Source organism: Tinamus guttatus, unplaced genomic scaffold (genome assembly GCF_059628265.1).
Source record: "Tinamus guttatus ecotype Peru unplaced genomic scaffold, ASM5962826v1 Tinamus_guttatus_pri_ptg000857l, whole genome shotgun sequence".
Classification (NCBI taxonomy): Eukaryota; Metazoa; Chordata; class Aves; order Tinamiformes; family Tinamidae; genus Tinamus; species Tinamus guttatus.
This window is the reverse complement of record NW_028289391.1, coordinates 41,011-163,545: the sequence shown is the minus strand read 5'-3', so window position 1 is coordinate 163,545 and position 122,535 is coordinate 41,011. Positions and strand designations below refer to the sequence as shown.

Below are 122,535 nucleotides of genomic sequence, written 5' to 3'. Positions count from 1 at the left end.
GGACCATGTTGGATGGATGGGGAAAGGCAGGACCATGTTGGTGTCACTAGGGAAGGGCAGGACCATGTTGGATGGATGGGGAAAGGCAGGACCATGTTGGTGTCAATGGGGAAGGGCAGGACCACGTTGGTGTCACTGGGGAAGGACAGGACCACGTTGGTGTCACTGAGGAAGGGCAGGACCACGTTGGTGTCACTGGGGAAGGACAGGACCATGTTGATGTCACTGGGGAAGGGCAGGATGGGGTTGTTTGGATGGGGAAGGGCAGGGGATGGGTTTGGCGCTGGCCTAGGCCGCTCACTGGAGGGTGCCGAGCTGCGAGCGCAGCGGGTGGGCTGAGGTGAGTGCAGGATGGGGATGGGGCTGCGCTGCAGGGAGCGTGAGGGCCGTGGGGAGGGTCTGGGCCTCTGGGTGCAGCAGAGGCCTGGGGTCTGGGGGCTGCTGTGGGGCAGGGGTCTCTGTGGTGGGCAGCTCTGCTGGCCGCAGAGGGCCCTGGCTCTGGGAGCAGGATCCCGCAGAGGGGTTGGGGTGTCGCTGCGGCCCCATCGCGGGGTGCAGTGTAGCCGGGGGCTCCACCGGCTCCTCGAGCAGCCGGCTCAGGCCTGGGGCAGCAGAGGCAAAGCCAGGCTGAGCGAGCGCCGCGGGCACCGCAGCTCCCGGTGCCGGTGCGCGTGGTCTCCCTGGGCAGTGCTACGTGGTGCGGGCTGAGAGGCCGCTCCGAGGAGCCGCAGCCTGCGCAGGGCCCTTGCTGTGAGCAGGGAGGAAGGAAACGCGGGCTCTTCCCAGCCCGGGAATGGGGCGGCTCACGGTGGGAGCCAGGAGAAGCTCCTGCATCCTTGGGATGCCCATCCCTTTAGTTTGGTCCTTTGCCACGTTCAGCGCAGCCCTGGCCAGGGTTCAGGGCCCTTAGAGGTGGCAGAGCCGCCAGGTCCCATGCAGGGGGGGTGCTGGACTCCTCCAGCTCCGTCCCCAGCTCTGTGCTGCATCCCGGGATGGCCGTGGTCACGCCGGGGCCAGCTGGGCCCATGGATAAGGCTGTGGGCACGGAGCCGTTTCCTGCGCACTGAGGCAGCCGCTCGTGAGGCTTTAGTCAGCTGTGAACTTCCCTTTGTGGCTGCATGAGCCCGGCCCGCCGGCCACCTCCGTGGTGACAGGGCACGTCCGGGCGCTGCCGGGAGGGGACGGGGCTCTGCTCCCCGGGGGATGCCCCTGCCGAGGGGCTGAGCGCTGACCCAGGGACAGGAGGGGCAGAGGGGCAGGGACCTCCTGCTGCTGCGCCCCCCGTCCCCAGCGCGCTCCTGTCTGCCGCAGCAGCCGCCATGGATGACATCTTCACGCAGTGCCGGGAGGGCAACGCTGTGGCCGTGCGTCTGTGGCTGGACAACACTGAGAACGACCTGAACCAGGGGTGAGCGGGCCGGGCTGGGCCGCGCGGGCGGCGGGGCCGGTGCCGGGGGGCTGGGGCACAGACCCCGCGCTCGGCCCCTTTCCGCAGGGCTTTGTCCCGGGACGGGGTGGGATTCGGCTCCTCCCCGCCCGGGCAGGAAGTTACCGCATCGCTGAGGCATGAGGGCTGCCGTCCCCTCGGCCGCGGCGCACGGAGACGGTCCCGGGCCTGGGCGGGCACAGAGAGGTGGCGGGAGCTTCCCTAGCCCCGGTGCCAGTGTGTCCCGTAACTCGGCTTCCCGCTGCGCCGGGAACGGCCCCGCTCCCGGGCGCAGAGCCGAGCGGCGGGAGCAGCCCCGCGGCCGGCAGCTCCCGTGGGCTCTCGCGGCCCGGCGGGCGCCCGCCCGGGGCCTGGCCAGGCAGCTCGGCCCCCGGGCAGGCAGGGCCAGCCCTGAGCGCCGCTCCCTCCGCAGCAGCCGCTGTGCTGGGCCTGGCCCCAGCAAGGGGGCACGGGGAGGCCCGCAGCGCCGGATCAGGACCGGGGAGCAGGGAGCCGGGACGCGCCGTGGGCCCTCATCTCCTTTTAAGGCCCGGGCAGCCTCCTCCTCCCTTACTTGGCCAGGCAGCGCGTGTGGGCTCTGGGGGAGGGGGACCGCGCGCTTGCCAGCACCTCCGCCACCCAGCCCTGGAGGAGACGGGACTTGGCCGGGGCCTCCGGGGCCCTCCTGGGGACGGGAGCGCTGCAGGGGCCCGGGCGGCCGTGCCCGGCTCTGCAGCACCCGCAGGTCGCTGCACAGCCCGAGCCGGGCGCTCCTGGTGCCGGCTGCCTGCCGGGCTGCGGTGCTGCCGCGTTGTTGCTTCCTTGGGTCAGGACACGGCACCGGGTCCGCGGTGCCGGAGGGGCAGCTCAGCAGAGCTCTCGCTGCCCATCTCCCCAGGGACGACCATGGCTTCAGCCCGCTGCACTGGGCCTGCCGCGAGGGCCGCTCCAACGTGGTCGACATGCTCATCATGCGGGGGGCTCGCATCAATGTCATGAACCGCGGCGACGACACCCCCCTGCACCTCGCCGCCAGCCACGGCCACCGCGACATCGTGCAGAAGGTATCGGCAGGACCTGCCCCGACCCCGTTGACCGTCCTCCCGTGCCCCTCGCAGGCTGCTCAGCGCTCTGCCCTGCGCCTCCCAGGACTCACGCGCTCCCCAGCTCCCGTATCGGGAGCTTGTGCGTCCTGTCTGGAGGCCTTTGAGCTCCCCCCACGTCCACCCGCACCCCACAAAGCCCGGCGTCCGTCAGAGTGCAGGGCTGGCGCTGGAGCTCCTGTCCTCCCCGCGGGCGCGCTGCTGGAGGGATGGGGATTTATGCTCTAGACTTACGGGGATCGTCCTGCCTCCAGCTGATCCAGTTCAAGGCAGACATCAACGCAGTGAACGAACACGGCAATACCCCTCTGCACTATGCCTGCTTCTGGGGACACGACCAGGTGGCCGAGGTGAGCAGAAGCCCTTGGTCAGGGCTGGGAGAGGGAACTGGCCGAGGGTACTATGGGTTGGGGGAAGGTGGGATGGAAAGAGGGCAAGGCAAGAGGCTGGATGTGGTGTGAAGCGGAAAGACACTCACTTTCTCTTTCAGGACCTCGTGAGCAACGGGGCTTTGGTCAGCGTTGCTAACAAATACGGTGAGACACCCATCGACAAAGCCAAGACGCCACTGCGGGAAGTCTTGAAGGGTAGGATGTTCTTCCTCTGGCCCCAGGGCCGCCCCCATCTGCTGCAGTCCCACGTGCAGCATTGGCGAGCACATGAGCTCACCGTGCCTGCACTGTCCAACTCTTGGTCCCTCTGCAGAGCGTGCTGAGAAGCTGGGCCAGAGCCTGACCAAGATTCCCTACAAGGACACCTTCTGGAAGGGCACAACCCGCACACGTCCCCGTAAGGACAGAGCCTTTGCTGAGGGACACATTGTCTGGAGGGGCAGATTACAGCTCCCCTCCGTGGCTGGGCTGGCACCCACGAGGCAGCAGCAGTTTGCACCGCAAACAGCTCCTTTTGGAGATGGGCAGCACCTCGGGTGGCTCCTGGCAGGAGTGGGGTGTCCCTTTGGTACTCCCTGTCCCTGTGCTCTCAGGGGATGTCCGGAGAAAGGTCCCATGAAACCAAGCAGCTCCCACAGGCTCTTTCCATCTCTCCCTCTTGTTACAGGAAATGGGACACTCAACAAACTTGCTGGAATAGACTTCAAACAGCTGAGCTTGGGCCAAAAACTCAACGAGAACCAGTCAGGAGAGGTGCGTGGGCCTGCTCATCTCTGTGAGATAAGATAGCTGCTTTCCTGCAGATCCCTGCTCGCCCAGCATTACTGCTCCATTTCCATAGCCAAGCGTGGGGCCAGCCCTCACAGAGCAGGCACCTGCCCTGGACTAAATGCCATGGGTTGCTCCTATACTCGGTCACAGCTGTTGCACAGAGCTGTGGTCAGACCCCCATGTGCCCCATTGCCCTGCGCGCAGGGCTGTGGGATACTTGGAGATGGAATCGCCCTTCCACGGGGACTAACTCCACTCATCCCCCTGCAGTTGTGGAAAGGGCGCTGGCAAGGCAATGACATCATTATCAAAATGCTGAAAATCCGGGACTGGACCACTCGGAAGAGCCGAGACTTCAATGAGGAATATCCAAAGCTCCGGTGAGCACTGGCATCCTGCTGGTGGTGAGATGGACAGGGTTGGTGCCCCAGAGAACGGTGCCTGGGGGGACAGGAGGATGCCCTGGGCTGTGCGCTGTGCCGGGCTGGTGCGGGGGTATGGGCAGCACTCGCTGTTCTCAGGACTGTCGCATCTCTTGCAGGATCTTCTCACATCCCAACGTGCTGCCAGTGCTGGGTGCCTGCCAGGCCCCCCCTGCACCCCACCCCATCGTCATCAGCCACTGGATGCCCTACGGCTCCCTTTACAACGTGCTACACGAGGGAACAAGTGAGTGCTGGTGGAGATAGCAAGCTAGGGGCAGGTTTGGTGTCTGCCAAAACAGACAGGACTTCTCTGTGATGTGGGGGAGCTCTGGCTGCAAGAACCAGCCTGGCCCTGGTTTAAGCTTAGGCTGCAGTCCCCGTTTCCTCGTTTCCAGTCCCTTCTTCACATGCCTTTCCCACAAGTGGGCCTGGCATCACTTCCTCTCACTGTCCTCTTGCCGTCTCCCTGCAGACTTCGTGGTGGACCAGATGCAGGCAGTGAAGTTTGCCTTGGACATTGCGCGCGGCATGGCCTTCCTGCACACGCTGGAGCCCCTCATTCCCCGCCACCACCTCAACAGCCGCAGCATCATGGTGAGCGTCAGTGCTGCCGGGCTCAGCCCTTCCCCCTGGGGCAGGACAGGCTCCCCCCACGACTGCCCCTCTCCCCCCAGATCGACGAGGACATGACGGCGCGGATCAGCATGGCCGACGTCAAGTTCTCCTTCCAGTGCCCGGGGAGGATGTACGCGCCAGCCTGGGTGGCACCAGAAGGTGAGCTGCGAGTGGCCACATCCCTCCTGCTCCTTGTCTCTTCCTTGCCCTAAGCCCTGCTCGGTTTGCCATGTTGTATTCCCTACAGCCTTGCAGAAGAAGCCCGAGGAAATTAACAGGCGCTCAGCAGACATGTGGAGCTTCGCTGTGCTGCTGTGGGAGCTGGTGACCCGCGAGGTGCCGTTCGCAGACTTGTCCAACATGGAGATAGGCATGAAGGTGAGGGGTGGGCAGGGAAAATGGCACCATGGAAACCAGATCAGAACCTGTCTGGGTTTGCAGGAGCCTGTGGGGAGGGGGCAGCAGGGCCTGGCAGAGGATACCCCACCTGCACACGTCCCAAGGCGCCTGCTGGGCCTTTCAGCTCCACAGCGGAGCCCGGAGCAATGATAGCGCTTGGCTTCCCCTTTGCTCTCAGGTGGCATTGGAGGGGCTGCGTCCAACCATCCCGCCTGGCATCTCCCCACACATCTGCAAGCTGATGAAGATCTGCATGAATGAGGACCCAGCCAAGCGCCCCAAGTTTGACATGATCGTGCCTATCCTGGAGAAGATGCAGGACAAGTAAAGGGAGGTGCCTCCCAGCCGCCTGCCGCTGCCGTGCTCCCCTCCCCACCACCCCCAAGTGCCTTCTTAACCCCCGAGCCGAGGGGGAGCAAGGGATGCCCCCACCCCCGAGCCAGCCACGGACACACGGTACAGACACGCTGCTCCCCACGGAGGTGCCCTGCGGACTTCGGGCACCGTAGCGCCAAGTCTGGGCAGCACCTCCCTGCTCCCAGGCAGCCAAGGCAGTCGGAGCAGCGCGGCCGGCCCGGGCCGCTGCGCACGCGGGGCTCTGCAGGCCGGGCCGGGGCGCAGAGCCATCCTGCCCGCCCTCCCCGGCCCAGAGCAGCTCCCCGCGCCAGTGCCAGCCCTGGTGCTCTTCTCTACACAGGGGCAGGGGGTGACGTTTGCCGGTTTGCGCCCAGCACCACCCCGGCTTCGCGCTTCACTTATCGTTTCCATCCAGGCCTTGCGGAAAAGCCGCCAGCATCTGAAATAAACATTTGTTACGAAAACAGGCTGCTGGCAGAGGGTGCGTCCTTGTGCAGAGCGCTGCAGCCACAGAGCCGCTTCCCAAACTCCTCCCGTATGGGGCGGCACAGCTGGGGCTCTTGAGAGAAGCGCCCGGCTCCATCTGTGGTGGCAGCGGACAGGGAGCAGAGCTGGGCTCTAGGAGATTGGTTTGCCTGGGAGGGAGATCGGAGAGGAGGGCTGGGCAGTTCTGTTGCCACTTCACCTTCTGTCAACTTCTGGGGGCTGAGATGGGCCCCCACAACTAGTGAACGCTGCAGCTACCATCCCAGGTGCTGAACGCTCCAGCAGACTTCTCTCTAGGACCATCAAAGGCATAGCACCAAGTTTCATTTATGTAGCAAAGCCTGAGGCCTTTGCAAGCCTGCAACTGTGGTAGAACTCATGGCAGGCAAGACATTCACATGGGGGCTGGAGATAAGCTGCCTTTGCACAAGAGAAAAAATAAAACTACCCAGGGGTCTGTTAATGGCACAGAAACAGCTCTACAAAAGTCCATCCTCAGTCTTTATGTGAAGTAATGTGGCTTTTTGACATTGATGCCATATTCTGCAAGTGCCGGCGTCAGATCCTCCATAGTCAGTGTGTACTTCTTATCCTGCAGGGACAGGGAGGCTGGTCAGTGACAGCAACAACAGGCTGAACTGCAGAGTGTTGCTCAGAAGCCCATGTGGTTTGGGGTTTTCCTCTATAACGGTGGTGACCCATATATCCACAGTTCCCAGAATCAGCTGCAGATCTGTGTCTTGGGCATAAACCAGCGTTTAAGTGCTAAGCATTTCACTTGCTCTCTGCCCCACTGGCTCAGCAAGCACAGAACCACACTGAGCACTACTCAAAAGCCATAAATTAAACCTCCAGCACAAAGCTCCAGAACCACAAATAGCTGGTGACTAGGAGAATTCCCAGAAATGGTTTCTACGCACTTACTGCCTGTTTATATTTTTCCTTAAGCAGCAAGGCGACGTGCCCCCTAGTCTAATCACAGGCAGTGATTCAAACATTCCTGTGAAGCCATCGAGGCAGCTCCGTTAACTCTGCTGCCCGTTTCATGTCCTCACTCGTGTCCCTTTCCCACTGGCAGAACCTTGGCTCCCTAGCGAGGCTGTCAGGCCGCTCTTGAGGAGCTTTTCAGCAGCACAATAGATTTGAAACAGATGCCTGCAACACGCATCTCACCCGGTGTCTGCGGGCCCAGAGACCGTCCTTCCCCAGAGCAGCAGCTCCATCCTTTTCTCACCTTGCTCTTGTTACGGGAGCTGCCAGAGGCTGTTCCCTTCATCTTGCAGTGCTGCAGCGCGTCATTGGCAATGTCAGAAATAAACTTCTGAGCAGCCAGCGAGATCAAACGAATGCTGTCCAGCAGAGAAAGACAGGGATTTCTTTAGACAGAAGGCACTGAACACCAATGGGGTTAAGTTGCCTTCTCTGGGACCCCAAGAGACCAAACCCCGGAGAAGGTCCTTGAAACCAGACCCACGGCTGCCACTTACATGCGAGGATCAGAGGCTTCAAACCCTGCCCTGTTCAGGTAATAGCCTGTGACGGCATCTGGGATCTGCAAAAGAAAAGAACGAGAGAATTCCTGTGCTGCAGCTTGCAGGGAACAAGGAGGCACCTCATCCCGCCCCCGAGCCGCCCCGTTACCGTGGGCGTGTAGTCCTCCAGCTGCATGAGGAAGTCCACGAGCGGCGTCGTGGACACCACAGGCTTCACATCCCCGTTGGCGGCGCTCGGGGGCACGTAGACCCCGTTGGACATGGCCCCCTCAGCAGGCGCCGCGGCCGCAGCCGCCGACACGGGCACTGCGGGCACAGAGGGCATCAGCGGACACTGCCCCACGCAGACCCCCCGGGGCCCGGCCCCGCACCGGCACCCAGCCAGCCGGCTGCGAGCACCGAGCCCTGCACCCGGGCCCCGCACAGGCCGCCCCCAGCCCCGGGCCCCCTTCCCCCGCTCGCCGCTCACCGGCGCCCCTCGCGCCCGCCGCGCCGCCCTCGCCCCCCCGCGCCGCGCCGCCCGCCGCGCCCGCGGGCGCCCCGGGGACGCCGCTGCCGCCCGCCGCCGGGCTCGGCTTGTTGCTGTCGGCGGCGGGCGCGGGCGGCGCGGGGGCCGCCGGGGCCGCGGGCTCGGGCTCGGCGCTGCCGCTCATCCGCGCGCCGCGCCGCCAGGCGCCTCCGCTCCGCGCCTGCGCCGCCGCCGCGCGCCCATTGGTCCGCCCGCGCCGCCGCCGCGCGCCCATTGGCCCCGCCACCCGCCACTCCGCCGCGCACCGGCCCCCGAATAAACGGAGACGGAGGCCAAGAGGGGCCGCGCCAGGCTGTGTTTTTATTGCTGCGCGCGCGGCTGGGGAGCGGGCCCATCCCGGTGCCGGTGCCGGTGCCGGTGCCGTCAGGACGCCAGCAGGGCCCGCAGCAGCAGCGGGAAGTTGGGAGTGCCCCAGCCCGTGACCGGGTCCCAGGAGGGGCCGGCGCAGAAGCCCTGTCCTTGCACGGTGTCGTCCAGGCAGGAGAGGTGGCAGCCCTGCGTCACCTGCACGCGGCCTCAGCGCCACGGCCCGGGGGCAGCGGGGACCCCCAGCCCGCGCACCCGGGTTACAGGGACCCCGTGATCCAGGAGGGCGTGGGGAGCCCGGGACCCCCATCCCTATGGGGACCCCCATCCCTATGGAGACCTCCATCCCTATGGAGACCCCCCTGTGCACCCCGGGAGGGCAGGGGACCCCCTCACACACCCCTGGGGACTCTGTCACGCACCCCTGCAAGGCAGGGACCCCCCCGCACACCCCTGGGGACCCCCACAACCCACAGGCCTGGAGGAATTAGGGACCCAACTCCACTACCCCCAAGGGGGGACAGGGGACCCCAGGGGGTTTGGGACCAGTTGTCTCCCCCACCTCCTCTCCGAACAGGGACAGGACCCAACTGCCCAGCAGGCCCCGGGTACCCCAGGCAGGGGGGGCAGGTGCCCTCCAGGGCTCCCTCCCCCACAGAGCCGTGGGGCCCGGTGCCTATAGGGATCGCTGGTCAGCACCCGCCCCTCACCCCCAATCTCATCTGGGGGGCCCTGCCTGCCCCCCGCACACCCACAACACAGGGTTGGAGCCCTGCACCCCGCACCCGGCGTGGGGAGCCCCGCGGCCGCCCACACTCACATCATAGAAGGCGGCGCCGTGACCCCGCTCCGGCAGCTGGTAGAGCAGGGGGTTGAGGAAGCCGAGCGGCGGGAGGCCTCGCTGCAGGCGCCGCTCGTTGATGAGGGCCACCATGCCGGCCACCACCGGCGTGGACGCCTGCGGCGAGCGCGAGCTGTGAGCACCGGGGCGGCGGAGCCAGCGCGCGCGGCCCCCGCTGCGCCTCCGTACCGAGGTCCCCGACACCCAGGGCAGGGGGATGCGGTTCGTCACCACCCAGTAGTTATCAGACAGCGCAGCCAAGTCAGGGTAGGCACGACCGCTGCTGTTGTAGTAGGAGCTGGGAGGCAGCTTGGAGGCCGAGCGCAGGAACCGCTGCACGGTAGTCGCCTGGAGGAAGAGCGTGATGAGGGTCCTGCTCTTATTGATCCTGCTCCCGCCTGGCCCCAGCCCAGATCCGGAGCACATCCCAGCACTCGCTCCTGCGAGTCCGGCACAACCCACGATCCCATCAGAAACCCCTGGGAGTAGCAGGGCAGGGGCTGCCTCACCTGGTATTCAGGCATGGGGAAAACATTGCTAAAGCCCCCTCCACTGATGTAATCTGTCACCTCTGCGGTCACCAGGAAGGGGTTCTTGAAGGATGTGCCCCCGACAGTGGTCACGTAGGGCTGTGGGGACAGGAGTGGTGCATGATGCCCTCTGCATGGACCGAGCCCCTCCCTCCCTTCTTCCACCCGCACGGAGCGGGGGCTGCGCCGGCTCCGAGGCCCAGGAGTCCCCGCAAAGCCAGCCTGAGGCAGCAGCCCACGCGGGCCTGGGCGAGCCGTGGCAGCCACGTCCACCCGGAGGGCCCAGGTCAAGCCGCTCCCATTACCTGAGGCTGGGAAGCTGGGCCGGAAAGTGTGGTTGCCCCTGGACACCCTCCTGCAGCCAGCGCCATCGTCCCCTGCGGGCAGGGACCACCGTTACCGGGCAGTGCTGAGCTGCCCGCCTGCCCAAAGCAGCAGGGAAGGGGCTGCCCCCCTTGAGCCGCAGCTCCTGCACGGGGCCGATGGCCATAGCGGCCAGGGGAAGCTTCCCGGGGCCAAGGCTGCTTGTGCGTGCCCAGGGCCGAGGTTTTCCTGGCAGCACAGCGCCAACGGCAGCCCGCACCTGAGGCAAAGAGCACGGTGAGGCCCGCGCGGCTGCCTTCATGAACTCCACGTTGACGCGCTGCAGGTAGGCGCGCGACAGGCTGTCCTCGTCGTCGCCGTAGCTCACGGAGTGCACGCCGGGCAGCGCGGACATGTTGCTGAGCAGCAGCAGCCAGGCCAGGAAGGGCTCCTGGCTCTCGTGCCTCCCTGCAGGGAGGGAAGGGGCAGGTTTAGCTTGTCCCATGGCGGGGGCTTGCAGAGCACAGGGCTGAAGGGGCCTGCATGCCCCAGCAGCAGCACTGATGCTCGCAGCAGCTCGCAGTGCTGCCGGCCCCATCTGCAGCAGCTCGGCCGCAGCATCCCTGCAGGCTCCGGCGGCAGCACGGCGGGTACTGGACATCGCCCCACACCTGAGGCAGTGCCCAGCTCCAAGCTCCTTCCCACACGAGACATGGAGTTACCAGAGCAAACCCAGAAAAGGGCTGCAGGGGTGGCTAAGGGACTGGTAAGTGACTCATCTCCCTCATGAGGCATGGCCAAGGGAGCTGGGGTTTAGTCCAGAGAAGAGGAGGCTCAGGGGAGACCTTATTGCTCTCTATATGAAAGGAGGCTGTAGTGGGTTCATCTCTTCTACCAATAGGACAAGAGGAAATAGCCTCAAGTTGTGCTAGTGGAGGTTCAGGTTAGACATGAGGAATTTCTACACGGAAAGAGTAGTCAAGCATTTGAACCGCCTGCTCAGGACAGTGGTGGAATCACTGTCCCTGGCATGCTCAAGATATGTGTAGATGAGGCACTCATGGACATGGTTTAACAGGAAGGATGGTGATGGGTTTATAATTGGACTTCATGATCTTGAGTGTCTTTTCCAACCGCAATGATTCTGTGATTCTAAGCTGCATAAACCCATGGTGGGGGTGCAAAAAGGAAGAGCCACGCTCTTTCCAGTGCTGTCCAGTGGGCACAAAATCAAACACAGGAAGCTCCAACTAAACATTGGGGGGGGAAAAAAAATCTCTTTTACTGCAAAAGGATGAGTGAGCTGAGCACTGGGGAAAGGTGCCCGGAGAGGTGGCATGGCCTCCCTCCTTGGAGGTGTCCAAAGGCTGCCTGGACATGGCACTGAGCACCTGCTCTGGTAACTGTTTGAACAGGGGCTGCCCTAGATACGACACTCACAAGAGCCCAGAGGTGCCTCCCAACTGCAACTTGTGTGCAATCCCGTGCCATAGGGGATGGTGCTGGGCTCCGGCTCTGCTGGAGGCCTAGGGAAAGGGTCGCCCCCAACCCTGGGCAGGTTTTTACTTTCATTCACCATCTTCCTGAGCAGCTGCTGCAGGGCTGTAACGACCCTTGCAGACAGGCCGTGGTGCAAAGCTCTTCCTGCACCCACAAGCAGAGCTCTCCAGAGCCTGCTCAGGGACACCTGTCCTATCCCTTCCCTGTGCCAAGGCAGGTGAGTGTGATCCTGTAAATGGCAGCTCTGCTCGCTTCCACCCACAGCTGCCACTCACCCTCATGCTGCCCATTCCCATGGCCTGGATGAGTCTGCAATGCACCTCCCTGCTGCCTGTGTCCTGCTTGGCCCATCTCCTCTCTGCAACCTGCTGGGCTGTCTCCCACTACCTCTGCCTCTCTTCCACATGTTCTTTGCCCCACTCCACAGGCAGGAGGTGGAAGGCGCATGTGCCTTCCAAAAGGTGAAGATGGAGCTGGGGGTCCTAAATGTGCTCTGCCTCCTGGCCAGTCCATCTCTGACCTGGAACATACCACCCTTCGTGCTGCAGCACTGCAGCCATTACTGTGCGGCCTGGTTTGCAGCGCAGCTTCCTCAGATTGCCTCACTCTCTTTTATCTAATCTGGCAGACTTGCGGGCAAGAGAGCAGCTTCACATCCTCAGAAAGAGGAGGCAAGAGAAAGAAGAAAATGAGACACTTGTTGTACTCTCTCCATGAGAAGGAAGCAGACTGGGATAGATGCTTTATCATTTTTGAGGGATGTGGAGCTGCTGGAAAGAGTCCAGCGCAGGGCCACAAGGATGATCAGGGGCCTGGAACATCTGCCCTATGAGGAGAGGCTGAGGGAGCTGGGCCTGTTCAGCTGGAGAAGAGAAGGCTGAGAGGGGACCTGAGCAGTGTCTAGAAGTACCTCAAGGGAGGCAGTGAGGAGGATGGGGCGGCCTCTTTTCACTGGTGGCCACCGACAGAACTAGAGGAAACGGCCGGAAACTGAAACACCAAAAGTTCCACAGGAACTTAAGGAAAATTTCTTCCCAGTGAGGGTGCCAGAGCCCTGGAACAGGCTGCCCAGAGAGGTTGTGGAGTCTCCTTCTCTGGAGATCTGCAAAACCCGCTTGGACGCAGTCCTGTGCCACGTGCTCTAGGTGACCCTGCGTGTGCAGGGGGGTTGGACTAAATGATCTCTAGAGGTCCCTTCCAACCCCAAGCATTCTATGATTCTATGATTATACTGTGCAGTCAAGCTGTGGAACTTCTTGTTGCAAGAGTCTGTAGCTGATGAAAGTTTACATGGATTCAAAAAGCAGCTCTAAACTGGTGGAAGATGAATCCTCTAGCAGCTGTTCTACAGCCACCTCCTGCTCTGTAGGCCTATCACGTGCATGTCGGGAACACTGGGGACACACCATTCACAAATACCTCCAGCCATTCACCTTTGCCTCTTACCAGAGACAGATAACAGACTCAATATATCTAGTTCTGTGTTCCTGACAAAGCGCAAGCGTCTCCCCAGGCAGCAGCAGATGTGCTATCGCTACAACAGCAAGGAGGAGGAGCATGAAAGGGCCACAGGGCAGTGCAGAGCAGCTGCAGAACAGAGATCAGTACCTGAGTTGCTGAAGACCCATGTGGAAATGTTGGCTCCTGTGCTCATGATGTATTCCACATCCAGACTGGCCTCCAGCCCAGCCTTGCCCCAGCCCTGGTGCCCAACCACACGGTCAACCTGAGAGCGGTGGCCAAAGCTGCTGCCAAAGAGCTGCATAAACTCAGCCACATCCGCCTGGTGGAAATACTGCTCCAGGAACTGGGGGGACAAGGAGCCAACAGTGAGGATTTGTCCTGATGACCTGGAGAGCTGGCCCGCCGCAGGTCTGTGGAATGCCAGATGGTCCTGCACTCCCACCAGATGCCGAGGACTCCCAGGGCCAAGAGAGCACCCACATACTGAAGAAACCCCATGTGCCAAATCCCCATAGCATGTGAGCCTTGGGCTGCAAGCATTTACCTGCGCACAGGCCTGGCTGTTGTTTGCCAGTACCCCGACATCTCCTCCTGTCATGTTGTATCTTTTACGGATGATGGAGGGTGTCACACCCAGGTGGAAAGCCGCTTTCCCTCCGTGGTGCTGCCTTGCTTCTGCTTCCTTCTTGGCCCAGGCTCTGCTGACCACCTTCCTCTCTGCAGGGAACCGGTGCAGACCCCCCACTGGTACAGAAGCAAAAAGGACATGGACCAGTTATTAGGGCCCAAAGCTTTGGCCAGGCAGTGTTAGAGCCCTGCTGCTTCATCCTCACTGTGCCTGCTCAGCCCCCACGCTGCAGAGGGCTGGGCACGAGCTGCTCCCTTCGGGTTCCTCCCTAATCCTCATAGATGTCACCTGGCAACACACCTCCATCTCCGCACTGCCAGGCCACTAGTCCAAAAACACCTACTTCAGACACTGGCTAATCTGCCGCGCTGTCCTCTCAGTCCCCACGGCAGCCCAAACCCAGCTGGCAGCGCTCAACCTCCCCTGCGCCAGAGCTCCCTGTTCCAGGGAGCCCAGGTGCCCCACGGAGCTCCTACCAAAGTCGATGTGCTCGGCCAGCTCCTCAGGGACGCTGTAGGGAAGTGGGGAGCGCACAACGCTGCGCCGACCTTTCACATAGCGGTGGAACTCGGCCCCTGGCAGGAGGCGCTCGGCTGTGCTGCAAGACAGGGACCGCGATACACGGGACTCGCAGGACGGCTCCAAGCACAGAGCGCATCTGAGCCTGGCGACTGGGATGACAACATGTCTGCGCTCTGCACGGCCTCCCACACCCTTCCACCCTCTTGCTGCTGAGAAGAGTCAGGGCTGAGTCCTGCTTCCCACCAGCACAGGGCTTGTGAAGCAAAGGGCATCACCACTACCCAATTGACCCCAATTGAGGCCTGACAGCCAAATGTGAAATAGAGCTTCTGTGCTGCAGGGTCACGCACAACCCTGGCCCCTGTGAGCACTAAGTGCCTCTGAAAAGAGGAAGGAGGAGGTGCAGCTAGGCCAAGCACCCAGCATGCAGGGACAGCCTGTGCTCAGCACTCACATGCTGGCCTGTGGGTTCCTGGTGACTGACTAGGGACACAGGACACCAGCTCTCTGCTGCAGAGCCCTCACTGAGAAGGCAACCAGGCCAAGCCCTGTGTGCCCCAGCCCGCAGGGCAAAGTCCCATGGGCAGGATGGCCCCGTCAGGACGCAGCCTCTCTGCTGCCAGCGGCGGCACGGTCTCTGCAGCAGGCCCAGTGCCGCCCAGGGCTCACCTGGCGGGCATGCGGCACTCCAGGAAGTCCAGGGTGCTCACAGTGCTGCAGCTCCCCACGCCGTGGCCCTGCAGCCACTTGAGCACGGTCATGAGCGCAGCCGGGGAGGGCTGCACCAGCTCCCGCACCTGCTCCAGGGACAGGTAGCGGCCTGCGGGCACAGAGCAGGCCATGAGCGCAGGCACGTGCGGGCGGCGCAGGCCGGGCAGCACGCGGCAGGCGGCCCATACCATAGCGCGGGGAGCGAGGGTCTGAGACGGCGTCGACGAGACGGGCGAGGTGCGCGGTGCCGCGTTGCCGCAGGGCCAGTGTCAACTGCACCTCGTGGCCGGGGCCGACGCGGCCGGCGGGCGCCCAGCCCGGAGGAAGCCTAGGGACGGCAGCGGACTGAGCCACGGGCAGGGAGCACCCGAACCGGCCCCGGGACCGGCCGCCCCCGCACCTACCGGAAGGGCTGGTCGCGCTCCAGGGCCAGGCCCGCGGCGCAGCTCCAGGCGGCAGCGCACAGCGCCAGCACGGCCGGGACCACCCCGCGCCTGCGGGACCGGGGGGACACGGTCACGGGAGCCGGCGCCGCGGCCCCTGGGGCGGCTGCGGGCCCTTCCCCCGCAAGGACCCCCGCCCGCCCGTGCCCCCGGCATTGGCCTCCCCCCGGGACCGGCCTCCCCCGGCCAGGGCGGCCAGGCGATGCTCCAGGACCTGCTGCCCCCCGGGACCCTCCCGCCCCGGCAGCACGGGCTGGGCCGGACCGGGCCGGGCCGGGTCGAGTCGAGTCGGGCCGGGCCGGGCCGGGCCAGGCCCCGGCCGCGGGCGCCCCGAGCCGCTCCCGCTGCCCCCCGGGCGCCCCGTTACCCCCGCGCCATCCCGCCGCCTCCCGCAGCGCCGCCGTCACGTGCGGGGGCACATGAGTGCCGTCACGTGACGATCTCGCCGGCACGGTCACGTGGGAGGGGCGGCCGCTGCGCTGCCCCGCGCCCCGTCCGCACCGGCCCCGGCAGCCCCGGCCTGGCCGCTGCCCCGTGCCCTGGGCGCTCGCTCTGCTCAGCCGCGGCCGGGCAGGCAGCCGGGGCAGCGCGGCCCACCCGGCTGCCCAGCTGGATGCAGCTTAGAGCAAGGGCTTATAAGTGGGCTGAGATTTGTGGGAGATTATTTGCTAGATCTGTCTGGCCGGCAAAGATTAAGGAGCTCTGACAGAGCTAATTACTCTAACGAGCATCTGCTGCTGGGCTGCTGGGTGTTCTGCAGACCAGGCTCGGAGTGGGAGCCTGATAGGGGTCACAGACAGAGCAGGACCTCTGGGTTCAGTGCCCTGCACACCCCAGGCTTCTGCTGTGGCTCCTGTGGACAAGGCAAGTCTGGGCTCTACCCAGGAGTGCTGGGCTCGGGCCACGCTGGGGAGAATGGTGTCATCCTTCTGGTCTCCAGAGCCCCCCATGGGGTGCGGGACACTGCAGGATGCGTGCGGAGCCCTGATAGTTGCATGGACTTAGCACAGGGCGCACCGCATGCTCGTCTATATACAAACAAGTGTGGTTTATTAAGGCATTTCTTTGAGAAGTTGGCACTTGGGTCCAGGCCGTGCTGAGTGGCCTGGCATGCAGGCCTACGAGCAGCGCCCAATACATGCAGCTCAGCAAGACACGATACAAAAGGTACAAAGTAGAAAACAGGAGTCGTAGTACAACGTGTAAAAATAAATAACTGGGGGCTTGACTCCCAGCCAGGCTGGGCTGCTCGTGCCTGACCCTCCCGTGGGGCTCATGGCACCCCTGAGCTTGCCTGGCCACAGGACAGAGCCGTGGACCCGGCTCAGTGTCTCCATGGCCAGCTCAGTGCACCCAGCCCTCTGGTCCCCACAGGCCACAGCTGTGCAGATGGGGCCCACGGTGCACCCATGGCTCCCGCAGCCCCCAGTCCTGTGGTGCTGCCCTGTGCCCTGCAGGCTCCTGTGGCCACCAACGCTGCAGGGCAAAGGCACAGCAATGTACCTGGGGTGAGGGGACAGTTGAGTGAGGGGACGATTGTGGTGAGGGGGTGCCCATGTGCCGCGCTGTACTGGGGACAGGGCTGTGCATGTGGGAGGTTTGGGGCTGAAGTGCTAGTTGTGCTGGGGCAGCAGTGGCAGGTGGCTCTGAGCTGGAAATACCAGAGGAAGGGGCACAAGCAGTGGGTTTTGGCCACGGTGATAAAGCATCTAGACTGGGTTGCTGCCACGGTGCGGACAGGTTTCAGCTGAAACTGGGAAGGAAAAAGGGGAAAAAAGGTTGTGATATGAAGGAGATTCCCAAACCCCTTGAACAGCCCCCAACCCCCCTCTCAGACAGCCAGGTGCCTCCCAGCACTGCACGGGTGCTGCCTCAGTGCCCCGCACCGCGGCTTCACGTGCACCCCAGGCTCCCGGGGCCCTGCTCAGGGGCCATGGGCCAGTGCTGCACGGCTGTGCCTTGCCACCACGCATTGCCTCAGACACTGCCACAGCGCATTGCCCCACACACTGCTGGCGCCTGTGGTCATGTAACGCTGGTGCGAGGCTCCTGCGCAAGCAGCGCTGCCTTGGGGACGGGGACCAGCCCCAGGGGAGCGCGGCTCCCCCCGTGCTCGCGGCGCGGCAGGAAGAGGCAGTGCACACAACCTGGGTGGCATCTGCGCACCGTGTCCCAGCCTGTCCCTATGCGCATGGCACCACAAGGCCATGGGGGAGGCCTGTCCCTGCTGTCCGCTGCTGTGACTGCTGGACACCCAGCTGTCCCCAGCCCTGTGGCGGGACAGCCACCCAGATCTGCAGAGGGGTGGCAGTGCATGGGTTCTGGCTGCTGGTGAGCCTTGCTGCCTTGCGGGAGCCAGAACATCTCATGCGGCTCCTTGGCCCTGCTGCACTGCATCACACTGACATCCCCAGCCTGTCTGGGTGGCATGTCCCAATACCCCCTAGGCAGCATCGCCTCGATACCCCTAGTCAGCCTCTGCACCAAGCTGGCATTGCCTCGATGCCCCAGTCTGCCCGTGCACCTGGGTGACGTCCCCAGCCCGCCCATGCACCCAGACTGCATCGCCAGGATGCTCCCAACCTGCCCGTGCGCCTGGGGAGCATCACCCCAATGTGCCCAGCCTGTCCGAGTTTTGTTGTCGCCCCAACACTCCCAGCCAGCCAGTGGTCAGATGGCACCTGACAGGAATGGCTTCTGGAAAGGGGCTGCTGCACCCCTGGCCCTCCAAACCTAGTGCTGGGGATGGGGTTCCCCAGCAGCCTGGGGAGAGATTCCTAATAGAGCCCACATGGTGATGGGAAGTGGAAAGGCCTTCCTTGGAAAGGCCATGCATTGCCAGTGCATCCCCACTGGCACTGGAGCAGACACTGCCCCATCTCAGGAAGCAGAATCAGCCCTTCACAGCCCTGCAGGCAGCAGGGCAGAGGCAGGGCACCGCGTTCCTGCGCAGGGACAGGCACTGGGACAGGGTCAGGTCCTGGCTCAGCAGGGACGGCCCAGCCTCCTGCTGCACCCCGGCTGCCACAGGCTGCGCCGGGCCAGAAAGAGTGGAGTACCATGAAGCAAAGTTGCCCGCTGCCCAGCATCCGGGACAGCACCAGGAGCCGCAGTCCACGGGGCATCCAAAGTGGCGTCGAACCCGCCAGCCCACAGGGAGCGAAAGGGACCGGCAGCCCTGGCATAAGCAGGATCCTGCGGGCCAGGGGTCCCGGCCGGGCAAGGTGCCGGGACACAGGACTGTGCAGGCAGCCTCAGGCTCAGCCCTGCTCCTGGCCCTGTGGCCAGAGGCTGCAGGGACTAAATCCTGAGCTCAGCCTCCTCAGGGGGCTCCAGCGAGTGCTCGGTACTGATGGCAGAGGCGGAGGGACCCTGCGAAATGCCGAAGGGCGAGACGACAGGGGAGCGGGCAGCCAGCGGGGACAGCGAGGGGGAGAAGCTGGGTGACATGGCGGAGGAGGAGATGGAGCCCTCGTGGCTGATGGGCGAGCGGCGCAGGGAGGACGGGAGCGGGAAGGTCCTGCTCGCCGGCGGCTTGGGGGGCACGGACTTGGCGCCTGGGTGGGCCACAGCAGTGATGAGGGGCGGGGGGTCGATGCGAGGCTTGGGCTCAGCCTTGGGCTTGGCGGGGAAGGGTTTGCGCAGGGAGCTCTCGTCCTTGAGGCGGGCGATCTCAGTGAAGACGCTGGCCAGCGGTTGGAACTGGGGGCACCAGTTGAGCAGGTAATCCCAGTTGTAGCTGCCACGGAGCTCCTCGTCTCCAGCCACGATGGCGGTGAGCGAGCCCTCTGCGCAGGGCTTGCCGTCCTCCGGGAAGGCGTAGTCCTGCGGCGGCGCCGAGACGCCGAGGCCGCAGCGCACACCCAGGAAGGCGCTGCCGCCCCCGTCCTCGCGGTACAGCTGCGGCGGCCCAGGCAGCAGCAGCCCCGAGCCCTTCTTGCTCTTGAACCACTGGGCGCTCTCCAGGGCCACCGGCTCACAGGAGATGTCTGAGAGCTGGTCAGCGTCCTGCTGGATGCCAGAGTCAGGGCCACGGGCGGAGATGTGCTCCTGCATGGAGGCCGTGATGCTGGCCACGCGCGGGTACTCGTTGATCATGCGGATCTCGTCATCCTCGGCTGCCTCCGCTGAGCCCCGGCCGCTGGAGTGCGAGGGGTCCAGGGAGCCGCCGCGCGTGTAGGGCCCTGCTGGTTCAGCCCCGTAGCCTGGCAGTGCCTGGTGGTAAATGTGCTCGGCGCCGGGCAGCGCTGGCTCCTCGCGGCCCAGCTTCTGCAGGGAGCCGCTCTGCGTCCGGCCCAGCCGCCCGTCCCCCTCCGGCTTCTCGCGGCTGCGGCGGTGGCGGGAGCGCACCAGCGCCAGCACGATAGCCACGGCGGCCAGCACCACCACCACACCCAGCGAGGCCGCCACGGCCACCACCAGCAGCAGGTTGAGGTCAGGCGCCAGGCCGAAGGACGTGTGCGTGACGTCGACGGTGACCTGCGCCGCGGCCGAGCGGGAGGCGGGCAGGGGGCTGCGCGCCTGCACCTCCAGGCTCATCTCGCGCGGTTCCCGCTTGGCGCGCCCACCCCCAGCCTGCGGCTGGCTGTCCACCCGCAGGTAGATGGTGCCTGTGGTCTGGTTGACGGCAAAGTAAGGCGAGGGCTTGGCGAGGGAATAGAGCACCACGCCGTCAGCCCCCTCATCCTCGTCTGTCGCCAGCACCCGCCCGATGCTCTGCCCTTTCCGGGCACCCTCCGGGACCTCAAAGCTGAAGGAGGGGCTGAGGAAGATGGGATCATACTCATCCTCCCCTGTCACGAGCACCCGCACGGTCACGGTGGCCGAGGCGTTGCCAGCATCTGTAGCCCTCACCAGCAACTGGAAGGCCTTGGCCCGCTCATAGTCGAAGGTGAGGCGCGAGCGCAGCTCCCCAGAGCTGCTGTTGATGGCAAATGCATCCCGGCCCTCCAGCACGCCAGGCTCCCCTGCCGGCTGCTCCAGCACGGCGTACTGCAGCTCCCCAAAGATGCCAGTGTCTGCATCGACGGCACGCAGCGTGGTGACCAGCGTGCCAGGCGGCAGGTTCTCCCGCAGGCTGGCGCTCAGCACCTCCACTGGGAAGTAGGGCTTGTTATCATTGATGTCCTTCACCTCAATGGCCACTGGCACCAGCGCGAAGTGCTGCCCTGGTGCATCCATGGCCTGCACCACGAGAGAATGCAGCACCTGAGTCTCCCGGTCTAGAGGCCGTGCCAGGCATAGGGCCCCTGTGCTCTCATGAAGTTGGAAGGTGCCATGCTGGTCACCTGAGCTGATGCTGTAGCGCACGCGGCCGCGGGGCCCCGAGTCGGCGTCCTGAGCCACCAGGCGCAGCAGCTCCGTGCCCGGCGGCGCACTCTCGCTCACGGTGGTGCGGTACTCAGCACGGGCGAACACAGGTGGGTTGTCGTTGACATCCCGCACGGTGATGAGCACGGGCACTGTAGCGCTGCGCTGTGGCAGCCCGCGGTCAGAGGCCGCCACAGTGAGGTTGTAGAAAGAGATGGCCTCGAAGTCCAAGGGCTCCACGAGCACCAAGGCACCCTGCGTATGGAGCTGACCCCCAGCCCAGGCCACCCGACTCTCCACCTGGAAGGCATTGCCGTTGTTGCCGCTGACGATGGTGTAGTCAAAGCCCGCGTTCTCCCGGGAGAGGTCTGCATCACCCGCCTCCAGCGTCAGCACCGTGGTTCCCGGGCGCAGGTCCTCAGGAACGCTGGCGTTGTAGCGTGGTGCCTTGAAGCTGGGGCTGTGGTCATTCACATCCAGCAGCTGGAGCTGCACCGTGGCCCAGGCTGATAGGCTGGGAGAGCCATGGTCACGGGCCTCCACCACCAGGTCCAAGGTGGGCTGGCTGGTGTCGAACTCCACCCGCTGGATGGTGAACAGGGTCCCTGTGGAGGAACAGAGCCAGGGTCAAGATGGGAAATGGGGAGCGTGCAAGGTAGCAGGGATATTGCCTGGAGGGACGAGCATCCAGGGTGCTGCAGTGGGGCATATCACTAGGCACCACCATGGTTCCTCTCTAGCTGGAGGGCCAGCTGAGCCTGGCCTGGCATGGGAGCCCCTCTCTCCACAGGCACTATCACAGCAACCCACAGCATGGGTTGCACAGAGCAGCCAGCCCCACGCACCATTGCTGGGATCGATAGCGATGTCAGGGCTGGGCACGGCCAAGTGGTAGGTGACATCTCCGTTGCTGCCCGAGTCTGGGTCGGTGGCACTGACGGTGAGAATGGCGCTGCCAGCGGGTGTGTGCTCCGGCAGCATCACCTGCAGGAAGATGGAGCCGCGGTCAGTCAGTGGGACCCTGCCTCCCAGGAGCGGCTGGGCAGAGCTGTGGGGCCTTCAATGGCCGGGCTGCCCCAGCTCAGCCCCTGCCTGCACTGTCCCCGCCTCCACACCAGAGCTGCCCCCCATGCGCAGCCTCCCAGTCTGGCAGGGGGGACCTCTGACCAATGGCATCTCCCAGTTACCAATCTTTTACCTTTATCTGCTAAACTAAAGACCTCTAGCAGCTCTTGTTTTCTCTACAAAAGATAATCTAGACAACTCAAAACACCCCTTATCTTTTTGGTGTGCTGAGCTGAGAACATGTGCAAGAAGACAGGATTCAGTGCTTGCCTATCCCTGAAGTATTCCTGGCTTTATTCCTGAACTTGCAACATCCTTTTTAAAACCATGGCCACCAAAATGGAAAGCAGTAGCCAACAGGGCTTCTTTATGAGGTCAACTGCAGAAGTAGACAGGCTTCCCACACCTCCACTCCAGAGATGCATCACATTGCATGAGTTGGATAGGCTTTTGCTCAGTGACCTGCCTGTGGAGGGGGGACCCCAGACTAAGTCCTCACCAGAAACACTTGTCCAGGCCATTACACAGCTCCCACTGATTTTCGTTTTCCCATCGAAGGATGGCCTGCATACAGCTGCAGTGCTGCAGCACTCTGTGGTCTTGGCCTCCCGGTTTCCCCACAGGGACAGCATGAGGGGCAGCAGGATGCAGGGGAAGCCCTGGAGGAGAGGGGCCAGGATGGGCTCAGCCCCATCTCCATGGGGCCCTTTGCTCTGGGCAGTCCTGGTGAGGCCAGGTCAGTTGTGCCAGGCAGTGCTGCAGCAACAGCAGAGGGTTTGGGCTGCCTGGACCCTGCGAGCTCAGTGCCCTTGTGCACTGTACCTGGTAGAAGCCCTGGCTGAAGGTCGGCGCATTGTCATTCACGTCCTCCACGACGATGGTGAGGTTTGCCTCGGTCTCATGGCGGGTGTCAGAGGCACGCAGGGTGAGGGTGTAGTGGCTGCACTGCTCGTAGTCCAGTGGTCCTGTCAGGGCGACGTGTCCCCCGTACCGCAGCACGCTGAACATGCCTGTGGCATCACTGTCCAGCACCAGCATGTAGGAGAGAGCGGGGCCCGAGTCCACGTCGTTCCCTGTCAGCTGAGCTATCTGGGTGCCCAGCAGTGTGTCTGGGAAGAAGCAAGGCTTTAGCAAGTGCCCTCTCTCTCTGGAGAAGATATTGTCAGAACCAGGCCCAGCCCAGAGACAGCAGCACTGAGGACAGCGGGGAGACACTGGTAGTGATGGGACCTCCCAGGGATTGAGCAGGGCAGGCTGAGGCTGTCACAGGGAGAGGACATGCATGCCATGGTCAGAGAGTAGGCACATGAAGCTAGAGCCGCTGCAGCGCAGACAGGGGCCGAGGATGTGAGGGGAGTGGGGTGGGCTTCCTCAGGATGGAGCTGAGGCACAGGGGCTGCTCATCCCCAGCCCCAGGCTGCCCTGGATGAGTCAATGTCCAGGGACAGGTGAGTTCAGCCAGCACGGTCAGCACAAGCCAGGCTCCAGCAAGGGAAGGGACTGGCTTCTCCCCCACCTACAGGCCTCCACTCCACTGCTATGCAGCTCACATCGCTTCAAGAGTCTGAGATACACTTACTCTCCGGGACTCGCACCTCCCAGGGTAAGGGGATGGTGGGGCTGTTGTCGTTGACGTCCATCACCACAACAGTCAGTGTGGCAGAGCCCACAAGAGGCGGTATCCCTCTGTCCATCGCTGTTACCACCAAACTGCAAGCAAGCACAAGGGCATAGCATCAGCACAGGCGGGACTCAGCTTCCGTCCACAAGGTTCACAGATGGGTGGCTGCAAATGTGAGGAGAGGCACATGCAGGCTCAGCGCCTGGACCTTGCAAAGGGCCCTGTATGTGTGTGCAGCGCCTGCAGCGTGTGCAGGTGGTAGGGGATGCGTGCACAGCATCTGCAAGGGCTGGGGGTGGATGCGTGCACAGCATCTGGCACACGTGTGTGGGGCAGTGGTGGATGTGTGCACAGTTTGGGGAGCGTGGAGAAGCGGCACATATGCATCTGGAGCACAGGGTTGGAAGGGCAGCACTTTTGTATCCAGCACCTGGCACATGCAAGTGGACAGTGGATGTGGGCACTATGTCTCGACCATGGGGTGGAGAGTGGATGTGTTCACAGCTCCTGACACATGCACAAGGGACAACTCTCCTGTGGTGAGGAGCCTTAGTGTGCAGCCTGCGCAAGGGGCAGTAGGAGGGAAGGAGAGTAGGGCAATGCAGGCACAATATCTGGGAGAGTGCAGAGAGGAAGGTTACAGCATTCAGAGCAGAGTTAGAGCACAGCTGGGGAATGCACGGAGGCTCTGTGTGTGGGGAAAGGCGACAGACACGTGAGTGAAATGAATGCCCGAAGCCTTTCCATGTCTGGAAAACAGGTAGAGAGTTATGCAAACATCAGAGTGTTTGTATGGGGGGAATATAAGCTGGGGTGGAGTTGTGGCACTTGTGCCCTGTGTCTAGACCACACATGTACAGGAGGCTGGGAGAGGACCTGAAGTCACTGTGGAGCATGTGCCCTTATTTTACATGCTTGTTCCTGCAACCGCAGTATGTCAAGAACACATGGTGAGGTGCCCAGAGGAGCTGAGCTTAATACAAGAGGGCTTGCAAGAGCATTGGGGCAGTGCCCAGCTCCTGGAAGATGTGATAGCGCAGGAGGGTGCAGTGTGTGGGAGTGGGAAAAGACTTTAGGATACATGGCCTGCATTAGTGAGGCAGGAAAGAGAATGGACACTGTCCTTCAAGGCAGCCCACTGCCCCCCTCAAGATCTTCACATATTTGCTGAGATCAGGCTGAGCAGAGCACTGTCTCATCTCATGGCCATCTGTCATGCCCTTGGGACTGTTTGCTGCCCATGTTTCAACTGAGCCCTACTTTCCACTGTTGTGTGGCAAAAGCATTTTACAGGCTGGGTTGAAACAGTTTTGGATGGCATCAAGGATCAGAGGATCCTCTGCAATCATGAGGATGCTGCTCCATAGCTATGACCTCCTCCTGTCTGTGCCACAAATTGGCCTGGCCCCACTCACCGGGTCTGGGACCAGATCTCCCTGTCCAGGATGGCAGCTGTGGTGATGGTGCCAGTCTGAGGATCGATGTGGTACAAGCCGGTCATTGGCAAGGACTGATTGATGGCATAAGTCACCTGTCCATTCGCTCCCTGATCCAAATCATCTGCCAGGACCTGCAAAGCCACATGGAGCAGTGGTTGTGTAGCACTGCAAACCAGAGCACTGCAGGCTAGACCTACAGAGCCATAGGTCCCAGCCCTAGCCCCAGCACCACCCTCACCCCTTCAGCCCATAAGGGGCAAGCTGAGGGTCCAGGTGTCCCTGCTTTGCCTCCAAAGTTACCTGGATGACTGGGGAGTCATAGCTCTGTGACTCCCAGATGAACGCCACGTAGTTCTGCAGCTGGAAGCGTGGCAGGTTGTCATTGACATCTTGCAGGTTAAGGTTTATGGCCATAAAGCCAAAGGAAGCTGTTGTCTCTGCCTGGACCACGAGGCGCAGGCGAGGGCTGGCCTCAAAATCCAGGCTGCTGGAGTCCTGAACTGAGATGGCACCTAGTAGAGGGGAAACAGCAGGGTGTTTTGCCAGGGAAGAGGTGGCAGCAAGGCACTGCCCCATCTCTTCTATCCCCCTGTGGTCAATCCATCCTTCTACTCCTCTGTCCATTCCCAGGGATATGGAAAATATACTGAGCTCCTCCAAGCCTCCTCCAAGCTGAGAGCCCCAACAAGCTGCCAGGGGTGTTACCTCTTGTCTGCCTGGTACCCCGGTGTGTCTCAGAGATCCCCTGATCTTGTTAGCTCTGGAAGCAAGTGCCTCGTGCACAACTCACATCCTGACCAAGCTGCCCAGTGCATTAATCAGACTGCTCAGCTTCCCCTTATACTCAAGTGTGCAGTAATTCTGTCACTGGAGACCCCACTGGAACTATGGCCAGTTTAAAAAAGAAATGACCCATGTCAAATCTCATATTCCCAAGAAGCTTATCAAGCCTCCAAAGTCACCTAACCAGAGCTATGAGTCTAGGAGTCTAGGCCTGGTGAAATATCCCCAGCAATGTCATGGGACAAGTATCCATTCTTATACTCCTGAGCCACTGTGCTGGGCTCTCATAGCAAGGAAATGTTGCTTTCCCAGCCACTAAAACAATTGGCAGCATTTCCACAGGGATGGAGCATCTATCATATGAGGAAAGACTAAGTGAGCTGGGCTGGTTTAGTCTGGAGAAGAGAAGACTGAGAGGAGATTTGATCAACATGTTCAAGTACCCGAGGGGTGAATGCAGGGAGGATGGGGCCAGGCTCTTCTCTGTGGTGGCTGGTGACAGGACAAGGTGTAATGAATCCAAGTTGAAACATAGGAAGTTCCATCTCCATATGAGGAGGAACTTCTTTAGTGTGAGGCTGACAGAGCCCTGGAACAGGCTGCACAGAGAGGTTGTGGAGTCTCCTTCTCTGGAGATCTTCAAAACCTGTCTGGATGCAGTCCTGTGCCACATGCTCTAGGTGTTCCTGCTTGAGCAGAGGGGTTGGACTAGACAATCTCTAGAGGTCCCTTGCAACCTTAACCATTCTGTGATTCTGAGTGATTCTGTGATAATGAGAAGAAACTGAGCTCCTACTGCTAAATTCCTGCCCCAGGGAAGAGTCTTACGTCTATTTCAGCCTCTACGTGCAACCATGAGGTGAACTAGTCAGGCAGCAGGGATGTGAGTACTGGGCATTCAGAAAAGCCCTGTGGCCTCAGACGAGCTCAGATCTGGCATAAGAGCTCTGCTGCCAGCTCTGCATGATAGCATAAGTGCAGATAAACACAGCTGAAACCAGGCCATACATCTAGGAATGGAAAATGCAGACTACAGCTTCTCTGAGGAGCAGCTGTGTCCTCAGCTCCTGCACCTGGAGGACTGCGAGCCAGCTGTGCTCCCCTGTGCCCCTGGTGCTATTGATCTGCTGGAGAAGGCCCCACATATGGGGCTTGGTCCAAGCAAATACAAGGAAAGCAGTCAAAGCAACCCTCCCTATGACAGGCTGCTACTGCCTGGGATGGGAAGAGACGAGTACAGGTGAGGATGTCCCCATGGCTCCCCTGCTCCAGCCTCGCAGTGGGCACCTCGGTACAGTGGGCAGGACTCCTCAGTCTTGCCCAGCTCTCACACCACTCCTGTGGACACCAGAGAGCTTGGGGACAGCATAGCTCAGTCCCAGAGCAGAGCCCAGCACCAGCCTGCTGCAAGAGCCAGGCAGCGTTTTATGGATGGACAAAGGGGACCCAAGGAAGAACACATTCTCAAGATAAAACCCAGTGTTTTCGGCACTTTGTCAGAGGCAACTGTTTCCTCACCAAGATGAAGTGACATTGTCACAGCAAGCCCAGCTCAGCCAAGACATGGCCAGGGCAGCTCAGGAACAGCTGGCAGGCACAGCCTGACGAAACATGGGACAGAGGAACATGAAGGGACAGGGATCACCCTGTGAGGACACAGAGTGCCCTTCTATGACCAGGTTAGATCTTTCTGCAGCTCAGCATGACAGTGCCTCAGCCACATGTGCAGCACGGCCCTGCTCAGACCACCCAGGACAACAGAGATGGCTTTGCTTGCTTAGTCTCACCCTCCCACACTAGGGAGAAGACCCTGCCGCACAAGGCGAGAGGAGAGGGGCTCTGCCAGGTCTGTCCCAGCCATGTTGTCTGCACAGAGACTTAGCTCAAAGCTGCTGTGGTGGCTGCAGCGTTTGCAACAGCCTCTTTGGGCCAGGAGGACCAAGGTCCCCCAGCAGCTGCTGCTGTTGCACAGTCCAGCTCTGAGCTGGCACAGGGAGGAGGAACAGTGCTGGTGGCCCTGGGGACAGCCTGGGCATTGCTTGGGGCAGCCTTCATGGCTAGGTTATGACAGCAGCCATTTAGGCATTGTCCAAGAGGTCTGGCTGCACGTGGGAGCTTTGTGGCCGATAGCTCAGAGACCAGAAGGGATCGGTCATGGTGCCACCCATTAGCCCTTCCTGCCCTTCATGAACATATCAGCTCCAGGCCAGCTCCACCGCCACTTCTGAACAGCAGTTTGAGGTAAACGCCTTCCTCTAGTGGTGTGCAAAGGTTATTCCTTCACAGGTAGAAATCCCTGAGCAGAGCAACCCCCCTCAGCTCAATCTGGACAAGACCTGGCGCAAGGTACCCTGTGAGCCTCCCTGGCCTTTCAGGACATCTGACCTTCAGCTCTGGTTTCAGGAGCTGCAGAGAAGCAGCAGGCTCTCAAGCTCATCTCAGAGGTTGAGGTGTGGGTGGGAGCTGGGTGACAGAGCAGTCACGGCCAGGCCAGGCACACTGCTTAGACTGGAATGGGACCCCCTGCCTGGGATGCAGTGTCTTTGGCTGTCCTCTCCCCTGGCCTCCCAATGCCTACACTGAGGCTTGCTCAGAGCAATGCCCCAAGGCTGTAAACTGCTCACAGTGATGCCAAGTGCCGAGAATGCCCACATGGCAACCACAGGGGTGTGTGGTGGCTACCATGGGTTTCCTGCAGGCGTTTGTTCATGCCTGAGCATTTACCACTGTGCTCATGGCCAGTGGTTCATCAGCAAGAGGCTGCACATTGTGCCACCACTTGCTCCCACGTCCTGCAGAGTGCCCATGGGCTACAGAGAGCACAAGCACCCTGGCCTGGAAGAGCTCTAGGAGCCTGAGACCTGCCTCTGGCCCCACAAGCACCAGCATGTCATCACTGCACAGGGAGCAGAGTGGCCCAGAGGGAGGGCTTCCGTTCAAACATCCCCTGGACAGGGGTTCCTTGTTTTAGTGTCACCTTTGGGAATGTAGAGGGGCAACTGTCGTGGTTGCTACATGCTCACCAGATAATAGAAAGGGACAGCTGAGGCCTAACTGGGGCCCCAGCATGGGACAGGGTGCATGGCTAGACTTACCACAGAAGCCAGGGGCTGCTCCCGGATAGCCCGTCGGCAGCAGCACCTGCCTCTACTAAATCCCAAACTGAGCTTTATCTTATCTTTCTGATAAGAACTCTAGCTAGTAGGGAACAAAATCATGCCAAGAACTTTGATAGCACCTCTGGGTGATGACAGGACAGTGCCCAGGTCCAAGACCTAGAGCTATCTGATTTTGTGGCATAGGGATAGTGTCCTGGGGCCTTTGGGGGGCTCACTGCTTTCTGATAGCTGAGTGGGCAAAGGCAGAGTCCAAGTGACCCCCACCTTACTGCTTCCCCAGGGATCCCAGAGCTGTACCTGAATTGGGCTGGATAAGGAAAGCTTTCTTCTCGTTGCCACTGACGATGCTGTATGTGATGCGCCCAGACGAGCCGTCCGTGTGCGTAGCTTGGATGCTCACCACCTCTGTGCCTGGAGGGAGGGAGCAGTGTGAAGGGGCAGCAGAGCCTGGGGGCAGAGTGTGGCGAGGTGGCAACTGGGCAGCATGTGCTGTACCACAGTGCCACGGCTCCGCCGGGGGACATGGCTGCTAGAGGGGTGAGATCCAGTGAAAAGCTTTGTGCTGTGAGCCAGGATTCCTGGGGACTGTCCATAGCTCTGCTACGGTCTGTGAACCCTGGAGACTTCCCATCTCACATGGGAACATCTGCGATCATCTGTAATGACCTGAGCATGTCAAGACAAATCCCTAAAGATTACCACCCTCAACATTCGGGGCACTGCCAGGCTCTGCTGTCCACTGGCTATCCCCAAAGGTCAATGGGGCTCCCCAAGACCCTGCAGTACCCTCTGAGCCCCCCACAACACTATTGCCTGCTGCCAGCTCTCCCCCACCATCTGGCTGATACCTGGGGCAGCATTCTCCAGCAGAGCCACTTCACTGGTGCTCCGGGGAAAGCGCAGCCCTCGATAGGGCTCTTCCTGCAAGTGGATCACCACCACACCGGTGGAGGAGAGTGCTGGTTGCCCCAGGTCCGTGGCCAGGATGAAGAGCGTCCGCTGGCGCTGGCTGAGCGAGCCCAGGGGCTGCAGCAGTTGGATATCCCCTGTGTAGGAGTTGATGGCAAAGGCAGGGTTGGGGGTGGCAAGACGGTACAGGATGGAGGCATTGGCACCTGCGTCCCTGTCCTCTGCCCTCATGGTGGCCACAACCTGCTTGAGAGGTGTGTGACGGGACAGGTTGACAGTGAGTGGGCTGTGCAGGAAGGCAGGGGCATGGTCATTGACATCCTGCACTATGACCGTGATGCGCATGGCCGCGCTCTTGGGCTCCCATGGTGCTGAGTCCACAGCTTTGGCCAGGAAACTGTAGCTGGCATGGCGTTCCCGGTCCATGGCATGGGCACTCGTGATGCGCCCGCTCTGTGGCTCCACCTGGAACATACCCAATGACTCATTGCCCAGGTAGTAGGTGACTTGCCCGTTAGTGCCCTCGTCAGGATCCTGAGCCACCAGCTGCAACACCAGGGTGCCAACGGGAAGATCTTCTGGCACCTCCACTGTATAGGTGGCCTGAGCAAAACTAGGTGCGTTGTCATTTATGTCCAACACCCGCACACGCACAGACATGGTAGCACTGCGTGGAGGGGTGCCATGGTCTTGCACCACCACCGTGAGACTATATGAAGCAACTTGCTCCCGGTCAAGAGCACGTGCAGTGGAGAGGATGCCAGAGACAGGGTCTAGGCTGAAATCCTGCCCAGGGTCTCCATCTGGAAAGACAAGAGGGATAGCAAGAAAGCATGACTATGAGTTGGTGAAGGCAGAGGGAGAGACCTTCCCTATGCTGTCCAAGGAGGACAGCACAGAGCACATTCCAGCATGAGCTGGCACGGAAGGTCATGTGAACTGTTCCCTGTAAGACCCCACAATGATTAAATCTCCCTGGCCCAGAAGCGAGTGTAAGAATGGGTTCTATCAGCTCACAGGTCAGGACTGCCTCCTTAGGGAACCCTACAATATGGTATGACACAAGCAAAGAGACCGTGCTTTGCAGTCTGTAAATTCACCAGGCCAGAGTAGGCAAGATAGTAGTAGTCTGGAGCTAGTCTGCACTTGGGGAACCAGCCTGAGGCTGGAGCAGCCTGTGCGCATCTCGGGATGCTCTCTACTGGGGCAAAAGAACTACAGGTCTGAGAGGAGGGAGCAGCCACCTGTGGTCTGGAACAGGTAAGAAGAGAGGCAGAACAAGGATTGTCACAGCTGATGCTTCCCAGAGCCGCTGGTGTCTCCAGGAGAACAGCCCTCACCTCAACCAGGGACTAAGATGCAGAGCTCCCTGTATCCTTGTGCTTCTCACCTGCCACGCGGTACTCCAGGCGCCCGTTGTCACCTCCATCAGGATCAGTGGCCCTCAGGGTGTATAGTGCCACGCGACTCTGGTTCTCAGGAACCTCGAGGGAGCAGGACTCACTCTCCAGGTATGGTGCATGGTCATTCTCATCCCTTACTGTGATCCGCACAGTTGCCTTGGAGAAGTTGGGAGGCAGGCCACCATCCCGGGCATAAACTGCAGGGACACAGCAAGAGTGCTACAGGAACCCACTAGCTGAGAGCTACTGCCACCAGCACATACTCAGACATCTGCAGGGGCAACCAGGCAGGGCATCATCAGCATTCCCATCTGCTGTGCCCACTCAGGCACTCCATAGCCTTGTCACCTCCCCTGTCCTGCTCCCCTGCACACTGCCCTGCCTCAGTGGTGGAGAGCGCTCATCTGCCTCCTCCACGCTTCTCACCCACCACCTCCTGCCACACGTCCCTCCCAGGCACCAGCACAGCCATACCTGTCACTACGTGCTGCTCCTGCTCCTCACGGTCCAGCACTTGGGTGGTAACAATAAGCCCTGTCTGTGGGTGGATAGAGAACGGCCCTCCAGAGAGACCTCCGTAGGACACCTGCCCATTGGCACCTGTGGGGATGGGTACAGTTGAAGATAGCTCACCAACACCTTGGGAGCCTCCCATGGGGCTCTGAGCCCTGCGTCTGCCTCCTCCCAGACTCCCACCCAGGGTGGTGCACATCATGGAGAGGACGATCTCAACCCTCAGCAAAGTTAGGGGCAGAGATGTCCCCGCACCCAGCAGTGCGGGGGAAGGCCCCAACCCAGTACAGCTTTGGGAAGATGGGACAAAAAACTCCTGATAAAAGCAGGAGGAACAAAGGCCACTGTCTTGAGAAGCAGAGGGAATCACAGTCTTGTCCTGATTCTGCTTCCTCCAGGGATCGGCCCCTTCTCACCTCCTCCAGGCCTGCTGGGTGACTCCCCTCCATGGTCCCCAGGTTTGCGGGGCTGGGGAATGAGTAGCAGGGTGCACCCCGCATGGGTGTCCCAGCCAAGCTGCTGGCTCACCCGCGCCCTGCATCCTCACCCAGGTCCTGGTCCGTGGCCAGCACCTGCAGCACAGGGCTGCCTGCTGGCAAGTTCTCCATGATGTGAGCCTCGTACTCAAGTCTCTCAAAAACAGGAGCCTCGTCGTTGACATCCAGGACCAGCACGGAGAGCAGCTGTGTGGCTGAGCGTCGTGGGAAGCCGTGGTCTGTGGCCACCACAGAGAGGTTGTGCTGCGCCACCTCCTCCCGGTTGAGAGCCCGCATGATGGAGAGTGCACCTGAGGACACAGGGAGAGGGGCGAGCTGGGACCACAGCCCAGGGCTCCGAGTGATCCCAGGACAGAAGCGCTGCAAGGCCACAGGCACTGGGGTGAGCCCAGGTCAACCTTGTTTTGACGAAGATGGCAGGATCATGCCAGCCAGGCGCCATGCTCAAGGCTCCCCATGCCCTACTGGTCTTACCTCTGTACAACCCTGTGTCCCCCAGCCACAGTCTCCTCCACTGCCCTGCATGTTCCTGCACCCTCCTTGGCTCCCACATTCCCAGTGTCTCTGCCACCCACCCTCCATTCCCATGGATCCTCACCAGTGCTGGGATTCAGGTGGAAGCGGCCATCACTGTTGCCTGCTCGCAATGAGTAGCTCACACGCCCATTCTCTCCCAGATCATCATCCTGGGCCACCACATGCAGAGCCACAAAGCCCGTTGGCTGGTCCTCCACAACACTGACAGCAGCGGGTGAGAGGAACACAGGCGTGTTGTCATTCTCATCGGTCACAAACACACGGGCCGTCACAGCCGCTGAGCGGCGCTGACTGACATTGCGGGCCTGGTCTGTGGCCTCCACCACCAGGAGGAAGGAGGCAGTGGCCTCGCGGTCGAGGCCCTGGTGCAGGGTCAGCAGCCCCGAGTGGCTGTCCAGCTGAAAGGGGGCCCCAGGGGGCTCCTGACGCAGCAGAGCATAGCGCACCTGGCTATTAGGACCCACTCCATCCCCATCCAGCGCCTGGAAGGTGAAGATGGATGATCCAGCCGGTGTGTTCTCAGGCACCACGATGGTGATGGGGTCTTCAGGGAATGTGGGCGTCTGGTCGTTGCAGTCCTGTACATGGATCTGTACCAGCACCAGCCGGCTGGAGGGATAGCCATGCTGCATGTCCTCAGCGCTCACCTGCAGTGTGTGCCGGGCCCTGACCTCATAGTCCAGCTCCCGGGCTGCAAAGATCTCCCCTGTCACACTGTTGACCACAAACGTGCCATCCCCACCACCTCCTACCACTGTGTATGTCAGCTGTCCCCGTGCAGGAGCATCTGGGGGAGCCACAGAGCCGATCACAGACCCGGGCTTGACCCCCTCAAGAGGGTGCAGGGTCAGCACGGTGGCATCAGGCCGAGGCAGCACCCGGGAAGATGGCAGCACCTGTGAGGAGAGAAAGTAGTGAGGGGTGCTGCATGGCAAGGGGACACAGGGCGAGACACAGAAGAAGGGGACACTGGGCCTAGAAAGAGCCGGTGTAGGAAGGCAAGGTCACAGGTCCTGCAATCTAATGGATGAGCAAGAACCTGAAAACACACTGAGAATAAGCAGAGGGTTGACAGGGTGAAAAAGCATCTTCACCTTGGTGGCTGTGATGGGTAAGGACGGAGAGGGCACTGCTGCCTGGGTTAGAGCCTGCAAAGGAAGCCAACAGCAGCAGAAACTGCTCTGCAAAACCTAAGCAAAGGGCAAGCAGGGAGGAAAGGATTATCCAGATGGGAGACGCAGAGAAGACACACAGGTCACAATCACAGATTGGTGAGGTTGGAAGCGATCTCTGGAGATCAACCCCCTGATCATTCAGTATGACCCAAAGATAAATAAATACTATCACTATTTTTGTTAAAGATATTGAAGTTAAATCAGGGATGAGGGGCAGCTGCTGATAGGAGTGAGAATACACAAAAAGCAATAGTGTCATTTCAAGGGAAAAAGCACTGAGGGACTTGGTGAACCAGGCCAGGGAGACAGGAAAAGGAAACACAGCAAAACTGTCAGCCCAAAGGGGAATCAGACCACCAAGCAAGTAGCTATGTTACAGGGATACGAATGAGCACTTTGGGGACAACCAACCTGCCAGCCTGGCCTCGGTACCTCGAAGGCTGTAGAGCAATGTTGGAGACAAGAACAGTTACAGACATGACAGAAAGGAAACAGAACAAAACATCCTGCAGGATGCTAAAGGCAGGTGTGCCAGGATAACACAGGACTTTACAAACACAAAGGAAATGCGACACATCTAACTCGCCTGGCCTTTAGTTGAACTCTGATGCAGCAGCAAATGGAAGACCATCTATTAAACTGATGAGAGGAGTATATAGGAATTGCTATGTCATAAGAAAAAGGCTAAAAGACCACACGGCTCAAGGAAGGTTCTGAGCAGACCTCTAAGTTGAGAAGAGGTGACTTTTGGTATAGACATTTACTATTAGGAGGTGCAAAAACAAAAGCAAGCTGTGTACAGTATGAGCTTGCTAACGGTGTTAGAGGGCACTGCTGGGACAGAAAAGCAGCAGAACATTGAATTACACCTGCACAGCCTTGGGAATTGCAAGGGCAGGAAGATGTGAAACAGCATACCATGAAAGTGCATTGATCAGGGAGAAAATGGAGTCTCTGCTGTAAGATGAAACTCATCACTAAGAAACAAGAGAAGACTGAGTGTGCCCTGGGATAAAGGTCTGGGGGTGGAAAGGTAGGGAGGAAGACTGCCAAGTAGCTGAACAGTGCACAGGAAGGAGGGAAGTGGGGCACCTGAATGCGGACGATGGCTGAGGTACTGCGCGGCACGGCGCCCCGGTCGCTGGCTGTCACAGTGAAGACATACTCAGCACGATCAGGTCGGCGGAGCACCGTGGCAGTACGCAGCTCTCCTGTTGCCATGTGCAATGTGAAACGCTCGGCCCAGGCTCCTGCAGAGAGAAGAAATGCTGCAGGGAGGTGCAGGGACAACAGAGGACAGGTCGCACAGGAGGAGGAAGCATGGTACAGCACAGTTTGTGCAGCAAATGCCCACACGCCCACAAGGGTCATAGCTGCAGGGCACAGAGTGGCACCACGCAGCCGCTTCAGCAGCTCATACCTGTCAGTGAGTAGATGATGGTCCCATTTTCACCCTCGTCTGGGTCCTTGGCCTGCAGGGAAGCTACTAGAAGTCCAGACGGCTTCTCTTCCAGCACCTGCAACACAGCATGGGCAGTGGATTAGTGGCACTGAGCATCTCCAGACCCACTGTGGGGGATCTCTGTGGCCCTATGGCAGCCCTGCACCTCGCCAGGGCACAGACCCACTCTGCCCAACCTCACGGCAAAGGAGCTCTGGTCTCGCAGTCTCCTTCCGCTGCACCAACTCAGGCAGCAGCAGTGAGCAGGGCAGTGGAAGGAGGATACTGCGTTGCACGGGTAGCACCCAAAGCCTCCTCTAACTATAACTAGGGGAAATGCAGGCCCCTGCATTCGCTCTACTGGTTCTCTCTACCGTGTCAGACCCCTTCAAGCATGAGCACAAATGTTTGTGCTGACACACACAGGGGTTAGATACCAGCAACAGGGCCATTTCCTTGGTTCTCAGCATCGCCCCACTGGAGTCCTCTGCAACCTGCAAATGCAATGACAGCTCTTCTGGGCCTGGATTCCTTGACTCCTGGGGCTCTTCTCCTCACTCCTTTGCTCCCGGTTAGCATTGCTGGCTGTCTCTCTGCAGCCCAGTAAGACCAATGCTACATGCTAAAGCCTCGGGGTGCCATCAAGGTCTTAATTCTGCACGTGCACAATGAACCCTAGGCCTACAAGCTGCAGAGTCACCAGCTTGCTGGCAGAGACCTTGGCGTGCAGGCACTTTTCCTGGATATTTATGGAAACGGATGTAGCCCCACCACTGTCAGCACAGACTCCTCGCATGTATCCACCCCAACAAGAGCGCTGGGCACCCACGTGGCCAAGCTCCTGCCATCCCTCTGCCAGCGCACAGTACCGCAGAGCTCACACACATCCTGCCACACACACCAGCCCCAAGGAGCCAGCAGTGCCAAGCACTTGCAGGGGGTGGCATTTTGACACACAGGGAAAAGACAAGCAAGGATGCGGGGAAAGAGCAGGCGAGTGTTAATGCTGCTGCATGAGCTGCTGGCACCAGCTCCGTGCTGGTGGTGCGCAGGAGAGGGGATCAGCAGAGCTGGGCTTGCTTAGCCAGGCTGAGCAGTGATGTGACTGCTCTCTGTAAACACTGGGAAGGGGAGGGAAATTCCAAGCAGGGAGAAGAGCTGTCTAAGCAAAAACACAATATTGGCATGAGAACAAATGAGTATGAAGTGGTCAGAAATTAGTTTAGGCTGGAAGTTAAGAGATGGTTCCTAACTACCAGATCAAGAAATCTGGAACAGCCTTCACAGCAACGATGGAGGCAGAGGGCCTTCTAAATATAGCTTGGCTGCTCTATGAGAACGAGTGTTTGCGTAGACACCTCCAGCTGGGGCCATACCTCCTAAGGGGCCTCTGAGCCCCTTTCAGCCCCTCTCCTATAAAAGGCTGGATAGAATCTGCCCTCCTCAGCCATCCCCAGTTGCTCCTGACAGAACACAAGAAGGTCCCGCTTTGCACGCATGGTCAGGCTCCTCTCCTATAAAGAATCAAGCTCCATCTCAGGAAAGTGGTGACCTCGTCCAGGTGTCAAACAAGTAGCATCCACATGGGCTTCGTGTGCAAATGTCACTTGAGGCACATGCGTGGCAGCAGAAGTGCTCTTGCCTCTGCAAAGCCCTCAGCTGGGTAAGACAGGCAGGCTTGTCCAGGGCAGGGGTCTGCCCTCCAAGAAGGCAGTGCAAACACCAGCTTTAACCAAAGATGAAAACACCATCCTGCCCAGTGCCACAGGTTTGGCAGTGGCTGGCAGTGGGTATATGGAAAAGACACAAAGAAATAGGACAAGCATGGAGTAATCCTCCTCCGAAACCTTCACAGCTTCCAGCAGTCTGTGGCTAAGTCACTTCCTGAGCCACAGATTATATTTTTGTCCAGCAGTCTTTGATGGATTTTTTTTTCTTTCCATGAATTCATCTAATTTTGAACCCATACAACTTTTGGCAATGATTTCACAATTTAATTATGCTCTGCATGCAAAAGTACTGTCCTTGTTTATTTTAAACCTGCAGGCTGGTCATTTCCTATGGAGCGGCTTAGCTCTCGTACTGCAAGAAGAACAAGTCCTGTGACTTTCCCCGTGCCATTTACTGCACACCTCCACTGTATTCCTGCAATCTGCTCCACGCCAAAGAGCATTTGAATCATTTCTTCCTGCATGGAAACCATTACCTGCTGCAGATCATATTAACAACCATCCCTGAACCTTTCCTAGTGCTGCTGCCCATTTAGTGGAATGGAGGCAGGGCACAGAGGGTGTGCGGCATTTCAGATGGTGGGTAATAACATTCTCCTTCCCTCTCTGTCCCTCTTCTAATGATATTCATCTTTATATTTGCCTTTTTGACTGCTGCTGAGCCCTGAGCTAATTTTCCCTAAAATATTCTCAGCGATAGCCCCAACTTTCTCCTTAAACTTCAGGCGCCAGTTCAAAGCCCACCACTGTGTAAATGAAATTCAGATTGCTATTTGTTATGTAGATCACTTCCCAGCTATGAATTTCATCTCCCAACTTCTTTACTAGTTAAATGGTAGCACAGGGTCCACCTGCAGTTCCCCACACGCAGCCCACATCTCTACCGCTTTGAATAGACCAGCATCATCAGTAAACCATCACCCTTTCTGGGGAATATATGAAAATGCTGAATAGCAAGGATACCAGCACTCATCCCAGGCACCCCACCAGCAACATCCTGCCTCTGCGAAAACAGACCGCTTATTGCTTCCCTTTTCTCCCTTTCCTTTTCCTAGCTATTAATCCTGGGGAGGATCTGTGCCTGCTGCAGCTCCTGTGCAAACACCGCCTGTTCCCGAGAGCACTTTGCCGATGTGTTCTGCAAGCTCCTGTCACAGCATTCAGCAAGAGAGACCCTCTACTTCATGCATAAAGAAAAGAGCACAGAAGCTCCTCTCTGTTCTGTCTAATGAAGGTTGGTATGAATAATTCACTGAGCACGTTTGCGATAAATCACCGAGCTTTGCATTTATCATTTATTTTTTCCTTTTCCCTCTGAGCCTTTCTTTTACACCTAGATTATGATTAACACTGACTTATTCCTGGGCTTCAGCCTTCTCTGCCAGTGTTTCTAGCAGGAGCACTTCAAACCAAAGCGGCCAGATATTTGTTCCGCTTGGGCTGTTGCAGCATTTACTTGTCTTCATGATTAAATCCAGCCCAGCCTTGCCCTGTCTCCCTGAGGATGCACATGGACATGTGAGGCTGCACATGGTTTTGTAGTACCTTTATATGAGAAAGGACCTCCCTGTAGGTGAAACAGAATCACAGAATGATTAAGGTTGGAAGGGACCTCTAGAGATCATCCAGTCCAACACTCTCCTCAAGCAGGGACACCTGGAGTACGTGGCACAGGGTGGCATCCAGGCAGGTTTTGAAGATCTCCAAACAAGACTCCACAACCTCTCTGGACAGCCTGTTCCAGGGCTCTGTCACCCTCACAGTAAAGAAGTTCTTCCTTATATGTAATGAAACTTCCTGTGTTTCATTTCATCCATTATCCCTTGTTCTGTCACAGGCCACCACCGAGAAGAGTTTGGCTCCATCCTCTTTACACTCTCCCCTCAGGTATTTGTACACACTAATAAAACCTCCTCTCCATCTTCTCTTCTCCAGGTTAAGCAGGCCTAACTCGCTTAGTCTTTTCTCATACAATAGATACACGAGTCCCTTAATCATATTTGTCGCTCTGCTCTGGACTCCATCTAGAAGTTCTACACCCTTCTTGTGGGAACTGGGGAGCCCAGAGCTGCACTCAATAGTCCAGGAGCGGCCTCACCAGAGCTGAGCAGAGGGGCAGGATCACCTCCCTTGATCTGCTGGCAACACTTCCTAACACAGGCCGGGATCCCATTGGCCTTTTTGGCCAGGAGGGCACACTGCTGACTCATGGTTAACTTGTTGTCAACCAGGACTCCCAAATCCCTCTCCACGGAGTTGCTTTCCAGCAAATCAACCCCTAACCTGTACTGGTGCCTGGGGCAGGACCCTGCACTTGTCCTTGTTGAACCTCATGAAGTTCCTTTCTGCCCAATTCTCCAACCTGTCTAAGTCCCTCTGAATGACACCACAGCCCTCTGGGGTCCCATTGCCCCATTTATTACAACCCTCTGAGCTCTGCCATCCAGCCAGTTCTCAATCCACTCCAATGTCACTCATCTAATCCACACTTCCTGAGCTTCCCCATAAGCATGTTGTGGGAGGCAGTGTCGAAAGCCTTGCTGAAGTCAAGGTAGATAACATCCACGGCTCTCCCGTCGTCCATCTAGCACGTCATCCCCCTGAAGAAGGCTATCAGGTTGGTCAAACATGACTTTCCCTTGGTGAATCCATGCTGGCTAATCTTGATCACATTCTTTTCCTTGACATGCCTAGAGATGGTCTCTAGGATGAGCTGCTCCATCACCTTTCCAGGGATGGAGGTCAGGCTGACTCATCTGTAGTTTCCCAGGTCCTCCCTCTTGCCCTTTTTGAAGACTGGAGTGACATTGGTTTCTTCCAGTCCTCCAGCACCTCCCCTGCTCTCTCCATGACCTCTTGAAGATGATGGAGAGTGGCTTAGTAATAAGACCCACCAGTTCCCTTAGCACCCACAGGTGCATCCCCTCTTGGCCCACAGATTTATGGGTGTCCAGTTTGCCTAAATAATCCCTAACCCAATCCTCCTCAATCAGTGGAATGTATTCCTCTCTCCTGGTTCTCTCTCTTGTGTTTGAGCTCTGTAGTTCATGGGAATTAGCATTAGCAGTAAGCAGTAAAGACAGAAGCAAAGAAGGCATTGAGTAACTCTGCCTTCTCTGCATCCTCCCCATTCAGCAGCGGGTCCACATTTTCCCTAGTCTTCCTCTTGCTGCTGATGTATTTGTAGAAGCCCTTCCTGCTGTTCCCAACATCTCTCGCTAACTCTAATTCCAAATGGGCCTTCCTTGTTGCATTCCTGCATTCCTTGACAATGTTCCTATATTGTTCCCATGTGGTCTGACCCTTCTTCCACAATGTATATGCTCTCTTTTTCTGTTTAAGTTTTACCAAAAGCTCCCTGCCCATTCACACAGTTCTCCTTCCCTCCTTGCTCAACTTCTTTCTTGTAGGAATGCACCAATCCTGAGCTTGGAGAAAGTGGCATTTGAATATTAGCCAACTCTTCTGGACCCCCTTTCCCTTTAGGACCCTGGTCCAGGGGATTCTTCCAAGGAGGTCCCTGAAGAGGTCACGACTGAAGCAAAGAAGGCATTCAGTAACCCATCCCAGCAAGGGAGCACCCCAGTGCATCCCAGTACCTCAGGAGCCCATCGCAGAGCCTGCTGCGCAGGTGCACTGCATGTGTCCCTGAGGACATGCTGCAGTTATCCCATCTGAGTGGTGGCATTCCACACAGGCTGTTCATGTGACAAGTCCCCAGCCTGTTATCCCCAGGGATCACAAGAACAGGCCTCCTCTACCCACCTAGCTCCCTTGCTGGTACCCTGCCAGTGCTGCTTGTAGCTCTGGAGAGCCCTCACCCAGTGCTGCTGCAGAGGGGCAGAGAGGGTGCCAGCAACAGGGAGGCAGGGGTAGCTCCCTTGCATCGAGCAGCACAGATGTAAGCAAGACTGCAGCACACCGTGCCTGTGTGACTGCTGCCACCAGTGCCCAGAGGAAAGGTGGGAGGGCGCCCATAGTATATACTGGGCTCTCTCAGAAAACCTCTGCAAGTGCAATGCTTAGCTGGGCAGCCCTTCCCTGTCCACTCACAAAGCCAAGTGGCTAATCTGAAAGCCTGGAGATACAGGAGACAAGAGCACCTCATGCCTCCCTGCTTGCCCCTGTTCACTGTGGCTCCACTGGGTTGGGTCTGGGCTCCTTCCACCTTCCCTCCTTGCAGACACATGTGAGTCAACTACTCCTCCCTGTAAGTCACTCCTACCAGTGCTCACACTCTCCATGCATAGGGGTGTCCCAAAGGCATGTCCCTTTTACCACTTCTTCCTCACATTTGCCAGACTGTCCAGGCTTCTGCACGGATGCAACTTGTGTTTGCTTCATCCCCGCCCCAAAACTCCCCTGGGACATCCTTCTGACTTTTCCTCCTGCAGCATCCCCAGCCCCTTGGGCTCCCAGGCCCATGTCTCCCTGGCCTATGGCACAGGAAAGGCACATGCGCTCCCTACCTGCACCGGCAGCTCCTGACCACTGGCCACATGAATGAACATAGGGGCATTGTCATTCTCATCCAGCACCGTGACATAGATGGTTCCGGTGGCACTGCGGGGTGGTGCGCCCCCATCCTGCACGATCACCAACAGCTGGTAGCCAGACTGCTGCTCCCGGTCCAGGCTGTGTTTCGTGCTGAGTTCTCCTGTGAGGGAGAAGGGACAAGATCAGCCCAGAGACCTCTTCAGAAATGGGTCTGGGGACACATTGCTGGGGAACCCAGGAGTAGAATATTGGCAGACAAATATCCTGCCAGCCTGGACTGTATCACTTTGGACCTGCCCTGGGCCTCCCCTAGGAAGCCAGCAGCCTCTCACCTGTCTGCGTATGGATAAGGAAGTTGGGGTCATGCTGGAGCAGGCGGTAGGTGAGCCGACTGTTCTGTCCGGCATCCCGGTCACTTGCCATCACCCTGCCAACACTGCTACCAGGTGCCTGGTTCTCGGGGATGGTGAAGAAGTAGCGTTCCTCGCTCAGCCGGGGGCTGTTGTCATTCTCATCAGTGACGCTGATCCGTACCGTGCTGGTGCCTGTTTTCCGGGCTTCCCCGCTTGCACTACTTCCTCCTGCCGAGGCCAGCACCGTGAGCACATACAGGTCCCGCATCTCCCGGTCCAACGCGCTTTTGACATAGAGCCAACCGCTCTCGGGCATGATGCCAAAGCTGGCAGCATCCCCATCAGCGCGCAAGTGGTAGATCAGGGTCGTGGCTTCCACATCGCGCGCTAGGGCCCGCACCTGCAGGAAGCGCGTGGAGACAGGCACCCCCTCCCGCACCTCCACGCGGTAGGTGAGTGTGTCAAAGATGGGCCCGTTGTCGTGTTCGGCCTGCACGTGCACCAGCAGAGTGAAGGTGGAGCTGAGCTGGGGAACACCACCATCCCGGGCCACAATGGCCAGCCCATAGGCAGCACTGGCTTCATACTGCAGGGCCCCCATCAGTCGCACTGCCCCTGAGGAGCGCTCCACGCTGAAGATGCCATCTCCTCCTGAAACCAGCTCAAAATGCACCTGACCATTGGCACCGCTGTCCCGGTCCTCGGCTTGCAAAGTGTACACCGTGCTCCCAGGCTCTGTGGCCTCTGGCAGCAAGATAGAGTCAGAGGGGGCTGGAAACACTGGCGCATTGTCATTCACGTCCAACACAGAAATTTTCACATGTGTATTGCTATAGGCAGGGGGTGAACCACTCCGGGCCTGGATATCCAGGATGAGGACAGCCTGGGTCTCATGATCAAGAGGCAGACTAGTGCGGAGTTGCCCTGAGCCAGAGTCAATGGAAAAATAGCCATGAGGATCCCCCGAAGAGATGGAATAAAAGATGTCATCAGCATGACCTGTGGGCAAAGAAACAAAGATAAAAAAGAGCAATTTGTGTACCCAGCTCACCTCCTCAGTTTACTACAGACAGCGTCAAGGCTGGGCCACTAGTGCCACCTGTGCTGCCCTTGCCACTGTCCTTTACAGTCCCCGATAAGTATATACCTGGAGGGTTCTGGGCCTGAACAGCTCCCACGCTGGCACCTGGCAGCATGTCCTCAGGCACTGTGAAGAAGTACTGAGCTTGTTCGAAGACAGGAGGTGAGACTGTGCCCTCCACAATGCTGATGTTCACTCGGGCATTCGTCTGTGCCTGCAGGCCTCCACCATCTCGTGCAGAGATCACTAGTTGCACCAGCGTGTTGGCTTTGCCACTCAAGGACCATGAGAGGGAGATGACACCTAGGGAGGAAAGCAGCTCAGAAGGGTGCTATGCTGCACCCATCGCCTGTCATCTTCCACCCATGGAACAGGCCCTTTGCCTTGTGAAAGCGTAGGCCTGAAAAAAAAGACCTAAAGGAGCAGCAAATAGGGAGGAATTTACCATAGGAGAGCTGGCACAAAGAAAGAGAACCCACCTGCGAAAAACTCCTCTAACCCTCCCTCCTCTCCCTGAAGCCAAACCCTGAGCTAAGTCGCAGCAAGATCTTGGCGGGGCAAGCCAGAGGGCAGCTCTTGGGAGAGGAAAAGGAGGGAATGGAAATTCTGGGGCTGCAGGGCAGGGGTTGGGGCAGCAGCAACTGGTGTGATCTGGGCTGCAGGGAAACTCCTGGAGGGAGGGTAGTACAGAAGGACCTAATGGGACAAACCTACGAAGGAGGTGGCCCTGCACTAGGTTGACTCACAGGCCTTTGCTATCCCAGCCTCACTTTAGGGACTCGTGGACCAGTGTGGGGAGGGCCTGACATCTGTGCTGAGCACAGGCCACCCTCCCCGGCCTGCTGAGAGCCCTATCGCTGCATGCAAGCACGGACTCATCCAGCAGCACCATTCTGGCTTTGGTAGAACAGGGGAAGCCAGGCAGAAAGGTGAGACCAAGGAGGACGGCGCATTGGTGAAGGAGAGAGCACCAAGCAGGGGAGAATAGGGAACTGGACAGGGAGAAGGAGCCAAGGAGGGGACAGCCAGATGGTGCAAAGCCAGCAGCAAGCAGGGAGAGAAGTGCAGGGAGCCAGGGACAGAAAACAAGGGAAGGGATGGCAGAGGGGACAAACAAACAAGACAGGAAGCAGAAACAAGAAAGCAGAGAGCAAGCCTGTAAAAGGGCATGCAGGGACTAAGGAAGCTGGGGCACGGCAACATGTCAGGAGAGGACAAGACATCCTGTGGGGGCAGCCCTCACAGCAGGGGTGGCCATGCATAGCACTCGGACAGGCTTTACTCCTGCCCGCATCCCGCTGCCCTGGCTACCCAGGAGCTCTCACCTGTGTCTTTGTTAAGGGAGAAGAGCGGAGGGGTGTTACCCAGGACAATGCGGTAGGTCACTTTCCCATGCAGCCCCTCATCCTTATCATGAGCGGTGACACGCAGCACAGCAGTGCCTGGCATGCTCTGCGTGCTGATGCTGACCGCGTAGTCCAAGGGGTAAAACACTGGCTGGTTGTCATTCACATCCTCCAGAAAAACCTTCACGTACACCATGGAGTTCAGGCCGCCCTGGGGAAGGACCAGATTAGACAAGATAGTTGCACCCCTGACATGGTGCTGAGTCGACAGCACCGCATCCTCGTGACCTCTCCTGCACTCACCCCGTCAACAGCGGTAATGGTGAAGTCGTAGGCAGATGTGCCCTCATCACGGTCCAGGGGCTGCACAGTACACAGCTGTCCCGTGCTCTCATCGATGCTGAACTGCGTGGGGACAATGCTGCCAATGCCAGAGCCGATGGAGTAGGATAAGGTGCCAAACGGGCCGCTGTCCGCATCTGTGGCTGTCACCTGGGTGGGAGGAGGCACTACGTGAGCAGGGCCAGCAACACCTCCATAGCATCTGGATGGAGACCACTAGCCTGTAGAACCGGACCACCATCCCCTTCACAGCCCCGTGCTGCCCCCTGTTCTTGGGCCCTCAGAGCACCCAGCACACAGACCAGGACATCCTCACCTCTGCAGTCATTGTTCCAAATAAATCACTCCTTCCTCTGCAACTCTCCCCATGGGAAGACAAGGCCTCCCAGGGCTCCAGGCAGCCATGGGGCATCCCCCAGAGCAAGGTCTGCTAGTCCAGGAGCAGGCACAGAGCCGGGCGAGCACAGCACTGCAGACTCACAAGAGCCATGCCCTGCTTGCTACCCCCACCACCACAGATGCCTGCATCACCAGAGGTTCCTTGGTCCAGGTGACACCTCCCTTCCTGCATCCCGGGGCAGCATCCACATCCCAGGCCCACGGTGTTGCCCCAGCAAAGGGCAAGGGGCACACTGGGGGCAAACAGGAATGCAAAGCCTCTCACAGGTGCCAAGGGAAGAACAGCCACATGTCCCCAGTTTGCTCAGCCAAGGGCAGCCCATGCGGGCTCAGCAGCTGCCCTTGGCCTCAGCCCTTTCTCTCCCACAAGGACTTCTAGGACAAGGGTAGCAAAACCTCCTCCTTCCTCTCCATAATCCAGCTCGGTCCCACTCTCCAAGCTAAACTCCATGAGCTGGGACCTGAAGATGACAACAAGGGTGGTCCTGTCTGTGACAGCCACACGAGTGGCACTAGCTGCTGTAGACACGGCAGAAGGATCTGAAGTGCTCCTTGCAGCTCAGGCCAGCAGCAAACGGCTCCTTCTCTGCACTCTAGCATCCCTGCCATGGCTCGTCCACCAGCTGGGAGCTCCAAGAGAGAACAAAGCTTGAGGACAGAGCCAGGAAGGAGGCAGCTGGGCCAGGCCCGGGTGAAGCGGAGTTCAGGCCTCGTCAGCCACAGCTCCTCCCCGCAGCAGCGCAGGGGCCTCGGCTCCTGTGAGCGAGAGCGCAGGAACGCTGCACGCGCGCCAAGGAAAGGGCCCAGCTGGGGGCTGCAAACAGTTTTCCTGTGGGCCGTCCCCCCGGCTTGAACCCTGCACAGATCCTCAGAGACAGGGGAGCAGCAAAAGACAGCTCAGAGTGTGGCTGGGCCGGCAGAAGTAGATCAGGTCCAGGTGAGGCCTCCTCCCCACCAGACTTTCCTACACACTGCACCCTGGCCGGGAGGCGCTACCTGCGCTGGCCCCCTTCACGCTCCTCCCTGAACTCCCCGTCCCCATAAAGAGGAAGCAGCACCCGCAGCTCCTCCTCAGCAGCCCCACTGCCCACGGCACCCCTGCAAGGCAATGCAAGGGGGGAGATCCTGGGAGAAGCCGCCAGCCAGCACTGCATTCCCTCTACAAGGACTTCCTCCCCGTCGAGGACTTGCTCCGTGACTGCACAGCAGCTGCTGGAAGAAGCACCGTGAAACAGGATCCCCTTTTCCTGCTCCAGCTGCAGAGCACTCAGAGCCACAGGTGCCACGAGAGCGACCCAAACATGAGTGAGTGCCACAGAGCACTTGAGAAACAGGCTCCACCTGCCCCCCTTCTGCTTCCAGCCCCCTCCCTCCTGCTCCCTGTCTCTCGGTGCATCCTGCTTCCTTCCATACCAGCTCTGAGGAACGGCCTATATGCACCAGGAGCCCCCAGGCCGAGGCAGCAGGGCTCAAAGGGGCACACCAGGCCACGGCAGTGCCTGGCCTGGGTGAGTGCAGCACGGCGATGTACACGTACCTGGCACAAGCAGGGCATAGCATGCAGGCCTCAGCCTGGCTGGACTACGACAGAGCTGCACGGTTCAAACCAGAAAATCCCATCACAGGCCCCATTATCATGTTGCTGCTGTCAGCAAAGCAACAGGAGGGCAGAAAGTGAGGGATCTGATGATAAGGACCCATGGCAGCTGGAGATGTTCATTTGAGAGAATAAATCTGACCTTGCTGGCACTACTGAAACAAGGGGGAAAAAGAAAGTAGCTGGAATTGAAATAATCTCTTGCAACCAATTTGGCAAGGGAAGAGGCCATGAGAAAGTGGCATTATCTGCTTCTGGATGTGATAAATTACCTCATAAGCTGCTTCCAGCTTCATTTGCCCCTTCTTAAAAATTTGCCTCTTATTTCTAGCTTGCATTTTGCCTGACTTCAGTGACTGTCTACAGATCCCTCCTGTCTTTGTCAGATTTAAGGGGTTGGTATTTCTAGGAGCCTCCTCCCTGTTGCTGTTGGGATGGTGGTGATGGGTGCTGCAAGCCATTCTTCAGAGAAACTAAACAAAGAGGTTGCATTGTTCAGTTTCCTAAGAGGACAAGTTTCTAGACTTGAAATTATTCTTATAATTATTCTTATACTTCTCTTCTGACTCCTGAACACCAAATGGAGACGTGGCCTCTTTGGAGGTGACAGAAGAGGTCTGGTTACCTGTATTCTGGCTCTATGTTGGATATCATCCTGAGGTGATACACTTAAAGCACTACAGCTGAATTGTGTGCTGCTTATTGTGCCAGAGTTTTAACTAGTAATGTTCACAGGCATTACAGATGGAAATGCTCCTGAAGCTGTTGAGCTGCCACGGCAGCCAAAATAGGCAAATTAATAACCCCTTCCAAATGAGCTGCTTATCAGTCTCAAAGTGTTCTAAAATGCACGTCAGCTGCTTTAATGCTATGCATAGCAGCAAGCTCTTGAATAAGACATTTTCCTTTCACTCCCCTGGCCAAAGGCTCTGCTGTTCCCAGAGCAGCTCAGATGCCTCACTCCATCCTCTGGGGCTACTGTGCTAAGAAAGGTACCCACTGGAAATCCAGCTGTCTGCCACAGGAGCTAGATCAGGCTTGGGAATGGGAAAGAAGCAGATGAGCTCTCTTTGACGAGCAGTAAAACATCATCTCCCCATCTACTTGCCAGCACCCAGAGCCTCTCCAAGCAGGACTGCCCAATGGAGCTGGCAGTCTGGCCTCAGAGACAGATCTAATTGCAGAAGCAGGCAAGGCTCGTGAAGCTCCTCCACTCACACTCGCCTGGCGTGCAGTTCCCCAGCCAGCTAGCCCGCTCCCTTGTGAAGCAGGGAGAGCCCTGGACCTAATTGCTGCAAAGCTGAAATTGCCCATCAAGAATGACATCAAATCTATGATTTTAAAAATGCACTTGTCTGCAGCCATGCTGCAGTTGTGGATAGTACACAAAGTATTATTTCAGTTATTCTTACTCCATGCCTTGCCCTCTCATTCTGTATCTGCAGAACCTTCCTGGGACAACCCAGACTGCTTGCAGCCTTGCACAGAGCCCACTCAGCCAAGGGGTATACTAATGTCCCCCAGCACCGCACACCCTCCTGACCATGGCCACGTCCAGGCCCCAGCCCTTCTCCCACGTCCCACAGCAAACCTTCCCTTGTGCCCCACAGAGGCCCACTCAGGAAGGTAATAAGGAAAGAGTAGCAGGCCCTGGAATTGAAGCCAGCAGACTTCAGCCAAGGAACTTGCCAGGGAACTGGCAAGTGAGGTCTTATGGAAGGCAGCTCTGAAGGTCAAAGAAGCTCAGGAAAACTGGCAGACCTCCAGACAGCATCCTCCAAGGACCAGTGAGTCAATCTCGAAACTCAAGTAAACAAGCAGATGTATCAGGAGACCACTTTGGCTAAACAGGGGTCTTATGGCTGAGCCTCAAGGCAAGATGGCAGCATGCAGGAGATGGAAGCAGAGAGGATCTACAACGGATTAATTTAGAAACATTGTCCAGACATACAGGCAAGGTGTCAGGAAAGTCAAAGTGAGGCTGAGACTTGCAAGGAAAAAACATCAAGAGCAATCAGAAGAGCTTCTGCCACTGCACTGTTAGTAAAAGGCTAAATAAGAAAAATGTGAGCCCTTTGCTGAAAGGGATGGCTGACTTAGCACCAGCAGACACAGGTAAGGCTGCGACACTCAAGGCCTTCTTTGCCTCAGCCTTCACCAAGACCTCCCAGGCCCCTGTGCTTAGGGAAGGAGTTCAAGGACTAGCACTACTGGCTGGGGATGATGACTGAGCCAGATATTACTTGAGAAAACTTAACACATATGAGTCCACAGGACTCAACAGATGCGCCCATGGGTGCTGACTCTACCAAACTTCTAGGGCTACTCTTTAAAGGGTTGTGGAGATCAGGGGAGATCCCTGACAGCAAGACAGTCGTCGTTACACTCCACATGAAGACCTCAAGCAGCCTGCCAATGCCCACATGGAGGTTATGGGGGAGACAGAGCCAGGTTCTTCACAGTGGTGCATGGCAGCAGGGCGAGACATCGGCTATAGGAACCAGAGAGGTTCAGACAGGATACTGGGAAAAGTTTTCTCCGTTTAGGAGCAGGCCAACATTAAAGCAGGTTGCCCACAGAGACTGCCAAGCTTCCATCCTTGGCGGTTTTCACAACACAACTGAATAGTCGTGAGCTATTATCTACTGTAAAGGCTGTACAGAGCTTTATGCTGATATTCTACAGCCACTGTTTGGTTCCTTATCCAATGTTCACCATAATCTTGTGCTATATAGTTCCTCATCTAGAACAGGGTAAGGTCCATGTCCTAGGCCTCACAACTAGTTCTGCAGCCCTCTCACTGCATGATTAACAAGGATTCTGTGACTGTTACTGGAACTCTCCCAAATGCCTTCCATTTGCCCAGCCCCCATAGGCACAGAGGGTCCTTACAGCAAAATCTATGTCTCCCAGACACCTAACTATAGCCTTTGCAAACAAGCATGATTCAGTAGATGACATTGACCAAACCTGCCTATGCCTAAGCTTGCACATGCTTATTAACCCTCCCTCCAGTATCCCCTGAAGGCTCTTTCTCCCTTGTAGCACTGCCTTGGTTTTACCAATGCCTTAGGCTCAACCTGAGTCTATTTCCAGCACCTCCAGAACTTCCTTTTTGTCTACCCCAAGGGCTGACTTGGGTCTTTCCTAGCTCCAGCACATCCAGCATCCATGTCTCATTCCTCACAGCACAACTGTTGTCCACTCATGGGTCACAGCAAGGGTAAAACCTCCCTGTATTGGCACAAGGGGAGAGTTACCCTGTGGGATGTAGCCAAGGAGTTAAAAAATACTGCCAGGGAAAGAGAAAGAAACAGGAACCCCCTTCCCAAGGGCTGTGGGAGACCCATTATGTTTGGCTTGGAACAAGTTTATATGAGGCAAAGATGCAGAATTTAATTCCAAGCCCATATCTGTCGCCAGACCCTGACACGTTAGGAGCTGTCAGACCTACATTACAGGGCTTGCAAGGGCCACAGCCACCCCTTTGCCAGAGAACACCAAGATCTGGCTACTCTGTAAGGGAAGGCAGGCGACAGGGGTGCAGGCAGGGCCCGCAGCCAATAGCTGTAGACTCACAGCGTCTGACCATAGCAGGTAACAGGGTCCCCGCAGTCCCCGAGAGAGTAAGCAATGAAACAGACCCTGGGTCCATCCAGGGAATCTAGACAGGAGCAAAAAGAGACAAGACCATAGAAAAGGCTTCAACATGCACCTGAGCGATCCACACAGGAGACAGGCTACCTACAAGACCAGCTGGAGAGCCTTTCAGGAACAGAGCTGGAAATGGGTACACTGACAACATCACTAAGACCAAGGACTGAGGACCCAAGCCAGAGCTTAAATGGAGCCTTTGACCTATGGGCAGAGGGGAATGGCTGGGGGGGGTCACAGATGAGACTGATTATGGCCATGAAGGGCTTTTAATGCCCTCAGCCCTGACACCCTCACCCACCTGCCTCTTTCAAGAGGGTGTTTGTTTCAGATAGGCATCTTGCACTGCTCTCTAGCAGGTACCACCCAGGCTCTTCTGCAAGCTAACCACAGGACAGCAGTGGTTAGCAGCCTCAATCCTAGTTCAGACTTGAGTCCTAACAAGATAAATGGGCAATTTTAAGGCTTATGTGGAAACAGGCTGCACATGTGATGTTTGCTGTTTCCTCCTGTCATAAGATAATGGAAATAAGAGAATATAAGAGAACATCTTCAAAAACACAATGTGCTCAGCATTAAGCAAGAGCTGGACTGTGAAGGAAAATCTGAGGGAAGGGAATTATGATTCTGCTGCTGAACAAGGGAAACGAGTATGAAGAGTGACGGGAAGCCAAGGAGGATACAGCCCTTTGATACAAAGGGCCATCCTGGGCATCCCAGCACATCAGCAACCCAGTGCAGGAATTAGGCATCATGGAGGTCCAACAGGAGACCAGGGGAGTGGAAATGGAGCTCAAGGCCAGAAACCAACAACATCCCTTGGGCAAAAGATGCTTTTCATTGCAGGCTTCAAAGCCTGAATGTTCAACACACACAGTTGCTACTGAGTGTTGCACCCATGCCCCAGAACACAATGGGGGCAAGAGGATAAAGGCACTCAAATGCTAACAGCTCTTTAGTGGACAGTAAGACCTTAGATGATAGCCCAGCAGACGCCTTCTTCATGGGGAAGCCCTGCACATCTACAGAAGTTGCCCTGGGTGAAGGAACAGAGTGCAAGTTTGCTGATGATACAAAACTGGGAGGAGTGACAGATACACTGGAGGGCTGTGCTGTCATTGAGAGGGGCCTTGAGAGGCTGGAGACACAGGCAGAGAGGAACCTCATAAAAAAACAACAGAGGGAAGCACAAAGTACTGCACTTAGAGAAAAATAACTCTATGCACCAGGACAGGCTGGGGGTGACTTGCTAGAAAGCAGCTCTGCAGAGAAGGACCTGGACATCCTCGAAGACAAGGTGACCATGAGCCAGCGATGTGCCCTGGTCTCCTAGGGTACCTTAGGCAGAGCGTTGCCAGCAGGTCAAGGGAGGAAATCCCCCTCTCTGCTCAACCCTGGTGAGGCCAAATCTGCAGTGCTGTGTCCAGTGCTGGTCTGTCCAGGGCAGGAGGGACATGGAGCTACTAGAGCGAGACCAGCATGGGGGAAAAGAAGATGATTAGGGGACATGAACAGCTCTCGTATTAAAGGCTGAAATAACAAGGTGTGTTTAGCCTGGAGAAGAGAAGGCTGGGACAGGGGGAATCTTATCAGTGTATACAATACCTTAAGGAAGGGTGTCAAGAGGACAGCGCCAGACTCTTTTCAGCAGTGTCCAGCAATGGAATAAGAGGCAACAGACATAAACTGAAGCACAGGAAGTTCCACCTGAATTTGAGGAGAAACTTTGTGAATGTGAGAGTGACAGAAAGGGGAGACAAGGTTGCGCAGAGAGGTTGTGGAGTCTCCTCTAGAGATATTCAAAACCCATCTGGATGTGATCCTGTGCAGTGTGTTCTAGGTGATTCTGCTTGAACAGGGAGTGTTGGACTGGATGATCTCCAAAGGGCCCTGCCAACTTTAATTAATTTGTGAAGCTGTGTGTGACTGCTGCAGAAGGTCCTGGTGACTCTTGCCTTCATTGCAGGGGTTGTTCAATCCCCCCTTTCCCTGTTAGAGGGATCACTTATTTTTTGCAGGGACTGGGATTCCTGAAGAGGCTTGTGTGATGGGTCACTGACAAGGGAGCATGTTTGCAAATGCGGGAAATCTTCCACCTGCCAGCATTTGCTTGAGGCCACATCCACGAATCTTTCAGCCTTTCAGGTCTCACAGCCGATACACAATGTGTTTACCACCCTCCCTATGCCCAGCAACTCAAAACCATTGTTAACGAAGGCTGCAGCACCAACCCTATCTTGAAGAAGTGCTGAAAGGCAGGTGGCTGCTCTCAGCATTTTGTTGCACTTGTAAGAGGCCACAGTACGTGGCCAGTCTGGGTGATAAGGGTCATGAGAAAAGCCAGGTAAACAGGCTGGAGTCCTAGTTACTCAAATGTGGGATCTGTCCACACTACTGCTATATTAAGGGCACTCTGATTAAAAATTCACTGTCTAATTCCATTTTGTTGCTTTGAAATCTCCTGAGATATCATTATTGCCAAAGTAGGACACTGCCGCCCATCCCCTGAGATAGTCTGGCGTTTGCAGAAAAGGTGCAAAGGTCAGCTGACAAGAGCTGAAGACGGGCTGTGAAGTGGCCTGAGCAATTCTTTGGGGGAAAAAAATGAAAGAAAAAGAGAGAGAGAGAAACTAAGAACTGAGATAAAATAGCCTGCACAACAAAAGGTCAGGAAGATTGAAAACACAATCCTATCGGTGTAGACTATTACAACTTTGGAGAAGTTTCCTCCTGATGGAATATGCAGCCTGAAAATAGAACCAGTTTGTGATGTTCCAGACCATACTCTGATTTCCACCTGGAAGGCTCTAAGGCCATTCAGACAGGATGGCCAGGCAGCTCACTGATGATCCATGGTGATGTAGCTGCTGCAAACAGCAGTGAGCCCTAGGCCAGCATCACAGTTCCGTATGTGGCATGTGTGGAGAACAAACATTCAGATACATGGGGTGAAATTCACCATGACCAGCTTTAGACAACCACACTACTGCAATCATAGTGCAAGCATCTGCTTCTGAATCAAACATCCTGGGTCCTCTACAGACTAGAATGGAGAGAAATGGGCACGTGAGCTATTTGACACACGGCTCTAGTCCAGAAGGAGATGCCCACATGGGAATGTCCACCATTTATGTGGAGAGGCACCATTGATGCATGAGAAACACCAAGGACTGACAACTAAGGGATGGGGGAAATTGCCTTCAAGGACATGTTTGGTGCTAGGTCTGTAGCCTGCTCTAGCAACACGTTCAGAAAACCATGCATGATCTCTGCTAAAGATTACGAACACACTCAGGGACTCCATGTTCCTACCTTCATTGAGGAAAATGATGTTGATGCCAACTTTGATGTTAAGGTTGGCATCTGTATCAATGATGTCAGTGGTATCAGATCCCTTCCTAATATCACTTTCTCTGTGGGAGCCAGAAGCAAAGGTGATGTGTGCCCAGAATTTACACTGGGACCATTCTCTCCAGGACCTCTATAAGCTATCACACATAGCCCCAGAATGTGGCATTTTATCTCCACATTCTGCATACTACAATCCTCAGGAATGAGCTAAAAACACTACAGTTGTGTCTACTACTGAATAAAACCAAATAGAGTCTGTTCCCTGACCCTGTGGCCAAATGACCTTGAATGGTGGCGTTGGCATTGCAGTGGTCAGGCCCTTCTGAAACCAGACAGAGTCAAGACAGGAGCTGTAAGTGGAACAGCATAGACAAGCAAGGGTCCAGTGCTCAAACCCGGATCCTCTTTTGTATGGCAACATAAGTATCTCTTATTGGCACCAATCCTTACAAGGAGAGTCAATTCATTGCCAATTAATGGTGGCTTAGAGTCTGCAGGCTTCCAAACATACCAACTGCCCATAGGCTCAGGAACTACACTTGAGCCCACACCTGAGCCTTCAGTCTTTGCCTGAGCTGCACTGCAGGTGTGTCTGGTCCAGCCTTGTCCACTGCCCTCATGGGGTGCTGACTGGCTTGTTCAAATGGATCTTGGACCTACTCTGTAGCCTTGTCTCTGATGTCATCTCCTGCTGTCCCTGAAAGGACATTCTGGATGGATCCTGGACCTGATTTATCCCCTCATCCTGTCTAGGGCTGTTGATGGAGCTTGTCACTGTCCCCCAGCCCTGCTCAAGTGTAGTGGCACAAAATCCTGTTCAGGGAGAGCACAGGCCTACCCAAGCTGGGTCACCCTTGACTCCTAGCTTGCACTCCCTCACAAACCGACCCTGCTCTTGTTGGCAGGATGCTGCTGCAAGCAGCATAATGTGCAGAGGGTAACAGGGGCAATACATAGGAGCATGGGGAAGAGCAACTGGTCAGTAGAACAGGCAAAGAATACTCCATCCCTGGAATGTCCATCCCAGACAGGCTTCTCTTCAGATCAAAGCACCTGCAGTGTGGCTCCCCTAGGAGGAGATTTGCCTTATCTTCCCAGTGAAGGAGTCGGTTGCTAGAGTTGACATCTTAGTAGGGAACATTCTCTGGAGCACCCAGTGCCAGACGGAGCCTCAGTGTTGTGAGACATCAGCAAGATCTTCCCACACTCTCCAGCTTATGACCAAGGACTATTATCCCAGTCAGGAAAAGGGACAGCAAGAGGGAAGAGGTTCTGTTACAGCGGCTCTGAAGTAAGTCTCCCAAGACCTAGGGAACGAGGTAACCACTAGACCATCCTGCTCCATTCTCAACGATGCTCAATCATGGTGCCATCATTCTTTGCACAGAACAACTGACCCCATATGCTCTAGAAAAAGTCATTTTTTTCCCTCCTCACAGTTTCCACTATTTTTATAGTCAGTGTTTGTGTGTTTCCCTGTGACTTGAATGCTGAATCCCTCTGCACACAACAGGCAACATCTCAGGCCTAAGAGCTGTATGAAGGAAAGGTAACTTGCTCCTGCAGAGGCAGAAAGGACTCCTTACCAATAACCCGGAGCACCAGCGTCAGAGCAGGGGCTGCCACAGTATGTGCGGTGCTCCCTTGCCAAGACATGCACAGGGGCATGAGGCTTGCAGAGACTGCTCTACACTCACAAACACATTCAGACTTAGGGAGGTAATGCTAAAAATGCTACTGACCTCCAACCAAAGACCCTGCTGAGCCTCCAGCCTGCCCCTTCAGTTCCAATCCTGCTGGGAAAGGCGCTGTGCATAGCCAGCCCTGTATGCAGCACTGGCAGTCTTGCACAGCAGTGTCTGCCTCTGCCCCTTCCTCCCACAGCACTGAGGTTTGGCAGGAGACCTTCCTCATTGCCATGCAGCCACTGCAGCTGGGCCCAAGGGCACCTCGCAGAACTGCTGTGGCTGAAGTAGAGCAGAAGCGAATGGCAGAGAGCAGCAGCAAAGTATCTTGAGGATATGGAGAAAGGAGACACAGCAAAAATTGCAAGGAGCTCTGAATGTGAAGGAGGGAGGGTGGGCACTGGGCACACATGTCCCTCCTCAGTGCAGGGAGAAGTGGGAGGACAGAGACAAGCTCTCAAGTTCTTAAGACCTTGTCATTTTGCCCCCTGCTCCCAGTCTCTGGCAGGGTAGGAGGGAGAAGGGAAGCACCCCCAGGCTCTTCGGTCTCCTAGGGCAGATGGACAGAGAAACAAAGCCCCATACTGGAGCTCTCACCTACATCACCCATAGGAGTCAAAGTTTCTTCCTGCAGACCCATCCGGAAGGCTACATCAGAGACCCCAACCATCACCCTCTCGACTCTGTGGCTGTGCCAGGCACTTTCTCTACACAGACCAGAGTGTGGGAAAGGACGGTGAGCTTCCCACAGCTTGGGGCTCTGCTCCCCAGCTATCCTCTCCATCTCCAGCGAGAGCAGTTGCAGGCAAGGAGCTCATCTGGAGCCCTGCCCCGGCTGGATCTCTGCGACGCACATGTTACACTGCGGCTTTGGCAAACATCTGGCTCTGGGCTCCCGCCCCTAGGAGTGACGGCTCTTGGTGGGAGAGGAGAGGAGGCTGGCGCCAGCGTGGTCAACGATCCCACGCATGGCTCCCTTCGCCTGAGTGCGTGCCAGGCGTCCTGCCTTCCCCAGCCCTGGCATGGCTGCTGACCAGCTCAAAGCAACCGGGAGTGGCCGTGGCTGCTATTTCAGGAGCGGTCGTGGCCCCCAGGCTGTGTGTCAGCCTCCAGCCCGCCTGGGCCCTGAGGGAGGCGCCGGGTCAGCACTCAGCCCCCAAAACCATCCCGCACGCGTGGCAGAGCAAGGGTCAGGCCCTGGGGCGGCAGGGAGCACTGCCCGGGGGAGCGTCCGCACGGCTCCGGCAGGGCTGGCAAGGATGTGGGACAGGGACTCGCAGCCTGGGTGCAGGGCTCAGGTCCCGGCACAGCAATGCGCCTGGAATAGGGGCAGCCTGGTGTTCCAGTCCATCTTTGCGAGCCAGAGAAGGGCATGGGTGCCCCAAGGAGCAAGGAGGCGAGTAGTCTGCACACGGACGCAGGCAGGAGGGTGAGGCTGTACCCTGGAGGAGGCCACCAGCTGCCACCAGAGCCTGGGCTAGTGGCACCCTGCCACCCACCCAGAGTCCAGGCCACGGCAGCAGTGAGGCCCAGGCAGGCAAGGCGCGAGGGATGCGCCAACCCCCCATGGAGGGGAGACCAGCGCTTCGGCAGGAGCCGGAAGGCACCAGAGATTCTGCGGAGAAGGGGGCCAAGCAGGACACAGAGGCCAGGCCGCCACAGTGCAAGGTGCTGCTGGCCTTGAACAAGGCAGCAGTGGTACAGGGAGGTGATGGAGTCCAGCCACATGTGCAGGGGGCCGTAATGGCAGCAGGAATCCAGTCTGGCGAGGTGCTCCAACACCACAGAGTGGGTCTGAGAGGCCGGAGGGGCTGGGGCTTGCAGGACGAGGGCAGATGGAGAGGCCAGGCAGATGTTGGACCACCCAGGGGAGACCAGCACAAAGGGGGCAGCCTGGGGGCAGAAGGGCCGGGTGCTGGAGCAAGGACAGCAGCTGGCAGAGCCAAGGGGCTGGGGAGAGCCTCTGGGTTGGGAAGGAGAGCCACGCATGGCAGGACCTGGGGGCTTGCAGGGCTCAGGGGCTCTCAGGCCTGGACTTGAGGAGACAGCACACAGGTGTGGGGCAGAAGGAGCAGGGCTGTGAGCACGGTTTTGGGGAGCAAGGGGCATTCTGTGGGCTGGGGCACGAAGCACTGGGAGGGAAGGGGTCGCAGAGAGGGGGCTGGGATGCAGCGGAGGAAGGAGGGAGACATCGAGGAGGCTGGGGCTGGGGGAGGAGCGGAGCACGGGGGAGAGGAACGCGAGGGGCTGGGGCCTCTCGGCTGCAGTGGAAAAGCTGCTGCAGCTCCAGGGGAAATGCTACTTGAATTAATCATGGCGCTGGCTGCTGTGCCAAGCCCAGGAGGAGGCTGCTGGCAGCGCAAGGAAATAACTTTCACAGGAATTTGGAACAAGCACAGCTCTTCTGGCGGTAACAGCAGCGCTCGCCTCCCCCACAATCTCCCCATGTACCAGCATCTCCCCCATATCCCTGCTCTCCATGTACCCCCAGGCACCCCTGTGTTGCGGCCTGCCCTCCCTGAAGCATGAGGCGCTCTCTCCCTTCCAGCAAGCTCCCAGGCATCTCCTCATCCTGCCTCAAGAAGCTTTTCTTCTCTTTTCTGAGGAGGGGGAGACCTGGTTTATGTCATACAAAGATCTGAAAAGAGGTTAATGCTAAATCCCTCATCCCAGCAATGTCCTCCCCACCTCCAGCCACTCTTGAGTGGCAAAGACAGAGACCTTGATCATGCCTTGTCCCCACGCACAGCTGCCCCCAGGTCCTCCCACAGCTACCCTTCCAGCATCACCCTGCGCCAGGATCATCCCCAGAGGCTGCCAAGGAAGTGCATGAGCATGGCCAGCCCCACCAAATCACAAATCCGTACTCAGACTTAAGAACTCCCAAGACTTGTCCTCAAAACTGCAAGACGAAGAAATATGCCATTTGGCATGTTCCTGGTCAGCTTTTGTTTTTTGATGTTTTCCTTCCCCAGCAATTATGTTTATGTATATGGTCGCAATGCAGATATATAAGCCCTGGCTCCAAGAACATTAACATTGGATCTATGCAACAATCAATAACCCACCATCTAATCACACCCACACTTCTGTCAAATCTGCTGGTTCTCACAACATGGAGTTTATGCAGCTCTGTGCTTTATGCTGGCTGCCAGGGGCCAGACAATACTCAGTTTAGTTTGAAAAGTTAGAAAGACAATATCTAACCATGCACACAGTTTGGTGTTACAAAATCAATCCAATATAATGTCTAAAACAAATCTGAGCCATCAGGGTGAATTTACACCAGAACTGTGCTTCACATCATATCACCACAGCACTTGAATAAGGTATAAGGAGCCCTAACACTTCTACATCATCCCCATGGCCACAAAGAGAAACAAAGAGTGAGAGAAATAACCAGTGAGTGACTTTCTCCCATTCTGCTTTCCGCTTCTGTGATGTCCACTGGCTCCTTCTGCTCCTTCTCTGCTGGTGTTCCCCTCTTATTGCAGGCTTGAACTGCAAGTTCCCTATTTTCTCTGCTTCATGCCTGTACAGGGTCCGCTACTGTGGGACCTGGCCCATTATAAACACAAGTAAGAAGTAAAGAGGTGGTGAGATTTTTTCCTACAGTGCTCAGGAGCTCCGGCCAGCAACCTGCTCTGTTCATGTACAGAGCACAAAGACTGATGGCAGCAGGGATGGCGAGGAGCAGGGGACACACAGTCCCACATCAAGACCCTCGAGCACCACCCAAGCTTCTTGTTTGCCTAGCTTTCCATCCTGCCCATGGAGAGTAGATGTCATCATCAGAAAACAACCCTGGTCCTCTCAAGGCCTGTAGCTTAGAAATGCTGATGGAGGATCAAAGCACTGCTGTGACCTCAAAGCTGCCCTGTATCTGGCATCAGGTACTGGTGGTGCCGCCCGTGGCCTAGTCTCTCGTGAGCAGTGCATGGGGTTGGCATCCCAGGATGACAGACAGGGTCAGGCACACCAAGTGCACACGGGGCGGGAGGCAGCACCTACAATGTGGTGAACCCCTGGGACGAAGGCTGGCTGGTGGTCACCAGGGCCCCAGCATCTCCTCAGCGTGGGGATGCTGCAGCGCAAGGCGCTGAGCGGGGCTGCCTGGGCCACAGCTCCGCGGCCCTGCAGTTCCTGCCCCGGCTCTACCCGGCGCTCCAGCCTGGCTTGCGCCGGCGGCGGCCCGGTGCCGAGCCGGCAGCCTAGCCAGCCTCCTTTCCCATCCTCTCACGTTTCCCGGCGCAGAGGAAGCAGCAGCAGATGTGCGAGCTGTTTGCTTTGTGCCGAGGCCACGCGGGAGTTACCTGCACTCAGCCCAGACACGCCGCTTCCAAACGAAACATGCGGCCCGAGCCAAGACCATCGAATCTGGCCAAAGCTCTAGCCGCTGCAGGCCACTCGGCCAGCACCTCCTGTCCGGCGCAGAGCGGAGCGGGCCTGGTCCCCACGCCTCGGCAGCCCTCGGCCCATCCGCACAGCCACGCGCCGCTGGCCCCGCCGCAGCGCCTGCAGCGCCCGGCCCCTCGCAGCTCCCTCCCGCCTGCCCCACTGCGCTGCGGCCAGCAGCCCAGCCGCCATCTCCGATTGCATTTCCAGAGCGCCTCCCTCACAGCAGCCGGCACCGAGCAGGAAGGCATGGAGAGCGGGAGAGAGGCCTCCCTTCGGGGGCTCGGAAGCCAAGCGCAGCCGCCCCAGCAGTGCCTGGGCCTGCAGCTCCCCAGCCCCAGCCTGACCCCTCCCCATCTCTGTCCCCACCCTCCGTCCTGTCCTCACCTCCCTCTCCAGCCCTGAGGGATATTTTCCTGTGCAGATGTGCCCTCCACCACCCAAATCTTCCTCCTCACCTCCCACCATGAACCACCCCACCCCATCACATAGCTGCCCCATCCCAAACATGCCCCTGCCCCACACTCCTTTCCCATTGTGCCTGTCTTTGCCCCCCCACACCCTATACCCCCATCCCTTACATCCATCCACTGCAGGGCCCCATCCACCTCATACCTGCCTGTCCCCACACTCCCCACCCAGCAGTGCCCCTGACAGCACACTCATCAATTTGCTCTTCTCCTCACCTGCACTTCTTCCTTCTGGCCCATTTGGAGGCCCCTTCTCCTGGCCTGCCATGGGGCAAGCACTCGTCCTGCCTCATCTTACAGGGCCCAGAGCTTGTGTTTCCCCACCCCCTCCTCCTGGCACCACAACCACCACTCATTACCCAGCTTCACAGTCCCAAATGACCAGCCCAGAGTCCCGCAACTCCCATCTTCACAGACTCTCACCCTGATCAATGAGTTGGACACTGACTTGGTTGGCAGTGCCCTGCACTGCTTCCACACTGCCAGCCTTCTGCCAGCCCCATGCACCACATATCCCCTTTGGTTACCTTTGAAAAAAACAAGGACTCTCCAAATGAAATGCACCACATTTGGCATTGCTGGCACAGCTGGAGGTCCACAGAGCTTGCCAGAGGGGCAGCGCCTCTCCAAGCCTCACCCATTCTCTTTCACTATAGGAAGACTGATGCAGCACATAATATCACAAAACTGCTGCTGCCAAGGTAATATAACAATACCAACCATGTGTAATTAATGCTAATATTCACAACTAGCCTTACAAACACTGATGAACTTAATTTCATGATCTCAAAGGGAGAGGGGAGGAGTTAGCAGCCTGGCTAGCAGTGGTTCTCTGGAGACTGGCTCTTGAGTCCCATTTCCAGTATCTTGGCCTGCAAAGCAGCTCCACACTTGTGTGAGCAATGCCTAGCACAGTGGGGCCCCAGTTTCAGCTGTGGTCAACACATTGCTTGGCACAAAGGAGGTGTGCCTGTAGTACCAGTGATATCACTCAGTGCTCACCTGCACTGGTGCTCACATGCAGAACGCTGACAGCAGAGCTCTGGCCCCTCTCCCAACTTGCACTGGGCAGAAGAAGATTCCAGAAGATTCTGGCATTCCTGCTGCAATCATTGCCCAGCTAAGCCCTGGAAGCTGCACCTCAAACATGTCCTTCAGTGGCTTCCCCACTCCAGCCCTCCCACAGGATAGTCCTCCCTGAGCTCCTCTGGCAGTTGTACCCACCTGTAGAAAGCAGGTCCCAGTGGGGATGTTCTCCTTCAGGGACACATTGTAGAAGTTACTCTTGAACACTGGCTCATTGTCATTGACATCCTGCAGAGCCACATGCACCACAGCTGAGGAAGAGAGGGCAGGGGTTCCCCTGTCCATGGCCAGCACTGTCAGCTGGGGCTGAGGATCCTTCTCATAATCCAGTGGGGCAGCAGTAGTAATGATACCTGTGGCTGGGTCAATGGCAAACCAGCTGGAGTGGGTGTCACGGTCATGTACAATACTGTAACGCACTTCCCCATTAGGACCCTGGTCCTTGTCACGAGCTGTCACCTGCAGTACAAAGCTGCCCGGATACACAACCTCAGGAATGCTCTGTTTGTATTCCTGCTGGTCAAAGAGTGGAGGATTGTCATTAATATCCATCACTTGCAGCACAAAGGCTGATTCTGCCCGGAGCGGTGGTGTTCCTGAGTCAGTGGCTGTCACCCGCAAATCATAGGAGTCTCTTTCTTCCCGATCCAGAAGTTGGTCTACACAGATCAGGTAAATGATGTTGTCCTTGGTAGTAAGGGCAAACTTGCCATCCCCTCCCTCCAGGGTGACATTGACATTGGAGTACTCACCATAGTCTGGGTCTGAAACAGAGATGCGTGCCACATACTGGCCTGGCTGGGCTCCCTCAGAGATCTGAGGAGACCCATCTTCACTGAGGAAGATGATGGTCATGGTGGGCTGGTTGTCATTGTAGTCACGTACATGAATGGTGACAAAGGCTGTGGTGATCTCAGGATGGACAGCCTTATCCCGTGCCTGCACCACTAGCTCATGCACCTTCCTTACTTCGTAGTCTAGACCCTTGTTGAGCTTGATGACTCCAGTCCGGGAGTCAATGGTGAAGTACTGGTCAGGATCGCTCTGCCGACGGTTGATCTCATAAACCACATCCCCATTGTCACCTTCATCTGCATCAGAGGCAAAGACTTGTAGTATGCTACTGCCAGGCTTCAGGTTCTCTGAAATGAGTGTATGATAGCGGCTCTGGTTGAAGGTAGGAGCATTGTCATTTATGTCCTGGATAGACACATCCAGTGTCATCTGAGTGCTCCGAGGAGGAGAGCCACCATCATAGGCTTCCAGCACTAGAGAATATGATGAACGGTTCTCCCTATCCAAGATGTTGCTGACTACCAGGTCCAAATACAGGATCCCATTAGGTCCTCGACGTGTTTCCAGGCGGAAGGCCTGCCCCACATTCTCTCCCTTAATCACATAGCCTTGGGTATTGAGCAGGCCACTGTCAGCATCAAAGGCTGGGTCCAATGGGAACCTACTTCCTATAGGTGTATGCTCTGGGATTTGGAAAGTGCTGTGCTGTTTGGGAAAGGCTGGAGCATGGTCGTTGATGTCATTAACTTGGATGTTCACTTCTACTGTGATGCCCTCTGGGGTAACAGCAATGAAGCTGTATCGGTCTCGGGTTTCTCGGTCCAAGACACGGGCTGTTTTGATGATACCTGTGTTCTCATCTATCTCCAGATCAGTGGTAACACCACTGCCCTCCTGTGCTGAGATAAAATACATGTAGGCAGTGGTGCCAGGAGGCAGGCCAGCACTGATGTCCCCAATGATGGTGCCAGCTGGCTGCTCCTCGTCTATTTGTAGATCCAAGGTGCCCAGGACAGCAGAGCCCTTTCCTGCTCTCAGCCCACTCAGAATTAGCACCTCCAGCAGAATCACGGCTGATCCCTTCATCTGCTCCATTGCTAGTGGCTTGTAGAACAGAAAGTGGTTCAGGCTTCTTTGCAGTGTGTTCTTTAATCCTGCAAAGAATGCAGATCAGAGGAGGATGGTTAAAAGTGAGCAGCAAAGGAAGGACAGAAAAAAAAAAAAAAAAAAAACATGGGGACAGAAAGCCTGCCAGGTTCCCATTGCCTGATTGCACTATATCACCTACTCCTCACAAGGAACCAAGGTGAAAGTGAGTTAGAGCAAAGTGTGCCCATAAGGAAAGCCTGGGACAGTAGCACCTAAAGGAGGATGAGTTGAGCACACCTTAATCAGTGAGCTGAGATTACTGGCTGATATAGTACTCTCATAGCCCAATTGTTCTTCTCCATCACTACCCTCACGTCTTAATGCTGCTGGCAGCTCTGGAGCTCGCTGCCCTAGAGCAGAGGGTTCCCATGCCTCTAGTAGCCAAATGTTTCCTGTAAGGCTCAGAGCAGCTGTCTGCAAGACTGCCGAGAGCTTTGAACAAGCAGCAGCCTAGCACCTCTCCACCCTGAAAGAAATTGTCTCAGACTGGGAGTCAGCCCAACAAGTGACACCCGTTGAAACCCCCCAGTAGCATGTCTTTCAGGACCACAGGGATCTAGCTGCCAAAAACATAAGTGGAAATCTGGTTTTCCTGGGAGGGGGCAGCAGAGCTCGAGCAGGCTTACACCCCACGGCCCGTAAATCACAATGTCTCTATTGGTAGCGATGTACCCACAGCTGGGAATACCCAGGCTAAAACCCCACCCTCCCAGGGCTCATTGTTTGGCCTGGCACCGAGATCTGTGGATGCCCCAAGCTGGTACCATGGAGGGTGGTGGCAGGGGAGCAGGAACGCAGCAACTCGCTCTGAACTGCCAGCTGCTTTGGCTCCTTCCTGGTCCCACACCCTCCCTCGCTCACTCTCCTCCTTTGTCTCCTTCTCGCTGCTCCGCTGCTCCGTGCTCCTCCTGGCTCCTTCACTCCATTTCCCCCTGCCGTAGCTTCTTTTCACTGCAGCAGTGGGGGAGGGAGGAGCAGGGAGGAGCAGCTCCCTGCAGCAACACCACCATCGGACATGATGGACACCCTCCCGGGGCCCAAGGGCTGCCAGCCCCAGGGCTCTGCGCACCCTCAGAGCCAGAGCAGCTCAGCAGCCAAGGAGCTTGCAGAACACACCAGCCCCAGCGCTGCTTTTAGCCCCCAGTAAACAAGGCTTAGTGGTCTGCAGGGATGGCGGCAGCATGAGCTCACACTTGGACTCTCTTGAAAGCATTTGCTGCTGGTCCCATAACCACACTCAGGAGCTGCTCATGTCAGACATGGGATGGCAGGAACCTCCCTGTCTTGGAGGGCAGAGATGTCTCCCATTGCCTAGTTTAGGGACTAACAATGGCAGCCCTTGGTCTAAAGAACCCTAGAGCAGCATTAACCCTTTCCGGGAGACATTTCTGGGTTCTGTTTCCCAATTCAGAACAGCTGTTTAGGGTGGACATTGGCCAGTGGAAATCCCAGGTTAGCGACAGGAAGAACAATCCTAAAGAAGTGTTTCCTACATGCAAAGAAATGTTTATTTACTTCCATGAGCTATAGGAACTAGAAGCGTACATACACACCCAGTGCCTGAGGACTAAGGCAAGAAGCTTCTCTCGCTATTCCTACACCAAGCACACCTGAACTCTGAATGTCTCTCAGGAGCAGAAGTCGAGAGATACTCATATCTCCATGGCCACTAGCTGGGGATTTGCACTAACTTGGTGGACCTGGACAGGTCAATCTCTTTTTCTGTTGGAGTTAGTTTGGCTCCCACTGCTGAAGTGGTGACACATGCATACAGAGCATGCAGTGCTGGGCAAATGGGGTCCAGGTCTGCTTCTGTGATGAAACCAATCCTAACTGTGATCCCCCCGCTCAGGCACACTGCATGAAGGCACAGTGCACAGAGCTTTAAGCCTTGCCAGCCACGTAGACCAAAACCCAGGGAAAAGAGTGCAGGCAAAAGAAAAGGAGGGCCCAAAAAACAGTAAAGGGTCAAAGCTTCCTGTGACAATCTCAATGGTTCAGGGGACAACATGAAGCTGAGGGGTTGTGAGCAGTGTCTGCCACAGATCAGGGAGTGGATATGAGAGGAAAAAAAAAAAAGGAGGAAGCTGATGGCAGAGTAGCGGGAGTGTTGTGGGCTGCTTGGGGGAAGGAAGGAAAATGGCAGATTGAACCTGGGAAGCAAGAAGAACAGGTGAGACCACTGGACAACCTCAGGAATGGATACCAGGCTTTTGGATTGTGGAATTGGTGTTAAGTCTGCCTAAACCTCTCCCTTTCCATCCTGCCTGGATGCAAGAAGCTAGACACCTCTTGGGTAAGAGATCTGGCTGCCAGATTGCACCCATGTGGGATGGGCAGAAGGCCATCCGTGGTGCTAGCAGCCCTCTGATCCTATGAGCTTTGCAGGCTTAAGTCGGTGGGGAAGACAGCAGTGACCTCAGTGGATGCAGAGTCACCAAATCTGAGCAGCTGCTTCCAATTAGCAGATAGCTCAGCACAGGGGCTGGCGCGGCTGGTCCAGGCCCAGCCTGTGTAATGTGAGCCAGACTGCCCTGCTCCCCCTCTGTCCCTCCCACCCCTGGGCACTGAGCTCCCTAGTAACAAATGGCAGCAGAAGCCTTGTCAGAAAATTGTCACTATGAGAAACTGACCTAGGGTCCAGAGCCATAGCAAGGAGTCTAATGGGAAAGGCAGATAAAATGGGGTGGCCTGACATAAACAAAAGAGTCTCCTATCCCGGGGCTAACAGACCAGGAATCCAGGAGAGCCAGGCTTATGCTTAGGAGAGAAGCCACATTTAGCAAATACGAGAAGGAATTATGGAAGGAGCACTAGAAGCCTTCCTGCCTGCCTGGTGCTAGCACTTCCCACCCTCCTACCTCATGTCAGCCATACTGGCCGCAGTGAAGAACCTGGAAAGATGGCACCCACTGTGCATGCCACAACCAGATGTCAGAGCCATTGCTACACAAAAGCCCCATCAAAGCTACAGATGCCACTGATGCAGCACCCAGAGCCTCACATGAGAGGCCATGACTCATATATAATGATGTTTTTGAGACACCAGTTCAGTTCAAGAAGGATGAAGAAGCCTATTTCAGCCTTGCTGAGCTCCAGTTGCTGTCCTGGAACATATCCTTCTCTTCCGCCTTCACAGAGGTTTCTCCTCTTCAAAGAGTTTTGGAATATCTGTCCTTCAAGCCAGGTTCATCTCGGTCCTGCCTTCAGTACATCCCTACATGAATCACTCACTTTCAAACTCTACTTAGTCTGGCAAGATCTACAACCCTCTCCTGGCCTCCTGTCCCTCCTAGCAGCACTGACCTGGCTCCCAGGACCAGCACCTCAATGTCGTCCCCTCTGTCTCCCAGCCTGTCCACAGCCTCCTTTTCCTCCAGTGTCAGCCCCAAGCAGTGCCTTGGGTCATGCTCTCATGAGGGCATGGTCAAGCTTCACTGTATCCCTGTGCATCCCAATTCTGTGCCTGGCCAAAGATTCCTGCAGGCTGCCTTGTCTCTGAAAACACTCCCCCCATCACAAAAAGAAAGAAGCACCAACAAAAGTTCTTCACTATCCAGTCCCCAACACTTGGATCCAACAGCAATTCATTGTGGTGCCACCCCCACCACCCTGGGTGCCCATCAGAGAGGTCACCCCTGCTCTCTGTCCCTCCGGGCTCTGTCCCTCAGGACTCAGCATTTGGGACTCCCTGGCCATCGAGGCCCTTCTTCGGACGGGCTGCGGGGGGTGGGGGGGAGGGGAGTCCGCCCAGACACCCCAGCGGCTGCAGAACTCCCGTGCTCGGAGCTCCCTGTCCCTCGGGCTCCATAGACGACGGGGCCCCCTGGACACCGGCGCTCCCTCGTCCTGCGCTCAGCTCCTGTCCCGGCCCTTCCCGGGGGCCCCGCCAGCCCCGGCCCCGCGCCGGAGCGCTGCCAGCCCCCGCCGAGCCCCGCTGGGGCACAGCCCCTGCCTGCGCCCTGCAGCCTCGCCGAGCGCCGCCCCGCCCGGCGGAGCCCTTCACCCCGCTCCAAACCCCGGTGGTGCCGCGGGAGAGGCCGGCCCGGTCCGTAGCCCTGCGGCGCCGCGGGCGCCCTCCCTCGCCGCCCCCCTCGCCTCCCGCCTCATTGTCTGTGCGGCGGAGTCAGAACAAAGCGCCTGGACCCGGCTCGGCCCGGTCCGGCGCGGCCGCCGCGCGGCGCTCGGGACAGCGGCGTCCGCGGGCCGATTCCCGCGCTACCACTTACACAGTGCGTCCCGCGGGGTCCGGCCCGGCGAGGTGTCCCGCAGCCGCCCGCAGCCGCTCCGCTCTCCCGGCGCTCCGCGCCGGCGGCCGCTCCGGTACGCCGGGCTCTCCGGCACCCGCGGTGACCTGCGGCGTGCTCCGGTGCCGCGGCCGCCCCGGTATCCGGCCCCCCGGTGCCGCGGCCGCCGCGCACAGAGATCGGCGGCGAGCAGCGGCTCGGCGCTGGCTCCGCGCGGAGGCTCCTGCTGAAACCCGACCCAGCGCCGCCCTCAGCCCCCCTCTCCCCCCGCCGCCCCCATCCCCGCCCCGCCACCGGGGCGCGCCGCCGAAGCGTGGCCGTGGGCTGGGGTCCGGGCCGGGCCAGGTCCAGGGCTGGGGACTGGGTCCGGGCCTGGGGTCCGGGACCGTGCGGCGAGGTGCGGGGCCCCAAGACTCTGGATATAAGCGGCGAGGTGGGGGCTGACGCAGCCGAGGGACGCAGGCAGCGATGGAGCAGAGGCACCCCGCGCCTGAGGCCGGGGTAGAGGGAGCGAGCAGCAAACAGTGCAGTGCTGGCACAGGACCAGACAAGGAGCACAATGAGCAGGAGGAGACCAGGGTGGCATGTGGGGGTCATGGTGCAGATGGATGCGGAGGCACAGCCTAGCTCTGCTCTCTGCCAGAGCCCAGACATGCCTCCACACACTCTGGGGCTCTGCTATGGGCCTGGAAGGTATGAGTCCATGCTGCCACCATTCAAGCGATTGGGGCCCACCAGTACTTGTCCATGCTGCCAGCCACGCAATGACAGGTGCCCATGAGTGTATACTAGGAAACAAAACAGGACAATGGCCCATGACTCTCTGGACTGGTTCATTAATGACCGGCTCCCTGACTCAGCTTGACCAATTGATTTTCTCCAAAACCTCTACACCAGAGGAGCCAGAGCATGGCAGCTTGGGTGTGTCTGTTGGGGACCATGCAGTGCTGGGACCAATATCAGTTATTGAGTCTCTTATTTCTCAACAGAGACATAGCCACTGACTCCTGGCTGTGACATCTTATTGCTAAGATCATGTATCCTAAATCACACAGTTTGGTCTGCTCCATTAGGAAATTCCTGAGGTTCCCTCCATCAGTGACTACTAACTCAAAGAGAGCCCAGGAGCTTTGACCAACAGACCAATTTAAAAGACTGAATCCTCCAAGATTTAGAAGAGGGAATCCTCCAGCTCTGCAGAGAAAGACCTGGGTGTCATGGTGGACGACAAGTTCACCATGAGGCAGCAGTGTGCCCTCGTGGCCAAGAAGGCCAATGGGATTCTGGGGTGCACTAAGAGCATCTCCAGCAGGTCGAGAGAGGTGATCCTGCCCCTCTACTCAGCCCTGGTGAGGCCACATCTGGAGTATTGTGTCCAGTTCTGGGCTCCACAGGACAAGAGGGATGTGGAGCTGCTGGAGAGAGTCCAGCGCAGGGCTACGAGGATGATCAGGGGCCCGGAACATCTGCCCTGTGAGGAGAGGCTGAGGGAGCTGGGCCTGTTCAGCCTGGAGAAGAGAAGGCTGAGAGGGGACTTGAGCAGAGGAAATGGCCACAAACAGAAGCACCAAAAGTTCCACAGGAACTTAAGGAAAAAATTCTTAATAGTGAGGGTGCCAGAGCACGGGAACAGATTGCCCAGAGAGGTTGTGGAGTCTCCTTCTCAGAAGATCTTCAAACCCGCTTGGACGCAGTCCTGTGCCACGTGCTCTAGGTGACCCTGCGTGTGCGGGGGGTTGGACTAGATGACCTCTAGACATCCCTTCCAACCTTAAACATTCTATGATTCTATGATCACATGAGGGTAGTGGACCTGAGCAACAACTTGCCACAGAGTGCTGTGGATGCTCAAAGTTTACCTCAGCTCAAGGGGTGCCTGGATGAATTTACAGAAGAGAAATATTCTGAGGCTTCCTGAATACGGTGGAACCATCTCCAGCCCAGAAAGCTTGTGAGTCACAAACAGTTGGACAGGATTGGAGTCAGGGTGTGCTTAGGCAATACGATGTATGTGCTGCTATGTTTTTCCATATCTTCCTGTGCATCCATTGTAGCTGCTGTTGGAGACCAGTCCTGGGCTACGGGGAGTCTTGAGATAACTCCCAGCAACCATCTTTATGGTCTGGTGGATGTCCCCAAACCCCTCACTTTTAATAAGGAGATTTTTTAGCTTTGATTTAGCCATCATGTCCTCTTTGTTTTGGGAGTTTTTTGGTTTTTTTTTTCAGACCTTATTCCCTCCCAGATGTTTTCAGAAACAGCAGCAAGCTCTTCTTTTAGCCACTCTACTTCTAAATTAAGCAAATCACATGCTTTTACTTTTGTCTCATGAGCAGCTATCTACTGCTGCTATTATCCTCATTGGTCTTCCACTGCTATTATCCTTCCATTGGTCTTATGTTTTCTAATTTAAACTGATCTGTCTTCAACATAAGGGATCATAATTCCCACAGTATTCTCATGATGTGCCATTTGTGCCTTATAGGAAAGCACAAAGGCAGCCTTCCTTTTTCTCTCTTGGAAGTCTCTTGGTCACTGTACTCAGGGATGACACTCACTTTTTCATAGTTGCATCATCTTGCTATTTTACATACAACTCACACACAGGTCCTCTTTCTTTCTTGTGGTTTCTAAGGCACTTCTTCTTGCACATTGCTAAGACTGAGATCCAAAAATTGATCTTGGCATATGCCATCCATTGGTTTCTAATAGCTTGGTATTTGTGGTATTATTGGTCTGTGTGCAAACATAGTAACTTTCACCTTGTATTAGATCAATCAAATCCATGACACTGAAGATCCTGAAAGAGCCAGTGGATTTGAGTGTGTGGCTGCTGGCTGTCATATATGAAAAATGATGCCATTTGGAGACGTCTTTGATGACTGGAAAAAAAAAAGACTAACAGTTTTAACACCTTTAAGAAAGGCAAGAGGAACTCAAAGACCTGTCACCTCGTCAGCATCATCTCTGTACCTGGAAAGCTTGTGGAACACGTTCTCCTGTGAAATGTGCTAGTCTGGCATGATTTGGCACTTATTTGCCATTTATTGTCATGTCTTCAAATGTTTATCCTCTCTGAACCCTATATGCAACTATGAGAAATCTACATTTGCCCATATTCCTCACTTTAGTTTCCCTTTTTCAGAATATGTGATGTTTGTTATTCTTCAACTCCAGTTTATTAAACCTCTCAAAACTGCAATTTATACATGAATACTACCTGTATTTAGAGATGGAAATTATCTGATCCCTTTTGAACTCTTAGTAAAATCTAATTCAATAGATATTCTTGGAACCCCTTGGCAAGGAATGCTTCATCACCCATAATATACTTGGACCTCTAGAGAGATATCGACAATGGTTCTGACACACAGTACATCAAGATGGCCAGAGGAGAGAATGGAGGTCTACCTATGTCGCGGAAGAGGAACCAAGACACAGAAACAGGAACAGAAATACGTTATTCAATAATCCTGGGCTGAAGGTGACCAGTAGCTGTTAAAGTGGGGACAGGATTGCAAGGCTCCTAGCTTTGACATGCCTTTTGAACAAAATTTGAAGCTGATTGAGTTATTGGTATTAATGAGTGCTTTGGGTAACTTCAGAGATTAAACTAAATTAGGAGCTAGTGCAATATGGCAAATTGGTTTCAGCAGTGACTCTGATCGTACATCACAGGATCCACATTCCCAACCCAGATGTGATTTTGCATGTTTCCACCTTCTTCAATAGCAGGGGGGAGTGGTCTGGCAGCCCTGCACCTTCCTGTTAGATGGCATCTTGTTCCTGAAGTGGTAGGAATGATCTGGCAGATATCCCAGTAGGACTGAGTCAGTTGTTCAGAAGCTTCCCACTCTCTCAGGATGGGGTATGGCTCAGAAGTCCCAAACAGGAAATCCTTCTAGGATGTGCTTAGGCCCTGATTCCCGGATGTTCACAGCAAGCAAAGGTTTTTGAGCCTTTGAGAACGGAGGTTAAAAATAAAAGAAACCTGCTAGGAATGTATGTGGCCAGGAGGTGTGGCGGTAGAAGCAGCTGTCCCAAACACAGGAATAAGCTTTCAGGTGAGATCCAAAGTCAGACTGCCATTTGAAACCCAAGAAATATTGAGAGTCACAAGGTCATCCCACCTGGCAAGCAGAGCTGGTATCTTAGCTTTGCAGCTCTACACTTTTGGTCAGAGGAAAGTGCTGCTAGCAGGCAGGATATAGCCCAACTGGCTGGCTTTTAACCTTACAGCAGGTGAGTCCTTCTGCATCTTCTGCTTGGCTGGATGGACACAGAACTCCTCCTATACAAAGTACTTGCAACTCTCCATTATATTTCCATGCCAGTGGTTATGGTCATGAGTAGCCTGCAGCCCCACATCCCTGGGCTGCCTGTGACAGATTGTTTTGGGATACAGCAGTGAAAAATTCATGGTTTCTGATAATTTGAATACAAGACTGTTCATAATCTTGGAAATTTGATGAGGCTCTGGCAGTTCTGTAGTCAATTGGATTGAGCAGTGATTTCAGCATCACAATAAGGCTGTGTGATGCTTGCAGTAAAGATGCTCAGCCATTGCATTTCCTGGTATCACATATTTCTCATGGCAATTCTCACAGTCTATTTCCAAGGACTTTATCCAGTCTTTAATGCCCTGAACAGTTTGTTGACAATTTTGCCTCCTCTTTTAAAGAACTTAACTAGCACAGAAAAACTTGTGAAGTAATTGGTTTTACAATGTAGCTTTGTCCTACCTCCTTGTCTTGAACTTATATCATGCTTTGAACTTATATCATGTATCTTGCAGGCTCTGAGTCCCATCGCTCATCGTTTTATGTGACCCAGTCATTTGGACTTGTCCCCCGTTCTGCTAGTTCCTTGTTTTCCCAGCTAGCAGGTCACTTGTAATTCAACATAGGACTTCTCAAATAGCTCATTTGGCTCATTATTATTGAAGCTATAGCACAACCTAAAAGTTAAGACTTCAAATCCAGCAATAAGACCATTCATATCTAGAGGACAAAATAACAATAAATGAAGAAAGATACAACAAAGAACATGGAATGGAAAGACTAGAAGTGAGACAGTAGTGATTATTCTTTGCAGATGTTCTTAAAAACAGCATTGAACAGACACATTTTAAACAGCCGGAAAAAATGTCAGGCTATCAAACTGCTTCTTTCCCATACCTCAGAGAGGTTTTAGTTGAACTCAGAACCCCATCGTGCTCAGCAGATGTATGCCTAACTAATTCTTAAAGCCTTTCCATAACAGAAACTATATAAGCCTGCCAGTCAATCTATTCAATGATAAATTTTCTTTGCTGTAATCTAAGTCTATTATTTCTTGTCCTAGCCATTACAAATACTGGAAATAGATTATTGGCTTTGCAACTGTCTCTTACAAACCAAGACTGTTATCGCATCTCCTCACTCTTCTTTAAGCCAAGCTACCCCAGAGCATTTAATTTTTCAATATGGTATTTTCTCAGCCTCTAATCATCTCCTCTGGACTCTCTCAAATTCATCTTCATTCTTTGAAGTCCACTAAGACTGGACACAATCCTGCAGCAAGGACCTTATCACAACAAAGTGGAGCCAGAAATGTTACTTCATGCATCTTGCAAGACACAGGCCTATTTAGAGCATCTCGTATGATGTTTTAGCAACAGCATGCCCCAGCTGGTTCATGTTCAGCATACAGCTCACTAAAAGCCCAACATCTTTTCTGGAGAACTGGTGTGTAGACAGTTGTTTCTCAGTTTATATCTGTACAGCTGACTGTTTCTGCTTACCAGATGAAAAAGGATCACCTTCTGCAACAACTCCCGTAATAGTTCTGCTACGTTTTACAGGATCTGCTTGTCATGAACAAATCAGCATACGAGTAGGCCAATATATTGTTTGCTGGAAAATACATCAAAAATATGCCCATTCACTGTGTCATGGTGGCAGTTACATGGGGAATTTCATTACAAACCCAGAGGCTTGAGTTTAAGTCATTATGAGGATGCTTTAAAATAACTCACTTTGAGATTACGTTTTGGGCTAGGAAAACAAATGTATCTCAAGGTAATGCTGCCAAACCACTTTCTGATGTGCCACTGTCTATGACAACTCTGAGCCAGACAGGCTTTGATTATTTGAAATCACAGCAAAAAAAAAAAATCAGGCTTGCTATTATTTCTGATGATTGATAGTGCAATTTGGTTGATAAATGTGTATGTATGTATTACTGATCTCTTTAAGGTTTTTAACCTAGATCTTCATGGTATGCAGATCAAAACAGCGTTAAACAGTATATTTGAGGTTTATATTATATATTAACAAATACATATATTTATCTGCAATTGAGATATTCTCCTTCAGCAGAGGCTCTTCTAATAAGAACTGCATGGATCTCTCTATAGCTCAGTGCTGTTCAGTATCTTTAATAATCTGTGAGGAAGTATGGACTGGCTGAACAGAAGAACATACAACAATAGGGAAATTACACTTCTGTAGCTTCAGTGATATGAATCTACTGTTCAGTATTTAAGAAGACTGCAGAAAGAGCAGTCAGAAAAGACTCATAAGAATGAGTCAAGATCTAGCTCAGCAAAAGGTACAGAGCTTGAAAGTGGAGTATCTCCTTGAGGTTCTCTAAACCATATAATCCAGAAAAGTAATGGATGGCATTGCCCAGTCCTAGCCTCTGAACTGCCTCTGGATCAGGCACTCCTTTCTCCCATTAGATTCTCTCAAAGACATGGCTGAACTGTGTCAAACCATGGAATGATTTTTTAATGATGAGAAAAGGGAATAAGAAGGAAACCATCTAACACATTTTAGTCTATAAGCCAAGAGAAAACTGAAATCAACATTTCCAGAGAGGGGAGCTGACTGAGCTGAACACGGTGCTACTGACTGCTCTACTTCCTGTCCTGGCTTCTTCCATCCTCCTCTTCTGGAATCTCTTCATCCAGTTTCAGCAGCAGGGTGACCTCACTTGGCAGCGACTGCTATACACGTACAGACTAAAGCGCCCCATTCTTATAGGTGCCTCTTAGTTGCTCACTATGGCCTGGACTTCCTCCCTGGTAGCAAACAAGTCTCCTTCTGTTCCCCTGAAAATCAGCTGGGAGGAAGTGAGATGGGGAGGTGGTTTCCGAAATACTGTGGACTGTGATTACAGACCTAGTCTCAAATCCATGCAGTGGGGGTGGGGAGCACGGGGAGGCATGGGGAATCTGGAGTATTTTGTTGTGAGCTGAACATGTGCCTTTAATCAACACTACTCACAGGCAGGCACAAAACTGGTGGCAAAGGGTTCACGGTTGTTTTTAAAAGGAAGAAAACAATTTGAGGAATATCGCTTCCTACAGAACAAGACTTTGGGAGGCTGCTGGTGCTTTCTATATATAGTGAGGTTATTATTTCAGAATGGAAAATGTTTGCTCAGGAAGGAAAGGCTCTGAGATCAGCAGAGTCAAGTCTCACCCACACACCATCAACTCCATTGGACTCTTCTGCTCTGCAGCATGGACTGCAAGAACGAGTCTGCACGGATGGGGTTTTCTCCAGGAGTCACCAATGCACACCTGAGGTGTCCTTGCTCAGGATCTTGGCTTCAAGCTCTTGTCACAGAAAAGCAGGTTCTGAAACAAACACGTGAGACTGGGTGATGCCAAAGGAAGGGGAGAAAAAAAATGCAGATGGTCAAGCCTCCTCTTACATTAAATAGTGGACAGACAAGTGAAGTTTATCATCCACAACTGGTGCACACCTCTGTGCTACAGGATATTACATAAATACTGTATGCTCCTGTATATGCCAGCAGCCAAGTTGGCAAAAAACGTGCACGCTGATGAAAAAGTCCTTGCTAAATATGCAGCAAATACTGTTGCTACAAATCGATGCAGGAAGTTGCCTCTCTTAGACTAGAGGAGGTCACATATACTCTCACATACCTGAACACATATGTGCACATGCACATGCGTACGCACGTGCACACACACACATACATACAAACTCATGTAATGCAGCTCCATCTAGTGGAAATGTGTGTATTATACAATCTTGATCCCATATTATGACTAGCAGCCTCCCTGCTCCTTCTGTATCTGAAACAAAATCATTAGGATAAAAATAACAAAATATCAAGAGGAAATAGAGTAGATACGAATCTTTTATCTAGTCACACTATGACCTCTTACTATTTTGTATTATGCATACAGTATTTTGCAAGTTGCCACTTCAAATGCTTCTCAAGAGCCAAGCTCCTGGTTTGTCCTCTCCCCATGCAAAACTCGGGCACTCACAAGTAACATTTTTTTCCCTGCTTCATTCTTCCACACTTTTCTCTTAGAGTTTCACTTCCTAAAACGAAACAACCGTTTGGCACATGCAAGTTTGATCCATTCAGCCCATCTGTCCTCACATTTATCAATCACTTTTTGTGCAGTAATTGCCCCCACACAAGGAAAAGGGTGTAAGAGGCAAGTTAAGAATGAACAGGTTAGGTGCCAGGACTCCTGTGCCAGAAACAGCCCTGTGCCCTGACACGCTGCGCGCTGTGCATGAGCTCCCAGCACGTCTTGGGGACGTGAGGGTGGAGAGTGAACAGGGCTTCAGTGGCCAAAGGGCAAGCATCTCAATACTCATCCTTTAAAAGAAACATTTTTGTCTGGTTTTGAATGACTTCTAGAAGAGCTCCTCCTAAGCCAGGCTGGAGGCCTCATGTCTTCAGAGCACTTCCATGGATGTTTGCTTTACTGTCTTCAACCTCTTAGCAACTAGTGGACAATGTTAACAGAAGAAAAAGTTGCAGATTCCTTATTTTCCTGCACAGTCCCCTAATCATCAGTACACTTTGTATTTAACTCTATTTGGTTGAGAAGATCCATATTATTATTTACCTGTTCATCTTTCTGCTAATGATAGCATCCTCTGCAAACTTTACTAGCACTGACTTTATATTTTCCTTACTGACAGTACTGAAGTGGCACTGAGCTCTAAATACTCTTTCAGACCCTTTCCTGCTTTTTAACTGAAGTGTCTTGTGGTATTAAGTCAAATGCTGTACAAAAGCTGAAATACAGCTCTGCTGTTACACTCTGAACTACTCAGTTGTTCTCTATCCCCAGCTGACCATTCAAATGCAGATATACTATGACAGTAACTGACTGCTGCTGTGCCCTCAAAAGAAGTCACTGGCATTTTACCTCACTGAATTCATCGTTTCTCATCATGGTGCCCTGTACTGAAATTCAGCGTAGCTCTGGAGTGGTCAGGTCCCCAAAATACATCTTTTTCTAGAGGCAAGGTCCCTGTCACTGGATCTGTTATCAGTATTGTACTGTACCTAAGTACATGGACAGCTGGTGAAACACTGGTGACCATATTCTTTAACAGACATATAATGTGTTTTTTTTAACAGTTGTTACATGAACAATATAATAAATAAATAAATAAATAAAAGTTGAGGATATATATTATGCTGTCTAAAGGGAAGTTGATGGTACGAAGATACAAAGACTTCCTGCAAAAAATTGTGAGGGAAAAAAAAGAAGTGACTGACATTTATTATGGACTTCAAATAGCAGAGGTAAAAGTCTTTTCTATGGCTCTTTAAAAATGCTTTTAAAATGCCCACCAAAATAAAAAAGGCTCTCCTGAGCTGATGGACAAATTGAAATGGGGGATACAGACAATCTGAATAGACTTGAAACCTCAAAAATCTACAGCACGTGCATTTCTACTTTCATCCTGTAGTCGTCTAAGTTGGTAATAGCAACTTGAATGGCTACTGGTGCATGAAGAACATTCTCGGAAATCACAGACAAACCCTCCATGGTTACAGGAGACAAGTAACAAGGAGGAGCAACCCCTTAACTACATCATTTACCTAACTAGGTCTTATCTCCAGCTTCTCCTGGATGAATTCTCAGCTCTGCAGATAAAGACCTGGGTGTCATAGTGGATGACAAGTTGACCATGAGGCAGCAGTGTGCCCTCGTGGCCAAGAAGGCCAATGGGATTCTGGGGTGCATTAAGAACAGCATCTCCAGCAAGTCGAGGGAGGGGATCCTGCCCCTCTACTCAGCCCTGGTGAGGCCGCATCTGGAGTATTGTGTCCAGTTCTGGGCTCCACAGGACAAGAGGGATGTGGAGCTGCTGGAGAGAGTCCAGCGCAGGGCTACGAGGATGATCAGGGGCCTGGAACATCTGCCCTGTGAGGAAAGGCTGAGGGAGCTGGGCCTGTTCAGCCTGGAGAAGAGAAGGCTGAGAGGGGACCTGAGCAGTGTCTAGAAGTACCTCAAGGGAGGCAGTGAGGAGGATGGGGCTGGTCTCTTTTCACTGGTGGCCACCAACAGAACTAGAGGAAACGGCCACAAACTGAAACACCAAAAGTTCCACGGGAACTTAAGGAAGAATTGCTTGACAGTGAGAGTGACAGAGCACTGGAACAGGCTGCCCAGAGAGGTTGTGGGGTCTCCTTCTCTGGAGATCTTCAAACCCGCTTGGACGCAGTCCTGTGCCACGTGCTCTGGGTGACCCTGTATGTGCAAGGGGGTTGCACTAGATGATCTATACAGGTCCTTTCCAACCCTAACCATTGTATGATTCTATGACTTGTTGGAGATGTGAAGGTGGCGGGGGTAGCTTTGGCTGAAGTGATCATGAACTGGTTGAGTTTAGGGTCCAACAAGGAGGAGGCAGGGCTGTTAGTAGCCTTGCAACCATGGACTTCAGCAGGGCCAACTTTGGCCTCTTCAGAGACCTCCTTGAAAGAATTCCATGGGCTAGGGATTTAGAAGGAACTGGGGCCTAAGAGAGCTGGTTAGTATTCAAGCAGCACTTCCTCCATGCTCAGCAGCAGTGCATCCCGGTGTGTAAGAAGTCAGGCAGGGGGTGGGGCAGGAGGCCTGCATGGATGGACAAGGAGCTGCTGGCAAAACTCAAACAGAAAAAGGCACTATACGGAAAGTGGAAATAAAGGACAGGCTTGTTGGGAGGAATATAGGAATGTTGTCAGGGAATGCAGGGATGTGACAAGGAAAGCTAAGATGCAATTGGAATTAAACTTGGCAAGGGATGTTAAAAATAACAAGAAGAGCTTTTTCAAATATATCAGTGGTAAAAGGAAGATTAGGGAAAACATGGGTCCATTGGTGAATGGCATGGATGCCCTGGTTATGAAAAACATGGAAAAAGCGGAGCTATTGAATGCCTTCTCGCTTCAGTGTTTACTGTTGCACTTTGTGAAGGAGCGGACTCAGTCCTTCTGTTCCTTTGTTAGGTATGAACCCGTAGTTCCCAGCCTCTTACCTCTTTCAAGAGGCTTTTAGTGCATGCACAAAGGATGCTTCCTTTCAGCATGATCCTTAAGCTTCCTTTCACCGTAAATCCCGGAGTTCAGCTGGGCAGTGCAACCAGAGAGACAGCTGGTCTTCCGAGCCCCACATTGGGTGCCGTTTGCGGGCATATTGAGGAGCAGGGTCTCTGCGACGGTGATCCACAAACCTTTATCTAGGGTTAAACACAACTTACCCAGTTTTCCGATCCCCGGAGCAGCCCCTGCCCTGCCCGGCAGCACGCGGAGCCCAGCAACCCAACCAGCCAATCAGGCAAGTGATCACGCACCGACCACACGTGAGGCCACCCAACGAGCTGCCTGGTCATGTGCTGGCCGCGTGGCTGCAGCTCCCGCTTCTCCTGCTCAGCCCCTCCATCTGCCGAGGCGACACTGCCCAGCACTGGCCCCAGGCTGACCGCAATAGCCTGTAGTTTCCCAGGTCCTCCCTCTTGCCTTTTGGGAGACTGGAGTGACGCTAGCTTTCTTCCAGTCCATCAGCACCTCCCCTGATCTCCATGACTTCTTGAAGATGATGGAGAGTGGCTTAGAAATAACCGCCAACAGTACCCTCACCACTCTTGGTGCATCTCATCTGGGCCCACAGATTTATGGGTGTTCAGTTTGCATAAATAATCTCTAACTCAATCCTCTCAAACATGAGGAAAGGCTTCCTCCCTCTAGATTTTCTCTCTTATCTCTGGACTCTGTAGTTAATGGGAATTAGCCTTAGCACTAAAGACTGAAACAAAGAAAGCATTTAGTAACTCTGTCTTCTCTGCATCTCCCTTCAGCAAGGCACTCACCCCATTCAGCAGTGGGTCCACATTTTCCCTAGTCTTCCTCTTGCTGCTGATGCAGCCCTTCCTGCTGTCCCTGACATCTCTTGCTAACTCTAATTCAAAACAGGCCTTGGTCTTCCTCGTTGCATCCCTGCATTCTCTAATAATGTTCCTATATTCTTCCCTCGTGGTCTGACCCTTCATTCACATTGTGTATCCTCTCTTTTTCTGTTTTACAAAAGATCCCTGCTCATCCACACAGATCTCCTGCTCCCCTTGCTTGACTTCTTACTTTTAGGAATGCACAGATTCTGAGCTTGGAGGAAGTTGTGCTTGAATATTAGCCAACTCTCCTGGACTCTCATTCCTTCTAGGACGCTGGCCCAGGGGATTTCTCCAAGGAGCTCCTTGAAGAGGTCAAACTTAGTTCTCTTGAAGTCCAGGGTTGCAATCCTACTTCTTGCCCAGCTTCCTCCTCGCAGGATCATGAATTCCAACATCTCATGGTCACTGCGGCCAAGACTGCCCTCAACCTCCACATTTCCAACTAGACCATCTCCGTTTGTTAGTTTCAGGTCTAGCAGTACCCTCTCCTTGTTGGCTCATCTAACACCTGCATCAAGAAGTTATGTGCAATGATCTGCAGGAACCTCCTGGACTGTCTGTTCCTAGCTGTGTGGTCATCCCAGCAGACATCAGTGTGGTTCAACTCCCCCATAAGGACTAGGCCCTGTGATGGTGAGGCTTCTTTCGCAGAGAGTGATTTGGGAGTCCTGGCTGACAACAGGTTAACCATGAGACAGCAATGGGCCCTTGTGGCCAAGAGGCCAATGAAATCCTGGCCTGCATCAGGAGGAGTGTTGCCAGACGGTCAAGGCAGGGGATCCTCTCCCTCTACTCAGCTCTGGGGCAACTGCACCTGGAGTATTGTGTGCAATTCTGGGTTCCCCAGGACAAGAGGGACATTGAGCTTCTAGAGAGCATCCAGCGTAGGGCCACAAAGATGATGAAGGGACTGGAGCATCTACATTATGAGGAAAGACTAACTGAGCTGGGTCTGTTTAGTCTGGAGAAGAGAAGGATTGAGGAAGACTTGGTCAACATGTTCAAGTACCTGAGGGGTTATTGTAGGGAGGATGGGGCCAGGCTCTTTTCTGTGGTGACCAGCGAAGGACAAGGGGTAATGGGTGTAAGTTGAAACATAGGAAGTTTAATCTCCATATGAGGAAGAACTTCTTCGGTGTCAGGGTGACAGAGCACTGCCCAGAGAGGCTGTGGAGTCTCCTTCTCTGGAGATCTTCAAACCCGCTTGGACGCAGTCCTGTGCCACGTGCTCTAGGTGACCCTGCGTGTGCAGGGGGGTTGGACTAGATGATCTCTAGAGCTCCCTTCCAACCTTAACCATCCTGCGATTCTGTGATTTTTGCAGCTGCCTGTAAAAGGCCTCATCCACTTCCTCTTCCTGGTCAGGAGGTCTGTAGTAAACACCCATCACAGGGTCGCCCCTTTTGGCTGCTCTTTAATCCTCATCCACAGGCTCTAGACTAGCTCTTCGTCCTCCCCTATGCTGAGCTCCATACATTCCTGTTGGTCTCTGATGTAAAGAGCAACTCTGCAACCTCACCTTCCTGGCCTGTCCTTCCTAAAAAGCCTAAAGCCACCTATGGCCATGTTCCAGTCATGAGAGCTGTCCTACCATGTCTCAGTAATTGCAATAAGATCATGGCCCTGCAACTGTTTATTCCCCATGCTGAATGCACAGAGACATTTAAACTGGACTACCAATGTGCCTCTCTTCTTAGCTGGGGCAGCTGTAGCTCTACTACGTGAGCCTTCAGCAGCTCTCCTGATTTCCTATTGTCTCTCTCCAGGCTTCAAGCAACCTTTCCTGGCTCTGGAGTGAGGCTCGTGTGAGTGGTATGACAGGCCATCCCCTACCTTATCACCAGCTTCCCTGATGATACCCCCCTCCCCCGTCAAATCTGGTTTAAAGCCTTATCAGTAAGTCCTGCTAGCTCGTGACCAAGGACTCTCGTTCCCCTTTGGGAAACATGAATCCCATCTGATGCCAGCATGCCTGGTGCCCTGTAAGGCTTCCTATTGCCAAAAAACCTGAAGTTATGGTGATGCACCAACCACGGAGACACATGTTAATGGACTGAACCCTCCTGTTTCTTTCCATATTCCTGTCAGCAACAGGGGGAATGGAAGAAAAGATGACATGCACACCCAAGTTCCTGATTGTCCAAAACAACTCCCTAAAGTCCCTTTGATTGCCCTCAGGCTACGTGTTGCCACTTCCTCTCCTGGAAAGTAACATTACCATTAATAAAACCTGAGAAGCATGGTGTCAAAAGCAGAACTTCTAATACAAATAAGGATATGGAAATGATCACTTCTCAGATGGAAACAATTAGAATTTCATGTTAAATTGGATCTTATACCAATTATGGATCACAGACATGGGCACATGAAACTGCAGCAACTGGTAATAGAAGCATTTTTAAACTGTTTTTACCAAATTAGGGGCAATGTATTTACTAAATATCAAATGCAGAACCTAGAAGTTCTGCAAAAGTATTACAGGTCTGTTAGTTTGATGAGGACCGAATGCAAACTTCTTCTGACTGGGGTGTTATGAAATGCACCAATTCAGCTCCAAGGCAGGACACAATTAACCACATGAACAGCTTAGTAAATGAGGTTGCACACTCCTGATCGCAGGTAACTCCTGAATCAAAATGTGCATGCATATGTTTTGCTTTGTTTTGTTGTTGTTTTTTTTTTTGTTGTTGTTGTTTGTTTGTTTCCAGATGTAAGCTAATAAGGTAAAGAAAAGCTAATTTGGGGTAGTTCTATGGTGTACAGGCCATTACCACATGCATCAGTGTATCGTTGAGTGATGCTGTGGGTAATGTCCTGCTGCAGAGGACAGAGGTCCCTCTCCACAGACCTGACCCCTTGTCCAGACAGGTTTGCTGCCTGACTGCAAGGTGCCAGAGAGAGACAGCCAAGGCTTGTCCATGCACTGGACCACTCCTCTCATCCTCTTCCAGGTGGGTGTTAATGATATCTGGGGGAACTGGAGACCGGTCAGAGAGGATGGCAGAGCTGCAGGGATGGCGGTCCCTGGAAAATATACAGAAGATGACTGTGGATGGTCTAGGGAACCCTTGATTACCTCCACAAACTGCCTCGGCACCAGTGCATGCGGCATGGAGAATAACCTGGAGGAACTGGAGGTATGTGTGCAGTTACAGGACCATGAACGCATTGCAGTTACACAGATGTGGAGGCAGCAGCCTACCAACCATAGGCCTGGACCTCATGGAGGGCTGCAACCACCCTGGCATCCACTGGAAAGACAATGCAGCCAGGCACAAGCAGTCCCAGAGATCCCAGCTGGGCACTGAGGACAACTTTGTGATACAGGAGGTGGAGGAGCCAACAAGGATGAGAATATCTAGATCACAGAGAAGCCTTAAGGCTGGGAACACATCTGCTTTTGGCATAAATCAGATCTTTATCCTGCAGGTAGAAAGGAGGCAATGGGGAAGGGGAAACCTCTTCTAAGTGTGATAATTCCTGCATCATGAAAGCTGAAGTCAAAGGAAAAAGAAAGAAGAAAACATCTCTAACCAGGCTAAAATAAAAATGGTTCACTTTTGTACTTGAGGTAAATTACGAACAAAAGAAACTCTGGAAGAGGACAGGCTGTTGCATGGACATAGTGAAACTGTTAATGATACCAAAAGGAAGAGTTGGTCACGTTTGTTTTGCACATGTAAGATGCAACATGAAAACATCAGCCAATAATAAACGGTGGTTTGGTGATAATAAACATTTTTTTTAAATATCAGGACACACTGATCTGCACCCATGAGTCTAAAAAAGTTCCTTAAGGAGATCTTTGGTTTGACACTATTGGAGGAAAAACATGTTCTTAAACAACTTGGTCTGCATTTGGCATTCATCCAACAAACCTCCAATAGTGTTCAGAGTACATGCACACAAATGAAGTCAGCAATACTGCAGGAATCAGGAAAATCCAGATTTTTGTGACTCAAGTATATGACTTCACATCCTCATAATTCCAATAGCAGTTTGAAAATTGCCCCCAACACTTCAGAAGTGTATTACCCCAAGAAGTGTAATGCAGTGAAGCAACACTTACTTCACTGAAACAAACTTTTTGCCCAGGAAATGGCTAAACCTTAACTTTCAGAGAGTCTTTTTTTTCCTCCCAAGTATTATTTCAACAGTCGAAGCCTACATTAACGTTCATCTTTCTCTGACATCAACACACACACACAAAAAAAAAGATTTTCGGATGGAAGATGTCTTACAGAAAAAAATCTCAGCAATTTTGTATGCTTGTGTTGCACAAAAGAGAGATCTGGCAAACAGCTGAAGTGTTGCAAGCTCTCATATCTAAAATAGCAGGCAAAAATCCCTCCAGTAAACCAACAGTATCCTCAAAACAACTTTCATCATCCCTGATGGCATCCAAACCAGAACAAAATGCCTTAGAAAAAGTACTTACAAAGCTAAGAGAGGTATATAGGGGTGGTGTGTATGTACATGTGTAGGTGTGTGTTTGTATATGCACATGCACATATACATATACACACACATATAGATTAGAATAATTATGCCATGCTAGATCAGAAATTGGTGGAGCTTAATCTCCTCTCTCTGACAACATGCACCCAGGAAAACAGATGAAATTGGGAAGCATCCTGTGATACTTCCCCAGAATTCCACTAGCAGCTTTGTCCATGAAACAGGACATCTTTTCTTGTTTTTATGAAAAAGGAAGTGAAACTCAGCAGCATTCTACTATTTTTGGAATAAATATATTATTATTATTTGATCATAAATATTCTCACAGTAATAGCTTCCCTTTCATTTTATTTACTAGTATCACCTTAAGAAATGCCCACGTTGTGTATGTGTATCAGGGTGTGAAATGCCCATCCTATGAACGAAGATATCAGCCCAAAACATGAAGCACGATTAGTCTATCCTTGATCTGAAGGGTTTCTTGTAGTACTGTTCAGTGGGAAGACAAGTTTGTGTGTGTACCCTTTAATGACACTGCAGGTACTCTGATAGTTCCTCTGCAGGAGTTTACAGAAACATTTTTAGAGACAGAAAAATGAATGCTAGCCAGCAAATTACTGCTGCTTGCTGCTGTTAACACAGGGCTCACTGCTGTTGCATTAAAGAACCTGTAGCATCACTTTCTAATTCTCCCAAGTCCTTCCCTTTGTGAGAGACTCATCTCTTAAATCCCGTAGGTCTCCATTCTTGTGTCCTAATTCTTCTTGTTATAATTCCACTGGGAATTTTAACCTTTTTTTTTTTTTCCTTAGAAACGTAACTCTACAAAAGTTGTCTCCCAACATGTTTCAGAGCAGGATTAATTCTTACATGCTCAGAGTCTCCTTTTTCCCCCCTCCTTAATGTTTCTCCTTTTTCCCCCCTCCTTAATGTTGACTTCTGCAGCTGACATGCCAGCGTGACATTTGTGAAGCTCTTCAGCTAGAAGGGGAGAAGACACCTACTCAGAAATGGAACACAAAGACAGAGGGTAACCTGGTGGATGACTGTCACTGTCCCTTTGGGGTATATTTCTGTTTGTGAGATCTCTCCTGGGGCTTAGAAAATAGCTTTTATGTCCTGAAGTATGCTGTGCAATCTGGATGCTCCCTGAGCATCCAGCAACTGGTCCTAGTACATTTTTCTTCTAAAAACTTTGAAAGTACTTGAAAGCAGACTGAAGTTTTCAGCACTTTTCTATCCTGTTCTAGATGAGCATGTTTGATACACCAATGACCTCTAATCTTGAAAGAGGATACCCAGAAAACGAAAAGTAATGTTTTCTAGTTTCACTTCTGTTAAAGAAGAAAGACTTTTCAGTACTTATCCCAGTTCTTTCTCATCTGGTGTCCAGACTCACACTTGGAGAGTCAACACACTCAAACTCACATCACCTGCAAAACATAGCAGCTCACAAAGGCTTTAGCATCCCCTGTGCAGTAGTGTGGACGGAATAAATAACACACAGCTTTTGGAAGCCTGTAATTTTGAGAAACATTGCCCCTGACTACACCCCACACAGACAGAGCTTGTCTGCTTTATGTTATTATTGAAAAGTATTTCTTAAATAAAGAATCAGAATGTAAAGGTTAAGTATTATTCACAGGAAACTAATGTGTTTGGCAGCACTTGTTTTGTGCATCACAGATTTTATGTATCTCGCTCATATTGTGTTCTTTAGCCTCAGAGGCTGAAACGCAGCTCCAGACTCACTGCTCACTCTTAAAAAATACCACATGCAATCTTTGAAATGCTGCACCTGAACTCCTCAAAATTCTTAGCTGGGATAATAATAATAATAATAATAATAATAATAATAATAATAATAATAAAGTAGGTGAGGAGTAAGTAAAACTCAGAACCTTCCCATTTTAAACTAGGAAATATGGCAAATTGGAAGCTGAAGGGAAAGCGGTGAGATGTCAAAATGCAGACTGTCTATGGGAGCTTGGCAACACCAGAGCAAGGGGTGGAAGAGGTCCGTGGCATGTGAAAGGGCTGAGCATGCTCAGCACTGCACTTGCAATGGAAGAGAAGGAGATAATGAACTGAGGATAGAAGTCAGCAGAGCATGAAGAGAATCCATCGGTGGATAAGGGTGAAGGATGACTGTGAGAAAACAGGGGAAGGAGATAGAAATTGAATGAAGAGCAACATACTAGCAAGGTAGGCCAGGTGACAGCAATGCTGAAGAGAAAAGCTGACACTGCTCAGAAGAGGGAAAGCTGGAAAGAAGCAGGGTAGGGGAAGAGGCAGCAGTGGAAAAGTAGCAACCCAGCTCTCCTCCAGAGCCTGGCTCAATTCAGACAAAATCCAGCAGGACGAATATCAGATGATGGGATATGGGTCTCTGAAAGAGTCAGGAGGTAGATAGGATGCCATGGACATATATGGAGTTTAGAAAAAGGCATTTCAAAAACAGCGGGAGAAGGCAAGGTGATGTTAAAATCAATAATGGGCTGGTGACATGCAAAGAGGATGGAAGTAAATGTCAGTCAAGCGCATGGTGAGGGAAAGGAAGCAACAGCCTTTGCAATAAGGCTGTGGAATTTAGATTTGTGCTTGCAATGGGAGAGAAAAAACAAGGCAGAAAGGATCCAGCAAAGATAACAAGAACCACTAAGACATAAGGGTAAACAACAGAGAAAAATCACAGAACCACAGAATGTTTGAGGAAGAAGTGTCTGGAAGGGGCCCCGGCCATCAAACAACCCACCTGCTCAAGTAGGTCAAGGCAGCTTATCCAGGACCCTCCACACACAGCTTCTGAACATCTCCAAGGATCCAGATGGAGTTTCCTGTGTTTCAGTTTGTGCTCACTGCCCTTTTCCTGTCCCTGGGCACCACTGAGAAGTCTGATTGTCTCCTTTGCACTCTTCTGTCGCCATGAGTATACACCTTGATAGGATCCCTCTCAATCTCCTCCAGACTGAATAGTCCCCAGCTCCCTCAGCATCTCCTCATATGAGAGATGCTCCAGTCCCTTAATCATCCCAGTAGCCCTTCACTGGACTCGCTCCAGAATGTCCGTGTCTCTCTCGTACTTGGGAGCCCAGAGCTGAACTCAGGACTCCAAGTGGGCATCAGCAAGAAAAGGTGACAGCAAGATAACAAAAAAGGATGAGTGGCACATAAACCAGGACCCTCCCCCAAGATCTTTGAAAAATGCTGAAAGATATTTGTAGCAGGTCCCCAAACACTGGAGTACTCGGAGGAAAATGGAAGGACGGTGGCGAGGCAAAGCTCGAAGATGAAGACAAGTACATTTTCCACATTCTTGCAGATCTTTCTACTAGGTTATTAATAGCAGTCGCCCACGCTCTACATTATTCCTTAGGACAAGCTAGAAGGACAAACCAAGTACCATTCTCCACAATACACCACTGCCTCAGCAGGGTTGAGAGATGGGACAAATGCAAGAAAAGCCAGTTGTGCTTTCCCTCCACTTTGATTTGTTGTTTTTCTTGCTTTATTCTATTAATCCAAGGCTTGAAGACTCCTCTCTTATGGGGAGAAGCTCCATTCAGGATCTTATTACAAACTGGTCTCACCCTCCAGCAAGGACCTCTTCCCACATGAGGAGATGATGCTCCATTCCTGCTGCCCTTCTCGCTCTAAAGGACCGAACTGCAATGTTGCTGCTCTTACAGAGCAGCCTGGCTGCGCTGCTCAACAAGAGATAATTAAAACCTTCCCTGGTGCTGCTTTCTCCACTCAGAATAGAAAGTGCCTCCCTCCTCATTATGAAACCCATTCCCAGCCCAGAACAAAGGCCAGAAGTTTCTAGCAAATACAGATCTCACCACAAGAAAGCAGGGCCAAGCATAATTCATATTGTTTTCTTCCTTACTATGTGTGAGGCCCCACTGTGATGACATCTTGACTCAGATGCTATAAACAAGGCCAAATTCATGGGACCAGAGACTCCCTGGAGACAGGCAAAGGACTGTGTTAGGATACGAGTTCCTGGGAGCAGAGAGTTAGTTGACCATGAGGCAGCAGTGTGCCCTCGTGGCCAAGAAGGCCAATGGGATCCTGGGGTGCGTTAAGAAGAGCGTCTCCAGCAGGTCGAGGGAGGGGATCCTGCCCCTCTACTCAGCCCTGGTGAGGCCACATCTGGAGTATTGTGTCCAGTTCTGGGCTCCACAGGACAAGAGGGATGTGGAGCTGCTGGAGAGAGTCCAGCGCAGGGCTACGAGGATGATCAGGGGCCTGGAACATCTGCCCTATGAGGAGAGGCTGAGGGAGCTGGGCCTGTTCAGCCTGGAGAAGAGAAGGCTGAGAGGGGACCTGAGCAGTGTCTAGAAGTACCTCAAGGGAGGGAGTGAAGAGGATGGGGCCGGCCTGTTTTCAGTGGTGGCCAGCGATACAACAAGAGGAAACAGCCACAAACTGAAGCCAAGAGAGGTTGTGGAGTCTCCTTCTCTGGAGATCTTCAAACCCGCTTGGATGCAGTCCTGTATCTCGTGCTCTAGGTGACCCTGCGTGTGCAGGGGGGTTGGACTGGATGATCCCTAGAGGTCCCTTCCAAACTCAACCATTCTGTGATTCTGTGATTCTATGAGTGAACAGCAGGGTGAAGAAGAGAGAATGCAAATAGACAAATCTGAAGAAATCTGAGGAAATCAGAAGAAAATGGTAAATGTGACTCTGCTTTTAACATAATGGGAATAGAGAGGTCTAGTTCAGGGGAGGCAATATCATGTCTGTTGCCAAACGTGGCAATGCAGTGCTAGTGCTCCCTGAACTTCAGAAGACAGCTAAGAAATAATGTCATCTGCCAGAGGAATATAGAAGCCATGCCTGGGACCCTGACAAAATTTAAACACAGTCCAAATCCACACTGAATTCCCTTTTCTACAAGCACTCTTGTAGAACCAGATCAGATAACTTTACAACCACTTGAGAACTGAACAGACTATATGAAGTCTCTCTTAATAGTGAAGAGGTCTCAAACAAGAGCTCCTTCCAATTTGTAACCAGAATGAGTCTGAAATACTGACCCCACAACCCTGACATTATGTGCGATATTGTCATTCTTAATATCCTTTGCAAAGTAAAATTTTGTTTGGCTATATCACCGCACTGAGAACTTACCTACTATTGGCCATGCAATATGATCAATAAATCCATTAATTTCTGTTTTCTAGGACACAGCCACCAATCTGTAACTGTGAACCATGTTATGGGACTCTCCTAGAAGCAATCCTGCTGCATAACAATTCTCCTGTTAAACACAGCAGCTGAGTTTAAATCAAAAGTTCAAAATTACAGCTCAAAGTGTAAACAGCTAATCAGGTACTACCAAGACAAATGCCTTACAGAATTTTCTCATTTTTCTCTGAAGTCCCAAATTCCCCTTTCTTCTCATGCTATACCTTGGAGATCATAGAATCACAGAACACAGAACGGTTCAGTTTGGAAGGGACCTCTAGAGATTGTCTAGTCCAACCCCCTGCTCCAGCAGGGACACCTAGAGCACGGGGCACAGGGTGGCATCCAGCTGGGTTTTGAAGATCTCCAGAGAAGGAGATTCTACAACCTCTCTGGGCAGCCTGTGCCAGGGCTTTGGCACCCTCACAGTAAAGAAGTTCTTCCTCATTTGGAGATTAAACTTCCTGTGTTTCAACTTGTACGCATTACTCCTTGTCCTGGCCACCCCCAAGAAGAGCGTGGCTCCATCCTCCCTACATCCTCAAAGAGATAAGAAATTTGTTCTTACTCCCATTTTTCAAATGGAGAATTGAAACAGAAATTAAGAGCTGGCTTTGCAAAGGCTGTCAACTCATCAAAGACCCCATGAAATACAGATATGTTTAAGTTTTGCCCGAGGGGAGAACAGGGCAGGGTTTTCATTTCTGGAACGCAAAGGAAGCTCTGCCAAGCTCAAATCTACTGATGAAAGCAGTTCGGAAGAGCAGCATTCCCATACCGCAGGCCCTGAGAAAAGGTGACTACTGAAACTTCCCTCAGTGGAAGTTAAACCTTCCTATCTTACTCATACATCTTTGGAAAAAAATCCACATCGGACAATGAACTTGAGCTACTGCTGATAGCTTGAGATTGACCTATTCATAAAGATAATGCAGATAGAGAAGACATGATAATGTCTTTAAATATTGGAATACAGCATAAAATGCCACATTAGTTTATCGGGAGTATCATATGTGTTTTGCCACAATCTATGTTTATTCATGAAACATGCAAAGAATCAATGAGTCTAAATGCATCAGAAGGGTTTGGATGTGTTACATAAAATGGAGAGGGAAGTGCTCAGTGCAGGAGCTCTGCAATGAGCCAGGAGATGAACAGCGCTCCCCATCAGGCAGCAGTAAGTCGGAGCAGGGGTTGATACCACTAGACATGAAGCACATGAGCACCCTCCTTCAAGGAGGAGATTACAAGGCATCTTACAGAAAGCATTAGTAGTCTTTAAGAAAGAGTTAATCACAGCACTGCTTAAGATTAATCCCTTATCCTTCAACACAGGATGCAAACATCTTTTAATGAAGTTCTGATTTATTAACAAGGAAAAATTTTTAAGTGTTATATGTGGATAAAACAGTGACGCAAACCTCCTAGGATGTCAACGTATCACCACTAGTAGGACAAAGAAATATCAAAAATCTTGTAATCAAAATTTTGCTCAAAGATTTTGCTTTTCAGCAATCAAAATCTTGCTCAAAAGTATACAGTGATTGTATAATCAATGCCAACTATTACTATTTCCTAAGGATTTATGCACCACATCAATTCTTCCACCATTTTGCACAGTGCTGATGCTAAATTTAATGTCCAACAATTTCACAAGATATCTCGTTTTCATACAATAAATACCAATGTACTAAGACATTCCCCAAGATCCTTTGGCCCAAGGTCTGTGCAAAATCTCACCACACAGTGTTGTATTCACGTCCAGTAGCAGTTGACTGGCAAAGTCCAGCCCTCCAGTGTTGCAGTTGTGGGATCGATAGGTTCATCACAGATGCAGCATCGGTGCCAAGCACTTTGAAGAGCCTCATGCTGCAAGGTGCAGCTCTCCTGCACAGCAGAGCACCTTGCTGTCCTTCCCAGACCACTTCCCAGGCGCACACTGTTGCAGAGTCCATCGTGCAGCTCACAACTGTGAAAAGCACCTACACGGCCGAGGTCACAGATCAGGAGTGGAAGGAACCAAGCTCACTTGGCTCCTGTTAACTTGGAGGCACAGTCTTGGCACTGTGGAGAGAGTGCACCCCATGGTGGGAAACGCCTCCTGTTTTGTCCCTTGCCATGCTGGGCCTCTCCTCGAAGCGCCCCATTACTTGTTACGTGTCTCACTGGTGTCAGCCCTGGGGTCAGGCTGGCCCATGCTCTCCCGCCAGCCCCGGGCACGCACAGCTATTGATAGCTGCGGCAGCAAGCGCTCCTCACTGCAATCCCCTCCTCAAGGCACCAGCCAGCCCAGGGGGTGGGAGCAGCATGCGCCCGGCCACCTGTGCTGCTCCATAGCGTTTTGGTTATGGAGGTGAGCCTTGCATTCCTCTCAGGCTTTGGATGTCGCACTGCTCTCCCAGGTAGTCCTCAGAGGACAGCACAGCAAGGAAAGGCTGCGTTGGCCTCAGCGCAGCAGTAGGAAGCAGCTGCCTCCCCAGTCCAAACCAAGCAAGAATGAGGGCTCATAAACTGGCCATCAATACACACAACAAGAAATGTGGAGAGAGTGGCCTACTAGCACAGCAGTTGGGCCCAAAAAAAGCCTTCCGAAGAGAGGCACAGACATAGAAACCTCAGCGGCTTCTGAACAAGGGCTCGATAAAGACATGGTGACTTCACGACTCTGTGCTCGCCACAGCCATGAACAGAGGCTGTAGGTCCAAGAACGACTGCATACCACGCTCTCTCCTTCCTCATGGAAACTTGGTATAGTCTCTATTCCTGGAGCAGAGATGTGGTGCCTTGTTCTAGTGAGGGAAAACTAATCTCCCCATCCCTCCTCGCATCACTGCAATGTGAGTGTGTCTCCTTTTGCTGCACCAAGATGCTTGGGTCATGTTTCAGTGTCTTCTCATACAAGAGCATTATGGATATAGAAACACAGAACTGGAAAGGGCTTTCTCAGATGTGGATGAGCCATCAGCCCCATGTGCTGCCAAGTGGTTCCTTCCAGTGCGTGCTCAGGATGCTGATCCAACTAGAAACACTGCAGGAACTGAAGCACCAGCCAAATGGGCTTGCATCTCCCATACGCATTAGCTGCAACTAAATCTCAGCATTGTCTCCAGGTCCCACAGACATGCCAGGATCGACAAGATAATGAATATCAGGCAAGAGGGAATCTGGAGAAAGAAGTCCTTTTCTCTGCAGAAACTATGCACACATCTGCAATACACACAGGACACAGGAGCGACCGTACCATACAGCATTCTGCACTATAGTCAAGCAACTGGAACAGGCACCTTGGAGATGCCAGGAATCACCTGAAAGGCAACTCTGGAATAAAACATGTCAGAGAAATATATTTCAAAAAATCCTGTACTTGCTGATAAAATGCTAGCATTGGGCTGCACATATTGCTGCCAGTTAAAAATATGGATGCTGACCATCCCCTGCTGAAGCACCATTGTGAGACTCTAGCCTTTTTAGTATACAATATATTGATTTTCCGAGTGCAAGATCTGTGGAGAATCTCGGCAGGAAGCAAAGTACTCACAGAATGACATGACACAGCTCAAGCTGCTGCTTCAAGTGAAACAACACAAAGCATTGACCTATCCTACTACAGACCTCCCCAGGCCACTGCCCATCTTGTATAAGGCTGCCCGCCCCTTTGCCACACGTGCACCTTTGCAACACGGTGTCTCACCACACACACACACACACGTCCATGTGCCCCCATCTGCAGCACCAGCACAGGGCATAGGCAGGACTGTTGAGCCTGCACTGCTGCAGAGAGCTCAGCACCATTCCAGTCACTCTACACCCGTGCAGAGACTTCTGCTCCCCCACGACGAGCTCGGCACCCTGTAAGTCTCCTTGCAATGAATTCTTTGTGCCCTGCATGGGCAGCTGCGCACCCGCTAGGGAGAGCTGCGCACCCTGAACAGAAACACCCGTGTCCTGCCGGGGAGCTCCGTGTCCTACGCAGGGACCTGCCTGCCCCCGGGGAGCTCCGCATGCAGCGCGGGAAGGCCCGCGCTCCGCCCACGGAGCTCCGCGCTCCGCCCACGGAGCTCCGGGCCTCGCCCGGCTTCCCGCCCCGCCCATACCTGCAGCCATGGCTGCGCGTTCCGGGTCTCCCTCGCCGAAGGGGCGGCTGCCGCGCTGCCCGCGGGAGCTGCGGGCGCCGGGCTGCCCGGGGCGGGGCGGCCGGGGCCGCTCTCTGGGGGCGGGGCGGGGGGCGGGCCCGGGCCGGCCCTCCCGGAGGCTCTGCGTGGCGGCGCGCTCCGCGTTCCCATTGGGCAGGGTCGGCCGGAAGGGGCCGTGCGCTCTCCCGCCTGCCCGGTCGCCCACAGCCGGGGAGCAGCGTGCGGGATGGCTGGTGGGCGGCCGGGCGCTCCGCGGAGCGTGGCCGTGAGTGGGGCCCCGCAACCTCCCCTTCCCCTCCGCGAGTGCCCTCGCGCGGGCGGGGCGGCAGCGAGGGGGGAGCGGGGCGGGCGGCGCGGTCCTCTGCGTGGCCCCCTGGCTCGGCGTGTCGGGTGTCGGCGGGCAGCGCCAGCGCGGACTCCCTGTCCCGGCAGGTGCAGGGCACCGGCGACAGCAGCGTCCTCAGCAAGAGCTCGGCGGCGGACCGAGGCTACGTGCGAGACCGCTTCCTGGGGCTGTTGGCGGGGCGGCGGCGGCGGCGGCGGCGAGCGCCCCTCGTCCACCGGTGAGGGCGGGTGCGCGGGGCCGGGAGGCTCCCCTCCCTTCGGGGGCAGTGGCCGCTGTTCGGGCCGGCAGCTGCAACCTGGGACTGGCGGCTCGCTCGGGGCTGGGCAGGGTCGGTTTGTCACCTGGCATGTCAAACCAAACCCCCAGAACAAGGCGTGTGTTGCGGTTGTCAGCACTGCAGTCCCAAGGCCTTGAGCATCTTTCAGGATATCTAGTGTAGCCTCTAGTCCCTAAAGCTTGCAGCAGAGACAGGTTTCCCCAGCTCTGTCACAGGGGCAGGATGTCTCACCTGTCTGCATCCATTTAATTATTAAATGCAGAATATGTATATTAATAAGCTTTAGCTACAACAAAACGATTAGACATCTCCCAGTTGGGTTCTGTAAATATGGGATTCTTAGGCATACAAAGAAAAAAAAAGTTTGTTGTTTTTTTTTTCCCTCTAAAGAAAAAGCATGGAGGAGAATGCATGTGCCAGAGAAACAGGCTTCTTGGAGAGTGATTGCAGCTGACTTTCATTCCACAGGGGTTATTATGTACGCGCCCGAGCTGTGGATCACTGTGTTCAAGACTTCCTGCTGAAGACCCGAAGTTGTGCTAGGACACAGGTACGTTTACCCTGTCTGGGCACGTAGGCTGTTTCCACTGTACGTATGGAAAATCTTCCTGACATGTTAGCTCTGCGTTAGCATATTTCTTAGTGAATCTACCATGATCCTTTTCTAGAAGAGTACAGAGAATCTGTGACTATCACTGCTTGCTGTCCATTTGTCACTTGGACAAAAGTATCGAGAAGGCGGCGATATGGATACAAAATCCTTCTTAACTTTTTCCAGGTGACTACCTGTTTCTGTCAGTCTAAAGATGATGGCCTTTAACTTGAATATTTTTCATGGGTGCTCAGGAGGCTGCTAGAGTTGAACATGTTTTTCTTTTCTGGTACTTTTTCTGCAGATCCTGTCTTTAGGTGCTGGCTTTGACTCTTTATACTTCCGCTTGAAGGACGCGGGTCTTCTGAGTCACACTGTGGTCTGTGAGGTGGATTTTCCAAATGTGGCATACCAAAAAGCTGCTCTGATTAAAGGAATAAAAGAGCTGTTCTCCCTGGTGGGAGATGCTGGAGGAGAAGAGTTAGGTATGTTGTTTGTGGAGGATGTCTTGCATAAGAATCGAAGGGAGCTTTGGCCTTTTAAAAATAGGGCATGTTGAGCAGAGGAACTAGATTTGTTCACAAGACAACTTTTGAATTTCTGAAAAAAATTGGAAGGCCTATTGTTTGCAAGAATTTGTTAGAAAAGAAGAGGACGTGTAGCTGCCATCATGGATTTGTCAGGATTAAATTATCTAACCAAAATTAATTTATTTTGGTGACTGTTCTTGAAATGCTGTGTCCCATTTTGGGCTCCCTAGTACAAGAGAGACGAAGACAGACTGAGCTTATCCAGTGAAATGTCACCAGAGTGATGAAAGAGCTGGAGCACATTATTTGCAAGGGAAGAGTAAGAGATTTGTCTTTTTGGGTTTGTTCAGCCCTGAGAAGATTGAATTGGCTCTTACTCCAATCCTTGATTCCTTAATTGGAGAGTGTGGAGAAGATGGAGCCATGCTCCTCATCCATGCTGCAGATGGATGAGGGGCAATGGTTGAAAGTTGCAACAAAGAAATTCCAATTAAGTGCGCAAAACTTTTGATTTCATTTTTTTTTCCACCATGTGGATAGTTTAAAAACATGAACAAGTTGCCCAAAGTGGCAGTGGAACATCCAGCCTGGGAAATATTAGAGCTTGACCGGGCAGAGTCTTGGGCACCTGGGTGAAGACATCCCTGCTGTCAGCTCACAGCAGCCAGGCCTCACAGCAGCTAGGTGACCTTCAATGGTCTTAAAACAACCTAGATTATAGGCATTTTGGATAGGGGAGAAGCTGTGACTCCAGATATTGTGATCCTAGCAAAGCTTTCATTGTTATGGTATTTGGCTTTCCTATATCCAAACCAGAGAAAAAATGATCATGATGAAACTACTGTAGAATAAAAGAGCTGAAAGGATGATTGTGCTAGTGGGGTAGTAAGCAGTAGAGCAGTGGCAAAACAGAAGGATGTAAGTTAAGGGGATTTTCTTCAAGGTATTTTTTTACTGTTCGAGATGGAAAAAGCCAACCAAAAGAAATTCAATATGGTGAACAGGATTATGATTTAAAACTATTTAAACTATTAAATGGTTTAAATAGCTGCAGGGATTGACTGGAAAAATGTATGATAAATTACAATAGAGGCATATACAAACTGTTACATTTAGGCTGCAACAATCAAATACTGGATAGAAAATAACTACAGAGAAAGGTGCAGAGCACAAGTCCCTCGCTGAAGTGAGCAACTGAGTGTACCAGTTCAATAAGATTGTCCCGTCCCCCCTGAAACCAATTTATACCTTTAGTATTGACAGCATCCAGTGACAAAGAACTCTGTGCTTACCAATAATCTTAAAGTCATAAATCTATAGGCCCAGATGGCATGCACCCATGGGTGCTTCAGGAATTGGCAGGCATTATTGCTAAGCCACTCTCCATCATCTTTGAGAGGTCATGGAGAGAGCAGGAGAGGTGCCGGAGGATTGGAGGAAACGAACGTCACTCCAGTCTTCAAAAAGGGCAAGAGAGAGGACCCAGGAAACTACAGATCAGTCAGCCTGACCTCCATCCCTGGAAAGGTGATGGAGCAGCTCATCCTAGAGACCATCTCTAGGCATGCGAAGAAAAAGAAGGTCGTCAGGAGTAGTCAGCATGGATTCAGTTTGCTGATGATACCAAACTGGCTGGAGAGACCGACACCCCAGAGGGCTGTGGTGCCATTCAGAGAGAACTGGACAGGTTGGAGAGTTGGGCAGAGAGAAAACTCATGAGGTTCAACAAGGACAAGTGCAGGATCCTGCCCCTGGGGAGGAATAACTCCAGGCACTAGTACAGATTGGAGGTTGACCTGCTGGAAAGCAGTTCAGTGGAGAGGAATTGGGAGTTCTGGTTGACAGCAGGTTAACCATGAGTCAGCAATGTGCCCTTGTGGCCAAAAAGGCAAATGGGATCCTGGCCTGTGTTAGGAGGAGTGTTGCCGGCAGATCAAGTGAGGCGATTCTCCCCCTGTCCTCAGCTCTGATGAGGCCACACCTGGAGTGAGTTGGGCCTATTTAGCCTAGAGAAGAGAAGACTGAGATGCGATCTGATCAATATGTACAAGTACTTGAGGGGAGAATGTAGGGAGGATGGGGCCAAAGTCTTTCCAGTGGTGGCCAGTGAGATAGGACAAGGGGTAATGGATACAAGTTGAAACACAGGGAGTTTCATCTGTGTGTGAAGAAGAACTTTTTTAGTGTGAGGGTGACAGAGCACTTCAACAGGCTTCCAAGAGAGGTTGTGGAGTCTCCTTCTCTGGAGATCTTCAAAACATGCCTGGATGCCACCCTGTGCCACATGCTCTGGGTGTCCCTGCTTGAGCAGGGATGTTGGACCAGATGATCTCTAGAGGTCCCTTCCAAACTTCACAGAATGGTTAAGGAACAGATCCTTTTTGAAAACAGTGTAGGACAAGTCATCAGGGTTGATAGAATCACACTGGTGGGGAGGCACAGAGCAGGCATAGATTTCTAAAGGTAGTTTCCAGCCTTGTTTGGTTTGTTTTTGGTTAAAACAAGTCATCTAGCATAAATTTATGATTCTTGTGGAGTACAGAAGTATAACTTGCAAATTCTCTCATGGCATAAGTTGGAGCTTATTTCTGAGAATGTGACCTATGTGACTAATACTGGTGTTTGCAGAAAGTTAGTATATGTGGGTTCAAGGTTCAATACCATATACAGAAATGAAATGTGTTTTTAAAGAAAATTAAGGACTTGAGAATGTCTCTGTGATTGTGATAAAAATCATTTAAATTCTGTCAAAGCAATGGTATTTTCCTTAGCCCGAGCTGCAAGAACTAAAAGTAAGAACTCCTAAGATTTCATTCTGAATTACAGTGGTGCTATAAAATTGCTGTTAAAAGAAATAAAGTGTTGTTACAGTAAATAATTCTATGAAAGATCTATAGGTGAAATTTTCATTAGGATTATTGGAATGTGAGTTCTAAGTTTAATGGGCCTCTAACTGGTCCCTCTTGGTGCTGTTCCTCTGTGTTTCATTTAGAGAATTTATTTTTATATTCTCAAATAGTCAGAGTGAGGAAAGGATGGGCAAAGCTGTGTGAGCAATTGCTTTTGGGCTGATTGTCCTGTTTGTCCATCTTGCTTTTAGTGTAGCATCAGCACTGTATTACTGTACCTTTTTTTCCCCCAGGAGCCATTGCCTTTTCTGGAAAGGATTATAAGTTACTAGGAGTAGACTTATCAGAACTGTCTAAACTGGAGAAAGCCCTGCAGGAAGCAGGACTGGACAACGAAATCCCCACCCTTTTCTTAGCAGAAGTGGTGCTCACCTACATGGAAAATAGCAGGTCAGTTGAATTATCCTCTGTTATCCAGATGGTAAAGGTGGGAACAAGCTTCATTGTATGGAAGTCCCATAGGGCTGTGAGACCTGCTGTTTCATAGCTAAAGCCTCATGAATATTGCGGAAGCCCAAACAGCTCCTTACAGCATAATTGTGATGGGGTATTTGGGGGGAAAAAAAAAGTCTCAAAATGGGGTGATGGGTGTTTTTTTCAAGTCTCTCTTCATTCTTGAATTCTCTCAGTGGTTGTGGGAAATGTTTACGGGTCTGGAGCACTATAGTGTTTCGCATATGTTTCTGTCAGGATGCCTTAATAGCATGCCTTCTGCTGTTGCAGGATGATGTGTTGCATCTGATAGCTGGGCCCACAGTTATTTTCTTTCTTATGCACAGGTCAGATGCCTTGATACAGTGGGCAGCAGAGCATTTTTCTCAGGCCTGTTTTGTGCTGTATGAGCAGATGCACCCCGAGGACCCCTTTGGGCATGTCATGCAGCAGCATTTTAGCCAGCTGAATTCTACCCTTCACTCCTTAGCACAGTACCCTGATCATGAGACACAGCGGAGGCGCTTCCTACAAAAGGTAAGTGCCTGCAGCTCCAGAGCACATGTGAAACCTGGATAACCTGGGAAAGAATGCAGCTTTAAATATCGGGAGGTCACAAGCTGTGTCAGTCACAGGTTGAAGCAAACAGGGCCAGGGCTGAGATACTGTCTTCTCTAATAGCATGACCAGTCACTTGAAGGTGCCTCCATCAACTTAAAACCTACTTTATGGTATGGGCTAAGGTGGGATGGGTTTCTCTGAGACTTTTAAAATAAGTGTGGCTCTAAGATCTTCAGAGCTTCGTAGGTTGAGATCCATCTTCACTCCAGAGTCTGGACTGCCATTTTTTCAGCCTTTTTTTCCTTAAAGATTCATGCAGATGCTTCATTTATGATCACTGTTTTCTTGTGGAAAGTGAGTCTCTATCCTTCTGGAAGTAATAATATGGGGAAATTTTTGTTTTAGGGCTGGAGTGAGTGCAGCGTCATGGACATGAATGAGTTTTTTACTTTTTGTGTTCCTGAAGATGAGCAACAAAGAGTGCAGGCTCTAGAGCCTTTCGATGAATATGAGGTAACTCTCACTCTCCTTTATTCTGCTGGTGAGCTGGCTCTGTTGGCACGAAAGGCCTGCAACTTTTTATGATTATAGCTCTTTAGGAGAGCTACTGGAGTTGCAAGTGAAATTTGTAGGCAGGAAGGATCTTCAGTTAGTAATGCAGCTTCCTGATGGCTCTATACTATAAAGGTGGGGCAAGCCGCAATGAAAGAAGCTTCCCATCTGTGTTAGCAATACTTTTTTTTTCCTTCCTCAGTGAGTGTTCTCTCAGAGAGACAAGTCGTAGCGTATATAAATAAATAAATAAAAGATGCTGCAGAGGCTGAAAGTTTGCGTGGTTTCAAGCGAAAATTTTCTGAATGAAAAAGAAATCCATTGAAGTTAACTGTACATGTGAAAGCAACACCTAGGTCAAGGTTTTTGACCTGCAAATGCTTGGAATCATACCTAAAAGAAGTATATGCCCTGGTCCTGCTCTCTAGCTTTTCCCTAGGCATTTGCCTTTGCCATTGTTGGAGCCAGGTTCTTGGCTTCAGATATCTTCTGACTCAGTTCAGGCACTGTTATATGAATGAAATTTAGTTACGACTTCTTGGTGTTTTGGTGTTAATTATTGGCAAAACTTGCAACTATCAACACTCTAGAAAAAACATAAGATCCTGAAGATTTCATAAGATCCCTATTATAAGTTTCCCTTTGGATCTTGTGATTTTTAGTCTAGAAATGTAACAGCTTGTAGTTTTAAAAGCTAGGTAATGTGCTATATTTATTTTGCTACCAGAAAGAATCGTCTCTCTACATGAATAGCAAAAATGTTGACTGAAATATGTTGACGGATTTGCAAAAGGATGCAAGAATGATAGTAGATCAGGGCAATTGCCCAAACAGTAAGAAAGAAAAGGCTTTTCATTTTGCTTACAGAGGAGACTAACAAGACCACAAGCCCAAATTCACAAATGTACATAAGAATTAGACATATGATAGCAAAGAGCTAGAGAGCTCTGCAATTAAGTTTCCAGACAGATAAAATAAGACCAACGTGTTAATGGACTTCAGCTTGGCAGAATTAGATTAGAAATACAAAGGAGTTGTTGTTGTTTTTCTGCTGAGAGTGACTAGATTTTAGAATAATTCTGAGAGAGACTTGGTGGATTCTTCCATTTTCATAAATTACATTAATTTTGGACATCGCTTTTCAAAAGATAAAATATTCCATCCCGTGGGAATAAACGTACTCAGTTTCCTAGGATCTGGAGAAGTCAGAGTGGATTGCAGTATAGCTGCTGTCCTCTTTTCTGTACAGGATTCTGCTTGTGCTCCTGCTACTGAGTGATTCCAAAGGCCAGCCAGGAAATCATACTTAGGTATTACAGACTCATCAGAGATTAGGTTGCTGCTTGGAACATTTTGGGCTGCTTTAGGATCACCTGCATTACAGAACCTTTAAGAAATATTAATTTCTCTGCTGTATGGTCTGCATGTGCATTTTCCACGATCAGAACTGGGATGCATAAAAGGAATTAGGTTCTAAAGAAAGAGGCATATTCTTCATGCAACATAAGCTATGGAACTCCTTATTCTTGCTATATATGAGAGTTGCTAAAAGCTTATGCGAGTTCCAGAGGCTGTGGGACAAATTCATGGAAGAAAATCCATCAAGGATTGTTCAGTACAAGCAAGAAACTTTTTAAACCTTTTTTTTTTTTTGGTGTTTTTTTTTTTCTGTTGCTAGATGGCATGAAAATGAATTTAAAAGGCATGTGAAAACACAATATTATCTTCTTGCTTAAAAAAAAATCCCTGAGCCTTTATTATTTGAAGGCTGAGAGGGGGAAGTATTATTGCACACTTGCACTGTTCTCAAATTCTTCTTCCGGCTTCTTATTTTGCCTATTGTTGGAAACAGTGCTAGGCTAGGTTGATCTTTGATTTCATAACTGTGATTATTCTTACGTTCTTCCCACCACTTGTTCCAAGATTCTGAGTTTTTTCTTTTGCCTTGCTACAGGAATGGCATCTGAAATGTTCTCATTATTTTGTCTTGACTGCAGCAAAGGGGATGAAGCCTTCCTGGACTCCTTTGTTATTGAACATGGGAGGTAAATATTGACTAGCTATCATAGTATTCACTTCTTTATATGCAGCTTTCTTGGAGAGATTTTTAGGCGACAGTAAACCCTCAGGAAGGAACACACGGGATATTACCATCTGAGTAGGTTCATCCATCCTTCTAATGATTGTCCTACACTTCATATGAGGTCAGAGTCATGTCCTGACTGTGGTGGTTCCGATCAGTTTAATTGTTTCATTTTTTTTAACCTTCCAATCAGAATAGCTTTTCTTTCTGCTTGTACATAGAGCCCTTCAGTGCATGGCTGTAATGCCAGACTACTCTGCTCCTCCTTTTGTTGGGATGCCCCAGACTTTCTCTATTCAACTTACCTTTGCTTATCCGTGTGCAGGGGTCTGCTCTCTGAGTAAGTGTATTTCCTGAACGGGAAGAGGGAAACTCCTGCCTTAAGAGTCTGCATCAATAGGAAGACATTCCAGACCAAACAGTTCAAGTTGATGACTTCATCATGTGAAGTAGAATTGTACACTGAACAATCTTCATTATAAGCAATATTTTCAGCTATGGCATATAAAAGATCAGCATCTGGAAATAAAATTTTGTAGGCATCTGGTCAAACAAAGATACAAAATCAGAAGAAAAGGGCTTGTACAATGTTGGTAAACTAGATTTTTGTGGTGAAAGGTTATGTTTCGTAGTAAGGGATATAGCTTTTAGAAGATACTGAGTTTACTGAAGATATTGTCTTATAATAGGACCCTCAGACATTAACATATTACTTTTTATGCTTCAGAACTTTATTTCAATGCTTTTGAAATAAAAATGGGATCAAATTCCAGTGAGAAACTTGGATTTCAGCTGTTGATCCCTTTCCTATTTAAACAGTCAAATATTGTAATCTCCAGAAAGGTAATTGTACAAGAGGTGTTTCAACTATCTTGCTAAATTCTCTTAGCGACAATCTCTTAGCAACTCTTTGTCCCCGTTTGTGTCTTCCTTCCCCACCTGCATTAAAACAGGCTCAGATTTGTGTTAGGAGTTAAGGGAACAATAAGTAGAAGTTGACAGTAGCACCTGTGTAAACCATTTCAGTGTGATTCCTAGGGAATATCTGATTGTCTATATGCTATATCAGCTTGCTTCAAATTTTATTTTGGAAAGCTATACAGATTTGTTTTATACTTGGTTTATTTATCTTATATTTATTTCTTCTCATAGAATCATAGAATCACAGAATGGTTGAGGTTGGAAGGGACCTCTAGAGGTCCAACCCTCCTGCACACGCAGGGTCACCTAGAGCACGTGGCACAGGGCTGCGTCCAAGCGGGTTTGAAGATCTCAGGAGAAGGAGACTCCACAACCTCTCTGGGCAGCCTGTTCCAGGGCTCTGGCACCCTCACTGTTAAAATTTTTTTCCTTAAGTTCCTGTGGAACTTTTGGTGCTTCAGCTTCTGGCCATTTCCTCTAGTTCTGTCGGCAGCCACGAGTGAAAAGAGGCCGGCCCCATCCTCCTCACTGCCTCCCTTGAGGTACTTCTAGACACTGCTCAGGTCCCCTCTCAGCCTTTTCTTCTCCAGGCTGAACAGGCCCAGCTCCCTCAGCCTCTCCTCATAGGGCAGATGTTCCGGGCCCCTGATCATCCTCGTAGCCCTGCGCTGGACTCTCTCCAGCAGCTCCACATCCCTCTTGTCCTGTGGAGCCCAGAACTGGACACAATACTCCAGATGTGCCCTCACCAGGGCTGAGTAGAGGGGCAGGATCCCCTCCCTCGACCTGCTGGAGATGCTCTTCTTAATGCAGCCCAGGATCTCATTGGCCTTCTTGGCCATGAGGGCATCTGCTGCCTCATGGTGAACTTGTCGTCCACCATGACACCCAGGTCCCTCTCTGCAGAGCTCCTGTTCAGAAGGTTGGTCCCCTGCCTGTACTGATGTCTGGGGTTATTCCACCCCAGATGCAGGACCTTGCACTTGTCTTTGTTGAATTTCATAAGATTTCTCACTGCCTAGTTGTCCAGTCTGTCCAGGTCCCTTTGGATGGCAACACAGCCCTCTGGGCTATCGGATTCTTTTATACTCATATTACCTTTATATGTAATCTTCTGTTCTTGCTTGTGTGATACTTAAGATTCTCTGATTCTTCTGTTTTGCAGTTCCTTGTGGTGATGGTCCTGTCAGAGTGTCTGAAAGTATCACTGTGTCAGCATGTGGGATGCACTCTGAAGCTGCTGGTCTGAGACGTTATGGTCACCGCTCTGCTCTTATAAAACCCAATGTCATTCTCACAACTGGAGGTTTTGGGGAGGAGGATGGACAGCACCGTCGTATGAGAAATTTCCATGTCCTAATTAAGCATGAAGGCTGCTGGAAAGCTGGCCATGTGAAAAAGGAGAACGGTGGTAAAATATGTGGTGAGTTCCTGTACCAATGGCAAGATGTTTCTGTGCTTGTAATTTAATGAAGTCTGGTGGGAGGTGTTGTCGCTGCAATTACACTGACAGTCAGAAATCTGAAGGTTCTGAATTTCTTGGGAGAAATATCAGTCCAAATCACGATGTCTTATATCTCTGCAGATGGGCGGTTGTACCATACTGTGTCATGTCTCTCGAACAGCCTGGCCCTGATGGTAGGAGGACGGACATCCCCGTCAAGCGCAGCTGTGGGAATGCTGTGGCTAAAGTTCCCAGAGAGCAGTACTGCCTTAGACTCACATGACTTTACAGTGGAGCTTGTAGACCTGCACACTGTTGCTGAACCAGCTGTTTTGCGTTGGAGACACAGTGCAACTGAAGTCATGTTCAGAGGTAGCCTGGAAAGGGTGAAAATGGGTGTAGGGCGTGTGGATGGGTGTAGGGCACATGAACGTATACAAATCCAGGAATTTATTGGTTACTTTGTCCATACATTTTGAGTTCTAAAAGGCAAATGGTTATGTTCTAGTATTGCTTTTTATGTAGTGCAGGCTGTACATTTAAAGTAGGTATGCTGTGTTCCTTCGTCTTAATAGCTTTTGGATGAATATTTGGGGAACAGATATGACCTCCTTCGGATTCCCTAAAGTGAGAAGAATCTATTATGTTTTCTGAAGTCTTTGTTCCAGTGGTGTGTTCCTCCCTGCCCATTTAAAGAATCCAAACTGGAGTTTCATATGAATGCATTTCATTTTGTAATATCTTCCCAGCTCTTCTTACGCGTTTTTTTGTTAAAGTTCAAAAGACTTGTGACAGGATCTTCTATTCTACAGAATCTGACAAAAGGGAGAGACTGAGAAATGTCAGTTGAGTTTAGTCAACTGAGGTGATCTAACAACTGAGGAGGGTCGAATCAATTATCTAATTGTGCTATTAGTAATTAATACATGGTGCAGTCATTGCAAAAACTATGCAGGAGATGCCTGTGATAATGATTTTCATTGCGCATGAGCTGCAAGCTTGTTATGCTTTTTAGATGTTGAACAGGAATCAAAAGACACAGCTGTATAATACTAAAAAGATGATAATGTATTTTTGAAAATGCTGCACTGTATGCTTGCAGCTGCAGTTTGGATGCCTCCACACTCATAAACATAACCACCCACAAATGGAGATATAATATTAACCAGAAGTGGTTGAATGCAAAGCTATTGTTTTCAAACAAGTTCATGGAATGCCCTATGCAGGAGCCTGTTTTATGCTGAAGTATTCTGAAATACTGGTGGAAGCATTTATAGCACTAAAGGAAGTGAAAAAAATGCCAGGTCTGAAAATGCTCAAATAATAGCACTAATGCAAACTAAAAGATTAAATAACTGAACTATGAACTGTGATGACACTTAAAACTGAAATTAGAAAGGATCACAAGGTGTCTGATATGATACCAATTTTCTCATTTGTAAAATATCCTGGGGGAGATGCAGAGAGCTGTCAGTATGTGAGGTCTGAACTGGACAAAACTATAGTAAAGAATACAGGTAGCAATGTACAGTGCATTCGTTTATTATCCCTTTGATGGATTTGTCCATATTGCATTGCTGAAGGAAGCCTTTTGAAGTAGTTAGTCTGTTACTAAAGGGAGATCCAGTTAGTCCAATTTTTTTCTGGATTTCCAAAAAGTTTGACAAGATTCCTCATCAAGGGTTGCTGAAGCTATGCAACTACAAGTTAAAGGGGCAAGGCCTCACATGGAAAAACAATTGGCTAAATCACAGAACTATACTAAAAATAAACAGACAGTTTTCAGTGGAACATGCTCCTAAATAATCTCACAAATGCTTGTTCCAAAGCTTGTGCTATTCAGCATTGTTGTTAATGATCTGGAAAGCCAAGCCAGTAATGAGAGTTTGCTGATATATTTACCTGGGAAAACAGTGGGATCACAGTGCCGAATGAATGAGTATTAAAATGCTCAGATGAAACAATGCATCTGAAGTGGTACATATAGGAGAAAAGATATTCCCACTTCATTCATACATTGATGGCTTTAAGCTATTTCTACCAGCGAGTGAAACTTTATAATAATTAGATGCTTAAAAGAAAAACAAATTTGGTCTTAAGAATTTAGTGTCAACCTTTATTAGTAAAGGAACAAAAAAAGAATGGGGAATACTGTTGTGGTACTGTATGAAAAGTTTTGCCAATGTGTTAAACACCATATGAAATAGTTCTGGTCCCTCGTTCACCCACCTCTTTTTAAAAAAAAAAAAAAAAAAAGTAATTAAAAAAAGATGCAAACTCCAGAGACAAGAACAGAGGAGCTTCATGTAAGAAATTACTTAAGTTAACTTGGATTGTTCTGACTGAGGGCGGAAGTGGCGGAGGGAAGGGGTGAAGGACAGGCTGTAACTGAAATCCACTAAATCATGGTTGGCCTGAAGAAGGTCAGCAGGTATTTGTTGTTCAGCATCTCCTCCAGGCAAGAACTGAAGAATTGAGTGAAAATGTCAAGAAGTTCAAGATCTTTCTTATACAAAGTGGTAATTGTTCTGTGAAACTCTTTATTGCAAGATGCTTTGTTTTGAAAGCTTACTTGTTTTGGAAGTGCAGACTGAATAGAATCACAGAAGAAGAAATCTCTTCAAGACTGCCAAATTCAAAGACATGGCATCTGTAAAATGAAGGCTCTGAAGCACTTAAATAGCCACTCCTGACCCCCGCTGAAACCAGGATATAGGACTCGATGATCTGATCTGTTATTGCCACAAAAAGATTTTTTTCTTACTGAAGCAGTAGGAAAACTAAAATGGTCTTTCAGATGTGTTGTTTGTTTCTTTTTTGAGACACAAAATGAAAAATGATTACCTAATCCCCAGTGGTAAATACTATTTGAAACATAGGGATTTAATCTGAGAAGACTGATTCTTTGAGATCCTTTGTGGTTAAATTGATACATGGCTGATTATATCAGAAAAGTCTCAGTCCTTCTTCTCTGAAAGATATATAGAGGAGTTCTCAGCTCTTTATCCCGAAGAAAACTGCTCAGAAGAAATGTTATGCTTTTAGTATCATTTTATAAATACTCAGTAGTTGTGTGTTTTGAATCAAGCATTGCAATGCAGTAGAATATCATGGCCATAAGGGGTGAAAAATGATGAATTTGTTAGCAAGTCATGGTGTTACTGAGGATGGAATTTGGGAGGTGAAAGCTGTTCTTTCTTGGAGCTAATTATCTTTTCTTTGAGCTGTCAGGGATTAATGGAGAAGGGAGCACTAGTAGAATTACTCAGCAGTTGGTAGTCTAGTCTGGAACATAATTTGAATATGTTGAGCCATGTTTAATTAATAACATAATGTAGTTTAGAGTTCTGCCTTCCAGACCAAATTCTGTAATAAAGAAGAATATGCTAAATTAGATGAATAGTGTTTTATGAATAATACTTGCACTACAATGCAAAACCAACGCAAAACAAGATGCTGCAATACAGTCTGACAAAGATGAAAGCAATGCAAAAGACCAAAAGTTGTGTTGCTTGTGCAGTCCGTTATGAAGAGGTGAGCTGGCAGGGCATAGTGCAACAAATGAGTACTTTGGGGAAGACATCAAGTACACTCCTGTACGTTTTGCACCTGCTCTTTGGTGGCTACTCCAAATTAACTCCTACACACTTGAACTGTCGTAATGTCCCTTTTCTGAGAACATATACACATTCTAGTTGTCTAATGAGGAGTAATCTGTTTTCTTTGAATAAATCTATGTCATTATGCTGCTATGACTCATGTTTTTAAGTTTTTCTAGTTTTATTAGTTCTATTGGTCTCATCTTCCCTTTTTTTTTTTTTTCTTCTCTCCACTAGGTATGTTAAAATATATGATTTTCCTCTCAGTTTTGCATCTGTAGTGTGAGAGTTAACATTAAACATTCAATTGATACATAATAATACTAGTTGATGTTGGGGGTCCTCTGAATAATCACAAATGTGAAAAATACAGCTTGTGAATAAAACTGTCTTTTAGTCTTCTATATGTTATAAATGATGTACCTAGGACAGTAGTAATTATATCTCTGAAACAATTTCTTGCCTCTATTTCAGAAGTTTACAAATGCTCATCAGGTTGCAAGAATTCTTAATACAGACAGAAGTTTTTTTAATACAGTGTATAAATCTTCTGTCTAAATGGATTGATTTGTATTTCTGGTCAGCTTCCCTTAAATGAAAAGAAAGTATTTTGGTTTTGTGACATGTAAAATCCAAACTTTTCTGTTAACTTAATTATATTTTTCTGTAGGTGAAAAGTACCTGTTTATATATGGGGGCCGTACTGCTACGCAGCCTGTGCTGGGGGACTGGCATTTTCTGCACGCTGAAGAACTTTCCTGCACTGTGGTAAGAATTCCAGGAGGTGCTGGAGAATAGAACTTGCCTCATTCCAAAATGTGTGCTGCCATACTGGAATCCCAGCTAAATTATACATATTAGTCATACAGCCATATTAAATTGTATGGCCTTGGCAGTGTATTTTGGCACTTCATGGTGATTAACCTTAGTCACCTTTTTTTTTTTTTTTTCCCCTCAGTGAAATACAGTCTTCACAGAATCACATAGTAATTTATGTTGGAGATCACCTGGAAAGCATAAGTTAGAGGGGAAAACTGAAGGAACTCCATGAGTCTGGAGAAGATTTATATAGAAACAAATCTTCAAATATACAAAATGAATCTGCAGAGAGGACAAAATGATTCTGTGTGTTTATTTTGGATAGGACAAGAAGTCTATGAAGAGGGCAACTTCAGTTAGTTAGACACCAAGAAAAGCATTTAACTGTAAAGCTAGTGAAGTGCTGCAAGAGATTGTCTAGACAGGCCAGAAATTCCTGTCATTGAAGACATTAAGCAACTATTAGACAACCATTTCTCTAGATGGTAATAGAGTTGAATTTGCCTTAGGAGAAATGGACTGACCAGGTGGCCTCCAAAACTTTCTCCACAGCTAATTTCCTATGAGATTTTCCTTTGAACCCCTCATCGTTTTTTTTTCCTTCTCCATGCTTGCATTGGAGATTTTTGTTTTGTCTGTTACTCCTACAGTTCAGCATTTTCTCTTGCTTGGGTTTGAATCACTAATGTGCTTAGCTAATCATTACATTGGTCCATGACATCGAACATATGGTTTTCAGTTGAATGTATTGAACAAAGAGCAGCATGTAGGAATGAAAGTAAAGGTACTTGTCATAAATGTGCAAAAATAAAGCTCTCTGACAGATGCTGTACATACTGAGAAACAGCAAAGTATCAAATATAGCATAAATGGAAACACTTTTACCTATCCTTCCATGAGGCTTATTCATTATATTCCCCTTGCCAATTGTCCTTATCCTGTAGCAGGGAGAAATGTTATATGCTACAGGAGATGAAATGGGGAGAGGTTATTTAAGAGCCCGGACAGGAAGATGGTCCTTTACTTTGCAAACTTGAACCTTGGACTTATATTTCTAGATTCCTGTTGAGGGTCCAGTACCGGAAGGCCGTCACTCTCATAGTGCTTGTACCTGGAGAGGAGGAGTGCTTATTGCAGGAGGCCTGGGAGCAGCTGAGCAGCCTTTAGGCTCAGTTTTCTTTCTCAGAAAGATTGAACACGGCTTTCAGTGGCAGACAGTAGAGATGCACCCTCCCCTTGTCCCAAGGTAAGTGGAGAGCTTTCAACAAGTGACCTCTTGGCCTGCCTCTAACTAGCACTCCTTACTAACAGAGCTCAATCTCATTTTGAACTTGCAGGTATTCACATACAGCACATGTGCATGAGGAAAAACTCCTACTTGTTGGTGGAGTGTGGTTTCACTCTTCCTCTGTGCCAGGCATCACTGTCATTGACTTAATGACTGGTCTTTGCACGGACTATATGATTAGTGTGGTAAGCACAGAAATAATGTTCTTTTCGGTTAAAAGGTGTTTTGGGAAGGAAGGTGGCATTTTCTTGGCTATTCCCTAAAAGGGAATAGAGAATGCAAAGGGGACATTTGTGACTTCTGTTTGGATGTAAAGTCTAATTTTGAAGTGCTTTGACCAGCCCAGAGAACTTAATATTGTTTTAACAGAGGGAAGGCAGAGACACATTCTATTTTAGACAAAGAGAGGAGAATGGAGGTGATTGCAAGCACTGTAATTTCAGCATGTCTGTGGTTGAGGAGAGTTGATCAAACAGGAGCATGAGTTAATCTTTATGAAGGTCTGTGATGTAATTTACTGAATACCTCACAGTGGAGTCTGTAGGGGCATAACTGATGCCTGAAGAACAGCAAAAACCGAGCAAGGCAATAAAGGAAATTCCATTAAAAAAAATACTATAAGGGTAATGGAACACTGAAATGAGTTGCCCAGAGAGATTGTGGAGTCTGCCTTAAAAAGCTCCTGAGCAACCTGCTGTAGTTGACCCATGCTCTGAGGAGGGAGATTGGGCTAGGAGTTATCCAGTGATTCCTTCCATCCTAGTTATTCTGTGATTCTATTCTAGGGCTCTAAGAAGAATAATCATACAGGGGCTACTAGGATTTTGGCATGGTTGGGGCAAACTTAAACTAAAATTTGTTCTAAATTGGAATATGCCTCTTTTGTGAATAGCCCTTATCTAAGATGCTACTGCTTAGACCAAGTTTCTGTTGCTTGAGAAGCTTTTATCTTTTGCATACAATTTCTAATTTAGGGGTTATCTATACATCTGGATCCTACTCTTGGTGAAAGTTGCAGTTTTTTTTTTTTTTTTTTATAATGGACACTGTGTGCCTCAGGCTGATCTTGCTGAATTCCCCGAGAGCATAAAGCATGCTTAAAAGTTTAGTTTCTTCTTGCTGTCTATAGCAGAAATTAGAAGCGGGTAATGTTGTTTAGATACAATAGGCTACTCCTGTTGGATACCCAGCCTCACAAATGGGTATTATGGTAATGAACTTCTATATAAAGGAATAAAACTACCTTTATTCAAATTGAGTAAATGGATGCTTGAGGATTGGTAGCTGCCTTTGCTCATTAATTACCTGTTTTGACTTAGGCAAAATTCTCCTGGTTTTAAAACCTGCCAGTACTGTGATAAAGGTGCCAATTCCCATGGATGTTTCCTACACAAAAGCAAGAGCTAGACTTCTTGTGCATGGAGATTCCTGATCCTAGCACACTTTAATCAGCAGGGAGTACTCATACTGAGACAATTTCAGTTCTCTTGATATGGGAATATGACCTTTGAGATTCCTGGGAGTCGACATGGGAAATCTTGTTAACTTTTTGTAATCTTTTAATAGTATCCAAAATCTTTGTGCCATGCCATTAAGTAGGCCAGACCAAAGATCTAGAGCTTGCAGTGAGATCTTTTCCTTCAACATGGAAAGGAACAGACTGTAGGCATTGATCATACCCATACATTGAGGTACTTTTGTTCTTCCCATATCAGGCTTGTTCGTTATAAATAACAAATGAAAGACTCAGCATTGCTGAAGCTTATTTATAGAGACACAAAACAAAAAGAGCAAATCTTCTGGGGCAGAAGATGCATTGTTTCAAGTAGCTGAATAATTAGTGCAACTAATTATTAGACTGTTAAGTAAATATAAGTAGCCTCATGGGAAACATTAAGATATACGAACAGTTTCCTTCGTACCATGAGACATAACATAATTGGAAAAGAATAGAAATCTATGAAATTGAGTGTCACAGAAAAAGTGAATAGGTGATGACTGTTCATTGCTTCCTCTGATAAAAGAATAGTTCTCAAAAGAAGCTGATGTAGCATGTCAAAAAGTGCTTCTTTGTATGAGTTATGCAATTCCTTACCACAAGATGTGAATGCCAGAGGATGGCATGGAGGTGTTTACTGGGCATGTTGGGAGGAAAGAAGAATGTTAAGGCCTAGGGAATACAAACACTTTCACTCTGGATTGAAATCTCTAAACTGTAAATTATTATGTTGCTGAGAATATTAAAGGCATATTTCATGGATTCCTTGTTCTTATGTATTTCTCTAGATACCTATTTTTGCCCACATTTTGTGGATAGGATAGCGGGCCTTGGACCATGTGTGGCTCTTTCTAACTCTTTAATGAAAGTATCATATGGAATATCTGTACAGCAGTATATGAGATTAGCATGCAGTTCTGCTAAATCCAGCAGTGTGAGAATTATTGAAAGCCTGTATGTTCAAGGATTACCCCCTAAGTGGGATCCAGCTTGACTGGGAGGAACAACTGAAACAGATTTAACAGGTGCCTGACTGGTAAATTTATTCCAGTTCCCTTTGCTAATAAATTCCCTCCCACCCACAGGATGCTGGACTTCTGAAATATTCAGACTAGCCACTTATCCACTTATCTACTTTATGGACTTTGAGCACTTTGTCCAAGCATCCTTTTCCATTACATCCAATTCCCCATCTTGGTCTCTGTGCACCTCTCCAGTATGTGACTGGCTGGTGTCCCCTGGACCACATGTGCTTTTGTTTCTTAATTTAGAGTTCAAATTTCTCTGTCTTTTTTCAGGAGCATCTGGAGTGGCCACTAATGTTACATAATCATAGTAGTGTCTTTCTGCCAGACGAGAAAGAGTTGTTGCTCATTGGTGGTGGTGGGAACTGCTTCTCCTTTGGGACACATCTCAACGCAGAGCCTGTCTCCTTGAACCTCAGCAACATCCTGACCAGCCACTGACAGGAAACAAACAGGACTGAGCTGTGCTGCTGCACTATGATGAGACATTCACTTCTAGGTCCAAGAGCAGCAACATGTTTCCACAGCTTTTGAAAAGAAGGGATGAGGAGAAGGGATGAGGAGGGACAGTTAAGACAGCCTTGCTCACTTCATCTGTCTTAATTTTGTACTGCTGTTTCTGTTGGTAAAAATAAAATATCCCACAAGTAGCTCTGTGGTGGAAGCAGTAACCTTAGAGATAACATGTGGTGTTCAAAAGGAACATGAGCCTGCACAATGCTGATTTGGATATAAAGAGTTGCCAGTGAGTCAAAAGAAGTTAAAAGTGATCAATAAACCATAACTAATACCTGATTTTACATGTTCTCTTCTGCTTAAGATATGCAAACTCATTCCTGTGAGTCTCTTTGCCAGCAGCTCAAGCCCTCCTAGCTGTAGCCTTTGCTAGAGGATGACATATCAGTAAGTGGTGGGGAGGGCATGCAACATGAAGACATGATTAGGCCTCATCTGTAACACTTGATAGCAACTGCACATCAGGAACTGCAAGTGGTCCTAGTGATGATACTAGATTTGGAATTAAGTGGGTGATACTTTCAAGAGGCATATGGTTGTGTCTACACATTCTATACAGCAAAATGAAATCGGAGTTCAGGAGTATTTCTGTTTGGGGGAAAGGCCTGTAGGAAGCTACCACGGGAGAACTCCTTAAGGTATGAACTAGAAAATTAAAAAGGGAGATTTCTAAAGCTACTGAAGCATAAAAAATGACAGAGGCTGCTGAATGGGAGTCTCTAGACAGACTCAGTGCTAGAAGCCCGAGGTATACCTAAAGACTCATCTAACCAGCATTCTGCACAGAAAGACTTGAAGGCACATATGGCATCACATTTCTTGATGTATCCTTGATGAGCAGGAAAAGAGTACAGTCCATGAAGAAGCCGTGTGATTAGGGCCCCTAAGCTTTTTTTTTTTTTTTTTTTTTTTTTTTTGCAGCATAAGCCTCTGAGTGATCCTGTGCAACATGCTCTAGATCACTGTTTTGCAGGAGGATTGGCCTGGATTATCTCCAACTTTAATCATTCTGTGGCCAACAACTTGGACAAGCATGTGACTTGCTCATTTTAGTGATGTTTCTCTAAGGAAGCTTCTAAGTGTAGAAGGGGCCTAGTAGGGGGTAGCAAACAGGGAAGGAAAGAGCAAGGAAGGCTCAGGAAAGAGGAAAGGCTAATTAAGTGCCATCAGTACTTGAGCTGTTAAAGGCTGGGAAATTTGGGGTTGAGTGTATGTGTATATGAAGATATGAGAGGAGATAATGGGCAAGGAATAATAAAAATACTGTGGTTGAACTCACATTTCTATCTTGTCTGGGTTGCTGTGTGCACCCTCTTTTGGGGATATAGACACATCCCTGAAGCTGTAAGCATTCAGTCCTGCACATAGCCTTTTGGTATGTGGTCTCCAGACTGAGCCATGGCACGTCCAGCATGCTGGGGGAGATGAGAGCATGGCAAGGGCTAGTCAAGGACAAATGTGAAGGGAAGAGAGTGGGAGGAGAGTCTGAAGGAGTACAGAGTGTGGATTTTTCATAGCAGAAATTTTATAGTAGGAGTAGTTTCCTCCTTGTTTTTCACCAGTGAGAGTAGTTGGAACAAATCACAAGCCTAGTTGTCTTTCATTCTATCAGGCCTCATCCTTTCCTTGCGCTTTTCCTGTTTTTTCTCTTCTTATCACAAGGTTCCCACTGTAGTTGAGAGAGTTTCTGCAGTGTTGTTCCATTCCTTATTACTACTGTCGCATAGTTCTGCAGTTGTACCTCAAGCCATTAACATCCTAGGTAATTGCCCATGGGTGGGCACAGAAGCATGTTCTGCTGTCTGAAGGGCTGTGCCATAGGGTCTCTGATGGCATGTGGTTTTTCTTCTCGCCTCTGAGCTCAGTTTGGGAGGAAGGGATGTCTGCAGGGCGGTTCCTGTCACTTGGCTGCCACATTTGGCGTGGTACAGAAGTTATCTTGCGTGGCTGCAGCTTGTGGGACACTGTGCCACCTTTGGAGATGTTTTTCAGGAGACCAATGTGGACATACTCAGATCTGGTGTGCTAGTCCCCTCTCTGGTGTGGATGCTTCAGGGTCTTTCTGTCCTAGAGAGAAGAGAAGAAGCCTGGAGAGAGGAAGATTTGCCCTGGGTAGAAGAAGATTTGGTTAGAGAACACTTAGGTAAACTTGATACCCACAAATCCATGAGCCCGGATGGGATGCAGGCAAGTGCTGCATGAGCTGGTGGATGTTATTGCTAAGCCACTCTCCATCTTCAAAAGTTCCTGGAGAACAGGGGAGGTGCCTGAAGACTGGAAGAAAGCCAATGTCCTGCCAGTCTTCAAAAATGGCAAGAAGGAGGCCCTAGGCAACTACAGGCCAGTCAGCCTCACCTCCATCCCTCAAAAGGTGATGGAACAACTCATCCTGACTGTTGTCTCTAAGCACGTGGAGGACAAAAAGGTGCTCAGAAGTAGTCAGCATGGATTGACCAAGGGAAAATCATGCTTAATCAACCTGATAGTCTTCTATGGTGGAATGATTGGCTGCATAGATGAGGGGAGAGCAGTGGATGTCACCTATCTCGACTTCAGCAAGGCTTTTGACACCGTCCCTCACAGCATCCTCTTGGGCAAGCTCCGGAAGTGTGGATTACATGAGTGGATGGTGAGGTGGATTGAGAACTGGCTGGATAGCAGAGCTCAAAGGGTTGTGATCAGCAGCGCAGAATCTAGTTGGAGGCCTGTAGCTAGCGGTGTCCCCCAGTAGTCAGTCCTCAGTCCAATCCTGTTCAATTTATTTATCAATGACCTGGATGAAGGCACAGAGTGCTCCCTCAGCAAGTTACCTGCTGATACGAACCTGGGAGGTGTAGCAGATACCCCAGAGGGCTGCACTGCCATCCAGAGGGACCTGGACAGCCTGGACAACTGGGCGGTGAAAAAGCTCATGAAATTCAACAAGGCCAAGTGCAAGGTCCTGCACCTGGGGAGGAATAACCCCAGATACCAGTACAGGCTGGGGACCGACCTTCTGAACAGGAGCTCTGCAGAGAGGGACCTGGGTGTCATGGTGGACGACAAGTTGACCATGAGGCAGCAGGTGCCCTTGTGGCCAAGAAGGCCAATGGGATCCTGGGGTGCACTAAGAAGAGCATCTCCAGCAGGTCGAGGGAGGGGATCCTGCCCCTGTACTCAGCCCTGGTGAGGCCACATCTGGAGTATTGTGTCCAGTTCTGGGCTCCACAGGACAAGAGGGATGCGGAACTGCTGGAGAGAGTCCAGCGCAGGGCTAGAAGGATGATCAGGGGCCTGGAACATCTGCCCTGTGAGGAGAGGCTGAGGGAGCTGGGCCTGTTCAGCCTGGAGAAGAGAAGGCTGAGAGGGGACCTGAGCAGTGTCTAGAAGTACCTCAAGGGAGGCAGTGAGGAGGATGGGGCTGGTCTCTTTTCACTGGTGGCCACCGACAGAACTAGAGGAAACGGCCAGAAACTGAAGCCCCAAAAGTTCCACAGGAACTTAAGGAAAAATTTCTTAACAGTGAGGGTGCCAGAGCCCTGGAACAGGCTGTCCAGGGAAGCTGTGGAATCTCCTTCTCTGGAGATCTTCAAACCCGCTTGGACGCAGTCCTGTGCCACGTGCTCTAGGTGACCCTGCATGTACAGGGGAGTTGGACTATATGACCTCTAGAGGTCCCTTCCAACCTTAAGCATTCTATGATTCTATGAACTGTAACATACTTGGCTCTAAATCAGTGCTTATTTTTATAGCAATGTAAATGCAGCTAGTTCAGCTTTTATGTGCAGATCACTAAATGTTTGCATACTAACTCCGTGTGAAAACTCAAAAAGGAAAAAAAAAAAAAAAAGGTAAGAAACACCTCATGCAATTGCAGTGCTCAAAAGACTTGTTTTTTCTTGTTTTTTCTTTACCTCCGGTTCTTCACTAAAGGTTTTCTGAAGTTGTTCTTTCGAAACAGTATATTCTGCCAGAAGCAGATCACCAGTCTATAAATACTGCACAAAGTTTAAAGGCTGTAGAGGCTAAAGAAAAGCAATATTCCCTACTGAATATATGGCTAGGGCTTAATTTAGAAATCAATGCTTGGCAGCTGAGAAATTAAAAAAAAAAAAAAAAAGAACTTAACTATTCTGTGATTCTTTGATTCTGGGAGATGCGTTTCACCCTTGTATCAGGCTTCTGGGAAAATAAATTGCACACAGCTGCAGAAGGTGCACCTTTAAATAGCAGTTACTGCGGAAGTGTGTCTGAATTTTAAAGGGCTTGTAACGTTCTACTTGTCTTCAATGTGTACTTTTTTTTCCCACTCTTCTTGCAGTCTCTGAAATGGGTTTTATAATCAGTGGCCACAGGGTCCATGCTCTGGCATGGCCATTTTAGGCATTTGTGCAGATGACTCCTTCTAGTTGCACATGCCATGATCCTCTCCCTCAGCTGTTTCCCCAACAGTTTGGAAATGCTTTTGGTAAATATTGTAGTCTTCTAAATTTTTCACTGTGTGCTTGCTGGTGCTGGATACCATTATGGCAGGGAGAGACAGCATGGCACAAAGAGCTGCCACCTCTTCGGCCCAAGCTACTACCACCTCTTCGGCCCAAGCTACTACCACCTCATCTACATTAGAGATTTTTCTTTTTGTTCTAAAGATTGGGTCTTTGAGTACACTGCATGCATGCACTAATTTCCCCATTCTTTTAACAAGATTATCTTAAAGACTTCATTTGTTTTTCTTCCAATGTAGGAGTTGCTGCAGGAGTTGCTGGGAAGGGCCTGACAACGGGATGCGGAAAAAAAACACCTTTGACTATGCCCAGCAGAAGAAACCTGAGCCGGAGGATCTGCATGCTTGTCAAGGTTTGTTAAGTAGCAAATGCTCAGAGTTTTTTATGAAGAATCTTATTGATCAACTGCAAATTAATTCTGTGAATATTAGTGCCCGAATGGGTAGGTTCGTGATCCTTTAAAGCAAGTTCATGGTGCTGGGGTAGTATGTGTAGTGAAGACTAAGTTCAGTAATACCTCATTTTGATGTTGTCCTCTTATATGCAAGCACTCAGAGCAGATGAAAACACGTCTCATACCCTTTTGTTTATGGAGTGCCTCATGCTACCAGGAGAAAGTTGCAGTGAAGGAGACATGGTCAGTCTCCTTGGAGAAAGTGTTTTGCCACCTACTGGAGGAAGGGCAGGCGGACCAGACCGTACCTTTCAACAGACTGCAGTGAGCAACAGGTTTCTTTTTAACCCTCGGGGAGCAGCAAGGCCTGGCATTTTGAAGGCAAAATGTTTCTTGAAGATGGCTTTGAAGAAGCTGCTGCCAGCCAAAAGTAATGACACTTGTGCAAAGTTCCTAGAAGCTTTTAAAAGAATAACCATTATTCACCTTTTATTCAGAGGATCTGCACTTTCATTCAAAATGAGCAGAACAAAGGAGCCTGTGTCTTTACAAATATGCGAGTTACTCCACATTCTTTGGCGAACAGAACTAGGTAGTACAGGCAGGGAGGTCATATGTATGCGATTGGGGAAACAGGAGAGGGGCAGAGAGATATCAACAAATGACCGCAGAATGAACCTTAGTAAACGCAGGTGTAATGAGCTAACGCATATTAACTTTCACACGCAGGGGAGGCATAAAGCCACTGTAATTAGATATGTGATATACGAACAGGGAGGGGGAACGTATCAAGGAGCAACAGTACCTTAGCCAATGGGGAAAAGGAGAGGGTGTATCTTGGTTGGGAAATTAGGATAAAAGGAGGCTGGACCCTTCTGTAATTTGAGAGATCCCACAGCAGTATGTCCCCGTGGACTCTGGCTTTATTCAAATAAAGTTTTAGGACTCCTCTGTCTCCTTTGTGGACATTCAGTTCTTGACAGTGAGGTTTTTCCACACAAAACCAGGAACTGTCCTTTGTTTGCGGCAGGGGTCCAGAAACAGTAGCATGCATTTTGGGAACTTCCAAATGCAGTGAGATTGACTATATGGGGAACTACAAACAAGATGCCTCATCCTACATGTAAGGGAACAGAAATGGAGGTTCCCTTGTTCGCTGTGCCTGGAACTGGTGGCTGTAGCCTGTGTTCTGGGGGTTCTTGGGTGGTTGGTGGGGGAGAGGCCGGGGTAGCTGTCAGGTCAGCCCGGGAGTGAGCCGGCAGAAAGATGCCAGGAGAGAGGCAGGGAGGAGCGCGAAGAGGGTGGGGGACACGCAGGGGCAGGGCGGCCAGTCCCACGCGTGTCAAGAAGCCCCGGGCCGGGGCCGCGGGGCCTGTAGCCCCCGAGGCCTCTGCGGGGCCTCCCGGGCGGAGGAGCGAGCGGCGGTGCCCCAGGAGGAGACGCCCCAGAGCGCTACTGCCCTGGCATGCCGGGAGCTGGAGTCTTCCTGTACTGGATTTCCGGGAGGCCATGTTGTTTTGTGCAGCATGCCGGGAGCTGTAGTCTTTCATCCAGGGTTTCTGGGCGACCATTTTGTAGTCTGGAGGACATGCCGGGAGCTGTAGTCTTTCCGTTCTGTTTTCTGGGAGACCTTGCGGTGCCTTTCGAAACGGCAGCTGGGTTTGAAGAAGCCGGCTACCTAGTCGGAAGTAAAGACAATTCTGTGGAATTCTTGGAAGCTTTTAAAAGAATAAGTGATCATGCATCCAGGATGGCCATGCCTGCAGGAAGAGTGAGAAGCGAGCAGCCCTGAGCGAGGCTGAGGTGCAGCATTTGCGGGAGGCCACTCCTGTGGCCGCAGCAGGGCTGGGAGGGCTGCTGAGCCCTGTAGGAGAGGGCTGCACGCCATTTGGAGCCAGGTCTGGTTAGTGTTGCCCCACGGTGTTTCCTTGAGATCGTGGCTGGACTGTCCAGGAGATGGGCAGAAGAAAGATGCAGCCAGGCCCCCCCACAGGCTTCTCTGCAGCACCTCAGGTGCAGGCAGTAGGCCGCAGCCATGCTGGGCACTGGCTGCTTGAAAGCTCCCAAAACCTCACTGAGCCCCACTCCCTCTTGCACAACCCCAAAGAGCATCTTGGCTTTATTAATGATAGCAAATTAATTTATAAAAGGCATCCTAGTCTCTGTTGCATGTGCTCTGTGTGTCCCCCGTGGCTCAGTCCCACCTTAGAGAGAGGGAATGCATGGTGTTTGCTGGTGAAGAATGATGACGGGTGGGCGCACAGGTGACACACAGTGAGCTGGCTCTCATGACGCTCTGTACATGCGCAATATGGCTGATCTCAGTTAAGCATGCTTTGTACAGTGCTTAGGGAGAGCCTCTACCTAAAATGGCAGGCTAAGGAATAATGAAGGAAAAGTCTTTGAAAAGTATAAGGGAACCCCAAGGAACTATGGGAAGCCCCGGGTTGCTCCAGGAATCAGCATAGCTTTTAGGCACCTCATCAGAGCAGGAAAAAAGTATTGCTGCAGCCAAAGGACAGTGGAAATTAGTAACTATCTCCTTTAATTACTGAAAGCGTTGTGAAGCGGAAGGTACTAGAGAGGATGCCTAGCAGGTTATGAACTTTATGTAAAGCTTAAACAATCAGCAATGTGCTCTTAAAATAGGAACAGTTACATCTGAAGTAACAGATGAGCATATCTTTGAGTAATGTGTGAAAAGTGGTGAAGAGATGTGATTGCATCAGACAGCCTTACAGCCTTGGAGAAGTCATCCAAAGATGTGATAGCCTCATGGCCTCATCAAGCATTTTTGCTTGTTTTGCAGGGTAAAAGGAGGTTATCTTGAAATGAAGCAGCTTTGGCCTAGTGATCCAGGTGTTACTCTTGATCATCATTTGTGAGGCCAGCATCCAAGTGTAAGAGGAATCTAGGAGTTGTATGGAAAAGGTTCTTGGTATGTCCTAAGCAAATATCTGACTTTGGGGATTTGTTGTCAAACTAAACAAACTGTTGTCACATAGAAAACATCTGCCCTATGAGGAGAGGCTGAGGGAGCTGGGCCTGTTCAGCCTGGAGAAGAGAAGGCTGAGAGGGGATCTAATCAGTGTATATAAATACCTCAAGGGAGGGAGTGCAGAGGACGGGGATGGTCTCTTTTCATTGGTGGCCACTGATAGGACTAGAGGAAATGGCCGGAAAGTGAAACATCAAAAATTCCATAGGAACTTAAGGAAAAATTTCTTAACAGTGAGGGTGACAGAGCACTGGAACAGGCTGCCCAGAGAGGTTGTGGAGTCTCCTTCTCTGGAGATCTTCAAACCCGTTTGGACGCAGTCCTGTGCCACGTGCTCTAGGTGTCCCTGCGTATGCAGGGGGGTTGGACTAGATGATCTCTAGAGGTCCCTTCCAACCCTAAGCATTCTATGATTCTATGATTCTATGATTCTATGATTCTTATGGCCCAGATAAAAATAAAAGCTTTCTTGTGATTTTTTTTTTGTTCTAGTTGTAAGATAACATTACATTCTTGCTGAAATCCCTGTTGGAATGAGTGTCAAGGCAGTGAAGTTAAGGAGGAGAAACAAATGTATGATCTAATGAAATCAGGGTCGGGGGGCAGAAATGCTATGATAAGTAAGTAGATCGTATTTTCAAACTCAGAAGTTACTGGAAGAAGTGTCCTGTCCTTGTCTTTGAATTAATAAATCCTATGTCTCAGAAACTAATTAAGAAAAAAGTAATGAAGACATTTTTACATTTGGATATCATTCAATGTTTTTAAGTGTTTCCTTTAGTAGGTAAAGAGGTGACTTTGAAAAAAAAGTAGAAAAAAATAGAAATACTTACTCTTCCAAAGCTGGCACAAGCTGCACGGTTTAAATAGCAATGTTTAGTGTGTTAGAAATCTTTGTGCACTGAGTAACTTTGTTTTTCCTTTACAGAGTTCCTGTAATGACCAGTAAATTCTGCTGGTGGGATACATCATGGAGATTTCCTACAGAAACGATCAGGGAAGACTACTTTGCAAATGGGAGGAATGCAGCATTGTCAACTGCCGGAAACCAGCTGATATTTTCATTTTCACATTCCTGAATTTGAGTTGCTTCTACTGATTTAAAAAGAAGTCATCCAAGTGGAGCACAGTCAACTCAATATGTATTAGGTAAAACAAAGACAAGGACAGACCAGATGAAAACCTGGCACAGCGGAGAGGGAGGTCAGGCCACGATGCACAGGGATGTGATTCTTCAAAATCTGGAGTATTCGCTGTAGGTAGGACCTCTCATAGAACGGGCTAAAAAAAAATGGACATGTTGATTTTGGAGAATTTTTGAGTGAAAGTCACCTCTCTTTTTTTCTTTTTTCTTTCTTTTTTCTTTTTTTTTTTTCCCCAGTTAAGACAATATGTAAAATGTGTGTGTGCTTTTGGAAGAGTTCCTGTTACTTTATTTTGGGGGGGGCTTCATTTCCATGATGAGAGCATGAATACCAAGACATCTAGAATTGGGAAATTCTGTCTGTGTTGGCAGCCAGAGCTGAGCATTTAATGCCAAACATATTCCAGTATTCATGGCAGGTGTGAGGTAAAGCTCTGCTTCCAAGTTTGGAGAGGCTTCCTTAAAGGAAAGGTGCATAAGCAGGATGCAACGCATGTGTGTAGCTGCTGTTCATGTTTGGTTTCACTAGTAGACCAACTTCTTCTGCAGACATGTAAGACATATTAAAAGCCATTTAGGGTTAGAAACAGCTATTTATGGTGAGGGCTAGGGGTTAGAGGTAGTGTTTAGGGTGAGGGTTAGAAACAGCGATTTAGGGTTAGGGTTAGGGATAGGGGTTAAGGGTTAGGGGTTGGGGTTAGGGTTTAGGGTTAGGGTTAGGGATTAGGGTTAGGGTTTAGGGTTAGAGTTAGGGTTGGAGTTAGGGGTTAGGGTTAGGGGTTAGGTTTAGGGGTTAGGGTTTGGGGTTAGGGTTAGGGTTTAGGGTTAGGGGTTAGGGGTTAGGGTTTGGGGTTAGGGTTAGGGTTTAGGGTTGGGGTTAGGGTTAGGGTTTAGGGT

The 122,535-nt window shown here is 51.7% G+C and overlaps 5 protein-coding genes across 5 annotated transcripts; 2 read left to right on the top strand and 3 right to left on the bottom strand.

Moving 5' to 3' along the window:
• The first annotated feature begins 1,310 nt into the window (after positions 1-1,310).
• LOC148591356 (scaffold protein ILK) lies at positions 1,311-5,475 on the top strand. Its single transcript, XM_088537712.1, has 12 exons — positions 1,311-1,408; positions 2,325-2,490; positions 2,784-2,879; positions 3,020-3,116; positions 3,235-3,318; positions 3,589-3,674; positions 3,963-4,072; positions 4,234-4,361; positions 4,590-4,711; positions 4,792-4,891; positions 4,980-5,110; positions 5,310-5,475. The coding sequence occupies exons 1-12, from the start codon at positions 1,320-1,322 to the stop codon at positions 5,457-5,459; spliced, it is 1,359 nt and encodes a 452-aa protein (XP_088393838.1). The 5' UTR covers positions 1,311-1,319; the 3' UTR covers positions 5,460-5,475.
• A 988-nt stretch (positions 5,476-6,463) lies between these two features.
• On the bottom strand, positions 6,464-8,120 carry TAF10 (TATA-box binding protein associated factor 10). Its single transcript, XM_088537713.1, has 5 exons — positions 7,937-8,120; positions 7,616-7,773; positions 7,462-7,526; positions 7,209-7,323; positions 6,464-6,566 (listed from the first exon to the last, which is right to left on the bottom strand). Exons 1-5 carry the CDS (start codon positions 8,118-8,120, stop codon positions 6,477-6,479), a joined length of 612 nt encoding a protein of 203 aa, XP_088393839.1. The 3' UTR covers positions 6,464-6,476.
• A 219-nt stretch (positions 8,121-8,339) lies between these two features.
• TPP1 (tripeptidyl peptidase 1) lies at positions 8,340-16,581 on the bottom strand. The gene is given in 14 exon segments (XM_088537711.1): positions 8,340-8,500; positions 9,123-9,260; positions 9,333-9,491; positions 9,653-9,801; positions 9,979-10,050; positions 10,257-10,283; positions 10,286-10,444; positions 13,085-13,283; positions 13,485-13,684; positions 14,045-14,166; positions 14,760-14,910; positions 14,990-15,129; positions 15,206-15,350; positions 16,539-16,581. Coding segments are annotated over 14 exon segments (1,845 nt in total). The 3' UTR covers positions 8,340-8,359.
• A 1,963-nt stretch (positions 16,582-18,544) lies between these two features.
• Positions 18,545-63,055, bottom strand: DCHS1 (dachsous cadherin-related 1). The gene is made up of 20 exons (XM_088537710.1): positions 61,181-63,055; positions 44,367-44,555; positions 44,043-44,274; positions 42,784-43,020; positions 41,616-42,635; positions 41,256-41,443; positions 35,036-35,132; positions 34,708-34,865; positions 32,502-33,336; positions 31,954-32,193; positions 31,368-31,493; positions 30,881-31,090; positions 29,430-30,293; positions 28,879-28,992; positions 24,980-25,191; positions 24,656-24,810; positions 23,199-23,329; positions 22,442-22,728; positions 21,400-21,538; positions 18,545-21,159 (listed from the first exon to the last, which is right to left on the bottom strand). The coding sequence occupies exons 1-20, from the start codon at positions 62,930-62,932 to the stop codon at positions 18,545-18,547; spliced, it is 9,801 nt and encodes a 3,266-aa protein (XP_088393836.1). The 5' UTR covers positions 62,933-63,055.
• A 19,497-nt stretch (positions 63,056-82,552) lies between these two features.
• Positions 82,553-112,745, top strand: LCMT2 (leucine carboxyl methyltransferase 2). The gene is made up of 14 exons (XM_088537714.1): positions 82,553-82,579; positions 93,434-93,789; positions 94,318-94,399; positions 94,746-94,926; positions 98,114-98,270; positions 98,660-98,849; positions 99,279-99,386; positions 101,380-101,470; positions 103,595-103,852; positions 104,015-104,245; positions 108,143-108,240; positions 109,350-109,537; positions 109,629-109,764; positions 112,376-112,745. The coding sequence occupies exons 1-14, from the start codon at positions 82,553-82,555 to the stop codon at positions 112,541-112,543; spliced, it is 2,271 nt and encodes a 756-aa protein (XP_088393840.1). The 3' UTR covers positions 112,544-112,745.
• Positions 112,746-122,535: the final 9,790 nt, after the last annotated feature.

Coding starts and splice junctions, on each gene's coding strand:
- LOC148591356 (XM_088537712.1), top strand. CDS start 1,320: ATGGATGACATCTTCACGCAGTGCCGGGAGGGCAACGCTGTGGCCGTG. Junction 1,409..2,324: donor GAGAACGACCTGAACCAGGG/GTGAGCGGGCCG, acceptor CCATCTCCCCAG/GGACGACCATGGCTTCAGCC. Junction 3,319..3,588: donor CACAACCCGCACACGTCCCC/GTAAGGACAGAG, acceptor CTCTTGTTACAG/GAAATGGGACACTCAACAAA.
- TAF10 (XM_088537713.1), bottom strand. CDS start 8,120: ATGAGCGGCAGCGCCGAGCCCGAGCCCGCGGCCCCGGCGGCCCCCGCG. Junction 7,774..7,936: donor GGCGGGCGCGAGGGGCGCCG/GTGAGCGGCGAG, acceptor CTGTGCCCGCAG/TGCCCGTGTCGGCGGCTGCG. Junction 6,567..7,208: donor GCTCCCGTAACAAGAGCAAG/GTGAGAAAAGGA, acceptor CTGTCCCTGCAG/GATAAGAAGTACACACTGAC.
- LCMT2 (XM_088537714.1), top strand. CDS start 82,553: ATGGAGAATAACCTGGAGGAACTGGAG. Junction 98,850..99,278: donor GGAGGCGCTTCCTACAAAAG/GTAAGTGCCTGC, acceptor TTTTTGTTTTAG/GGCTGGAGTGAGTGCAGCGT. Junction 99,387..101,379: donor AGCCTTTCGATGAATATGAG/GTAACTCTCACT, acceptor GCCTTGCTACAG/GAATGGCATCTGAAATGTTC.
- DCHS1 (XM_088537710.1), bottom strand. CDS start 62,932: ATGGAGCAGATGAAGGGATCAGCCGTGATTCTGCTGGAGGTGCTAATT. Junction 25,192..28,878: donor CCTTATCCAGCCCAATTCAG/GTACAGCTCTGG, acceptor CCCCTCTACTAG/GTGCCATCTCAGTTCAGGAC. Junction 22,729..23,198: donor GGAGGTGCGAGTCCCGGAGA/GTAAGTGTATCT, acceptor GCTTCTTCCCAG/ACACACTGCTGGGCACCCAG.